Source organism: Pholis gunnellus, assembly GCF_910591455.1.
Source record: "Pholis gunnellus genome assembly, chromosome: 5".
In the NCBI taxonomy this organism is placed as follows: Eukaryota; Metazoa; Chordata; class Actinopteri; order Perciformes; family Pholidae; genus Pholis; species Pholis gunnellus.
Genome location: NC_136531.1, coordinates 16,915,462 through 17,057,540, shown reverse-complemented (window position 1 = coordinate 17,057,540; position 142,079 = coordinate 16,915,462). Strand labels below are relative to the sequence as shown.

The window sequence follows — 142,079 nt, the reverse complement described above, 5'->3', positions numbered from 1 at the left end:
AAGACCAAAAAAGGAAAGGAAAGGTGTGTTTCTGAAAGAGAGTGAGAGATATCAAAAAATGATCAGAAAGAGAACAGAGAGAGGCTTTGAAATATCGAACAACAATGTGACACAAACTCTCTAACTCTCCATCTCTCTGTGACAAAATGCACTCTTGGATCCTGACGAAAACTTCCAAAAAATACAAGCCCATACACAAAAACTATAAATACTGCAGGCAGAAAGATGTATAGGATGTATGCAGGGTCAGTCTAATAAGGTCAGTCTGGCAGGTCAAGCATGTGACCGTGGCGCTGCAGCCCCTCATCCCTTCCCCCTCGTCCCGCTCTCTCTGACCCCTGGGCCTCAGGAATTAACCAGGAGTGGCGGGGCAACTCTCAGAAACTTCCAGAAACTTCCAGAGCCCTCTCACCCCTTTGCCTCGGTCAGTCTTAGCCTCTGTCACCCCTGCAGCAGCTGGAGCAGCTCAGAGAGCTCTGCTGGCCCCCACAGGGGGAGTCAGTGCTGCCATACACACCTTTAGCACAAACACAAGCACACAGAGGGACACAAACATTAGGATATACACATATATATATATATATATATATATATATATATATATATATATATATATATATATATATGTGATGTTGGACGATTATGCAGAAACCAGAGGAACACTTTCATTTTTTATACCCAATGCCAATGTCTTTCAAATTCAAATTTTCCACAATATCCAAGCATACTGCAGTATGTTTAGATGCAGGGAAATAGTGTGGTTCTAGCATAAACTAAGGTTAAGCTATGGATTAGGCAACTTTAACACATGGTTAAGGTTAGGGAAAGATAGTGGTTACGTGTACAGGTAACATGGCATTGGTGTCAATAGGGGTAGCTAAAGCACCGGACACCAAAAGACAAAGACAGGAGAAAAAAACAACAACAACTAGGGAAAATGACAATTCCTATATACCTCAGTTAAATATCAGCCATGAGTGGAGAACTGTCATGAGTGACATAGTTTACAAGCTATAAATGATGTATTTGTTGAGTTGCTGTCGTGTCCAGCCTTAACCGACACTGAAATATAGTGGCATAAAGAGGCCAGAGGATGAACTTTGCCTCTTTATTCACAGGACCGTAAAAAGGCGCCCTACTGTCTCCCACTGCACGCACAGCATACAGCTCACATACACATAGACACACATGCAGGTGCACTGAAAGGCACAGACAAGTCGGAGGGCACTGATAATACGACCCTGTTTAACTGGTCGTATAAATTCTGCCAGCGGCGTTGCACCTGGAGAACACACACACACATGACGCAAAGATATGACCGTGAGCATACACTAACCCAGTCGTATGCAGACATATGTGAGTGCACACACCCGCATGTACACATCTGTCTGTGCAACACGTCCACATGTAATAAGGCATGACTCGCAAACAAGTATTTGGCAGCAGCGGCTGCAAACCACGGCTTTGACAGTTAGAACATGGTGCTACTCATGGATCTCCACGCCCCGCGATTCAAGGTCAGATCAGTCGGTCCCTGGAATCTACTGCCCCCCCCCCGTCCCGCCCCACCTCCCTCACCCACTCACCCCCCCCCCCCCCCCCCCCCCTCTCCTCCAACCGCCCATGCTCTGGAATGAGCCACCTCTGCAGTGTGCCAAAGGAAACCCCTTTGGCGACAGACCAACCACATACTGACACTGTACAGTGCAGCTGAAATAGTTCTGACCTGCACAGGGCCTGCACTGGGCTCATGCATTACTGTACACACTGTACACACACAAGTAATATGCAGTAGAGTGTTTAGGAATGTCACAAATGAAACCCAAAGGTCAGTAATAAAGGCAATACCGTAAGGCTCATATCTGATTGCACACCATGAAACCAGAAGAGTCCACTCAATTATGGTCAGTGCAGTTTTCAAGACATTCTTTCCCCCTCAACCCCCGGCCCCTGTCCTTTTTTTTCACTCCAGGGTCAAAGTTTTCACCTTATCTGGAAGCCATCAGCAGTACCAGTCCCACCTCTGTGACTCATTTAGTTGAAACTGTTGCACGTCGTTAAAATCCTTCTCTCTAGGCCTGAGAAGTAGGAAAAAGGAAGAAAAAAAAAAAACAACACATACACGGACGTTTAAAGCAATACTTCACAAGCGAGGTAATCCGGGTCTCTGCCAAGATTTTCACTGCCAGTTGCAGCGCATATTGTCTAGCGGGCAGACCACGACTCAGATGTTGTGAAGGCGAAGGAGGAGGAGGAAGGGGGGATTCTGCTGTGATCCAGTTTACTATTTTGGCTGGGGCTTTCTTCTCGCTGTGTGGTCATGGGGCACATCGGCGCAGCCAGCAGGCACAGAGGACACTGGCTGGCCACAGCCCGACACAGAAGCCACATGGCTAGAGTAAGAAAGAGAAGGAGACAGAGTTAAGAGAGGGAGAGGTGTAAGGAGAACGCCAAGCAGAGCTATAGGGTGAGGAATGTGGGTGAGGTTATTCTGGTTTTCTCTTTCATGCTCTCTCATTTTCTCACTCTCCTTCCCCGTCTCTTCTTCCTCTCCCTCGTGCTTCTCATACACTCCCTCCTCGCTCTTGCACTTCAACTTCAGCCTGACCAAACTTTAACTTAAACCTCGTCCCTCCATCCATCCCTCTGTCCCTCTTTTCTCCCTTCCCCCTCTCTCTCTCTCTCTCTCTCTCTTTTCTCAGACAGACACAGCTACCCTCCTGGACGTTTCCTTTCTGCCGGCCTGCCCCAACAAAGGTGCTCAGTCATGTGAAACCTAATCTCCAGCCCCCCAAAACCTGACCCTTGACCCCTTCAGTCTTCACACAGCCCGAGGGGGAGGGGAGCCGGGGCAGGAAAGGGAGGCTTTTGGGAAAAGGTCACATTCCCGAAGACACTTTTGTGTACGCACGTGTGTGTATGTGTCTATGTGTGTGTGTGAGTGTGCTTGCACCCGATCCATTATGTGGTTTGTGTTCCAGCATCAGCATGTGTGTTTGATTCTGTGTCTGCGTACAAAAGTGCATGAGGGGAAGTTTGCCTGTATATTCCTGTGCACTTAACTGCCTTTTAAGTTTTTGTGTGTGTGCTTGCATGTCTGTTGTACAGTAGGTATGAGTGTGTGCATGCTTAGGCACAGTCTATGGGCGTATGCGCATGTTTGTGAGAAAGCACTTTCAGCCCCCAAGCGTTGCTGCACATAGACAAAACACAGACTTTGTTTTCTAGCCGAGCCAGACCTGCAAGTCTTGTCTGGGCAGAGCTCCTCTCCTTCCACCCTATACTGGCAATCCTCAGATCTTTGTGTGTGTGTGTGTGGGTGTGTGTGTGTGTGTGTGTGGGTGTGTGTGTGTGTGGGTGTGTGTGTGTGTGGAGCACAGTGTGTGTACATGTGTGAGGCACTGGGTGTCAGCTGTCCCGGGTGATTAGTGCTTTTATATTGTTCCAAGGAGCCCGGACGAGGCCCCCTCTTCACTGCAGCACTGCACAGCTGCAGTCTGCCTCTCCATCTCTGCTCTTCAGCCTTCCTCTACTCACTGACACTCGAGGGACGGGCTCGGGCCCAAGAAAAAATGAGCCCGAAACAGAGGCAAGAACTACAGGAACAGACAAAGAAACGAAGCATGACAGAGTCCGTATAATGTAGGGAATGAAGAACAGGAAGGAGGGATAGGAGAGATAAAGAGGGATGATCCACTGACAGTTGACGCTAGAAGGAGACAGAAGCGTCAGAATGATGGAGGAAGGCAGAGGAATAGAGTGAGCGCAGTGGACAGGGAGAAGTGGCACATTAGGAGGATTAGAGAGTCGATTCAACGCGCCAACTCTCTACTGGACAGGATTTCCCCAGCTATGCCTGGGAGGCCTCCACTGCTTTAAACACACAGGCAAGTCAGGACAGAGAGAGAGGTGAAGTAGGGGAAGAAGAGCAAAAGAGGGAGGGGGTCGGGAGGGATCTTATCTTTTCAAGAGTGTTTGTGAACTAGTTTTGATTAGCATAATGAACTAATAAATCCTTGCCCTTCAACACAGAGCCAGTGTATCCTCCTTGGACTTTCCAGAAATGAGATTAACAAAAATAACCCTTATTTAATTTTCTCCAACATCTTGTTTTACAAATGAAAAACAAGTTTGATGAAGAAGCTATTCAGACGGGACTGTACGCATTACTTTCGGCATGACAACCTTTTTTGAAAACTCCCCTTTCAATCACCCGATCCCGACTGTTGCCTTTACGAGTTAAGGACATATGTCTACACAAGAAGCAGGAGGAGGGGGGCAGGGCCTGGTAGGCAAGGGCCAAGAGTCTGCTATGGGAAAAGTATGTCTGCTATGCATGGGTTGTTTGGTGGCGGGATTTGTGGGCCAGAGCATTGTTGCTCTCTTGACATTGAACTTGGGAGATCGGAGACAAAGGGGGTAACCACCCTCCTGAACATTATAAATGTGTAGATGTGCAAGAACACACACAACCTAAAAATTCCTTGCTCCCAACACCCACCCAGCACCCCCTCCACTTCCTTGCGACTCTGCTTTATCTTAACTGTCAACACCTGGCCCAGGCAGGAACCTCTCTCTATCTGTGAACTTTAATCTGGCCCTGCTAGGCAAACAGCGGCGGGCTCGGACAAGGAGAGCGATTAGTCTGTCACGTTGCCCTCCAGTGCTTCAGCGGGGAGAGGAGGAAACGGAGAAGGGAGAGGTCGGAAGAAAAGAGAGAGAGAGAGAGAGAGACTGGGACATGGGAAGACATATAAAGTTAGACACAGCGTAATGAAAAAAACATGAAGGAATAAAAAAAGAGCGGTGTGGTCGGGGGAAAAAAAAGAGATGGGGGGGGGGGGGGGGGAAGACAGAGAGAGACAGGAGGAGATGGGAGGTTTGCCGGAGATATAACAGGCGCTTCACTGACCTGACAAGGCCACAGACCAGAGATATGTTGGTGAACTTCCACCCCCTGTGACGGGTGATTCAAGCTGAGCCATGCAAACACACCTGGGTGCAATACAACCAAACACATACAGCATATGCACTTAAGTGCTCTGTAACATTTGTTAAATTGTCTGTGTACGTGTGTGTGTGCTGGTGGTTCTGAATAGTCTTATATAGTGTTTGTGAAGTTAGACAGTGAGGATGCAGGCCACAATAAGAAAAAAAACAAATGCAACAAATTCAGATATGTATGTAATACTTTTTATTTTTTTCAAGACAAAATGGCTGAGTGAAGAGAATAATGCAGACAACAGCTGAAAATAGAGTGGCATCTCCGTAACTGAAAATTAACAACAACCAAATCTGTAAGTCGAGAAAAAACTCATGAATGTCGTCAATGACCTTTGGTCATCAAACAGAGAAATTAAGCCATCACAATTCATCAGGAGGGAGAAAAATTAACTGACTTGTTTTGCAGTGACTCCGTTCTGAACAGAGCATGTGTGTGTATAGTCATAATAAATAATGTCGACCAATGCCGTAGGTCAACTTCAAGTTCAGTTCAGAACAAATAGCTTGGAAGTAAATACAGAACACAGGATGAATCAGGCTGAAAACTCAAAGGTACCTCAAAACATCAGCAATGATAACATGTACCAAACTTTTTTTTTCTTTCTATGATTTATTTAGAATATGCCTTGCATATGAGATGTACCATATTTAAATTATAAAGCACCATGGTTCTTTTGGCAATGAAAAAGAAATTCAAAATGACAAAAAGAAAACTGCAGCAAAAAAAACAAAATGCTTTTCAGATTGATGTTGGATTGATTGCATATGACAAAAGGTCTTTTTCAAAAACGGCTGGAATGTTATTAGGTGGTACATGTTCAAGGACAGTAAAAAGTTGGCTACCGAGAAAACCCAACAATAGCTTGTATTACTGCATATAAAATGGCAGGAGAGAAAAATATATAAAACAAACTAAAAAGATATGTACAACCACCTGTTTTTACCTCATTGTGGTCACTCCAGCGGGACTGCCTGAAAAGGCCATTATATGACCTCTCACCCTTGGGGGAACTCCACAACATTTTATTTTTCAAAAACAAACTTATTTTCAAGCATACAAATTATTCACACTATATTATCCTGCCAAATTAAGAAAATATACGGTGGCAGCTTGTTGGGATTTTTTTCACTACAGAAAAAAGGGTACATTGAAACCTTTAAAGAGTACAGGCAAAACAGTTAAAAATACAGGCTCCAACATAAATACTATAAGTGCCTACACTAAGTGAACATTAATTTCAAATACCATTCTAAATACAGGAAAAAAGTAGACCATAAATGTGTTTTGAACATAGGAACTTACATGAGTGTGCATTTTCCTATGTGTTTTAAGTTCTCTCTATATATTCATATATCATAAATCTCTCCCCAATGCAAATTTTTGTTCAACCTGAAGACTTGTGTATAGTAAAGGCAAAAAAAGATGAGAGACATGTTCATTACAATTCATTACATAGTGATCAAGTCCCAGATGTCACCAAGACAGAAATGAGAAACAACGATAAACAATAAAAAACTGAAAAAAAAAAAAATTAAATAAGATTCTCCCCTAAAGATATTGAAGTGTTACTTTAAAAACTCAACAACACAATTTACTTATCTTGTTAAATCAAATTTGTAGACTTTTTTCCTTTCTGTACTGAGCAGTATATTTCTATAGTCGGTATGAAGCAGGATATTTCTATGGCGGTTCCTGCATTGATACCCCCAAGAGCCAAAGTGATGTTTGGTTCCTCGGGAGGATACATGGCTGGCGACAGTTTCTCGTTCAACTCTTTTTTTTCTTTTTTTTTCTTCTTTTTAATGCAAAGCAATGACACCACACTAATCTGTCAGCATAAGAGCAAGTTTTCCCTTGAGCGTCCGACTGTAAACTGGGAAAATTGAACAGTGCATGTAGGTAGTCCCAGATCTGAAATCTGGTCCTCGTTTTATACTCAATCGACTGTACCTCCGATTAGAGAGACAGATACAGAATCCAAGGCTGAGTGACAAGTGCTATATCATAACAATGAGGGGATGGAGATAAAAAAAAAAAAAAAAAAATACAACTACCACAATGAGGTCTAGAGTATGTTAACTGAAAAGAACACAATGAAAATTTGACTCAATTTGTTGAATTTTTTTTTCTAAATTCTGATTCTTGACTTTAGATTTTGACTTCCATTTGAGATCGTTTCCAATGAGTTAATAAAAAATGTTTCAGGTTACTTAAGGGTTTCTAAGAACTAATGCGGTAAAGAGAATAAGCGCTATAAGGACATAAACATTTGAATTGTAGAGACACCTGTTCAACCCACTCCCCACCCCTCTACCCTTACCCTCCGACACCCACCCAAACCCCGACCCTCACCCAAAATCTGTCTGGCTTAGGACAACTAAAGCCCACTCTGTGGTCTTCACGTGGCTGCTGGCTACACTGCTGCCTGGCTGACACTGAAGAAACATAATTCGGCGCTACTTACAAAAAAAACCCTGCAAACTCTTAATTTTCAAAGAAAATAAACACTCTGGAAAATTAAGGGCATTACGTTGGTTAAAACAACTCGTCAGACTACCCTCTCAGTTTGGTACACATGTACCGGAAAACATAAACACCTAAACCAAAACTCTACACACATACTCGTTTTTAGCATTTAACATGCCAGTAAACAGAACCATAATCTGGAGAATAACAATATACATGAGTCAGGCAGATAAATGATTTACCAGAGGTACACATAATCTTTTTTTTCTTTTTCTTTTTTTTCCAGCTGGTTCCTTATGCTCTGCTAAGTCACAAAACGACAGGGTTGTACAGGTGCTTGATGCAAGGACCTGCTTATTTCATATGTGCACAAAAATGTCCTGTAATCTTCTCTAGCTGAAACTCCGAGCTTATAGCAAAAAGGAGGATTAACTAATGCAGGTAAAATATCCAAGGCACTCTTTGTTGTCATTTTACACCTTATTGTTAATTTCATTGCTGTTTGTCAAAGAAATATTTCATGGCGCTAGTGCCTAGCATTTCATAGGCAGCCCAATTTCTATATGTATATATTTATATATATATCTTATCTCAATCTTGCATGGAAAATCTTTCACAAAGATCATTTTTAAGTGTGACCCTGCTTGTCTTGATGTTTCGATAATATGACACTGTCCACTATGTTTGAACACAAAACTGTACATGATATGTAAAACAGTATGTACTGTATGCAGCATGGGTTCACTTAACTAACTTTTTTTTTTTATGTTGAAGAAATCAAAAGTATCAACAGCAACACATGTACAACCAAACCCATCAGCCGAGGACAATTTTCTCTCTAAGTAGCCAAAACACACCGAGCATGCTGACCAGTTACAAAAAATACAAAACGTGTAAATTATTGCACAATAGAAAGGCTCAAAAAGTTTTGCGTTTGATGCAATAGTATTGCCCCAATGATGGATCATGCATTCAGCTTTTTCCAGTCCGGGGTGATAACAGGGCTGTACCGTGTACTGGTTTCTAACCCTGTTGTCCTTTCCCCTCACTTATTGGCTAGTTAGCCAGGGTCGCTTTTTAGCCAGGGGAGCTGAGAGAGAGAGCTGCCAGCATGCTGCTCTTTGCCTACTCAGTCTTAATGTCATTAGCCAGAGGGCGGTCGCTGTGCCACTTCTTCATGTGTTTCTCCAGAGTGCTGTATACACTGAAAGGCATGTGGCAGATTTCACATTTGTACACGTCCTTGCCCATCTGTCCGTGGGTCTTCATGTGGCGGGTGAGCTTTGAGCTCTGGGCGCACGCGTAGCTACACAGGGCACACTTGTAGGGCCGCTCGCCAGTGTGACTGCGTCGGTGCACTGTCAAGTTGCTGCAGTTCTTGAACACCTTGCCGCAATACTCACAGGTGTCACTGCGGCGGCTGTCCTTGGAGTTCGGCCTGCCATTTCCACTGCCGTGGGGAGTGCTGGCCCCGCTGCCGGTGCCGCTGCGTCCTGAAGCGGCCCGTTCCCCATCCAGCTCGCCAGGCGGAGTGGAGAAACGCAAGCTGCCGTTTTCTGACGAGTGCTCAGATGAGGAAGCGAAGGGCGATTGTCTGGAGTCCCCACCTGTAAAGTTGATGAAGGGGTCCTTGAGTTGTCGTGAGGCAGCGTAGCCAGCTAGCCACTGGGAGTAGACGTTCTCGGTGTTTGGGATAGTGGGCGTGTGGGGGTCGAGGTCCTTCTCCACCTTGATGCGCTTGGACAGGGGACTGAGGGAGCCAGGACTGACACGTCCCCTCAGCAGCTTCCTGGACAGGCTGTCAGTGGATAGAGGTCCCAGGCCATTGATGGTAGTGGTGGTCCCATCATCTGCTCGGTCTGACTCCAGGGCCGAGTCCTCGTCACCGGGCTCCTGGGACGAGCTCCTGCGGTGTGGGTGCAGGGCCTCGCTGTTTTGATGGTGGCGGGCCCCTTCGAGCCGAAGGCTGAAACGATAGTCATTCCTTTCTTCCTCTTCTTCGACTCCAGGCTTCGTCTCAATTTCCTCCTCCTCCTCTTCCTCCCCCTCGCCCTCTTCCTCTTCTTCCTCCTCTTCTTCCTCCTCCTCTTCTTCCTCTTCATCCTCCTCCTCTCCCTCTTCTTCTTCTCCATTTTCAGGCATCAGGCCATTGTTCTCACTCTTGAACTTGGCCACCACTGACTTGAGAGCATCTGTGGCACTGCCCATCAGATCACTGGTGCCAGGTTCAGGGGAGCTTGTAGTCGAGAGTCCGTCATCTGACTTGGCATTAAGCGCCGAAGACTTGCTCGGACAGTGCGTCTTCATGTGTCGCTTCAGTTTGCTGGCCTGGGTGCAGGCATGGTTACACAGGTGACACTTGAATGGCTTTTCCCCTGTGTGGCTACGCCGGTGAACGATTAAGTTGCTCTGGAACTTGAAGGTCTTCCCGCAGAACTCACAAGACTTTGACTTGAGAGGTGTGCCTGGTTGGGTCGCGTTGGACAAGGGATTGGGGGTGGAGCGTGATCCAGAAGGTGACTGAGAGGTGGAGAGGGGAGGTGTAGCTGAAAAGGGAGGCTTTGAACCTGGCTGAAATGGCTGCAGCAGCCGTTGCATAGGGCTGGGCCTGTTAGGGGAGAGAGGCGGGGAAGCCCCAGTGGCATTCCCAGCCAGCTCACGTAGACGTCTAGAGAAGTCCATTGGAGGGGCTTCTAGTGGTACTGAGTTGAGCCTCATCACCCTGTCAAAGGCGCTGGGATGGTGGGTGGCCAGGGCCAGATCATCGGGGCTGAGGTGGTGGCGCGGTGGCGGGCTGAACAGCGGTGGGGTTCGGGGGTAACGGCCCTCACGAGGTGTCGATGCTGAATCGCGGCCAGATCCAGAGCCCGGCATCCTCAGGAGGCTGTACGGACTGCCATCAGCCAAGTGGACAGCATGGAGGGGAGGCTGGGAGGAGGCACAGTCACCCCCCATCCCAGGAGCTGCAGCCACGCGGGGGGTGAGGGGGCTGCCGGGTTTGCTCTCCAGATAGATGCGGAAGCCGTGGGTGTTCTGGGCATGCTGGAGCAGGAACCAGGCACTGGTGAAGGGCTGCTTACAGGTAGTGCAGGTGTAGCTGCTGGGCTCATCTTTATCTGACAAAAAAGGAACACAAGAGAGAGAAACAACATTTTTAATTGACCTGATAAAATAATAAAACAGACTTACTGACGATCCACTAACTGTAGAATCATGACACTTCAATGATGACAGTGCGCTTTTAAAAATATGTAACAAAATGTCCAATATGATCATCAAAAACTGAGAGAATGTTCACTCACAGCTATTTTTTCAACTCTGGCAGTTTCAAAATAAAACCCCATTACATCCCCAATTAATCCTGGACAAAAACAGCTTTGAAAACAAATTGAATGAAAAAATTAATCTTCCTTCCTACTTTTCAGATCATTAAGCGTTACTGAATCCTAACACACTGCATAATGCATTTCAAACAAACAACAAATTCAGAAATCCTGAACTATAATATATGTGATAGATTAAATGTGTATTTTACATTTTCTTCAAACCAGCATTTACTTCCAGTAGGTGTACGCTTAACAAGATAATTAATTAAACAATAATGAGAGATATCCAAGGCAGCAAGTACACAATTTACACAGTTGAGAAGGCATAGGAATATTTTAAACAATAATTGACTTTCAATAGCACTTGCACACTGACCGGAGATTTGCCTGACAACGCACGCCTAATCTCGTTAAACACACTCATCTCTCCTCCATGCCATGTTTACAGAATTAGCAAGGCTAGAGTGGGACATGTATCTGATGCTGCATATTAATGCTGAATACAAATAAGAGGTCACATGTTAATAAATTGTACCAGCGTTTATCACAGAAAAACACACATTCACAGCGAAAAGAAGCAAAGGGAGAAATTGTCTGTTTGTGTGTGGGTGGGGAGGCTCCTATAAAAATGCATTTCATGCATTACTTTTCTATTTCTGATATTTCATGCTTTATGGATTTATTTAAATCCTCTCAGGTGAATAGAAAAGGAGAAGAAGGGGAAAGCAGAAGTGAGGGATATGCAAAATAAGAAGCATCCGCCACTTGCAAATGTGCTCCCTCTTTCATCTTTTTGCTTTCTTATCCTTTCTTCTCTTTTTTTCTTTTTTCACTGGAGGGCATTTTTCTGAAGTCATTTGCAGACACTGAACCCAAAACCATGGCCATACTGTGCCAGACAAGGAGAACAAGGGAGAGGGAGAGACGAAGATAGGCCATGTGTGTGTGTGTGTGTGTGTGTGTGTGTGTGTGTGTGTGTGTGTGTGTGTGTGATTGCGACTATGAACGATCTCTAAGATGGTGGATGGACAGTCGTGCATGTTTTAAGCCTGCTGTGGCAGAAAGACAAAGGGGTGAAGAAGGGGCAGAAAGAGAAGACGGCTGCTGAGCGAAAAGAGGGATGTTGTGGATGAGCAATAGACGGAACAGATTGGTGTTTTGTGGTTCTCCTTTCTATCTCGTGTGTTGGCGGCCACCACGGCCCCCTCCGAACAATCTCACTTAAAGACCAGAACACGGCATAAAATGTGCACCCAATCAAACCTCCACGCAACCCTTTTTCTCTTGACTGAAAAGAGTTGGAAGGGGGTTATACTGGTAAATTATGGATCATTACAATCTGCAAAAATTACAGTTAATTGCTGCCACCTGCAAGGGGCTTTGACCCACTATGGAATTTTTCCATCATAAAAAAGCCATTTGCCCGTACACGTTTTTTCTCCCTCTCTTATAAGTACAAATAAAATGTGCCCATTACATTGGCTTTGGCTATATGTATGTTTCCTATGATTATGTGTGTGTTTTTATGGCTTTAAATAGAAAGCCCTGTATCTCTCGTAAAACGGTTGCAATAACCTGGCTTCTCCTGTTCGCTTTGCTTTGATTTGCAGCCTATACACACTTCCTCATCCCCGTCTTAATGTGTGAGCAGAGAGTGCATATGCATGAGGAGGAAAATAGATGAAATGTTCTGTTATTGTGAAGGACGAGAGAGGGAGATTGGGGGGTTGGCTCGAATGTCGTCTTCTCCTCCGAGACATAGTGGCGTTTGTCAGAGGAAAGAAAGCACTGAGGGATCGTGGAAGGGAAGGAAGGAGGCAGGGAAAAAGGAAGGGAGAGAAGTGTGGCGTGAAGGGGACATTCCTAATGACAACCCACCACATTTCTGAAGGACACCAGGGCCACAACACTTCCGAGCCGGTAGTCAATCCATTTTCTTATGTATCAGAAACAACATGTCTCGTGCTATGCAATCACAGGCCATCTATAGACAAACTGTGCTCATGCCACAAGCAGTGACAATAATTGTTATTCCCATGCAGGCAGTGGAGGCATTGATGGGCATCAACAAGCCAGACCAAAGCATGCCCAGATTCACAACAATGGCAGAGAGGATGTCTAAATAACCCCACAACTGTCCTTGACAGATGTAGTCAAAGGGATGGAAGGAACGGTTATTCAAAAGGAGAAAAGACATTCTGACAAGGCATTTGACGGCCTTGAAGGTTTGGGGGGGGGGGGGGGGGGGGGGGGTTTTGCAAGTAAGAAGAGGAGAGAACTGTGCCAGGGAGAAAGGATGATCTTATAAACGAGTCTGTCCTCTAATGGAATAAAGGAGAGCTCCCTCTCACTCTGTCCGTCTGTTTCTCTCTTTCCATTAACTCTAAGTCTGTGGAGAGCAGGAGAGCTCGGGCTAATGCTGGATCTCCAGGTCCCTTTGAAATAGGATCAGCAGAGAGGAGAAACCACACTGACAACCCCTTAGCTGCCATTTTATGGCAGGGGCTGAAAGAGGGGACTTTGGGGGAGAGAAGACAGGAAGCATATAGGAGAAGTGAGAGATGGCAGGAGGATCAGGAGCAGAAAAAGTGGAAGAACGATAATCACGGGAAAAGAGAAATATAAGAACTAAAGAGGCAGAGCACTGAGGAGAGACGCAGAGCAGTCAAAGGAAAAGAGTGGGGCGTTAACGACTCCTTCAAAGCCATTTCAACACGTTGCAACACAAAGCTGGGGGAGGCTAGTGTCTAACGGACACAGTGCACTGCTATCAGGGAAATAATATGATCCAGGGCTCATGCAAAAGCAAAAGGACAACTGACACAAGGGCAGTGGGGAAATGATGGCACCTTAAACAGCAGATATAGGCGTCTGCGCTGCTGACACCAGATTCACATCGCCTTCCCAGACAGCAGTGTTGACCAGACAAAGCAATACACGCAAGCAGACTAGGAGGCTGAGGCATCATCTATACTTTGCTCATGCAGAGTGCTCTATTGTTAGTTACCCAACCCCCAAACCCAGTCTCGCACGCACTCTCTCAATCACCACACACACACACGCACAAACGCAGTAACCACATCACCCCCTTCTCCTTTTATCCCCAACGGCCAAAACACAGCCAAAAACACAAACAAACAAAACAACGGACGCCAAGACAACAATGACCTTGACCCAGTGTTAGCAGGTTAAAGATACATTGAGGAAAGAAAACTGCCCTTCTTCCCTTCATCTCTCAATCAAACCCACCATCCATCGACTATCCCTACGCTCTCAAACTTTCCAGCCATACATCCAAAAAGCTCGCAGACTTTGCCTTGACCTCCATTTTATTTAGTTTTGTCCTTGACCAAGCCTGATAGTGGACTCAGTCCGTCCTGGTGTGACCACGCAGCTCTCACTGATATTGGTCATTTAGCTAATGGAGGAACAAGCTAACAGGATTAGCTCGCAAGCCTTCCAAAAGGAGAAAGAGGAAGGGTTAGGCTCAGAGACGGGAGACACGGGGGACGCAGCATGTCGCCGCCATTTCCCAAAGCTATCAGTCGCCTGGGGCTCTGGAGCACTCACACACACCTGAAAAGTGATTATGCTAATAGCGGGTCTTTGCCAATATTCATAAGTGTTTATGGGTGTTGGAGTGAGTGCCTTGGGAAGACGGAGGGTTGTCAATACAGTGCCTCAGCCGTAACTGGCGTTAATGTGATTACTACTCTGTTTATGTCATTAGGGTATTCACAGTCAGGGATTGGACAGGGGTGAAGGGGGAAGCAGCAGAGGACAGGTTGAGGAAGAAGGTGGGGAACTTGTGAAGGCACACATTAGAGCTGTTCTGTAGTGTCCTGCATTTTCTTAATCCAGTCTGTTGTACATGACTTTCACCTGACTTGAAGGTCTGAGTGGAAAAGGATTGAACTATAATCACTCGTCGTCAGGGGCTTTAGAGTGTGAGAGCAGCTTTATTTCGTTGCATTCATTGGTGTCTCATACATGTTATCGCCCGAAGATGTTTTATCAGTCTCTGCATCCGTTTGTGAAAATACCTAATAGAGCAGCTGGCTGGCCTTGACCTTCCTTCTTACTTCTCTACCTCTCTCTGTTTGTCTGTTTCGCTGCCACACACACACACACACACACACACACACACACACACACACACACCAGGGCTCATACACTCACTTCTTTGTCCCGGGCCAGACTCGTTGTGGTGTGCTTAGCCACTGGCCACAGACAAAAGGCTTGTTTGACCAACACTTGTTCCTGAGACAAAGCCGGATGCAGGAAATACGGTTTACTAAACAGAGAGCCAGCCAGGGAATAGTACGGGCCCAAATCGCAACCTTTTACAAGTGTGATGTGGACCAGGGGCCTGCAACGCTGGGCTGGTGTTGGAGTCACACATGACACGATTGGGAGAAGCCGACCACGAACCACTACACACATCACACACAGGGAGAAGTGGGGAAAAATAAGGAGACTTAGAGAGAGGCAGTGAGAAAAAGAAAGAATGGATCGCTAAGAGAGGGGTAGACAGGGACAAGAAAAGCCTAGCTGGCATGAACAAGCAAGGGGGGATGCAGATCACCAGATAAAGATGCATGGTGGTCTTTGAGGGCCTGTGCCCAGCATAAAGTAATCTGCTGGCTGTGGCTTTGTCTCCAATCAGACTTTTACACTTCTTACCTTTCCTTTCCCCTTCTCCTTCTCTTGAAAGTTGATAAGAGCAACAGTGGAACTGAGGCGTCTTTCTGAGCGACTAAGGAACCATTATGGACAGATGGCACCCACTCACGGGCCAATGAATGCATGCACCATACACAATAGACAAATGTGTGTGTGTGTGTGTGTGTGTGTGTGTGTGCATGTCTGTGCTGGGGATGTCAGTGTGTTTTTCATATGCGTGTGCTTTTGCATGCGTGTGAGTTTCTAATGGGCATGCATGCTCATTGTTAGCGAGTATGACCACATTTCTGTGTCCATTTGTGTGTAGGTGTGTGTGTGTGTGTGTGTGTGTGTGTGTATGGACATTAGTATGTAATACACTTGCTACAATCATTTCAAAATTAGCATCGCTCTACCCTGTCTGTTTCCCTGCGTAACCCTACTCCCTTTCATCTTTGCTCGGTTGAACTGCATTTGAACTGACCATCCACCCATCCATCCGTCCGTGCGTCCGTATCTCTATCCCTCCATATATCCATCCATTGCAACTAAGCCCAGCTGGACGGCTTCGTGCTTGGGTGCGGCTCGGTCCGGCAGACGTTATAATAGCCTGGGCCAGCCGTGTCTCTGATGCAGATCATTATTTGCTCTCTGCTTACCAGAGACGGTGGGAGGCCGCACGCTGTTGTTTCTCATCCTAGCTCTAATGGTACAGTGAAAAGACCTCTGGGCTTCTAAGCTTAACCAGTCTAATTAAATGGACCATCGCTTATGTAAGCATCCGCAGAGATTATTTATTGAGTTGGGATCCGCTTCACAGGATCAAACCGCCGTCAACAAAAGCCAACACTCAACGGAGTAGGTATTAAATAAAGAAGTGGAATCAAAGAAACTGCAAACTGCCAAGTGTCAGTTTAAGCACACATATCCAGGTACATAAGAAGACTTAATCAAGCAGGAGTATTTTTGGACTCGGGCAATATCCCAGATGGGCGAGGAGTCTCTGAGCACTTCAGAGGGGAAATGTGAAAAGAGTTCTGTCAAAGAAAAGATATGTCTCAATAAACTACAGCTTAAGGCGAGGAGGATAGAGTCAAATATGCTAATGAAGAAAATAACAGAAAAAAACAGAATACAATGGATTACCACAAAACACACTTTTTTGTCTTCTTCACTTTCAAAATACAGGCTGCAACATTCAGATGAGAGCGTCCGCTGTCTTTCCTTACAAGCTTCATCCCTGTATGAAGTGTACAGACAAGAAAGCCTCCGTAAGACATGAGGCCAGCAGCCTGAGCTTCACTATCTCTGCATAGCTCAGCTTATGACAGGCTGGCGTCCCTGCAGAAAGGATGGAGGGGGACCAGAGAGGTCGACTAGCTGCACATTTCTGCATAAATCTCCAGATAGATAGCATCAGGAGAGCAGAAACAGCGGAGGGAGGCAGGCAAGCAGCGGTGGATGATAAGGCCCTCGGGGCAAGGCATTCGACACTGTCAAAACTGTTTCGTCTCCGGCTATTGGACGAGTGGAGCGCGTTATGAGCCTGCATGCCATTTTCCAGGACGCGATTCGGCTTCACCAGAGCATACAAGGCCCTGTATCGGACATCTTCTCCTTTCCCCCCACTTCAGTCTTCTTCACATATATGTGTGCAGGGAGCTGGACAGAACAGCACAAACACTCCATGGAAAAAAAGACGATGAAGAAGTGAAGACATTACAGTCACATTACTATACAGCTCTGATAATCAACAGCTTCACTGGTGAATATGCTCAACAACATGAGGCACTAACAGGAATCATGAGACACCAGCATGTCAGTCGCTGTTATATTGTCAGAAAAAACAAACAACTACAACATACTGTATGTCAAAGCAAACTGCGCCGGCAATAAAGAATCAAATCAAAGCTGTCAGACCGTAATGTGACTGACGCGTGTAACAGGACAATCATTAAATACCACAAAGTTAAGAATTCAAAAATGTCCACGGAACAAAAACTGCAGACTGTCATCCTCATAGGACTGATGTGTCAGGCCTGTCATTTTTAAATCAACTGTATAAGACATCAACACACAATGACCTTGTGTGAGCAATTCAATGCAATACACTAGTCTTGTTTTATCTTTGTTGTTGTTTCATCTTTATTCTAACTGCGGATCCACATATTATAAAATGCCAAAAAACGAGAATTGATTGTTTTTTAATGTACTTCATTTATTCGTCACAGCATCAGCAGGTCGCAGCACCCTTGTGTGTCAAGTATGTGAATATGAACTATCTTGCTTAAAGAGACTTCACCAGGAACGCCTCCCCTCTCTCTTACTCTGAACACCACTGAACTTTTTGGTAAGTGAAGTGTGATACAGATTTTCACATCCTCTAATACGTTATAAGAACAAAAGAAAATGTCTGTCACCACGTCCGCAGGTTCTCCTACAAAAACTGAATATCTTCTATGACCGTGCGGTTCATTAGGTTAGTGACATTTAGCCCGTATGATGTTGGTGTTTCTGTAACTTTGGCCACCTTCTGTGCGCTTTACCCCATATTCAGGCTTACTGCCATGAATAATATGCTAAAGAGTAGGGGTGCAACGAAAAGTTGGGGGATAAACAAAAATGAAGGGAGCAAGTGAGTGAAGAACAGTTTAACAGGAAGAGTGGGCAGTGACTTTGCCTGATCTACAGGCACAGACCTGCAGTCAGGGTATCTCTGAGCTCATGGAAGTCCGGAGACACACACACACACACACACTGAGTGTGTCTGGACTAAGTAAACACTTCAGCCTGTCTGGAGGATAGAGTCATTCCCTCTCCCTCTCTCTCTCTCTCTCTGTCCCTCATGCAGCCTGCATGCTCCCTTGTTACTCCCTCCTTCTATCACGCTATTTCCTTAACACGCTGATGACAGCACTGAGAGAGGTTAAAGTGGGTCTTTCACAATCACACACACACATACACATGAACACAGTTTCTCCTTTACCTTTTTTCTTTTACCTCTGAAATACCCACACAAATAGTTCCTCCAAATCGTTCTTTCCCTAAGCTAAAAGTCACACTACCTTAACACCTGTGCCACGATACACCTCTCATCTTCTCCACCCACTCATTTAGTGCCAGGCAGATCTCAAAATCCATTAGGCCAGTGTGTACAAGTCTTTTCTTTTTCTCCTCCTACCTTTGCCTGAGGTGCTCCGTCACTGTAAATAATATTTCGAGAGAAAGTGAGACACGTAGAGCGAGGAACAAGCGAGCGGGCAAAACAGGGAGAGACACTCCATCATTATCTTAATCTCTGTGGGACGGAGCTGGAGGTGGATTGGATTGAGGGTCTTTGTGTTAAGGTTTGGGATTTCAAATGCACCTGGAATCACCAGTAGAACACCACATTTTCGTGACAGGGCGCTAAAGCGGAAGTAGGGAACTGTTAAGAAACACAAAGTTACTACTAATGTTGACCTCAGTTGTTTGTTCCTGAACTCGCTCCCAGAAGCCCCAGAAGCTCTAAAGCATGGGCCATCATTTAGATGCTAGTGAACAAGGGCTGTTTTAAACATGCAGTTATTTTTCACCCTGCCCTACCACCTCAGGGTGAGAGGACCAGGGCATGTGAGCTCGGGCCAACCATAGCAGTTCGTTATGCATACGAGCCTCAAGGCATTGTGGAGGGACATGGCACTTTAAAACAAGAGGGCCAGTGTGTTGGAGTGTCCCGTGGCCCGGAGCAGTGGTGGCTGAGGGTTTAACACGCGTCCCATCTGCTGTGTGTGACTGTGCACACGGTGGTCGAGTGGTTAAGGGAGCATCAATAGCCGGACTCTTTAGATCAAGGGGTATCTCAGGGTCAGCTGCAGCTCGCAAATCCAATTTCCTTAGATACAGAGAAGGGGGAAGTCGAGAGAGATGTGCTTGTACATGCGGTGACCGCAGATCTGACTTGGATGAAAGCTGATTGTATCACAAGTTCAGCATTTTTTTATTTTTTTATGTTGGTACAGTATCACAAGTTCAATTCATTGCAATGTCATAACAAGTAAGGTCTAAGACGTGAAGTTCCCTGATCCTATAATAAGGACACAGCCACTAACAGTGAAACCGCAATGCCCCCACCAGCATCCATTCATCCAACCCCAGATTCCCCGTTCCATTATTAATTTATCGAGGAGAAAACATTGCTGGGCCACTGATTAAAATTGCAAAATGGCCTCCTGTTCAGCCCTAATTCAGCCCCTTCAAGACATTCTGACAGAAGCTGGAATAGACGTGGCAGAGCGAGGAAGCGGTCAGATATCCAAAGTGACCTAGAAATGTTTCCTTCCTTGCTCTTCTGCTCAGTGCAAGAAGTTGACACTAAAACTGCTAGGACTACCCTAGAGGCTTGATACCAACCAGGGCCACACCTTTACGACATGTTGTTTTGCCCCAAACAAATGGTGGCCAAATCAAATGGGTCAAAGTTGGATTGTACATCACAGGGCACACAATATTCTTTTCCCAATGACACAAGACTGAACTGTGCACGCCAGAGAAAAGACTGTAGGGTTAGAAGGGTGAATGCAGCCAGTTAATAACTACATGTAACGTTTACCATCAATAACAGTTGGTAAGATGGATGGGCCATGTGCTTGGCAACGGCAGGCCACGCTCCACACAATTCTTCATCTCCGAGGCTCCCCGTACCAGATTCCTGTCTACTAATTGAAGACACGTGCTCTGATCAGCCGCCATAGCAACCAAGAGAGGCGGGTAAAATGGTGGACAATAGGACCTAGTGCGGCCCAGAAAGTTAACACCCTTAGCCGTATTCCTCTGCGTTCCAACAGAAGGCAACATTTGCATTCATATCAATGATACGTTTAACCTTGTGGCACTCTAAGAATCATTTAAAATCATGTTTAACAAGGCTAATGTGTCTTTTCAGTTACATGTCGTGCACACCCGCACCGTCACTAGCCTGTTAAAAATACAGCATGTGGACTCTTCCGCTTATTCTCCCTCGAGGTGTGTCAGGAACATGCATAGGTCCAAGCAGTAGCGAGCGTGATATTAATTAAGGTAGCCAACCTGTAGGTTCCTTTGTGCCCAGCTGTAGAGCATAAATCAGGCTTTTAACGAGGCTAGGGCCCTAAGATCTCAAACCGTGCTGGAATGCTACCTGCACAGCCATGCCAAAAATCTGTCTGGGTCTAGGGCTCCTATAGATCACTATGTTTATAAGGGGGGCTATAGCGATCCTACCCTGGGGAGGGAAGGAGGGAGGGAGGGCGGAGCAGAGGAGCAGAAAAGGAGGGTGGCAAAAGGGGGGGGCAAGAGCTATTTCTATTGGGTCATCAGGTTTAAGTAAACATGTGTGGTGTTGCTGCGTAAAGGTGCAAGTATGCATGTGCGTTGCACACACGCACACGTGCTGCACCACAACAAATTCTCTGGTTTTTATGAGGACTGTTTATAATTGGCAAAGGTAACCAAGAAAAAGTTATGAGACAGGCAGAGCTAAGAAGAGACAAAGAGACAAAGACTTAAGACGGAGAAGGGGGGACGGCAGTAACAGGTACAAAAGCAGCAGTCAAAGAGCCATCAGCTAAAACTATGAATTCCTTTTCTCTCCCTCTAGACATGCATGACTTAGAGAAGTTAAAATGAGCTTTCAGACCTCGGAAAGAGTTGATGAACAGGATACGTGAAGAAAGGCTGTGTGCCTTTGGTGACAGAAGGATTTATTCACAGACAGCTGCAGGACAGAACACACATATGTAAAGACTGACTGACTGACTGACTGACTGACTGGCTGAATGGCAGACTGAGTCCACCTTCGAGCCATTGTTTCCGCACAGAAAGGGTCCATGAACTCAAGACATTCCACAACAGGTAGTGGCAAGACATACTTACACACAGCCAATACACAAGCATGATGCACACACACATTTACACTCACTAGAGCATATCATGTAGCCACACAGAAAGGTCAGAACTCTTGCTAAGGCGATGTGTTAAACTGTACTGTAGTTTATTGTCACATGCACCTAATAGTACAGCAGCGCTTTCCAATGCAATGCCTTCACTCCTGGAAAGCTTACCAGCTAACCAACCGTACATAAATAAGTCGCTGTGGATCTGCGGAAATGTGGATTAATGGCTGATCAGGGGATGGGTAGAGCTGGTTTCTCTGGCTGCGCTCTGCAGCACCACCTGAGATTTATGGGACAGATGTTTGTGCCATTGCTTCTCTAGCAGACTATAAAACTTAATTTACAGAAGGCAACAGTGAAGTCTCAATGTAAGATGTCTCCAACATGCAAACATTTTGCCGCACTGATGCAAATGTCAACTCCAAATGATTATAATTAACAAACGGCTTTCATTATTGGATATTATTTTGCACTCCTGCAGTTTTTCTCTCTCTTTCTTTTTTCTTTCTCTACCCTATTTTTCTTTTTCTCTCTCTCTCTCTCTCTCTCTCTCCCTCTCTCTCTCTCTCTCTCTCTCGTGTCACTTGTACAATGACAGCCCCGACAGGAATGTAACTCCACTCCCAATGTGAACTCAGGTTCTCAAGATCCACCCTGTCATTTTGAGAGTGACTGACAACCTTTGGCTGACACAAAGGTTGCGGGGGCATCGACCCCGGCGGACTGCTTGTGTTGCATTCCGAGAAATGAACTTTGTAGGCTTGCGCAAGGTCAAACTGTAAAGATCCTATATGCCCATTCCATACATGTCCAGCTGATATGCTGTAGGCCTACAGACCCCGGGAGGAGAGCGCTTTACAGACGACCCAATGGCTATCTTGTGTACCTTTGCTACGGCCGTATAGATATATAAAGACATAAAAAGATATGTTTGCTCAAAAAACACATGGCCTTTATTGCTCTCGTCCGGTTTCATCACCTTTGCAGTACACAGAGGGGGAGCTGATGAAAGGAGGAATTAAGAGTAGTGAAAGAACAGGGATATTATCTGAAGAGGAAAGGTGCAGTTGAAGGGTGTCAAGAACGATGTAAAAAGCTGTGGAGTGGAGAAGAAGGGAAAAACAAAAGAGTGGTGGACAGCTTTACACTGCAGCACCCCATTCTAGATTACATTAGTGGCAGCTGCTTCCTTTGTGTGGTTTTATGGCCTGGCCCCAAGAAAAAGCTGCTAAAATTTCATTTAATCTGCTGCAGAAACTCAAGTGTCTGTCAGCCACTCAAACAAGGGGGCCTAAAAGCACCATGCTCTCAGATAACTGAGGCAAAATAACGCTAATAATATCTCTGTCCGTGGCTATACAGGCAGACATTTTGTGTAACCAAAGAGGGTTTGCTTGTGCATGGGAAGCTGGCCCGCTCTCCAAGTCCAGGGGCAGGCCTTTAATGGCGGGTGAGGGAGCTAGACAACGTCCCCCTTCTTCCCTCCTTCTCTCCCCTCTTTATCTCCACCTCCTGTTCATCCCGTCCAAGTCATTAGCTTATGTTAATCACTAAAACTAGCAAGAGTGACCCCCAATTTCATTTAGTATGCCACTATACTTAACAGCAGATGACGACGCAGCTGCTACAACTGATTTATTAAGGTGAACTAATTTTATGACTGGGCCTACATTTTGTGCTAATTTGTATCAGTTGTCCACTCTCAGACTTTGACGCATACAGTGTGTGGTGAAATAATAATCCAGCCTTTATATTTAAATATGTATCTTAATTCAAAATCAAATTTTGCAACACTCTTTCTTACTCCTTTTCCTCCTTGTCTTGTGGAAAATGTTGTTTTACTGCATGATGTTCAAATGTGCTTTGTACCCTACAAACTCTGGATGAAGGCTTGCCAAATCACTTTTGCCAAAAAACAATATCTATAAAGTGGCCTAAAGTTTACTATAAACTATAATTAAACAAGCCCCGAAAACAATTAGCTAAAAGTAGAAATGACAGCATTATCTTTTAAAAGCAAATGTATCTCAATATTCTGCTCGTAAAGACCCAGATACCCAAAGCTAACGCACAAAAAAAAGCCTACACGACAATTTGCTGGCCGTGTTCGCTGGACGCAAGGATGGAGCTTTGACAGCAGTTGTAGCTGACAGAGAGCAGAGGTACAGGCAGCGGTTAGGAGCAGCTTCCTTCCAGGGCTATGGGTTCACAAAGCAGTGTGTCCACGTACTTCCACATGCATTTTATTCAGATAAACTGAGGGGTTATTTTGCCATGTGATGCCACTTCTGTAGCTTAAGTCAAGAAGAAGAGGAGGAGGAGGAGGAGGAGGAGGAGAAGCAGGGGCCCCTTTCCTTCGACTTCTCAGATAATAAGATGACAGGAGCGATGAGAACTAAAGGGGTGAGGGAGGAAGATGGAACTGAGAGGAGTCAGGAGCAGGCCAAAGCACCAAGCAGAGATGTCGAGGCGGGGAGGTGTTTGTCAGAACCAGATATCGGCTCCCTCAGTCTGAATGGGGGCAAATCACAGGAAGGAAAGTAAGCTTGTGACTCTTTATCCCACAGGAGCAGGTCTCACTTTCATACTGCTCATCCTCTCAGGTTTGGCTTAGGCTTAAGAGACTGACACCAGTGTATGAGGATAATGACAATGAAGTATGGCTACCACTTAAATGGGAGCTGTTGTCAAACACCTTTCTCCTAGTCTAGCAAGAAAGGCAAGTTTTTCTCTTCACTGTCAAATTAACACAATTCTTAGAATCAGTGTGATGCCTGGTTTGTTTTGTGCTACTTGTTGAGCACGCTGAAGAGAACACATGTAGAGGCGGCGGGAGCGCTACATGTTATTAGTGCTACATCTCTGATTAGACTAGAAGCACTAACTCTAAGAGGCATTGGGGGATTGAATCGCTCCCTTGCCAAAAGTTAGACAAAATGATTGATACCATTCTCATATCTGTACTGTAAATATGAAGCTACGGCTAGCAGCCAATTAGCTTAGCTTAGCATGAACAGGGGACAAGATTTAGTCGAGCCTCGGCTGGTTGCCTGGCAACCTCACAGTGATGACAGGGCGCCAGGCTAGCTGTTTCCCACACTTAAAGTTTTTTTATGCTCAGCAACGTTAGTTGGCTGCTGGCTGCAGCTTCATATTTAAACTTTGTCCCAGCTAACTTTCTAAAAAGAAAGAAAACAAATATTTTTCCCCAAATGTCAAAGTATCTCTTTAATCTCCTGCTTCCTCTACTGAGGCTGGTCAGTTTAAAGTGTTGGAAGTTCAAAGTGAAATGAAATAGGGCATAGCGTGCAAAGAAATTGAGCTGATTTTAACTTGAATTGCTTGGAAGAAGCTATAAAAATTGTGCACTTTCAACAATTTAATAAACATGCCGGCTCAGAAAAAAAATATGCTAATAGCCGCTCACCCTTACCTTTTCCTTGTAAAACAGTGTTTGCAAAAGGCAACTAACAGAAAAAAAGAAAGGAAAAGTCAAAGGGAATAGCAACACAGAAGCACAAATGAGTACTAATGAAGACATGGAAAGCTGTAGAGGGGGGGTGGGGGGGGGGGAGAAATGGGCGAGGGCAAATTAACCTTTTTAATTGGAGAGTGGTAGTCCTCTTTGGACCCTGCAGTTGGATCCAGAGTGCTGACAGATGATGAGAGGGAAATGGCAGGCCTATTACAGGCAATCTGGCCCTGCGACTTGGCAGACCACAGCAGTACCAGAGCCTGGGGAGAACAGGGCATGTCCAGCATGGAAAGCATTCCCTGCCAGACCGCTCGCTGGCACAGAAGAGCTTGCCTCAATAAAAGGTATAAATAGAGAATGATTATCTTGGCACTTTGAACTATGGGGTAAAGGGTTGTCATGAGGGAGTCTGATTTCTTGTCTGATAACAAAATACTACCTGGTCAAGAAAAGGGAGAAGGGCTTTGCTTTAATGAGAATGATAGAGAACCAGTCTGACAGGTATACCAGAGAGGAGAGAAGGGCCAGGGCCGGAGGTGTGGGGGTGAAGAAATGTACACTAAAAAAACTCCCACACCATTTGAGTTCGCAAGACGCCGTACTCATGCACGGACACATTTTCAAAACCCAGTACGTCTGCCCGGCGTTCGCCGAGGAACCAGACGCAAGAGAAAGACATCAGAGAGGTTAACTTCCTGTCTGTCTGTCTGTCTGTGTGTCTGGATGCGAGAGCCATGTTTATGTCTGGGGATACAAGGAAAACAAACATCAAGGTCAGAGAGGCTGGAGTCTGTCCAAGCGATAGATAGCCTCCTTCGAAACAGGGCTGCGGGCCTGTTTTAGCATATGGCCCCAGAGGAGGACAGCAGCATTTAGACAGAACCCTTGGGTGGGATTTCATATTGAACATCGCGACCTGTGCGCTTCTAAGAGCTATTTCCCAAGCTGAAGATCATTCGTGCTTCTTCCTTCTTGCTCTCCTAACTTCATCTGGAATACGACTTTCTGAAATTCAATCAAGCTCATTTCATGTCATGTTCTCTACAATAAATGACAGTCAACTCATTCATTGTCTCACTGTTCAGCAAACAGTTGATGTAAACATAATCCTGACGCCTTCTCTTAAGATGCTGACCCCATTAGAATGACGTCTATGGACATCTCTACGGTAGGTCACTGAGACAAAGAATCCTTAAGCCTTACCTCTGTTCTTCCCTTTCCTCCTTTCCTCTTAATGCACAGCTTCTCTTTTTATGTTTACCTCTCTCTTTTTTTCCCCATCTGTCTTGCATTATGCATTTTGAACAAGCCACAGACAACATAGCAGACCACACAAGGTTGCTTTTAGTTATATCGTGCAAAGGATGCTACATGAAGCTGTGTAAGTCCATTAAGTCTCACACTCTCACACATAAATGCCAAAGTGCATATGACACGCTCTGCGTCCCACCATCAGCATCCTCTGCATCTCCTCCACACAAGGTCTTCTTCACAAATCTCTCACTCTCTCCTTCTTTGTATCTGTGTCGGTCCAGAAACACACACACACACATACACACAAACTAGACACATGGCCGAAGAGAGTAGACTACCATCTGGGAGTAGTGGCCGGCTTTGTCTGGGGGGGGGGGTGAAAGCGTCAACACGACCCCCCTTTAACACACACGCACACACACATACACATAACCCTTGCAACGGCCCCCATCACCCTCCCCATCCAACTGCTCCAAGTGTGAGAGCTGTTCTCGTACAATCTGCACATATACATATGCAAATTTGCAGGGGGGCATTATAAAAACAGCCATCATCACACGCACACGCACACAAAAACACACACACACACACACACACACACACACACACACACACACACACACACACACACACACAGAGAAGCAAGATATTTAGTTGGCTTCGGCACCAAAGTAGCCACGCAAGAGTTTTGGAAAAGAAAAACGTGTTTCTGAGAAATAGAGCAAGAGCTGGAGGGCTGGAAGAAAATAGCACAGAAAAAAGGGGAAGATGAAAAGAAGAACCTTCTTTATAAATAACAAATTAATGTGAGCATGTGTGAAATACATGCAAATGGGATTGCATGCATTTACACGGCGACACACATAAACACATGCAAAGACAGACACGCAAACATACATTATCCCTGTTTTGCCCCGCAGCATGCATGTGATGAATTTATACATAAAAAGTCACTCAATCAAGATGACACAGGATGCATCACAACTGTCCTTTGATTTAACATCACATGTGAGTAGGAGGCCCTCGGAGACATTAACCACGATGCACCAGACATCAGCTGATCATCATCTATTTGATTTTGGCAGGTTTGGACACGCAGTTGTTCCATAGGTTGTGGGCATAGTGATGGGTGGTTTTTTAATGATCTCGGATAGGATGGGATGCAATACCTTGGTTTGAGGAATATAAAGATTAAAGTGGCAATAGACAAAGTTTTTTTTGCTTTAAATTATCATTATGAAGTAAATGCTGATTGAGCTATGTAATGGCTATAGAATAATGACACCCTGTGCATTTAGATTGGGTCCCTTTAAGTCTCGGATTCACTTTGCAATTCCGTCTGCCACCGAGTCGCAATCTCCCGGAAAAATGAAGGCTAGATTTACGGCACAAAGACAATGCGTCAGCCCTGTCACAACCAAAACAGGAAGAGGATAGCGCTTTTGTTTTATATCGGTAGCTATCCCTAGTTATCTAAAAAGCATTAATCTTAGCTAGTTCTCTGCTGTTACTATCCCCAGTAGCGGAAATGGCAGACGGGAGAACAACCGAAAATTAAAATGCAGTGTGTCCTGTGTTGTTGATAGTTTCTACGCTCTGAGGAATACGGTAAGTAATACGGATGTCTTTGTATGTTCTCACTTTGACAACATTTATGCTCAATGCATCAATGTTAAAAATATACCTTTGCTTAAAGTTTCCTGATTTAGATCAGGAAATATGTGAACAAAGAATAAGTAAGGAAGGCTAGAAATCTCAGCAAGCATTCAATGACAAATTTTGATATTTGACACCTTTTGCGACGCCTAGTTTTTACATTCATTACACGTTTACATTTATAAATGTCTACCAAACCTCAAAGAATCAAAGGAAATAAAAAATATGACGATATTTGAGACAAGATGAATCAACTTCTCAATGGCTTTTGTCACATGTCAATTTGTCATAATCATAGACCACAAGGCCCTGAGCAAGGACAGAAAAAGACAGAGGGAGAGGGAGAGAGAGAGAGAGAGAGAGAGAAAGAGAGAGACACCTGCAAGGCTAACTGGAAAGCCGACACCTAATCCACTCCTTTTCTTACATAAACCTCTCTACAACAACCTTTCACACAAGTTTCACACTTTTCTCACCTCAGCAGTTCATGTTCATGTGATCACATTATCTCCCTTTCACTTGATATTGTAACGGTGTGCATGTCCATAACTGCAAAATGTTCAAATCGATCACAGTAACAACTTCATTTGAAGACAATACGAAATTAAAGCTTAAACGGGGGACTCAAATTAAGGATTTCTACAATCCTGCCGAGATAAACCCTTGGTTACTTGAATTCCTTAGATGTTCATGATGTGACGGAGCTTTCTGATCTGCCATCTCGAGGCAGGGTTTGTGCGTGAGCTGAAAGCATTTGAAGTGGAATGGTGAACAGCCTGCTCTCAAAACTCAAGGGACACATCCGAGTCGTAATTAGGAGAGGATCTGCGTCCATATTTTATGGCATACAAAGACACAAACACATTCACAGACACGATTTCCATTACTGCCACATGTGTATATATATGATACATGGATCCAGGGGTATATATTCATGCATGTAAAGCTGACACAAATAGAAGGTTTCTCGCCCACGCGGCACAACGGTCCATTATGTACATCTTCGATATCAAATTCTCTCCCCCAGTTTTCACCACTCTCATGTTTGCTGTAATGTTGTCAGTACACAATAGCAGCGGCGTTGTTAAGCTCATGTTGCCCCATCAAGAGGAGAGCACCAACAACAACCAAACACTTTTCCCTCCTCTTCCCACCCTGTTTACGAGCAGATCCATTCGTCTCTCACTTTGTTCCCACGCTCCCTCGCTTCTTTTTTCTATCCTCCGCATTGTCCTGTGCCCTCAGGTTAGAGGTTCTCTCTGTTTCCTCCTCTAAAGCTTGGAAAACAGAGGAGGAGGATGAGAGGAAGCGAGCTAGAGAGAGAGAAAGAGAGAGAGAGAGAGAGAGAGAAAGAGAGAGAGAGAGAGAGAGAGAGAGAGAGGAGGGCCGGGCAACGGGGCCTGTCCGTCTGCCTACTTCGGCCTGGATGGCTAACCGGTCTGAACTGGTTCTGACATAGGTGAACCAGAGACGTGTCCTCTTTCGCCTCTGGACAAAAAAGAACCATGGTGGCATTCCATCTACAGTCAGCAGGTACCAGGGAAGTGTGCATCCATGTGTGTGTCTGTATGTGCATGTGTGTTTGTATGTGTGTGTGTGTGTGTGTGTGTGTGTGTGTGTGTGTGTGTGTGTGTGTGTGTGTGTGTGTGTGTGTGTGTGTGTGTGTGTGTGTGTGTGTGTGTGTGTGTGTGTGTGCCTGTCTCCCAAGACCTTTGAGGCCTGGACCATTGCCAAGTTCATCTGTTAATGGACAGCCACTACGAGAGCTGCCCCATCCCCCCTCTTTCCCCTCCCCTCTGTCTCTCCAGCAGCCATGCCTGCTCACGACCCCCCCTTAACCTCCCCAACCCCCAGCCAGGACTGCCCAGATACAGGCCCTCACTCTCCCTCTCCCGCCTCCTCCACTCCCTTTCTCTCCCTTCCCCTGAAAGCTATATCATTCCCTTTCTCACTCTCCTCCTCCTCCTCACTGCCCCCCAACACTCTGGGCTTCTCCTATTCAAGATAAACAGAGTGCTTCAAGTTCAGGGGACACCCTGGGACCCTTTAACAAAGCCATCTATCATGCTGTCTGCCTGAGACTCCTTTGGCCATAGCGGGCTCTGTTGCTGCTGTAGCTGCTACGTCTCTCTCTCTCTTTCTCAATCTGTGTGTGTGAACATACACAGGCTGGACATAGACCAGCCAGCAAGCCTGCTAACCCTGACTAGCTACTTGCTCTTACTGATCCTGAGCTGGACAATTTCCCCATTGTGTTTGTGGCCCCTCCAAATCCCGAGCATAGACAGACCCCCACCCTCATCTCTTCTGCCAATGCCCCCCCCCCCCTGTTAAAACGAGACAAACTCATGACACGGAGGCACTCAACGGAGCGAAGAACAGCATGCACGCGTGGGCCACTTTCTCTCCACACCTCGGAGACGGACTCCGCTGACCCCTCTCCGATTCCCCTGAAGTCAAACAGCGGGACGATTAACCAAACTGTCAACATCTTAATAGTATGGGAATAAGAGACAGACAGTAGGCCTAGAAGAAGTGTGTAAACACTATGGAGATTAAGAATGGTACACAAGAGAGACAGAGAGACAGAGACAGAGAAAGAGAATAAGAAGAGAGGAGCCCTGTTCATACATGGATCCTGCAACATTTATGGATTCAATTATCTAGGTAGTCTTATTCCGCATTCAAGCACAGGTCTGCTGTATGGAAATATTCGGTGGCAGGTGTTTTCCCAAGTGATGTGGTATTCCATGCATTATTTTCTGCTCATTACGGGTGGCAGCAAGGAGGAAAAGAAGAAGAGCATGGGGAAATGTCACACAGTCTGGACTAAATGATAGAGTTCAGAGCCAGTCTTTTTAATGCCTTCTTCAAATAATAGTGAAGGCGGTAGTTTGTGTTGCTGTTGGATCATTTTTTTTCTTCACTATTTTGAAAGGTGTTACTAATTATGTATTTGCAGTTAATTGACAATAAGTAGAATTTTAGGGACCAGAGCACTACCTTCTCGACTATGTGGAGCTCTTCAGTGCAATACCATTGTTTCTGTGGTGGCTAAAATAAAAGCATTCACTATTTGTTTTAGATTTCTTTAAATTAAATAGAATTGAATTGTTGCTGTGTTTCCACTCGACCTAAGCTGGAAGATTTCCAGAAATAAAGCTATAGGTCCTGAGCAGGCAAAGACTCCAGCTCCTCTTCCCACCCGACGCTGACTATTTCAGGAATATTTACAAGTGAAGGTGCACGCAGTTTAGGGGCCAGAGAGTTTCCTGGACACCACAAGCTCACTCCAGGCATGGGAGAGGGACTCAATTCATGGTCACACAAATGCTCACTCGAATTTTCTTTTTCACTTCCTTTCTTCCTCTTCTTCCTGCTTGTCCTCTGGTATCTCTCCGACACACAGCAGCCCCAAAAGCCCAGCAGCTGCTGTCCTCTCCTGCCTGCTAGAGAAGGGGACCAGCCAGCCGGTTTTAGAGCGCTAAATTATCCATTAGATGTTATCAAGTTGTAGCAGGGCAATGCCATTCTGCTAGGAGCCATCAATCTTTCATAAGTCCCAGGCACGGCCTGCATTGGGATGCACTACCAGAACCTCCCCACCACTCCCAGCACACCACCCACCCCATCCAACTCACCCAACTGCACGCAAACTTGGACATGTACACAGGCGCACGCAGTCAACAAACACACCATGCTGACATAAATGCATCAAGGTACACGCTCTTGCACTCAAGCTCTGCAGAAACAAGCTGGATGGAGCTTGTTTAGGGAACATCCAGTTCTACATTTCTATCATTGTGTCTTTTATCCCCCTCGAGCTCACCCTGCTTTGCTCCCTAAACAAAACTAACATTTTGGGCTAAGCATCCATATTTTTCGCTGTCTCAACCCTGTTTCACTGCCCCTCACACTACCTTTCCTTACACGCACTCCCTTTTTTCTCCCCTCCTCTCCTCTCCCTCCCTCCCTCCTGCTGCTTCTTGCCGTGGCCTGGCAGGCAGGCAGGGCAGACATGTTCAGAATGCGCTCCGGTAATGGGCTAATCAAAAATGCAAAACAATTGGCAATTACCGCGCGGGGCCCTAATGGTCATTAGAATTTACAACAAGGTAATGAACTGAGAGTCAGCTCAGTCCATGCATATTCATAAAGCAATCAGGCCTTTGAAGATTAAAGAAGCGCTTCAAATTTAAATGAGGGCGCCAGCATGTTATCAGTGAGATTCAGCCTGCAAAAGTAAAGGGTGCCTGGGACGGGAGTGTGCATTTATGAATGTGTGTATATCTGTGTGTATGTGTGTGTGTGTGTGTGTGTCTGTGCGCTGTGGGGGTTGGGGGTCAGTTTGGTGTGGGGGATGGATGGAGGTGTAAGTATGTGTGTGCAATGTGCATGCATCTGTGCATAAGTAATGACGGTGTGTGTCAATCTCATTGGGGTGCCAACTCGTGCCTGCATGCCTTTGTGCCAAGCACCAACTACAGTTACATCAACATCACCATATAGCCTAAAGTGATTCTAATAACCAAATTAACACTCTTAAAAATGAATGAGGCCCTATCTTCTGATCATCATTTAAAAGACGTGGGATTTGAATCTAAGATCAAATGTAACTTGAGCTATTAGGAGGCAATGAGCTTTTAAACACAAACCCCCCCTGAGGAATACAGCAACCTATTAGTACATATTTATGAAAAAGTGCAGCGGCAGACTTGGTTTGCATGCTCATGGACACACTAAAGCCCTCTGAGACTTTCACACACACAGAGGGCTGTGAGTTTTCACGAGTGCAACGCCAGTCGCAGGGGCCCTCTCTCTGTCCTGTATCTCTCTGGTTGAGATAAGGCTGGCAAGACACAGCTGTAGACGACCACCCAGCCACATACAAAAGGTACAAACAGACTCGCACAAACACGCACCCATAGACAGGCGCAGCCTGACAGGCCGAGCCCAGCGCTGGGACCTGCAGTGGGACAGATAGTAGAGGAAGAAACATCATAGAGACAGATAGTGACCGGGATCAGTGGGTTCAGACTAACATGACGCCCTCGCCACTGTGGCTCTCCCTTGGCCTCAGCATTATCACCATGGGCGTGAGAAAGACAAAGCAATGGTCCTCCAGCACCACAGCTTAAAACACTACAGTCACAATAGGAACAGCAGAGGTTGAGCTGACATACTGAATACAGGAGGCGATAATACGATACAGAAGGCACAAAATAATTAAATGTGGATCGGAATCAAACAGTGACCTAAATGAGGACCTAAAGGAAAGAGGGAAGATTTCTTTTTTTTAAAGATGAAAAAAAAGAAAATTACTTTGTTGAAGTCTCTGTTCCCATTCTCACCCTAAACTAACCTGCCTACTTCCTAAAATACCACTTCAGTTCTTTTTGCTCTCATCCACCACTTCCTGAGCCACAGCTGTATCAAAAACACTTTTTCTTCTCTGTTTCTGTTCTGTCTAAAAATAAAGTCATTAACCTGCAGGTGGTGAAGCCGGCGGCTGGCGTGACAGGCCCTGACGCTGTCAGGTGACCCCTGACCCTGTGATGTGACGGCCTGCCACGCTATTGACAGGACAGCGGCAAGACACGCTCATTTCTGAGGATACTTTTTCATCTCGCATGACGTGGCTGTGGACAAACAAGGTTGTTTCTGTCGTATAGCTTCGTTTGACAGTAGGTAAAGGGGATAGAAAGAGGCAGCAAATGTGGGTGTGTTTGTGTGTGCGCGTGTGTGTATGTATATGTGGGTGTGTGTCTTCTGGCCTGCTCTGCAGCCAAATCTGCTGGAGTGAGAATGAGTGGATCTTGGAAGCCTTTAAGAGGTGTAGACACGCTAATGTAGCCAAAATGTTCCAGTCCCTCAAGATAAACCACTGGGGGGGATGCGTGGAGAGAGAGTATGAGTGGGAGAAGGAGGGAGGGAGAAAAAGAGATAGGGAGACAGAGGAAAGGAAAGGAGAGAGAGAAAAAGACAGAGAGATGGAAAGCAGAGGGGAGGGGGCTAAAATAAGTATCATATGTTTCTGACAGATCTCATCAACTCGCAACACATCATGGGGCCTCTGCCACAACACATTTATTACAGACAAAACACAGGTTCACAGGAGGGGGTTTACACTGTATGTGTGTGTGCGTGTGAGTGTGTGTGTGTGTGTGTGTGTGTGTGTGTGCGTGTCTGGGGGCATTGTTGTGTTTATAAAACAGGTTTGTCTGTGTACATTTGTGGGAGGGTGCATGCAAATACATACGCTTCTTTTTGTGTGCATGCTTGTGTGTGTCCGTGTGTGTGTGTGTGTGTGTGTGTGTGTGCATACTTGAACTAGCCTCTACCTGAATGGCCTGAGGCTGTGGTACCGTGGTTGTTAGAAGACAAACAGAGACACAGGAAGCCCAAGCCAGGAGCCCCGAGGACAGCACACACAAACACACACATACCTATCCTTAAGTACACACACACACTCCCGCTGTCAGTCACACACATAACAGCCACCTCAACATAAGTTCTGCTTCCTAAACCCACAAAACATTGCTTTAACACACAGATACACCTCCTCTCTCTCTCTCTCGCTCTCTCTCTCTCTCTCTCTCACACTCACTCACACACACACACACACACACACGTTTAGGCCCAGCCCATCCCTCAGGCCCAGAGCTCTGTGCCAAGTCTGGCCTGGCAGGGTCCACAGAGGGGTGTCCTCAGGCGAGGCTTGCCAAGTCAAAGACCCTTTCATGTTGAGCCTGCACGCCCAGAGTAGTAAAGCTTTAACAAACAGCCCGACACACACTCTTTCTCTCTCACACACACATACGGAAAGCTATAAACAGTTTAAGTGGTCAAAACCACACTCATACACACACACGTGCACACATATGCACATACATTAGTTTAACACCGCATCCACACTCGGGATGTAAACATCCACTAGACGTTAGCACTTGAATGCAGCCACAGCCACTAACACTCAATCCAACAACAAAGGCTGCCGAATCGCCGCCGACAACATTCGTGGGTGTTTAGAGTTTGGCTTTGGAATACAAAAATGTCCTCTATGAAAAATTCATCCTAAAAACCATTCCTGTTCACCTTCATTAAAACTTTGTGGAGCCCACAGCCAAAAATAGGACCGATTTCATCAGAGCCCAGAGCAACTGTAGGATCAAATTAGAGTCAGTTTTTACAGACAATGGAGTGCTTATCTTGATAATATTAGCTGGTGTCCAATAATTACAACAGCATGCATCTGTGCCTTTTCAGTATCAATTAAAGTGATCACCGAAACAAAGGCACACACACCACATGTGGACTCGCAAAGCGACTGGTATGCACGCACATACACACTAGAAAAAGATATCACTACCAAGACGCCTCTCACCCCCCCGCCACTCACACACACACACTCCCCATGCACTGCCCAGCCCCCCAGTTCTGCCTGACAGATACCCAGTGTGTATACGTGTGTGCTTATGAGGGAGTGTGTGTGTGTGTGTGTCGGGGGGGGGGGGGGTCTGTGGTGGTTTGGAGAAAGGTGGCACCGTGCCAATAGGGAGCCTGCTAAATACCTTTGTCTCTACAACACACAGGGACAAACAGGACAGGCAAGCTGCTGCATGAAGACACTCTACAGCCACAGAGAGGTGTTACAAGAAATACCGCTCGGTTGTTTCGAATGTTTTCCTCCTCACAGAGGAAAAAAAGGGGAAAGGTGGCTGCCATAATTAACTCAGTATTGATTCAGAGTCCAGGTTACAATAGAGGCAGTGTGCTGGAAAGAGGCAGAAGTGTGAGATAGTGGTCGATTTGAGCGGCTACAATGGCCTCATTAACACACATGGCTACACTGGCGAGAATGCAAAAGGTGCTAACGCTGGGATGGATAAATACAGGCCACAGTTATGTAGCAATACGAGTACAAGAATGTGGAACCACACTCATAAAATGTCGTGAAGAGAAACGATTTTGTAAAATTACTAATTATGGTATAGAGGACATGATAGTGCATCCTAAATCATAACAATGAAAAGCATCTTGCTCCAATTACTCAATGCAGGGAGACCAAACAATCATTTATTGCCCTGTTTACAATTTAGCCCGTGCAATAATGAATGTGAATGCAAATTAAAACTATGCGTCCACTTCACCAGTATGCCTGCTTAATAGTGGTTATATCCTGTGACATAAATCCAGTTTTACACTGCAGTCACATAATTTGTGTGAGAAGCCGTCATCTGCTCTTTTTCTGGGCCATCCATAATCTGGAGACAAGCGACGGTGTCCCTATGCATATCTTAAATTGTTTATCATGCAAATGATGGCACGCAGGCTGCTCTGCCCTCTTCTAACGGCCCAGAGCTCCAGACTGCAGACCCCAGCCCCAGCTGCAGCCATGAGACTCCCAGACGGCCTCAGCTGTCCCAAAGACGGAGACCGAGAGGCACAGCCTCATCTCCGGCTCTGGGTGTATTACAGACAACTGCCCCCCTCCACCCCACCTCCAAGTTCAACCATCCTGGGTGTCAGCTCCTTTAGTCCAGCAGCTTCTTTCCTGAACCTTGCCCAAGCCCTTGCCTGTATACGCTGCTGTCTATACAGAAATCCATCTGCGTCAAATGACATTTCAGGAGGAGGGGTGGGGAGTGGAAGGGTCATATTCATTTGAATGTATGCAATGCAGATGCAGTAAATATTCAAGGGTGTAACTTATAATACACTCCCCTGGAATAAACTGGACATGAAGCCAGTCTGGCAGAGATACAGTGTGTAGGGACAGTATGTATTGAGATGCCTCTTCTCAGTGTCAGCATCTAACTGAGCAGGGTGGGAGAACATGGCAGCTAGCATATGGAGCACGGGGTGGCGCGCTGGCACTGCCAGTCTGTATCCATCAATCTTGGACACAGAAAACAGAGGCGGGGGAGGCTGGCTTTTATGCATATGTGACTGACGTGTGGTCTATCCTGCACAGTTCTGTTTTAACCCCAAAAATCTTTTGCCGGTTTCTCCTTTTTCTTTATCTGTAGTCTTGACCACAAATCGTTATCTTTGGTTTTACACAAAAAAAATGTATATCAGGGTTACAACACTATCAATTGAAGTGTCACGAAACAACCAAATAAATCTATGCATCGCGGTATCAAGCGAAGCCTGAGAGTTACACAATGCCAAGAGACATACGGCCTATAAATAAAGCTCTCCTCACAGTGCTAGTGACCTTATGATATCATGTGAAATCCACTGCATGATGATCTAAATGAGCACAGAAAAGCATGTCCGAACAGCTGACACGGCCAAGAGGCATGTTGGATGTTTTAGTGTGTGAGGATGTGCGTGTGCATGTGTGGGTGCTCCTACACAGTGCAGATGTTTCACAAACTGCACACAATTGAAAAGTGGTCATTTTGTATGATAGCGGGCTGACTAGTTAACAACAGATAACAGTCGTCCCTTTACAAAGCCCTCTGCAAAGCTGCAGCCCTGAATACTACGGAACAGCAGTGCACATTATCGAGCACTGCTCTCCGTGCATTTAGCCTGAATTGGCTTCAAATTAAATCTGCCCAGGCAATCATCCCAATCTGGCACATGATATTGGATATGTTAAAGGAAATGAATAAACATTCAGATAGGCTGGTCCGAATCAAACTCCGCTCTGTAAAACCAGTCATAAGGGACACACGCTTGTTTGCACAGAGACTCATTTAGCCCCGGTGGACAAACAACAAACCGACCAGCCGCCTTAAGAAGTCCTTAATTACTCAAATCAAGAAAAACACTGACAATTAGTGGCTGTAGGGTTCCTCAAATAAACGCTTCTTCCTTGACAGTTCAGCATAATTACATTCTTTTCTATCTCTTTTTAATTTTAGCATCAGAGTGAGGCTTCACAGGCGCATATTTGAGGGAAGGAGAGATATGGCGGTGTAATAAGCCAGGGAGGGATAGAGATACATCTCTCACCACCACATGAGAGAGAACGTGGGGACCACAGGATCTGAGCACATCTGTGATGCAGCAACAAACCCGAAAGAAATGCATCTTTCTCTCTATCTATCTCTCTCTCTCTCTCGCTCTCTCTCTCTCTTTCAGTCTGTTTCTTTGTCTGTGTGTGTTTTCACTAATGCAAATGTTTCCGTTTCTCACAATCATTTTCAGCTCCGGCTGGTCTTCGTGTGGGTTCATGGCGCAGCTGAGGGACATTCACAGCTCCTATATGCAGCGGCAGATTTTTCACACTCTGGTTTATGCAGAACGGACGCAATCCCTACTAACAGCAAGAAACAAAGAAGAATCTGAGAGAGCATCCCTTCTGAATAAAACTGAAATAAACTCTCTATGAACCTCGAGAAGTGTGACCTGCTCCACACCTGTAGACCTTAAAGACCCACTGCCTGCATTTGTTTTTCCTGCTCATTTGTTTGCTCTTGTGTGGCAGCCATTTTAAGCTCCCACTGTGTTTACCTGTGATATTCTCCTGCTTGGGGATTATTCCTTGCAAGGGTGCAGATAAACAATCCTCATCCTGCGGCGACACCTGAACGGCCACTTCCACGGGGCGACACACCCTCCGCGGGTGCTGATGGTGGGTCCGCGAGTGCGAGGAGGACGTGGAGAGGGGAGAGGCGAGCGGGGAGGACGGTGGCCTGTCCAGAGGTTTGTCCATACAGAGGCTCCCTTGGCACTGCCTCCGTTTGTGTTCAATGAACAGCAGGATGTCAGCCAGGGGGAAGCGGGAGTGGCACTGGCCGCAGGTCAGCAGGTCCTGGTCCCCTTTTAGGGGCTCACCCTGAACCACTCCCAGCCTGGGGAAGTCCTGAGAGTCTTCTTCTGGTAAAACACCTGACAGCGGCTCAGCTGCACAAACAGATAAGAAAGAGGATTGTGAGTTCAGAGAGAGGTTGTGATTCTGTAGAGCTGGTAAACAAATGTGTCAGGAAAGGCAATGGAAAGGCACATCAGTGTGTCATTCCTTGCGACAATATATCAAGACATAGGACATAGGAATAAGGTCAGGTTGTAAAATATGTATAAAAATATTTCTCGAAAGAAAGAAAGACAGAAAGAGCACACAGACTACTTCGATGAGGACTGACATGTTCAGCTTGCAGGCAGCAGCCAAACGATTAAGTTGCTTGACCCTCTTTATTGTGCTGCCAATCTCGCTTTTTTAATGAACCTAACACCTCTGAGAATCAAAAAATAGATTCTAATTTGAGTTCAAGATGATTGGACCCCATTTCGTTAAAAGTGCTGGGATCTCATGAACCAAGGTTAGACATTGAGGGGTTGGATGTGGAGTAGGTCCCTGAAGTACTAGCGGAGGGAGAGAGAGAGAGAGAGAGAGAGAGAGAGAGAGAGAGAGAGAAAAGAGAAAGAGCATTTTAAAAGAAGTAATCTAGCCACACGGTAAACGACATTGGGCGCCCCGACTGGGATTTTGAGATAAGATGTGATGAATTCTTGCCGCCGGTTCAACCTTTAATTCCATGTTGGGTCAGACGAGAAGGTGGTGAGGGACTATGCAAGATAGGCCCTGTTACCTGTATGTTCGACTGCATTAAATATGAGGGAATTCGCCCCTATTTTACTGGAGCTTATCTTAACCAGCTTATGCCATGGACATAGACGGGGTGTGTGAGGCTGGGTTAGGTGGAAAGATTTTCTTCAAACCAAATAATCTCATTTTGATGCCACGCAAGAGTGATGTGAATAACTTTGAAAACTAAAATATAATCCTTTTCTCAGACATATCTGACTGCGGCAGAATTTAAAGTAGTTTAGGCCAGTGAGTAGGTCTGTTTCACAACCAGGAAAATCATTAGGCCTCTTCATTTGCCATGTTAGATGTGTATGGCTCCTAGTTATAATAGCGAATCAATAATTTCATTTCAGGGGATTTTTTTTCATGTTAAAATGGAATACAAAAAACAAATAAATGCATCAAGCATTTAGCTTAATTTCCTCTGCCTGTATAAATACGTAATTAAATGTTCCTTTGCTACGTGATGACAGCTCAACATTGACCCCAAAACAAGATAATATAAAGTGGGATTTTGTAGTATTTTGTTGTCTATATATTCAAAATATTTAAAAACATAATTATTATGCCAGATAAAATGTAACTGAACTCCAAAGATCTGGGTCAGAGCCAAAAATAAAAATGATTTAGGCTAAACAAAACCTCGTCAGGGCTTGGAAAGTATATTTTTTCACGTGTACATTTTTGTAAATAGTACGGAAACATGACTATAACTGCTTGTCTCTAAAACACTTGCTTTAGCTGCATTTTCTTTGAATATTCTGAATATTTCAGCTTTTTCCCCTCCTTCAGAAACCATGAGCAGCACAAGCAGCATCAAATATACAATCACTTAGTTGTGCTAAAACGATCCTCTTCATGGGCTTGGTCAAGCAGCACAGAGATAAAGTAGTTCAAGTTCATTAATGGCATACAGGACGACAATCATAGTGCGCCCCCCACTGGCAAACCTTTTGACAATTACACCTCAAATGAAGGCATTCATGTTGCGAGAGCATAATTGGTTTCAACCGAAATGGGAACAGTGTGCAGAGACACATCTACTACAAAAATAATTAAGGACAAAATGAAATAAAGGGGCTTCTTATCTCCTCTTCTAACTTAAAATATATTTGGAGACGTCTCCGCATTCACTGATGACCATGAGAGTGTTTTAATTAAGCAGTTCCTGCTGTTATCAGCCTAGGGGTGGGAAATAACTCTCCAGCGAGCATCAACGCGCCTGGACAGGGCGAAAATCATATCACTCAATCTCAATCAATGCCCCATGATTTCAGCACAAACGCGCGTAAAACGACTTCCCTGCTTCCCTCTCCAGTTGTAAAACAGCATCGCGCACGGAGAATTCACGTGGATTTATACAGCATCTGTCCGATAATGAGGCTAAATAACATACTGCGCATTCAAAACTCGATATTAAAACAGCAGCTGAGAGGGATTTGTGACACAGACACTATTCCGCCTACAACGCACACGAGGTTTCTGCGCTGTAGACAAGTGGGTATGTAAACACCACTTCCCGGTGTACAAACCGGCTCAAACATCTGGAAATACATTCTAACAACACGACGAAGTACGTGCGTTGTTGTGGTGGAATAGCTTTACACGATTCACCTGGAAAACTTCTGAGCGGAATGGCAGCAGGAGTAGGCTTGCGCTGCCTTCATATAGGCAAAGGTCCCTGGCCATAAAGCCCATGCATGCCCTTTAATGGCGAAAGAAACCTTGTGGGCTACGTTATACAACACGGTTAACCTACACAAGTTGAAGCTCTCTGTCACGTTGTTTGAAAACTTCCACCAGATGATCCCATAATCAATGTTAAAGAGCCTGTAGTCTTGGGTATGTTTGCGTTTTTGGTCATTTCACTCAGGACAGCGGTGTGTCCGTGCGTGGCCGTCTCCTACCTATTCAAATTCCCCGAGGAAGTTGCCCTGTGCGTAAGAAAAGCTCGTTGAGAGGAGACAAACAGCTTACATTAAGTCAAAATGCGATTAATCTCCACTTACGCGAAAACTCCCGTTTGCTCAAGTGCTGGGGTTTGCCTTGCTTGCGGCGAGACATGTTGGTTTAGTGGTGGCTTTTCGGCTGAGTTCACATTGGGAAATCCGTCCCTACAAGGTAGACTCCAAATGAAATATCTTCATTGATGCCTCTGACATCCGAATAGGAAAAAAAGAACTGCAGGATCATACAGAGGGTGATGCGTCGCGCGCTACGGGCTGTGCGGACCTCTTCATGACTTTTTCGCAAAGAGAGAGTGATGGGGGTACAGCGATACCCCCCTGAGCTGCAAGTTCAAGTGCGGACGTGACGTTCCTGCGAACTTGAACGTCAGGAGATGGACGGACTGAGACACAGAAAACATGGGCAGGGCGAAGGCGGCCAGTGGGAGGGGGACAAGCCGTAATAAAAACCAATGGACACTCATTATGGACTACCTATGAAGGGAAGGAGGGGGGGGGGGAACAGAAGAGAGGCCCCGAAGACACCAATGGACAGAGGGGATCAAGGGGGCTGGGCTAAGAGAGAGAGAGAGAGAGAGAGAGAGAGAGAGAGAGAGAGAGAGAGAGAGAGAGAGAGAGAGAGAGAGAGAGAGCGAGAGAGAGGGGGGAGTTGAGTTATCCGAGGAAGTCGAGGAGCAAAGCGCATGAACCTAACAGCGCTGTAGCAGGGATGTGGAGTAATAAACCCAGCTTCACTGCTCCATTCATATTTATTAGTTTATTTTCAGGCTGATATGAATATTAATTTACTATGTAAATGTACAGTGTAGACTTGAGATTGTGTTTTTACAGGTGGGATAAAGTGTATTTATTTCATTATAATTATATCTTATATCATTCTTTTTTTGTTGCCATTTCAGTAAGATGCAATGTATTTGATTTTGTTGCTGTTGTTTTTAAATTCGATTTAAGCTTTAATTAAAGGACTAATGAGGGGAAGCTGTTAAAGATGCTCCAAAACGACTTTCTGAACCGTCTGTGGATGATATAAAGTTGATCCTCTTGCTTTGGTTTTTAGCCACAGTGCAAATGGTAACACGCATAGAGTGAGATACAAATTAATATTAATATAAAATGATCAAATTGTGGAATCACTGTATTACTAATAAATAAAAATGAGGAAAAATGGGCTACTAAAAATAGATTTGAGCCTACATTTAGAATCCAATGTCCTTTGACTTATAGGCTATCATCATCTGATTTGATGTGTTATTAACCAGCGTGTTAAAGGTGTTGAATCAGATATCTATCTATGAACAATGCACCTTAGTCTATATAAAAAAAACTATAAAGTGAAACTGAGGTTGGTTTTCTTTGCTTATCTTAATGTTTTCATCTGACAGGTTGTCTATGTGATAGATAAGCAGACATGTATTAACAGAGAAGGCTCCATCAGGCGAAATACAAGCCTATAAAATGGCATAAAGCCATATGGAGGTATTAGAAAACACATTGCTGAAAGTTACTGCAATGTAATATTATGTTATAATAATATAATATAATGACTGTAATGTAATATAGTGTTGAGGTATTGTATATAAAATATATCTAGCCTATTTAAATGATTTGGCATTGCTGTTGAGTTTTTTATAGTTTTATTGTGATTTTTATAGCCTTTATTGTACAGGAGCACAAGCAGTAAAATCACATGCAACCAGGCAAATAATGTGACATTTGAAACTGGGAGCCAAAAGAGTAAACTAATTGTGACAAAAATAATTTCAACATTTTTTTATGCATAGCTGTAATTCTCCATCTGTTTTGATTGTGTGGTTGTTGTTTTTTTGGCAGAAGCTTGAAAGCATAATGTTTATCTTCCATAGAAGCACAAGAAAAAAATAGCTAAATGTTTTCATCCTTCAGGGTCACCACTAATGATAAATGCAACAACGAAGTATGAACATTTTTTACAAATAAACAAAAGGCTAATAACTGCTGTGCTATGGAGGGGTATTTAGCTAAAATGATGCATGTCAGATGAAGGTAATCTCACGCTCGAGCCTTGTTATAATCATATAAATTAAGTAAATGTCGAAAATTATACATATAGGCCTAAAAGCATTTTCTTTTTCATATTGTGAAGATATAATACAGAGACAGATCGAGCTTGAGCCACAATGCAGCAGGGCTCATAGTCAGGAGAGATAATTCCCACAAACACACCTACGTTTCATATTGGTGAGAAATATACCTCTTACTGGTATTCCAGACAGAGTAACTAGTCGTTTGGTTTGATTTCAGTAGATTTTTTCTTCTTTTTTTTGTATAGTGCGAGCTATAGTTATTTGTGTTGGTGCCATGAACGCCTCATAATTGACCAGGCCCAAAAAGCCATCACAGCTCAATGCTTTGGCGCCATCTAGTGTGATTTATTAGAGATTGACTCCAATACAAATCATGCTGCCAGTAAACAGTCAGACAGAGCATTGAGTTGGGATATATACTGTATATATATATATATATTGATTTATATATTATTTAATTATATATATATATATTTAATTATTTATAATAAAACTGAAAAAAATAGTTTTGTAGAAAATGTTAATAGGCCTACTCATCAAAATACAATCGATTGAAACTCAAATTGGCAGTAGTATTGACAATTCTAATAAAAACGCTATAGATTTACACTTGCAAGATGCTTGACAGACGAATAAATAAAACAAATAATTGTATAACAGATAGAGGATAGCTTAGTGCTTTTTAATGACCACACAAACACCATCTTCTGAAGTTTAGAGATGCTGAATCTCTCACTCACAACTGTTTTATTCTTAAAAAATAATACCAATACAATATTGCTAATACTACCACCCAATTCCATTTTAAAGGGTTGGATACCCAAGATAATCAGCGTGCCATGCTTATTAGCCTTTTATATACCCAGTCTATAATATAATAATACATATATATATATGATACAATATTTATGACAATAATATAGGCTTTACGTTAATTATATTGCTTGTCCAAAATCCCCTATTACTAATCTAATATGTGTCTCTCTCGTTTACTGTCAGTATTACATAACCTCATGTGCTCTTCCTCTATGAGCACATAGCGCCACCGTGAGGCCAAGACACAGTGATGTTGACGGAGCTGGGCTGGGCAGCGGGCTTGCAGCAGCAGCGCTGTTGTTCATAATCCTCATATCGAATGCTGATTGTCCGTAGAGCACCTGGTGAGTTTCATCTATGTTCCTCTGTTTCATTTGATATCAGGCCGATCCTGTTGTCTCTCGCTGACCGTCTCTGCACCGAGGATGGAGGCGACGGGGAAATGAGCATCGCTGTGTTTGTGCGACAAAAAAGAAAAAAAAAAACATACGTCGTCCATAACGGGAGAGCCTTGACTGCACAACAGCAAACAGCCTCCATAACCTGATTTACAACTACACGTGATAACTGTTATCCGAAATCTGTCTAAATTAGCCTATATTAGGCTTAAAGAGCGCGCGGACATGAAGAGAGATATCCTGAACGTTAAGGATCAGTATACGCTTCAGATGGCAAGTCGGTAAAAGCATTCACGACAGACACACTGTAGCTAAACATGTATTTATACCATAATGTGCGTGGTCCTTGTACATCGTTAGGTTCCTGAGATGTTCCTCTCCGATATCAACGCTGCACTGAGACACGGCCTAGCTCAACTAATGTGCAGGCTCTGTCATTGTCCGACTGTAACACAGCGGCCACCGCCGCTTGCAGGCGCACTTGACGTGTTGCCACTTACAGAGGAGATGCTCTGTCTTTGGAGAGAGGACGGAGCTGTGCGTGGTCAAGCGTCTAAAAGGGAAATCTGGGTCACTAGAAGCCTAGGCCAGTGAAAGGGTTAACCGTCCATTCCTCCATATGGAGAGGGGGGGTGGGGGGGGGGGAGACAGGTCCCATTGGGATCGAGATGATGCTCCAAAAAAATGAGCCCCAGATATGACAAAGTGTGCGTAATTAAATCTCACTAATTCACCCATGGCTTCTCCAGAGCGTGAGTCAGCAAGGCCTGTGTGCTGATGATGCTCCTGCAGACAGAAGGAGGACCGGCTGTTCGTCTCAAGTGGAAAGAGCTGTTGTGCTGGTTTCATGTGCATTAGAGGTCTGACAACTGAATGGGATTCATATGAGAGCATCGCGGGGGAGCAGAGATGTGGGTTTTCGAGGAAAAACAATATCTTATCTGTCGATTTCGCTCGCTTCCTGCCTCCTTCTTGACTGTGTGTGAGCCATCTCTGACGCTCTGCACAGCATCCAATTACATTAGCTGTCATTAGCTGTCTTTCTCATAAATTACCCCACGTCATCCTCACTTCCTCCTTCTCATGGTGAGTATTTTAATTTGGGAGTTTAGTAGGATGCCGAGAATCTGTAAACTGTTCTGTCTTTTTACACTTACGGTTCTTCTCTCATGTTGTTTGCTGCACTACAGCAAAAAAGATAGGCATGCCAGTGTCCTCGGGTGATACCTGAAATAGCAACTGTGCATATGACACACACACATAGATGGTTTTGTTCTGTCATTTTGTAAAGCGGCGTGCCTCAGTCACGCCTGTTCACACTGTAATTTATCCGTTTATTGATGAACGCATGACTCATGCATAGACTCATAGATAGATAGATAAATAACACTGTTCCTGTTTTCAGGAGGATGCATTAGGGGTCAAAGGTGAGCTAGTGAGGCAGAGATGAGTCTGACTTCCTGGTTCCTGGTGAGCAGCGGGGGGACGCGTCATCGTCTCCCCAGGGAGATGATCTTCGTGGGGAGGGACGACTGTGAGCTGATGCTGCAGGTACAACACTCCTGCAGACACAAGCCTCGGAGCTGTCACTTCTTCATCTAGACTGGATTATTATCTGAAGCGTTGGGATTAGCGCTGATTACAGTGATTGACTGGATTCTGGTGTGATTCAGTCCCGCAGTGTGGACAAGCAGCACGCAGTCATCAACTATGAGCCGAATACAGACGAACATAAAGTGAAGGACCTGGGCAGCTTAAATGGGGTGAGTGTTTCTGTGTCTTAACCGCTTTTGCTCTTCAACACGTGCATGAACTTCTAAAATAGTTTGGAGCCAATCATTATTCAATTTGCAGCTTCCATGAGTGGGATGTTGAAACTCCCAGCCTCCAGTGCACATCCACTGAGAATGTGCATTTCAATGAAGTAGGTGACATGTTCCAAACAAAACATGTCTGGGGGGGGGATCTTATAGGGATTTGCTGAACTTCATGTTTCAGCATCTCAAAACTACAGAAGATGTTGTTTGTGTGGTCATTCAAAGCTTCACTTGTCCTTGGGAAATACTGTCATAACGCAACCAGACAAGACAGTGTAAAAATAATAAAACTACGATTCAAAAATAAGTGAAGTGGACAAGGATTCTGACCAAGGATCCGCCCCAAACATTTGGTAATCGGTTATTTTCAGTACCAGGTGTTACAGGCATAATTCAGTTATTACATGAACACTGATACGATTCAGCCAGGATCTTACCCTGTTGTTCTTAATCTCTGTCTGTTTGTGTTTGCAGACATTTGTAAATGATGTCAGAATACAGGAGCAAATCTACGTCACGCTGCAAATTGATGACAAATTGAGGTTTGGATACGATATCCTTTGAATATGATCTTGTGTGTCTGTCAATCCCAGTGACATGCAGCACAAGGTCAGTGTACATGGACAACACTGTAACTTTATCTGTTCCTAAATAGCTGTGAATACTCATTGCACTCTGCCTGCTGCATAATAGATACGGCTATCAGTGTGTGTTTATTGCCCTTGCAAAGGGCTCAACGTCTTCTACCTTAACCTGCCTCACATACCAACCTGTTCACTGTGGTTCGAGGGGAGCTGCATATTCCAGAGGAGGCCCTTAAGGTTAGACGGCAGCTTGTGCATGTTCATGTGTTAACGGACAAAGTCAATAATTTATGTCATCGTAAACCCCTTTAACCCTTTCCTCCTGTATTTTTTCTTCAGTGTGTAAAAAAAAAACCTGAATGAGGTAGATGTTAGTCAAAGAGAGAGAAGAGTTCTGATTAACTGGGTGAAATAAAACGTTACAAGATTGATGAATGTGCTGTTTTATCACAGCAAACTGCCCAGGAAGCTGTAGAAACGATAGGAATTCATGTTAATGAGGAAGATGAAAGTCCTATAGTAATATTCACAATGTCTCCTCAATTTTAAGAAAAAAAACCCAGTATAGTCTGGAGTTATGGGCTGTAAATGTTTGTTTTCTAAAATGTCCAATAAACAAAAATCTGGCTGCCCTTCTAGATTAAGCAGCATTTGTTTATGTTTTGCCTCCATCTCTCTAAACTCTCCTTGCCCCTCCCGTACATCAGCACGAGAAGTTCAGCAGCCAGCTGCAGCTGAACCAGAAGAAACCTCCAGAGGGGGAATCGTGCAAATCTGAGGCTAAACTCTCCGAGGCAGCAGCACCAGCGTGTGACGGGGCCTCCGCCAAGCCCCCCGAGGCCAGCAGGGTGGAGGATAAGACGACAGGTGAGAAGGACTGAGGATGCACGGGACACAGGTTGCAGCACTACATGAGCATATCAAAGACACAGACATCAGTCTCCTGATGACGCTTTCACAAATTTAGTCTTAGGATAACGTATTGACGGTTAGTTATGTTCAAAAGTATTTCAGTGCTGAAATGGTTGGTCGATTCATGCAGATTCATTTTAATTTTGACTAATTTATGACAACATTTGCTGGTTCTTGCTTCTCAAACTTGAGTTTTATATCTTTGTAAACTGAAGATATCTGAGTTTTGGTGTGTTAGTCAGACAACAAAAGATTTTTTTAGAGCTCGTTTTGTTTTTTTGGAAAATCGTGATTGATGTTTCATGAATTTCTCACCATAAAATTATATAAATATATCGATAAACACAAAAAACGTGTGCTTCTAAACCATTAGAAATTGTTTATATTGTCCTCATAAATGCTGAAAGCTGTTTTAGTTGTTGTAAATGCAGTCGTGCCATTCCCATGTAAGATTAAGTGACTGGTTGTTTTCGCCAGGAGACGGAGCACCGTTGCACAGAATCACGCCCCTCTATGGTCAGCCTGCCTGGTGGGGAGATGGTGACCCTAACAACCAGCAACCCGGGAGGCCAGAGGAGAAGAGCTCAGACCGGAAGCGAGAGAAAGCTGATTCAGGTATTTACAATACTGCAAAAAACAACTTGTGATTGTGAAATATCTCTATTTTACACAACTTTAAATATGTTCAGTCCTGATGAATATATTGCTACATGCTCGCTTTAATTCTGACAGACATCAAGAAAAGTGCAGAGGTCCAAAAGTCTGCCCCGCAAACAGCATCCAATCAGGAGCCTAGCTACTTTGAGATCCCAACCAAGGATACTGCCTCAGCAGGTAAAGTGAGCGGGGAATCCCCCTCGCAAGAACTGGAGGCTGGTGCCTCTTCTGCTGCAGAGCCCATCCATGGCCACGCCTCCTTCACCATTGAGTTTGACCCCGGGGCGTCAGGCAAAGTGACCGTCAAAGAGCGAGTGGCAAAGGTTGGACCGGAGACCAGGCCACGTCCTAAAAGGGCTGTCGGGGAGGAGCTGAGTCCCCTTCAGACGGCCATGGTAGCTGCCGAGGTTAAAGTTGCAGACTGGCTGGCCCAGAACGAGCTGCCGTTGGCTCTGAAAGACACGGTTGCAGAGGATGACGGGGAAAGTGTGAAGAGTGATGTCCCTGTACAACTGAAGAGTCTTAAAGGTGTGTGAAGCCACCTGTATTTAACATAAGTTATGTGTGTATTTCCTGCTTGTTTGTATCAGTTAAATGATATTATATTATCCTAAAGCCTCTCTTCAACCCTCCTCGTCTCCTACATTCTGACCCCATTACCTTCTTCTCTACCTCTCTCATGCCAGGCAGTAAACATGAGGACGGTACTCAGAGTGACTCAGAGAACGCACTTGGAGAGCAGCGCAGGGCCGCAGCAATGGAGCAACGCTCCTGGGGGCTGTGGGGCGGAGCAGGGATGAAGATCAGAGAGGGTCGCGCTAACGTACCAGAGGGGCTCTTCGCGGAGGAGGACAGCCCCGCTCGGCGTCGCAAAACTTCCACTTCCAAATTGGCAAGTGGGTTCGTGGAGAGGCGACGTGGAGAGGCACCACATCAGCAGAGTGGCCGTGATGAGTGCTACCACCATGGGGATGATTATAGTGACAGAGGGACCTATACCATTGAGCTGGAGAATGGAGATCATGAGGAGGAAGATGCTAGGAAAATGATTGACAAGGTGGGGAAAGAAGAACCGTATAATAAAGCCCCTTTTCTAGAATAAGTTGGGTTCCGATTATATCATAGAACGGTCATTTTCATACATGTACGCGTATGCTTGTTTACTTTTGAATGTGTGTATGTTGCAGGTGTTTGGTGTGGATGAGCAGGAGGCTGTGTGTGTGTCCAGGTTGGGGGTTGCCGACCAAAGAGAGAGGCTCACCTCCCAGAGGTCTGGTATGGGAGACAGAGGAAAACCTGGACGCATGGAGACAGAGGTGCAAAACCTAAAAGCGTTTAAATTCAAGCTTGGCAGGTGTCTAAAGACTATACGTTATCTTACATGCTTTCTTTGTGCAGGTACTATCTGAGCAACTGATGGTGGGTGGTCCTCGCTGGGTCTCGCAGTGGGCTACTCTGGCTGCCAGTCACATTAGGACAGACCCTGAGGGATCAGGAGGGGAGAGTCACATCATGGTCACAGAAGACAGAGGTACTTGTGTCAACTCTGAACAATAAAGACACAAACATTTCGGTTGGTCGGCTCATTTGAAGCTAAAGTTACATAGTGTGGCTTATGCACATGTTTCAGCATTATACAAATGACAGACCTGACAATTCATTAAAGTATGAAGAACACAATGACATCTCATGGTTCATTTTGTAGAAACACCAGTGCATCAACTCTACCAGCATACCACCCACCATTGATATGTATCACCCATTTATCAGAGGATCCACTTTACTAACAATAGATCGTTTTTTTCCTCTACTTTCAGCTGAAATAAGTGAGTCCAGCCACTCGGCCTCCTTTGCCTCGTCTGGATACACAGAGCGTAAAAGGAGAACCCTGCCCCAGCTCCCTGGTGAGGAGCTTGCCCTAGGAAGGAGGACCCCAGGCGCAGGCCTGCTTACAGATATGGGGGAGAAACAGGACACAGAGCTACAGGAGAAGGAGTGCCAGGAGGAGAAGATGGCCAGGGGAAAGAATCGCTCCAGTCATGGCACTGGAGGTGTGGGCAGTCACGGTGGTAGCCCCAGTCGCTCCTCGCCGGCCAAGTCGCAGGACAGTGCTGGCGGGAGATCAGGCAAGTCAGGTGTGTTGGCCAAGCTCCCCCCTCGTCCACTGACCAGCGGGGAAAAAAGAATGGAGGAGGTGCGGAGGAGGAAAAAGGAAGAGGAGAAGGCCAGGGAAAGTAGTGGGAAACCTTTGTTGAGGCAGGAGAGTTTTACTGTGGACAAACCGAGCTCCAACGTGCCCGTTGACCTCAGACCTCGTATCGATGGGCTCACGGGCTGCAGAGCTCAGAGTAGGGAGACACTGCAGAAGGACTCGGACGCTGTGGCGGCCTTTTTAGAGACGACCGTTTCAGACCAAGGTGATCCACCGAGTCAGTCCATTGAAGGCTCCATCTCGCCGGAGTCAGACGTGGACACAACCAGCACAGTAAGCCAGGCTGACGGAGCGAGAAAAGTCATCCAGAAACGGCGGACTCTTGCGGGACAGCAGAAGGAGAGAACGGTAGTGTGCTCATCGGGGAAAGGCCCCGCCTGGAGCAGAGAGACCCAGGACAGGAGGGTCAAGACCAGGGCATCTGGTCCTCCGCAGCCCAGTCGCCCCTGGACTTCCCTGGACCTCACTGATGATGACGTCAACTCCAACTCACTCCTCTCTGACTCCCAGCCCACCTCTACACAGGAGTCTAGAAGCTCAAACACCCGAGCCCAGACTGGGAGCACAACTGTGGGGGCTAGCACCAAGTCTAGTCGGGCTAAAACGTCTACTGCGGCCAGTAAAGCCACGAATGTTCCCAAGCCCAGGCCCACCAGGGCGTCCCTGCTGAGGCGAGCCCGGCTGGGGGACTCCTCAGACACCGAACCAGCTGAGCTCGACCGGATGTCGGTAGCCTCGGAGGCCTCCACCGCTAGTTCCACATCCAGGACAGGCATGGCAAGAAGAGGGATGTCCAGGATAGAGGCTCTGGCGCAGCCGAGGAGGCCGAGGGTGGGCTCCCCGTCAGCCCAGAGTGACTCAGAGGCCACTGTGACAAGGAGTAGGGGTCTAGGGGCCCGGAGCGCTGCAGGTGATTATGCCATCAGACAAGGACTGAGAGGATCCAATGTGACCTCAGTGTCTGGACCCAGAGCCAGGGCTAACAGCGCCTCCAAGCTGCCCGACAAGAATAAAGGCACCTCCTCCTACGGACATGTCCCACCTGCGTGTAAGTAGTTACACAGTAAACCATTTTCTTTCAGGTGAAGTGGAAATGGAAATAGTATTTCCTTTCATACGTTCTGTTCTTTCCTGGTTATGCACTGCCTGTCTAGACAGCGTGTCTAATGATCATGTATAATGTGAAAGGATTCGCTTGTAGTGACGAATCCACAGAAAATGATCACCCTCGGTTTTTAGCGTCTTTCAGCTTTTTGTTTTGTTTTGGGCTACCTCACCGAACCAAACAGCAGACAGACAAAGTTAGCGACTAGCTAGTGAACATCGTGCGGCATTTAGAAGTTATAGACCTTAGATATTTATCTCACCAGTTAGTGGCGACCAAAACAGAGCTAAAGGGAGAGTGAATATTGACTTCAATGTGTCCAGGTTGCCAGAAAGGTGGCTCCAAATGAATACTAATATTGCTCTGTGACTGCAAGCTGTGGAAATACTGTTTTCTAACCCTTTCGCCATATCAACCTTAACTTCCATTCTTTCCTGACATTAGCTGGCACTCGGTGGCGCCGCGCGCCTGTGGAGTATGCCTCCACGTCGGAGGACGAGTATGGCTCAAACCGCCACATATCCAAGCAGAGCCACGCACGCCCGTTCCCCGCCACCCGGGTAGCCCAGCTAGGAGGTTCAGCCCCAGCAACTCCCAATCCTTCAGGCCTGTCTGCCCTGAGGCAGAACTCCAAGGAACAGGACGAGTATATGAGAGACTGGACAGCACACAGCGAGGAAATAGCCAGGTACGTGGGTTAGAGGTGCTCAGTACGCAGTTTGAGAACACTGATGAGTTATGAGGACGGTATTCAAACACCCTTCTCCTGCTTAGAGGTATATAGCTGTTTGGGACCGTAAAGTGTTTTTGATTGTTAAGAGTTTGTGTATGAAAAAACAAGCAGAAAGCTGTATTTAACATATATCAGATGGTGATTTCATATTTGTGTTTGTTGCATTAGGATTAGCCAAGACCTAGCCAAAGACCTAGCCATGCTTGCCAGAGAAATTCATGATGTGGCCGGGGAGATCGACTCAGTCAGCCCTGCAGCCACTGACCCTGGAGTTCCGGTACTCAACGCCTTACTGAATTTATATTTCTATCTGCTCAATTAGACAACTACAAAATATCGAGATTTGTATTTATTTTCTGCTAATCAGATGGAGGAGCGTGTATTTGATGACAGCTTGGACCTGAGCGGTCCCTCTGCAGAGCCCAGCAGCGTCGTGGGAACCAACGGGCGGTCTGTGGAGCTTCGACCCCGGGGCTCTGGTGGACAGAGCTCCCGCTCCATCCGCCGACAGACATGGAACAGAGAGGATGTTAGTCCCTGTTCTAATATTAAACAATGCTCAAACTACACAGGCACTCTGTGTACCAAAAGGACAATCCAGAGTTTGAATCTTGCATGTGATTCTCTTTTAACTCTTTATTTAAAGTATGAGTGGGTAGAAATACACCGTGTTAGTGTAAGCACACCTATAGAATTAAAGAAGTGGGAAACTGTTGCTTAAACTTTATTTCCCACCTCCACAGCAGTTTACTGGTGGAGCATACTGTACGTTTGTTGAAACATTGTGTAGCACATCAACATGTCCGTGTGTACCACAGTGTGCCACTAGAGGGAGCTCCCTTCATGCCAACAACAGTACAGTCGCCCCAAAACAGACAAACTGCTTCTGATTGGACACTGAGCTGATGAGACAGAATTTGATGTAAATGCAAATATAGTCATAGCTATAATTAAGCTAAATTGCACATAATTTCTCATTTTCACTCATTGTATACCGGTGTTCGATTAAAAAGTGGCATGTTGTTTTGTTTGTTTATCAGGCGGTGTTGGACAGTTTACTATTAGCATCTGTTACTCAGCTCTCAACAAGGATACGTCAGTCTGTCGACAAAACGACCTGCAAAATCAGGTGAGCATCATGTTACGTCCTATGGTTACATCACTAAACGGGACTGTGCTGCTGTTGCAATCTGGTGTAAATAAAATGCACGTGATACTGAGGAATGGACAGATGCAGGAAAGAGTTGCTGTTGTTAGGACTCCTGTGCGTGTTTGATGTCAGAAATAGGCCAACTAACACAATTTGAGTGGCACATCACAAAGGTTTACACTGACAACCGGCTACATGTCATGCTAATTATCACACGCGGGATGACAACACAAAGGCCTTTTTCTTTTTCATTCCCACAATCTACCGAATGAGATCACTGTAACAGTCAACGAATACTTCTATCAAAAAGTATTTAAAAGTATGCATGTATTTTTTTCCTTTGATCTATTTTTGTATCTGCTTGGCCTCCAGGATCCTCTTCAAGGATAAAGAACGAAAATGGGAAGAGATTGAGAACAAACTGCATGCTGAGCGTGACTCCTTACTCCTCAAGAGCTCCAATAAGGTGATGAGCACACCCACTTCTCAACATGTCTGTGTTTGTCTGCTGAAGGCCCGTGAAATTGTCAACACAGTAATATATGTTAGCCACGTTTGCAGCCTCCACCTTTTGTCCGGACCGAAATATCTCAGATGGATTGCCATTAAATTTGGTTCAGACATTTATTCTCCCCTAAGGTTGAATTTTATTTACTGTGGTTATCACTCGACCTTTCCTCCAGCGCCAGAAAGTCCAAAAAGTTTTTGGGGAATGTGTAGGGAGGGTTTGGGTAATCGCTCAAAATATTGTGTTTGGAAAAAAAGAAAAACGTGAAAACCATTGGTCGTTTTAAAGTCATGCCTGAATGATAATGTGGTATATATGGCTGGTAATAAAGTAAGACTTACAACTACCACTGAAGAATGATACACAATATTCACTGTTAACTTTTAAAACAAAATCTGATCAAACATTATGTTTGCAAGTGTAAAGAATTTTATTGTGCCCGTTATTTGAGAAGCGTTTAGTTTCCTTTAATTTCAGGGAAGTCTAATCAGCATAGTATTTGCTTTTTGGCATTAGTTTGGCATAAATGAATACAAAAGGACAGACACTGAAAGGCACTTTTATATGGCTACAGTAACGAATTATTTTGCTTAAGAATTTGTGTATGTCAATAATGCATTAGCTTTTCAAAGGGTGAGATTAATGTCATACAGTTTTAAATCCACTCCTTCTCCTTTCTCTGTAATCGTACAAACCACACAATGTCTGATTACTTACAGGAGCAATCATAGTGAGTGCTGACAGTTTGATTTGATCCCAAATCAAAGACACTTCAGTCATGCACATACCATTTAGATTACCTTGCTAGTTCCCTATTCGGAGAGCAGAGGACACCAAATATGGTTGTGTTGATGGAGAAAAAAGACTTACGAGCTGTTGCGGATGAACAAAGTTAAGAGTCCACAAAACTTCAGCGTCTCTCGGGGGCAGCGTCATAAATCCTGCCTTTAACCCAGCCTGCCCTCAAGTGAACCCCTGAAGAGATATGTCTGTCCGACACAGTCAAAGGGCTCGTAAAGCATTACTGAGCGCACATGGCACCACTCCCAACTTATTCCTGCAACGAAGAGATGAATGGAGTTGATTTATTTGGTGCATGAACTTTCCCTTACTTACTCAAATCAACTCATTTAAATGTTTAATTTATGTTCTCTTTTAGGAGATTTCGACCATTCTTCAAGACCTGAGGAGAGTAGAGAGACAACTGCTCGGTATGGATGTGATGCTTTTCTTTCGTTTTTAGGGAGCTATCACACATCAAATTACAAGTGTGTGTATTTCGAACTGTCTGGAGCTGTGTTAAATTCAAGAGTGCTAATTTCAAATGTTTGTCCTGCGCCAATCTGACAGTAATCGACATGATGGTGGACCCAGACGGCACCCTGGATGCCCTATCCAATCTGGGCCTGACCAGCCCTCTGACTGAGCAGAAGATCGGCCCTGGGACTCAGCAGGGGTCGTCGGTGTTGCACCCTGGAGCTGAAGCTTCCTCCAGCACAGTCTCCAGGCCTGAAGGACGGGCCACTGAATCCTCCGGGCCTTTAGACCGTGCAGCGGTGGCAGAGCGAGACCCAGGGCCCCAACAGAGCCCTAGAGCCTACAACTGATACTCCAAGGACATAATTCAGTGTGCATCCTTTCTGTTGGACATATCCTGAAGCTGTGAGGTCAGAACATTTTGAAGTATTTGGTTTCAGACGAAGGAGGAGAGAGGAAGGAGAATGATGCCTATTAGGTGGAAGAGCCTGACTGCGTAAATGTACTTCAACTTGACTCGTGATAGGACTTTATTAAAGTCCAACACTACCAAATAGCAGCTCTTGTCAGATATACAAATGAAAACATGACAGCATTATAAAGAAGCTATGACATAATATACTGTGTTTTTGTGTTGCAGCTCATTCTTATCTGTTATCCTTAAAAACATTTGAAAAAAAAACCTGATGTACAAGATGAGAAGATCTAATGTTAAAGATAAGACACATTAAACACATTGTTGTTTTTATTACAAGCCTTGAAATCGTTCTGTTCCAATCTTAAGTCCAATGCAGAAATCCAAACTAGAAAGGTGCAAAGCTGTCAAAAGAGGATTCAGCGGAGGTGTATGTCAAGTGTTCTTCTATCCTGCCATAGAATTATTTATAAAAATGAATATATTTGTTGGCCTGTTGCAATTGCAATCCCTAAACCTGCCTCAGTAATGATTTTCACCAGAAAAGGCCACGCTGCTTATTTCCTGGGAAAAGAACTGGGTATGTACAGTATGTACCAGTGTAAATGTTTATTATAGTTCGATTAAAAACTCCCATCCATGCCTTTTTTCCTGTGGCGATGTCATTTGAAACCAGTGTATCAAAGATAGACCGTGTTTGTTAATAGAAACTATAAAATCAAATGTAGCCCCCAAAAGGTTTGACTCTTCCAAATGTATTTTGTCACAAGTGCCCTGGATCAAACAATCATTACAGTTGGAGATGAGAAATGTTAGAGTGTACAGGAGATGGAGGTGAACTTTGTTTTGCACATTACAAAGCCGATATATGTTATTATTCATCTCTTGGTGACCAGGACACGACGTTCCCCCACGACGCTCCTTTATCATTGTTGTCCTCGACTAAAAGCAAAGCAGGGTGAAAGTCGGCTGGCTGTAGATGAACAGTTTGTCAAATTATTTTCTGATTACAAACAAGATGTTGTGTTTGAACCAGCGTAGACGGGGGCTACCTCCAAGTCCTGCAACTGCATATTCTTGTTAACGATGCAATGAAAGGATGGACAGTGTAATGACTGTAGGTTTCCCAGTGTCTTGCCTCATACCAATGTTTACACATGAATGTAACCTGATCAAAACTGTTGGAACATTTTAGCCAAAACGACTTGAATACAGATTGATAATTGCATTGTGTGCTCAGCACCTACAGTAATTTGTCTTTAATTCTGTTTGAGCATTTGGAGAATTTTTGTTGAGATGTTTTGTATGAAGTTTTGTTTTTCTTTGTAATGATGTGTTGACCTTGCAATACCTGTGTATTGTTTGTCTCATTTTCAATAAAATGCATGATAATCATGAGCTATTTTCTTTTTTTTCACATTATTCCGAGTGCAAGTTCACAGTTTTGATCAAATGTGTGCTGAAATAGTGGTGGAAAGTAACTCAGGACCTTTAAGTACTGTGCTTAGTTTCAAGGTACTTACTTGAGTATTTACATTGTTTGCCACTTTACACTACTACTGCTGGGTGTGTCAACATGCAACTGGTTACTAAGAAATTCGTTAAACTGTTGCGTTTACAACTCGCCACTGCCCCCAAGTGGACAGAAAAGATATTGCAGAGTAAAAAAATCCCATTGTGGTACATATATTAAAAGTATTCCAGCTCTTCTTTAACATTCAAAAGGAAAAAGGTGTTCAATAAAGTAAGATGAAATTGTCTCAGACATGAGGTCAAACTTGATTCGTCTAGCTCCAAAAAGCTGAGTCATCCATTTAAGTTTCTACTTCATCTTCATCACCTCAGAATCCCCTTATGGCAGCCATCATCCAAAGCTACAACCTCCTAGATCCTTCCTCCTCAAGAGGCCCAATCTCCCCCCTCCCTCTCTGGCCTCGTCCTCATTCAGAGGCAAGTACGTACAACAAATTAGGTTCTTAGAGGCCTCGCTGCCAGAGCCACTGCACTACTAATTTTATGTCTCTAGATATTCTGCTCTACTTCCTTAATCCTTAAAGCTGTGTCAGGGTTTTTCTCCCTTTGCGAACAACATTCACCGCGGCTGCTGGTGCACATCAGTGCTTCTGCAGGTGTTCATCCGAAGAGGGAACAGTTTGGCTGAATTGTTCCCACTTAGGCTTATTAGGTTTAGCAGGTTCCCTGTAGATTTCATTGCCGCACTCACACTGTTTGCATTTATTGCATATAAATAAAATATTCATATCACTGCAGCAATTTTTGCTTTCGAGCTGTCAGTCTGGACCTCCTTGCAATAACAATGATGTGTTTATTTGCTCATGTAGACAAATTAAAAATTAAAACGAATATAGAATGTTTGCCAGGTTATGCACAGCATGTACTATTCAGTGTAATTTGAACTGTCATTGATGATGTAGCACCTATGCGGCCTCGGAGTGAATAAGATGTACGATGCTGCGCTGTGTGCATGCAGGATACTGGAAGTATTTACATATTCTGCACCTCCTCATTGATGCAACTTCATAAGTTATGGGGAGGAGAACAACAGGATAAGGCAAAAAATGTGTTGTCAGCCAATTGAATCCACTTTATGGTCATGCAGTAGTAGTTCACAAACACAATTAAGTAGTTACAGTCCATTTGACCTTTACTGTTGAAAAGCTGAAATAGTTATAGTTCAACATTTTGGTAAATACGCTTGGTAAATACCAATGTTAACAAAAGCTTCATACCAGCACCTCACAAGCTCTTACATTTGCATGTTATATCTGGTTTCTGTACAAAAACAAATCCCCCCCCCCCAACACAAACACACATTTCAACATCAGATTTGAGGTCTAACAAGTGTGCATCGCCTTCCTCAGGAAACACAGTCGCAAAGCAGAATTTTGAAACCTGCATTGTTTACAGTCAAATTGTTGCGTTCCTTGCCGCAATACTGGATCAGTGGAATAGTGTTTCCAACCTTCGTGCTAAGCTAAACTGATTGGCTGCTGGCTATGCACTTCTATTTCCTGGACAGATATGAAGTAGTAAACATGAGGATGGTGTCAGTCTGCTCATGTAACTCTCCACACACAAAAAGGAAATAAGTAAATATTGCTTTAAAAGCTGATTTAATCAATTTAAAAGGCTACATGTAGATCTGGAAGTGTTGACACAGTGGCCACAGAGGGGTTGTGTTCTGAATTAGATCAGTGCCAAGTCATTTTTTATACTTTCTATACTTTTATAACAGGCAGATGGCGTCTCTTGAGACCTGTGCAAAAGGTGTCTTAAGGTGAGGCTACAGTGCTTCCTGACGCTCTGTCTCTGCCAGGATCAGTATTCTGTATGTGAGGTGCAAATGGGAGAGATGTGTGTGTGTGTGTGCGTGTGTGTGTGTCTTCATGTCTGACACTGTTCTCACACTATTCTCAATCAGATTACTCTCCTTCACTGTCTGCTTTCTTCCTGTCTTGTCCGGCGCAGCAAGTCCTGTTGCACCCAGGCCCCGTCTATAAGCCTGCAGAAGCCCAACTGCATACACACACAAAAGGACACGTGCACACCCTCCCTAACAAGTGTGTGAGAGTGTGTGGACACATTGCCTGATGCTCAAACAGACGCACTGTAGTTCAGACGGCACAGAGACCAATAGTGGCTGATTCAGCTACTGAATGATAGATAGCAAAGAAAAACAAGAAGACGGGAGTGACAGCCTTTCTATGTGCGCTTGGCTGTGAGTGTGTGTGTGTGTGTGTGTGTGTGTGTGTGTGTGTGTGTGTGTGTGTGTGTGTGTGTGTGTGTGTGTGTGTGTGTGTATGTGTGTGTGTGTGCATCAGACTGTCTGTACCCCAGCAGACAGCAGCACACAGGTCATCAATGGAACTGTCAGATGATCCAAGGTCGAGGGGGCAAGAGGATGCTCCCCCAGCGCTCCTGTCCTGTGTGTCCTAAATGAAAAGTGGCAGCTACAGTGCTGTCCAACAGCAGGGCTACTCCGCATCCATCTTTATATGTTGCAAAGACCTGCTGGAACAGGTGAGATAACTGTCAGGTACCTCCTAAACATCATAACATGTATTATTTACCTGTAAATCTGCCTTTTGAAGGGGAAGAGGTGCAAGTTAAGATCAAGGAAATTGAAAAGGGCCACGTGACAAAAACTTCTAGTAGTATCTCAAGTGCATGAAACTATATTCAGAGGAATTTATTCACACATGCCACATTGTCCAATATGCAACATGGTATTTTGTGAGCCCAGGAGGCATTAGTTTCGTTCACTGGAAACCCATTAATTCTGCTTGCCCGTGGTGTATTAGCCTCAGCTCTGGAGAATTGCAGCTGGAGAAGTGTGCAATTGAGCTCTGATGCCTCCAATGACAATTGATTACCACTGCTGCCACACACCCAGTACACACCTACACAAAAAGATGCATGCCAAGAATCCTACAATCTTAACTAGAACAGAAGATTTGTTATACATTTTTTGTATTTGTCAGCCTCCACTATCACTTATGCTCTTTAGAAGCCTGTATTATGTGTGTGTGCGTGTGTCTGTGTGTCTGTGTGTGTGTGAGTGTGTGTGAGTGTGCGATGGAGGAGGAGGTAGAAGGGAGGGATTAGCCAAGAATGCAAATAAAGCTGATGATAAATGTATAAAAAAAAGAATGGTACGTGGAGAGGAACCAAGGCTGCCTCCGGACTTAAGTTGCCTAAATCTGTCGGCTTTTATGCATTGTTTTATCAATGTGACAGTTCAGATGAATAGTTTTCTTTTTAGGTAGTTTTCCTCATTTTATATTTTCCACCATGGAGGTTATGTTTTCAGTCCAGTACGTGTTAGTGCATTAATTAGTTAGCTAGTTAGAAAGTTAGCTAGTTAGTTAGCCGCTCTTAAAACCAGTTTAACAGACTATAGACTAGTTTTTGGTGCAGATAGTTTGCACAAAGCAATTCGCGTTGCTCATAAATCCAGAACAGTAGAGAAGCTAAATTCTAAGGACAAATTACAGTACTCACATATTTCTGCCCAAAAAGATTGTCCACCACTTTGAATTATAATTGCTGCGTTATTTAACATACACATGTGATCCGATCTTCACAGATAAAGTGAGACGTCACGGATACAGTGTGTCAGATCCTGTAAGACCACATGCCCATCTTTCATGTCCAGGTGGGTTGCCAGGTGGTGAGTCTATATGAACTGTAAATACTTTCTGTTTCACAAGGGCCCACAACACTGTAGCCCCCCCCCCCCCCAACACACATACATGTCCTCCTCCATCACATATCTTTGAACAGAAGCGTAAGCTTTCTTTTTTTTTTACCTCATTTCATCTCTTTTGTTTCCTTTTACATATGCAATTAAATTAAGAAAAGACATAATGTCCCCCATTGTGTGCATTCTTGCTTTTTTTTTTGTATCCAGCAAGTGCTGAGTCGTGAACATTTTCTTTATCAAATTAACTAAACAATAAAATCCTCTTTTCTCATACAATGTGGCCTGCTGGTTGTGTAACCCAGCTGAACAAAATGGGTTGAAATAGACGTGAAAAAGTCATAAACAATGAAACTGTGGGTATTGATTAGTTTATGGAGCCAGCCCCAAATGGCCAATGGAGCCTTATATGGCTCCATTGGCCACAGGTTGCTCCATTGGGTAGCAACCTGTCAATCACAAGGTACCCTCACCCTAAAGCATACTCCGTTTTATGATCTATTTTACTCTAAATGGGACCATAATTTACTAAATGAACATCACGCTGTATTGAAGAAGACTTGAAACTAGCGATTGAGACCATGAACTCATGTTTTCAATGTTTACTGAGGTAATAAATCAAGCGAGAAGTGGGGTCATTTCTCTTAGACTTCCATACAATCAGTCTTATTTTTGCAACCAAAGGAGTCGCCCCGTGCTGGTCGGTAGAGATAATGCTAGTTTAAGACACTTCCACATTGACACTCACAGAGCTGTGTTTGGATAGGTAGAAACAACGTCATCAAACCTTACTAAAATGGCAAGAAAGAAACCTTGTTCTTTCACCGCCAGACACTGTGTGCATAAATACCTTTACCTGGTTTAGGCCCATTTGCTAATCTCAATGTCCCTTGCAGTGTGGCTCTTAAAGATGAAGTCTATTTTAAATTGGTCTCTTGTGTTGGAGAACTGTTCTGTACATCGTCAGATAATGATGCCCGGTACGGAGAGTCAGGAGGGAATAGGAATAACTCTGAACTGCTCTCCTGCAAAGAGCGCCGCTCGAAAAGTGTACAGATTGCAAAGAGCTCTTAAAGCTGTTCAATATAACGGAAAAGAAAATGGACTGCTCGGCATTTCATACATTAGTATTCAATGTTGCGTCATGGTGGTGACTGTGCAGTTGGTAAATTGTTTATGTCAACAGTTTCTTGGTGTGACCGCTGCTGTTAAGCCGGGGATCTCGTTTGTGATGTTGCTCAGCTAGAAATTGCCCCGTGGTTCTGTCTCAGTTAATGGTCAGTGCTCATGATGGTCAGGGAAACAGTGAAAGTCCCTTCCTGTTTGGATGTTGTTTTGACCCTATATTTGCAGCTTTGGGAGCATTCACCTCTCCTGGGAAATGGTCCAAAGATTTCTGTCTCTTCTGTCTCACTTCTCGCGCTCTCTTTTTCACTTACAGACAGGGCTGACGTGCAGAGGGCACCTGGCACAGACAAACACAGCAGGCTTCACTGCTATGACTTTGTTCCTTGTTGCTACTAATATCTCTCTGGAGTCTCACACAGTGCTCCACAAGTCCTTATAATTAATAATCATATACTCTACATTTTCTGCTGGAATTACGCTGACAAATCATCAGGTTCATCGATAAAGAAAAAGATTGTTCACGAGTTTGTCAATGAGATAAATTAAGCTTTTTCAAGCAGTGTAATTACTGTGCAATTTGAATATACTGAATATAATAAGACTACTCCTGCATTCACATGGAATAATAATCATAATAAAATAGTTGGGATGCACCGATACCAGGTACAAGTACAAGTACTTACATTTGAGTACTTGACGATACCGAGTACCGATATGAATACTTAATGAAATCATTACAGTTCTAACAATGACTTTGAAAACATGTTTTATTTTTGTCAGATGTTCCTCACTTTCTAACAGTAACAGAACGTGATGCTGTTGCTGTCATTTTAACATTAAACATTGTGTTTTCCGGATACAAACAGAGCGTGGTTCTTTGCAGTAGGGATGTTAAACTGTGCTATCAATTTAATACGTTGCTATGAGGAACTTTTAACTGATTAGGAATCAATTTAATACTGATGCGTCTTTGTGACCTACATGAGTAAGACCATCAGCGAGATGATTGGCTGGGTGGCTAATAGACTCAGCTGACGGGAGGGTAACGTCACTTTTCCATTGTGGTATCGGGTGCTGTTGTACGCGGAGTAGTACAGTGTCTCAGTTGTTTTTATTTTACTTGGTCTGCCTCTCAGTCCCGTCTCCAGCCACTTCCCACGGCCCCTGCATTGCCATTCTCCATCCGTCCACCAATAATTAATATAATTTAAACTGATAAGTTATTTTATAAATTCACCCCCGTAAAGTTGTCATGAATGGGTAAATACTTTTTGATCACACTTTGGCTCTCGATGATGTTTGCCATGTTTACCGCCTTAGTTGAACATGCTAGCATGCTAACATGTTCACAACAACAATGCTAATATGCTGATGTTTAGCGGGTATATTGGTTGCTACATTCACCATTTGCCAGTTAGCACTATAGACAAAGAACACCTGAGGCTGATGGAAATGTCAGTTTTGCAGGCATTTGGTCTTCCAAGTATTGGACAAATTTGAATTTACACCTAATGATTGCCTTATTATTATAATTCTTCCTGAGGGAAACGTCATAGCAAACCATCCAGTAGTCTGAGTAGAAAACTTTTCAAAAACTCTCCTTGTATCATTCCCTCATTTCTCTCTCATCCCCCATTAGGTCCTTCCTGTACTCCCTGGACAGTGTGGGACTCATAAACACAACAGCAGCTTGCCTGCAGTCAGCAGCATATGTTGCTTTCTGCTATTAGGCGATGCTATCATCCTCTGTGAGAAAAGGGCAAATACAATGGAGGAAGAAAGTGTTTAATATTTAATTTCCCCCCACCGAGGCCCTGTAATGTACTTCTGTGCCATAGCCAGAGGCAGAGTTTTAGATTTCAAGGTATATACAGTGGAAGTGAAACATGAATGAGTGCTCTGGAATTTGGTGCATTAATTAATGAAAAGCACATTTACTACACCGATTTAAACACAGATTAAAGCAGACAATACTGCTGATTTATAGTTATGTCACCTTCGGAGTTATTAATGGGAGTTATAGCACTTTTTCTTTAGTCTATACTGGGCAGAACTGTGACGTGTGTGTGTGTGTGTGTATGTGTGTGTCCTACCTAATGAGTTCACAACAATTTGAGAGTTTTGCAGCAGCTGTCTTACATGTTACATGTTTCAGCATCCCTCTCCTCTAAGCCAAGCCCAACTGCATTCTGTCAGATGAGTTTTGTTCACAAGGGAGATAAAAGAGGAAGATAAAGAGGAAGAGTAGGAGGAGGAGGGTTGCTGGGGCTCGGAGCTTCAGCTCTGTATTGGCTGTTTGAACGAGAGGGGTTGGGTCTTTCTCCATCTCTCTCACCACCTCCACCGAGAAGCAGAGAGTGAGCAGCACGGGTAGGCAGCTCACACACACACACACACACACACACACACACACACACAGCCAGAGACTGGAAGAAGCATGTCAGGACATGGGACGGACCAGGATTCGAGGTGCACACACATACCTTCCAGGACAGTGAGGAACCAGCAGGATGAAGACGGCGGCAAAGAGTGAAGACATCAGAGCAGGACAGGCTAAGAGTGGGTGATGAAGACAGAGAGACAGACGGACAAAGATGTGTGACTGAGCTGCAGTGTCCCAACCTGTCAGAGAAGTTTGAAGGAGTGCTGCTCTCATGGCGGGACCGACCACACAGGAGCCCTTGAAGGTGATGTTTACTGCCCTCAACTACACTCTGCATCTATTTCACATGTGATATTACTCTTAATTTGTCTGTTTGTGGGATTTTAGTGCATGTTCTTCTTAAGCTTTTCTTGCTGGCTTCCATAACATTATTTATTCATTGATTGATTTGGATGAAGCCCTAAATTTATTCCATGGGTTCTTCAATTATCCAGTAAAATACATGTAACATAAACCCAGTTAGGGCTGTGATTTAACAGTTTCATTATCAATTCATTTAGAAATTGAATAGAAAACAATATAGATGATTATATTGATTATCAAAAGTGTTGCCAATTCATTTTCAATGAATGGTTCAGTCTATGAAGTGTCAGAAAATAGTGCAAAATATGACCATCCCAATCTCCCAGTGCGTAAGGGGAGGTCGTACAATTGATTATTTTGTACAAACAATAGCACAAAACCCAAATTAATTTAATGCACAATGATATAAAACAGATAAAAGAAGGCAATTCCTACATTTGAGAAGCTGGAAGCAGCTAATATTTGGCATTTTTGCTTGATAAATGAAAATGATCCAAAACAGCTCTGGAAACCTATTGTGTGTGTTGTGTGTTTTAATGAAGGAAATATTGTATCTCACTGCATCAACTGTAAGTTTTCATTCTGTATCATGAGTTTATATTTCCTAGCAGCCATGTACACATCCACAAGTCAAGCATGGTCCTTGACTCTGCTAAATGTGATGAAGAGCTCAGTGGTGTCAGTGGACAGCAGATGGGGTGTGAGGTGTATCCGGCCAGCACCAGTCTTTCAGCCTCATTGCCTGAGACAGACAGTGTGGGGAAGAGTGGGAAATCAAGTTGACAAACACCCTCCGACCCCCATCTTCTCCCTGATGCTGTGTGTTTCTTTTGTTTTATCGTACAATGTATTTAAAAAGTTGTAGCTGGGAGACATCTTTTAGAGACACTACTGATTATGCTGCCAAACTAATCAGCGGTATACGATTCATTTGATTGATTGAACACAACAACAGAGAATGTATAATGTGATGTGATCACTGCTTATAAAACCGATGCAGCCAAACAAGGCAGGGAATGAGATGGTGAAAATCTGTTGTCGTAAGCAAAACAGAAGTGCCGAACTGCACTTTTAAAACAGTGGAAATCAAGACTCCTCGGGCTGGATCAGGGCAAAAAGGCTGCTACTTCATAACCACTGACCCCACTGAACGCAACCCTTATTACAGCCAGTATCTACCATATAACAACGCAAACATACATGCACACTAATATAGACTTTAATATTGCTTGTCATAAAAGCGACATTGGGCGTGCCCCTGCTGGCCCAGAGGTCATAAAATCCCCATTCAGCTGGGGATTCGCTTCAACAACAAAGCAGACAGTACACAGAAAAGCATATACCAGTCTCCAGTATTCCTTATAGTTGGGCTTTAGTGTGTATCAATTTGCCTTCAGCTGGTGAGCGTTACACTTCACTTCTCCTCTGCTCTGTTGCATAAAGTAGGATTTGTGAAGCTAGGGGGGTTTTGCTCCAGCGCTTTGAATTTCTCTGCAGCCAAGTTGTCAAATCAAGAGTTTCTACAGTCAGGAGAAGACAGATAGTTGCTGTCGTATCAATCGTGAATCCAAACCTCTAATCAATGATATTGAATGACAACATTAACATATAATGGCTGATAATTTCCTTTTTGTACAACAAACTTAACTGTCATGTCAATGGCTTCACTGTGAGTTGTTACCCTGTTATTACAATAGCAGAAGGGTCCTACTGTGCTGCAGGTCATGCTTTTTGTCTGTGTCTAACTCATCTTCCAGACCCAGCAGAAGTGCATTGCCGCCTTTGCCCTTCTCTGCTGCTTTGCTGTGCTGGTGGCGCTGATCTCCTCATCAGTGGACATTTGGGGGGACGATGAGGACGGTATCACAGAGGAAAACTGTAGCAGAGACTGCAGGTAAGATGCTCTGCAACTGTGACATGAAAATAAAAAAAGTTTGCATTCATGTACAGTGCTAAATATCTATGAACTCCAACACTGATTCAATATTAAAGTATCTCTAATTCTGTTCTTCATTAATTCATCATTATTATTAACTACAAAATACTCGATTCATTTTAGTTATTTAGGAACAACTTCGACTCTTAAATTATCAGGTTGTTTCTCATTCTTTCCTCACTGGTTCCTTGTTAACTTCTTAGGATTTTGTGTACCTTATTGTACCAAGTTGTCGTAACCTAAAAAATATAGAAACCTACATTACCCACAATGCAACTAGACTGTCAACAATTTGGTCAGAGATTCTCATATGTTATGCTAGTGGCAGCTTTTGTAGCCTCGAGATAAGATGAGAAGTGGACTGGTCACCCTTTCTCACTCTCCACCCCTAGATCTATTTTATTTTTAAACTTGTAGTCTTCAGCCCGACACTGACTCAATTGACATCACATTTGAGGCAATATATATTACATTTCAGGCAGTATCCTCTGGAGCCACAAAAGGCTTTGTACAACTTTTTGAAAACATGTAGTAGGACTCCTAAAGACGGGTAAACAGACTTTGATGTGTACATTTGTTTAGTTCCACTTTAAGGCTCCAGAAACTCAAGAAGTGTGTTAATTTCAGCATTGTGCTTGTGGAGAATATTCCAGACGACCTCTTTCTCCCCATGGATGGCAGACCCCACCTCCCTCTCTCTGTTGGCTTTCATACATTGTTGGACAAGGCAAAGCACTCAGTTGAGGTGGTGTCACCTGTCTGGGCCTTAAACCCCTGGGACCTTGAAACAACGCCAAGCTCTGCCAAACAGGTACAAAGTCATGGCAGCGAGTCTGAATATATCCCACTACATTCAAGCAGAGCATGAACCAACTGCATTTCCCAGGTGTTGTTGTAAGGGGTAATGCCCTAATTATTTTCCCGTAGCTCTCAATGAGGTTAATCCTGCTGAGATCTAAGTATCGCCCTTTTACGGGACAACCCGGAAGCTCTGCTCAACAACAGTAATACAGAACATCACTCTCCTCCTCAGGGTCAGCTGTTGTTCCAGAGACTGCTCAGCCTGAAATCTCGTGGGGTAAAACTGAAGATTGCCAGCAGTCTGACTAACTCTGCTGAACTGAAGACCTTGGCAGCACACAGTGAGTGGCTGTCATATTTTCATTTTATAAAAGCAATTTGATATGCCACAGTAACTTTCCAGAATGAAGATGTATAGCTCCTAACAACTCACCCGATAACATTGTCTGCGTACAAACCAGTTTTTAAAAGAAGAAGAAGAGCATTAGTAAGTGTTTTAGTTGACAGATGCAGGCTCATTTACACACCTGAGCCCCATCCAGCGCCTCCACAGCAAGGGTCATACAACCTTCATCATGTCTGCCAAACTTCACAATGAAGGTCAACAAATTATAAATGTGTTAATGTACCTGGCTGGTTTCCTTTCAAAGCCTTTTGCATCTCAGGCTGCCTGCCTGCTTTGCCCACGTGTCCGTCAGACACTCATTTCCACAGTTCTCTCCACCTCATTCTACCACCACTCTGCGTTTGTCTCTCTGTCTCACGTTATCCAGATGCAGAGGTTCATTTTGTGAATATGACAGCTTTTACCAGAGGAGGACTGCATTCCTCATTCTGGATCGTGGATCGGAGGCACATTTACATCGGGAGCGCTGATATGGACTGGAGGTCACTCTCCAAGGTAACATCACACATCGGCAACATGAGTGCGCCGAGTAAAGTCAGACCAGAGGTTAAATGAGCTTGCTGCAGTTAGGTGTGGTCAGATCTGCAGTTCTTTTTCTGGCCTCAATATGGCTACAGCAGATTTTGGTCTCTCAATAATACAAGCTGGACAAACTTAATTAAATGATAACATTTGCACTCCACGGGGACTTAAAACACAGTCAGGATTAGTTCCACTCTACGACCTGTACATTTTTATGCAATTACTCCAGCCACTCTTAATGGGCATCGGGGATGATTTAAGATTGCTGTCTGAGGCAGGCCAGAAAGGCAAGTAGCATTTCACTTTGCATTTAGTATGTAATTCACTATATTACAATAGAAGAGGAACCAGGGAGCATTAGCATACTACTACTTGAAGTGATTACCTGGCACTTTTCATGCTTCAGCGCGGGCTTGAGGAAGAACTACTGTTTGGTGGGATTAACTAAGAAGCCAGAGGGAAGGAAGAGACACATATAATGATGACACACACACACACACACAAATGACGGAAGGGAAGGTAAGAAGAGTGACAAAAAGAGAGAAAGTCAGATACTCACTATATATTGTAATAAAATAGACTTGATAACTCTGTGTGTTTCCTTCTGGGTCACTCACCAAAACAGAATAAACACAAAACAATAATTAAGGACCAGGCGAGATGATATATTTAGAACTCTTGTTTGTTGTGTGTAGCTTTGGTTCCGGACTGAAAAACAACGATTGAATGGATTGCAATTAAAGTTTGCACATATAACCATTCTGCCCAGAAGAGGAATCCTGTCGACTTTAGTGACCCCTGAATTTTCCTCTAGCGCCATCATCAGGTTGATGTTTGTAGTTTTGAGTAAAATGTCTCAACAACCAATAGATGGATTCTCATTCAATGTGGTACTTTCATCTAGCACCATCATGGAGTCAAATTGTGTCCAATACTTGCAAAACTAATGTCATTCCCATCAGCCTCGGCTGCTAGTTAGTGCCAGTTAGCAAATGATAACATGCCAATACGCCAAGCTAGAACGTATAATATTCACTATGTTCACCAAATATGATAAATAATATTATACCTGGAAAATGTGAGCATGTTAGCATCATCATTGTGAGCATGTTGGTGTGCTTCTCTTAGCATTCAGCACCACTGTGCCTCACAGAGCCAACTCTAGAACCAAGAAACCCTGATCCTAATGTAATATTGTAATAGAATCAATTACTACTATTAGATTATCAAATCCTCTCTCAGAGTGTTACTATTATCACTCTAAGATAAGCAGCACTCTAATTCCTTTGTCACATTGCGAAAGCATATGTCTATCCAATGAACACACATACACACACACAGACTGCAACTTTTCTGCTGCATCACCTTTTTGTGCTTCTCTCTGACACCCCACAGAGGAAGGAACTGGGGGTGGTGGTGTATAACTGCAGCTGTCTGGCTCTGGACCTCCACCGAGTCTTTTCATTTTACTGGCAGCTCCACGAGAGGGACTACATCCCCTCTATCTGGTCGAAGAGAGTTACAGCCCTGTACGGCAGGCATGGCGCCCTGGAGCTACAACTCAACGCCTCAGAAGCCGCTGCTTATGTGTCTGTGAGGAACGACTTTGTCGTGCATCCGTATTTACTGCATGTTAACACATGAAGTGACTCGACACAAAATTCACAAACCACAGGTTGTGTCCGTAATCAATTATTCACCTGTTTTATATTCCTCTTAAAGCACCAATTTCCTGACTCTGGACTAGATGGTGAATGTCTTTCTAAAAGTTTGATTGCCAACTAATAACAGACACGCGCAGTGGGTGATTAATCATGTTAATATCACGCTGAGGAGCATCTTGAGTCTGAATATCTCAGTACCTCAGCCTAATTTGACAGTAATGAATCTTGTTACCCTCTAAGCGACAAGACGCCTACCCGTTGTATGTAGGACATTTATCATATAGGAACTAATGGAGCCATGCTGTCAGAGGCTGCTGGCAACTCCAACCTGCTCTTGTGCCTCGCTGTGGCTAGTGTGTCTTCTTGTTTTCTTGCCCTTTACTTTGTCAAAATGTTACACTGAATCTGTCAGACATTTTGGAAAATGATATACCCTAATTATGTTGACCTTATCAGTGTAACATTTGCCAGTGGGGTATAAATTAGTTTGTTGAATTGGGACAAACTCAATATCAAAAGTCAGCCAAAATATTTTTTGGACTTTATTGTCCCCCAAGGGGAAATTACTTTCCACAGCACTGTACTCATCAGAGAGCAGTACATACAACAGCACACACTCCGGCCCTATTCAGCGAGGGCTGTTGTTTAAGACTGTGGCTGTGGGCATCGGGGTTTTTTTGCCCTTCTGCAAGTTGTCCTGTACCTGCACCCAAAGAGCAGTAACTCACCTTTCAGTTCTTTGGTTTTCATCATTTGTATTACATTTTGGTGTACAAACCTGTCTGAATGATGTATCCTGTCTGCAGACCTCTCCCGAACTCTTCTGCGCTAAAGATCGCACCCGAGATGTAGATGCCATCTATCAAGTCATCCAGAGTGCAAAGACATTTATCTTCATATCGGTGACGGACTACCTCCCTCTGTTGAGCAGGAGTTTCAGGGGAACGTCAGTCACAAGGTATAAAACTATTTCTAAGAGCTTTGAAATAAATTGAGACATAGTTTCATGTGACGGATAGGTTTTATTAACTGTATTTTTCTGTCTTGGGATGTCAAAATGAAATTGAATCATTCAGTCGCTTAAATTTTAGAAACGCACCATGTGTGTCATTGCCTTTAGATTATAACAGTGTCTAATTGCAATGGTTCCAATAGGTACTGGTCACCTATTGATGAGATGATCAGAGAGGCTGTGGTACTTAAAGGAGTCAGAGTTCGCCTGCTGATAAGCTTCTGGAAGAAGACCCACCCCCTCACCTTTAACTTTGTCACCTCCCTAAAGTCGCTCTGCATGCAGCTGCCCAACTGTTCATTAGAGGTGGTGCGTGAATTGACCGTTTCTCCAAATATGTTTCATTAAAGCTGTAGTTTAGTATTTGCAGTGAACTTCTTGACTTTTTCTAGATTATTTATTCTTGCATATTAGAATACGTGTGGTATGTTTACACACTGATCACGATCAATACATTTTTTTGCAGCGGTTTTTTAGCCACAAGGAGAAAGAGGATGACATTCAACATGGACTCAACCACAACAAGTACATGGTTACCGACAATGCTGTCTACATTGGTAGGCAATGTACACTATTTGCAATTAATTCGTTTTACTTAAAAAACAATAATAATCTTGTTGATTTTATGTGCATGTCCATGTTTTCAAGATATGTCAGAACGTTTTGTTTTTATGCTGAGTGCTGTTTCAACAACATTACACAGAAAACGTATTCTCTTTATTGACTTAATAAAGGACTCATCTAAATCCCAGCAAGAAAGTGAATGGTATTTTTCCAAATGGAAAACTTTAGAATGTTTGCTAGTAGAAAAGCCCAGTATAGTGCAACTTAGGAGTCATTGCTTCTTGAGATAATACACAGACACAATATCTTGAGATTTGCTGTTTCTCCACAGGTAACCATGACTGGGTCGGGAGTGACTTTGCCATCAACACAGGAGTTGGGCTGGTGGTCAAGATGAAAAATAGTCTCGAAGGCAGGGGAGTCCTGGAACACTTCAAGGCTGCTTTTGAGAGAGACTGGAGGTCACGTTACGCTAAGAGTCTTCAAGGAAACAAAGATCAACTGGGCAGATTCAGAAACCTGCATCAAGGGAAAATTCATTTGCAGACTAAGGAGGAAAACGAGCAGAACGACCCTTTATCATTATAAGCATAGAATGTCTTTCTATATCCTGAAGCCTCATTGGGCTGAATACTCTAGATTATACAACACATGTACACAATATGAGAATGTGACGTACACTATTAGACTTGACATTCATTTTGTGACATTATTTTAATATATTCAGATGCAATCAACAAAGACAATGTTTGAAGTAATAAGTTGACTCACTGCAGTTGCAAGTTACAGTAATGGTATCTAACTACTTCATGAAATGTTGACTGTTATATGAGCATGCTATGCTGCATGAATATTGAAAGCAATATTCAAATTCAATCTATATATTACGACAAGCAATATGCTGATTATAAAATCAATATGCTCTATGTGAATCTTATTTAAATCCATAAACATATCCCATCAAACTCACCAAAACAAATCATTTAGTATTTAATGATGATGCAATATTTTTGTTGACAGTTTTAATTTGTATTTTAATTTAACATTGTTATACTTTTTGCATAGCATTTAGGACTTTAATGATATAAATGAATAGCACACAGGCGTATGCAGTAGTTTTACCGATGTGACGACTGTTTATCATCTCATTGAAAATGTTCATCTGACCTTATAAAATGTACATTTTTCCTAATTGTTGTGTTTATTTCAGCATCACCTCTCTGAAGCATAGAGTGGCTGACATTTACACATAAAATCCATCCAAACAAGGTCAGGTGCTTCTTAACAGATAGTAATTCAACTTTCAGGCCGTGTTTTCTGTTTTGCAGAATGTAATCAGTAATGACATATAGTGCTGAGCAATCATTGTTCATATTTTCCTTTCCTCACTAATGAGCTGTGAGCTACAATGTGCCTCATGCAAATGGTGGAATGAAGGACATGTAGATTTTAAACATAAGGCCTTCACAGTTTTAATGTAGCTAGAAAATAAATACATCATGCATGTATGCAGGAAATTATTACTACCGTAATGAGGTCACTATGTATTGTATAATCTCACATTGCACCCATGACACATTTTAAATTGTGCATTAATTACAAAGCTAGAGTCACTTGTTGGTAAAACAGAGCATCTCCAGTATGTCCAAGAAATTGCTCCGTTACACTAGAAATAGTCCAAAATATAAATTGAATTTGAAGTTGTTGATTTGTGTGATACTACATCTACGCCCAGTGATGAAGTCAGTCCAACTGCATGAACCAAATGTGTCCACTGGTGGGCAGACAAACTCTAAAACATGAGGATTGATGAAATACCTTCAGTGGCGTGTTCAGTGGCCATTACAGTTCACAGCACCAGCACAAACTTCTCATCAGTCAAAGTTCAGCATTTTAATCTTCACATAAGATGGAACAATTAGAGTTAATGTGATGTCAAATAACAATGCAAACTGTTTCTGTGTTAATACAAGTGGATGGTATGCTGTTTATCTGGCTGTTGACTGAGGGAAAACATCTGGCATTTAGATGTATCAAATGTAATAAGATTGGAAATTTGAACATTTTAATAATTTTAAATGTGGACTTATCAGTAAGAGAGTGTTTTTTTTTTTTTGCAAAAAAAAAGCACAGTCATTCAAAATAAGACATTTCATTTTCTATTTTGTGGTGTTGTTTAATTGTGTAGTGTTGCACTGACACAACAACTGACACTGTGTGTTTATTGTTTTGTAAATAATAGAACCGGCCCTCTGTATAATGCAATGCAGTTCAACAACACCACAAACTACATCCTAAAACACTACTAAACATTATAAAGGTAGGATTTATTGCAGGATTGGTGTATTAGACAACTGACAATTTTATAGATCATGATTTATCTGAAGAAATTATGTAGACTATTTTTATAACGTAAAGTTCAAGTGTATTATTGTACTGTCTTTTTTTTTTTTTACAATATTTGAAACATACAATGTTTGAAACAATGAGAGATTTACAGATATGCTTCCGGTTTTAAACACAGGGAGGCGCCGTTGCTCAGTCGGCTAGCTTTGGCCGCTAAAGTTTGGCATGATTAGTTTGGAGGGGGTTTTGTATTCAGGGGAGAAGAACTTCATCACATTCATGGGTTCATCTGTCTAGGATTACACCCATAAGAGTTCACGGTTTATTATTTGTATTGTGCTGAACAGCCTCCCCGAGCTGAACCAAATCATTATTTGTGTGCAAAAAAATAATTGTTGTAGCCTAAAGAGTGCTAACTCTTTCTGTGTGATGGGCAATGGAAGCTGAGAGGAGGAGGAGGAGGAGGAGGAGGGGTGAGGAGGGTCCGACGGCAGATGCCTTTGCAGCAGAGGACCAAGGAGGATGTAGCTGTGTGTGGGGTGTTGCGGGACAAAATGCGGACATGATTGGACGGATGGGGATGTTTGAACGCCGATTCGGCGACGTTTAAACTGCTGGATGTGTAGCGTAGCGACAGACTGTGTGTTAAAAAAACCGACAGTAGGCTACAAACCGCAGTGCCGAGAGAAATTTCTCAACTAGTCTAAATGAGATGGACGGGACAATTTGGATGGTGCACTCGTGCAAGACCGTGTCACCTCTGAAGGCAATGTAGGTACTGGGCTGCTACCACTCTTTTCCCTGATTGACATAACTGGGATTTTCTGTTGAGATCTATCACCCACAACCTTGGGAGCGATGGAAACTGGAGTATTTCTGCCCCGTCTGGATGAATTCATGCTGAGCCCACTTGTCAGTTGGGTAAGTATTGCAGACGGCTCTGATTTGCTGTCAGACACTGTGATATTAACCTGTCATCCTGTGTACTTACTATCTTTGTTATTTAGGTGAGGACATTCGTGCCACATGATGGGGACATGCACTTCGACTTCTCTGTATTACTGGATGGAGTCTTTTTGAATGATATAATGACACAAATGTAAGTCACTTCATGCCACATCTTTGTCCTTGCAGCTTATACTGCATTTGTCACATTTCTAATTTAGATTGCGAGCTGTGTCCAGATGGTTATTTAGATTAGTAGCCTGTCTTTTGAAGCTGTTGACTGTCATAGACTTCAATAGCAATTGATGCTGATGATGATAAAGTACATCGTTCAAATACTAGAAATCATCCTTATTTAGCCTTATTAAGTCGTTTTTTAAAAATAATTGGGTATCTTCTCCCCTCTCTGCCATCTATAGCAGCTACTGATACAGTATCAAGCATCTGCTAACATTCTTATCCAGCCACCAACAGTACTGGCTTTGTCACTCAGCAGTGATAAAGGGTATCTTTGTAATCTGCAGGAGTCTTCAAATGCAACTTCTCAAAAAATGTAAGAATTAGCATGAAAGTTACAGACACTGAGGGACATCCCCTAGATGTAATCGACTAAATAAGGACCAGATTTGCAAAGACATGAGGAAATTCATAAATACTGTCAAAACCCTACTTAACAGATTATGATTCGGGTGCCTTATGTTCTGAGGGAATTAACCCCACCTATAACAAACATTGACTGATGGTCCTTTGGCAGTTTACAATGTGAGGAACAACTGCTGTAAGGTGACAGGTGGTGAGGCCCTGGTTCTAGTCTTCAAGTTGGGAGACACTTTAGACATTGATGGTAGAACTGAAATTGAAGAGTTGCAAAGAAAAGGTAAAAAAAAAACTGATGACCCAATGCACTTGTGGATAATGCTGTCTAGCCACCCCGAGTCTACAGTATGCATTCATCCCACTTATCCCCCAGGGTCACAATAACCAGCTCTAAATGCAAAACAATGCTGCGCTGAGGGGAGGGTAAGAGGCGGGATAATCTCCTGGATTGGGAGACCCTCTGGGATTAGGGCCTCGTTGCTGGTGTTTAGTGGCACTGGGACACAGATGGGAAGGGAAGGGAGGAGTCGCAGGAAACGGACAAACAGCACAGAGATGGCGAAAGGCATAATAAAACATGTGATGTACTGGGCAGCAAGGTAGCATCTCTGTCTCTCTTTCATCCATTATGTATTTCTATATGCCTTTCTGTCTCACTCAAACTTCTATATATAGAATCAATTTGTGTGTAAATACAAATTTGAGTCCATCTCTTTGCTAGCTACTCTTAATGTCTGCACACAACAGGTTTCCTTTCCTGAGCAACAAGGTGAGGTCTGTCCTATTAAACTGCACAAAGGTTCATGAATGACAGCGTTTCAGCTGTATGACAGTTCAACCCCAGACTACATTCGGCCCGAGCCAACAGCCCAAGAATCCAGCTAAAGAGTTTCCTTTGGGTGAAAAGTCTAATGCCACCCCATTTGGCTCAGGCAGTGCGGTTTGTTGGCTGAAAGGAATGACATCACAGGGGCTAAAGTTAGGAATGAATAGAGAACTCATGCATGTTTTCATGGCGATCCCTGAGCCAAAACGTTTACCAGTTTGCAGCTTCCTCTCACTCCATTCCGCTGACAGCCGTTTGTTTGTTTGTGAATAGCAGAAATGTCAAGTAAAATGCCTTTATGTTGTGTTGCGCCTTCAGACATCCCTCGGCTACACCTCAGGGTGCAAAGAAAGTAGGCAGAGATCCAAGTCAGAGGATCCAGAACCTGAACTTCCTCGTCCAACAAATCAAGACGTATTATCTGGTGAGTTTTGGATGTTCCTCCCTCTCATTCATATCTTATGTATCCAAACAGGCCGCTAAGCTTTCCCTCTCTCTCTACATGGGATTATGATATCTGAACATTGGATTTTTCAACTCAATTTTGCATCATCCATCACGCACACACTAGCTCACACATGCGCAAACCAGATAGTTGGTAGCACTTGTGTCACAGCAGATCAACTAGTTCCTCTTAAGATGCATGCCCTAAATATCAGCCATGTACACATCTGTGTAATCAGCACAGCAGTGAGGTTAGAGCGTGGCAGAGAGCCCAGTCAGAGCCACAGACAGAGCTTTAGAGGGACACATGAAGTCATGAGATTCATGGGCAGACACCACTGATGTCGAATCTTGGATTTGCTGTGTGTGTCAGAGTAATTAAGTACAATTCCAGATAAGCTTAGAGCACAAGAAAAGTAATTTCACTGAGGATGAGTCGATCAAGAGCTTCAGATTAGCATCGCAAAAGAACAAATATAGAAAAGCACGTTTTTTTGTGTTTTTGTTACAACAGATTAACAACATATCTGATAACATCATGTCTAATTATCGTTTGTACTGTATTGTTACTCTTGGTAAAGTCAAGGTTTAGTTACTTCTAGTCATGTTGATCTAAACCAATGCAGCTCTCCATCCAAGGACCTTTCAGGAGAGAAAAACATCAGTATTATTTTTTTTGCCTGAGACAGACTGCAGCTTTTTAATCATGCCTTTGCTTCTATTAGAATAAGTCTTAAGTACAATGCAGTAAATGTAGATGTAGGGCAGCCCTTGAATCTTTTATCTGCTGTCATGTGAAAAACCCATCCTGATCTGATTTTGGTTATTTTTATGTTGTAAGGTACGTTGAAGGACTTGACTTCTGTACTGGTTGGAAAATAGGACTACAGACATGCTAGCTGCTCTGTGAGGCTGTACGTTTGGCATAATGGTACTTTAAGCTACATGCTTATGTCAGCATGCTAATATTTTTTAAATCACAATGCTAACATGCTAATGTTTAGCAGCTATAATGTTTATTGTTTACCATGTTCACTATCTTAGTTTAAGGTGTTAGCATGCTGAAATTTTAAAACATAAAGTACAGCTGAGGCGGATGGGAATTTTCATAAACCAAAGTATTGGACAATATACATATTCATATGATAGATGAAAAGTCAATGGATCACCAAAGTTATTACAATTCATGCTGTAATACATAGTTGCTTTGCTATTTCAGTCAAGTACCTCTAAATGTCAACTGGTGGTGCAACAGGAAAACTCAGGGACCACCAAAGTCAGTATGCTTCATCCTGTGGGGACCATGGATGTCTGTACAGACAGATAGTAATAGTACAGATGTTTCACAATAACTGTTACAATCCATCCACTACCTGTTTAGGTATTTCAGACCGGACCGAAGTGGCAGACTGACCAATTGGCATTGCCATCCTTGAGCCATGCCGGCTAAAGAGTCTTTATACGCACTCTGAAACCCAATAAAACTCTAAAATGCAACAATAACGCTTCTTTAAAAGTGACATTCAAGAGAAACAGTCTTTTCAACTGAAAAAGGGCATAATAAAGATACATCTGGTATGCTTTACATTGGTATAGAGGAAACTAATTGAAATACAATAAGATGCTGTTTTTGATCCATTGCAAGGCACCGTATTCCTAACATTCCTAACAGGAGCTATTAACAAACACTATGACACTGCTCACACACCAGCACACATGCATAGATGTAAGCCACTTGTAGGCTGATGCAAGGCTGTACCAAACACTGCACCAGGGAAACGGGCTCTGTCATCTACCCATTTAGAGCGCTCCTCCATTTGTTGGCTGTGTTTCTATACATGTATTTAAGCAGCTGCTATGTGCTGTACATACATACGTCGCTGTCCATTCTAGCACTTTGGCTGGACCGCAAGAAGTGTTGTATTTAGTCCTTGTTTTAGTTTGGCCTGAAATGTATAGTCATCTTCCTTTTTTCCTCGACCCTCCTCCCTCGTTGTTTCTCTTTTTTTCAGGATCATCTGAGACAATTAATCATGATTCCTTTGCCAAACGTGTTGCTGCTTGGCCGGACTCCTTACTGTGGTACGCTCTTTTGTTCCTCATCTTGGAGCTGCTAATTCAGTATGTGGTTTGACACCTGATAGGTCCGTTTGCTAATAGTCATTAAGCACTGCATTGATTTCCAATCATTTACCTGAAATAAGGACATGTGTAATATAGGTCGAGAATAATTGCTAAAGTAGCCGAACTAAAACTTCTGAGATAAAATTAAGAGTTTATTTGACAAAATGATACATCCATAATTTGAAAAAAACAATTAAAGCAGCCCATCTAATTATACAAGTTAACTGCTAGGGGGCGACTAGCTACTAGGCTAAGAGGGTTGTCTGGAAAGTTAACAGTTCAATCCTTGACTGGAACGTGTTCTGAGTCGAAGTGTCCTTGAGCGAGACACTGTCCCCCTAGCGGCTCCCCGGGCTGCACACTGCTCCCTGATACAGGGATGGATTAAATACAGAGAAAAATGTGTAATATAAATAAATAAATAAATACTAGCAAAAATGTAATTTTAGACAATGCAAAACGTGTGTATAAATCTTTGTTTATAATTAGTGAATAATGAAAATCAAGTAGCTTCTGATAACCACGCTGCTTTGTGCTGGTAAGGCTTTGGCAAGTGGTGACCCAAATTCACCAGCCAGCCGTTTATTCTACTTAAATCCATGCCAGCAGCACTCAGTACATCAATCTGATAAGTCATATTTCAGATAATGAGCTTTTTTCCCCTCTTAACAGAGCAAAGTCTAGAGGAACTGAAGAAGCTTTTGCTACTGCTGTTGGGATGTGCAGTTCAGGTAAACCCTGACTATCTGATCAGAAATCCTGAAGCAGACAGACTGCATGAGATGTGGAGAAATAAATCTGTTAACATTTTTATTTTCAGTGTGAGGAAAAAGAGGAGTACATTGAGAGGATCCAAACTCTTGACTTTGACACGAAAGCTGCCATAGCTGCACATATTCAGGAGGTATACGACTTTATATGAGCTAGCTAGGTTGTTCAGGAAATCAGTTTGTGTGTAGTTGTGCTTGTGTCTAGTACAAATAAAGAATACAGTAGATACAGTAGGATTCACAGCCAGCATAGATACTATTGTTAGTTGCAAATATTATGAGAAATACAGTCTATATAACATTCTTGGAAGTAGTAATGATTTATTCAGAAGTGAAAGACAAAACTGTATTTTGTAGCTGCATACGAAGGATCCTTGTGCCAATATACTGTATAGTGTATTAATTCCCATTATATTGTGTTTTTTCCGGCTTATCTGACTGTCCATGTTTACCAGGTGACCCACAGTCAGGAGAACGTGCTGGATCTGCAGTGGTTGGAGTCCAGCGATGTGCATCCGGATGAGTTGGAGGTCATAGCGAGGAACATGGCCACGCACCTCCAACATGTGCTAGACCAGAGGGACACCCATCTAGAGGTATATTTGATCTTTTATTTTTTTATTCTGAGATACATATTTACTGCAGGTTTTATATGAACCTAGGTGTGAATCCAAAAATGAATTGTTCATGAAGATGTTTTGGGGCATTTAGTGGCTACAAAGTATGCATTATAAGTCATGGAAATACTATGTAGACAGTGAAACTGTTTCAGTTCTAGATTTTAAGAGGTAAATCGGGTACTGAGTCAAATGCTAATCTGTAACCTGTCCGTTTCGCAGACTATAGCAGAGCTAATGCAGGAAAAGGAAGGTGTGGTTAGCCTGCTCAATAGCCCCTCCAGCCCGCAGTCTGGCAGCTACTCCCCCAGCATGCAGCAGCAGACAGGTACTCATCAACACCTGGCAGTGGAGCTGGCTGATTCTAAGGCCAAGATCAGACGACTTAGACAAGAACTGTGAGTACTAAACAGTTTATTCACTAAAATAAAAAAAGTACAATGTACTTTAACAAGAAAGCAAACAGCAAAAAGGAGGAAAAAAAGTCCTTGGGGCTAAATGTTTAGCATATAATGTACACAATCAGGATAATAGGGTACAGAAGATAGGTAGAAGTTGTCCATTCCCACACAAAGCGATTGTTTAATTTGATGTTGTCCCTTGGTATAGTATAAGTTTCACTTCAGGACGGATGTTGGTAAAGAGGTAGCCTGTCCTCTGGGGAACTGCCAGTAGTGAGTGAATGAGAGGCAGAGAGAAAGATATGCCCCTGGGAGTTTGGCCCACATTACTGCTTGCTTGGCAGGTTCCATGGCTGTGCACCACCACTGACCCACATTGGCTCAGCATTTCAGCGAATACAACATGTACACACACACACACACACACACACTAACCCTGATCCAATCAAGATCTCAGCTCCATCATTGCTCTCCATCCCGTTTACTCGGCTGTATTGTCCTCTCTTGTTGGGATGCTCAGATTGACATACTGCTGCCTCTGAGCAAACACAATATCACTGAAAGCATCACGTATGGCCATGGCCTCAGACAGTTCTTTCATGTGGATAATGTACATCTGATCCTGCATCGGTTTCTCCACAACATGTGAGAAATAAAATAAAATGGGGCTTAAGAAGCTTTATGTTGGAAGCTTTATTTTGGGAATCAGGTTATGTGTGTTTTACGATGCATGTGTGTCACAACATTGATAATTCGACTTCTTTTTTTGAATGTGCGAAACGCAATATGTCATAGCGGTATTTGTATATGGTCATTTGCAGTATTTAAAGATACGCCTGCTTATCTTTCTGCACTGCCCATCTGACCCCACCAGAGAGGAGAAGAGCGAGCAGATGCTGGACTGCAGACATGAGCTTGAGACCATGGAGGTAGAGCTGAAGAGGATCCAGCAGGAGGTTTGTAGTTAGAAAAAGGAAAATAATGAATTGCAGCTCCTTCTGTTGGTGACACACAGTAACCTCCTGATCGCTCTGCAGATTATACAGATTATTGCTCACCATACTTTGCTGCAGAGCAGTGCTTAATGACAGCACATTTAAACCTCTGAACTCAGAGATACAACCAAAGCTGTTATGGATTTGTCTGAACAAGAGATCTCATTTGTATTCTCTGTTTTAGCCTTGTGGCTGCACAAGTTGGTATGGTTCATATGTTTCCAACATGTTGATTTTGGCAGCTAATTTAGTCTTAGTCCTTAGACAAAAATGCTTATTAGTTTTAGTCTCATTTTTTGTCATTTTTATCCTTCATGGATTTAGTCTAGTTTTGGTCTAATTTTAGTTTATGTCAACTCAAAATGTTTTAGTCCAGTTTTAGTCGCTGAAAAGTCCTTAAAATGTTTACATGTCTACTTTCAGTCAAAAAGTTTTCTCTCTCTTAATCTTTTGACTTTTGACATTTTTTCCAGCCATGTGTTAAATGCCCCTTTTACATTGAATGTTTCAGTCATTCTAGTCTGGCCAAAACAATAAATTTGTCTTTTTAATCAAACTCATTTCACACTAGATTTTATCGGATGAAAAAAAGAGGTTGAATGGAATACGGCTTTGTCGGTATGGCCATATCAAGCATAAATACTATTAAAAAACTATTCGATGATTCTTTGAAGATCAATGCAGCTTCGATTAAAAATAATAGTAACAAACTGACTTTGACTTATGCTGAGAGACACTTGAAGACTTGCAGATCTAGATAAGAAAGAATGATGCAAGGCTCCATAATGTTTTGCTATAAACCATGCTTCTATCTAAACCTTCACCAGAACTCCCAGCTGCTTGTAGACGCCCGCGCAGCCCGCACCTACCGGGACGAGCTGGACGCCCTGAGAGAGAGAGCAATAAAGGCGGACAAGCTGGAGAGTGAAGTGGGACGCTACAGGGAGCAACTGCACAAGATGGAGGTCTACAAGGCCAAAGTGGAGGTTGATGTCGTCTTATAAATGCTTTACCAGTTCATTTTGATTATATATGCTTGGATCTCAGGAGATCACAGAATCCTGCAACAATCAAATATTGATTTTCTTGGGGGGGGGGGGGGGCGGGGAATGTGTGTGTACTTCAGGAGCTAAAGGAGGATAACAGGGTGCTACAGGAGACCAAAGAGGTGCTGGAGGATCAGTTGGCAGGCTGGAGGGCACGCTCCGATAAAATACACCAGCTGGAGAAGCACAGTCTGCTGCTGAAGGCCAGGGTCCATGACATGGAGCAGGTCAGACATCTGCACAAAATCATCTAGAACTCAACATTAGATTCCCAAGTCCTCTTTTAGATTTAACGATTCTCCAGTCTTTTTCTGCGACTGGACAGAATCTGTTCTCATGCCTCTGCTGATACTTTGTCCCCCCACTTTAGGAGAGGGAGGCAGATCAGAGGCGCACTGAGGAGCTGCAGGAGGAGAACCTGTCTCTGTGTTTGGCTCAAAGGAGGAGCATGGAGGAGTCCCAGCACCTGGGCTGGGAGTTAGAGCAGCTAACCAAGACCACTGAGAACTCTCAGGGTAAGAGCTGCTGATCCAGTAAGATGACGTAATGGGAGAATTAATGGATTGTATTGATTGGAATAGTAGGGAAGGGTAAGTAAGCAAATGCATCTGTGAATTATGTAAGTGTGTTCATCCATGGATACATGCATGCATAAGCACTTCATTAGAACTTCTTATCCACTTTAGGGATGTTTTCTCAGGGTCAGAAATACTAATGGCTGCATATTTTATGTTTCTGCATGCAGTTTGAATATATGGTGAAATATGTAAGGAAAGCCTAATGACACCTGTTTACAACTAGTCTTTCATTCTGTCTGTCTCAAGTCCTCATCTCCTTCAGTCAATTGCCACCATGTGTTTGTGTAAAGGCCAGCAGACTCTGAGCGAAGAGGTGAGTGAGAGGACCTGCAGTCGGATGCTGAAGCTGGAAAAGGAGAACCAAAGTCTCTTAAGGACCATAGAGGAACTGAGAGCTGCCTTGATTAACAAAAACACGCAGCCCAAACATAGCCACCACCTTGAGGGTGATCATGTCTGCCAGGGGATCTGTAGCACCAACAACTGTACCTCATCAACAGATGAACCCACAGGGTTGCAAACCACCTGCTCAAATGTAGAATACCGCACTAATGTATTCCCACACAGTGCAGTAACACAGCAGATGCTGAACGGTCATTCAAACTGTCATCAGCTATTCCATGCAGAAGATCTGGAGCAAGTCCAGAGTAAGATCCTCCTCACGGATAATCCAGACCTTCTTGTTCAAGAGAAAGGACAGCTAGAGGATGCAGACTATGGAGACCATTTCAAAGAACTGATGTCTGATCTGGAGGTCTTAGAAAACAATCACAATAGGCTCCATTGTTTTGTTGGATCACGTGATCACTCCCCTGGCTCGAGGGGCAGTAGTCCCTGCCATGACAGCATCATCACAGGTCTGCCAAAACGTTCCTTCTATGCCAGAAAGCACACACAGCGACTGGAGGCCAAGTGCAGGGCCCTGGACACAGTTAACCAGCATCTACAGACTTCCCTCGATAACACTGGTAGGTTCTGTTGATCAAACAACACAAATCAATGTAATAGATTCAGTTAAGAAAGCATACAAGCCAACTCCATCTCTTTAGACAGGAAAGTTCAGCGTCTGGAGGCAGAGGTTCAGGAGCTGGAAGCAGAGAATCAGAGTCTGCAGGCCACTTTAGAGGAACTTCGGATCTCTGCACGGCGCCTGGAGCAACTGGAAAACGATAAGCAAAGCCTGGAGCAAGAAATCACAGCCCTGGAGAGGGAAAAGAGGCAGCTAGAGAAAGACAATCGACGACTCCGCCAGCAGGTAGGTAGGCTTGTTTTGTGTCAGTTGCTTACCTAAGGAAGGATAATGTTTGAAAGACTCATGTTGCTCTTCAATAAAATGGCTCCTGTTCTACCTGTTTCTATTTTAGGCTGAAATCCAAGAAGCCAATTTAGACAGCAGCAATGTCTGTATGGCCAGCCTGGAAAGGGAGATGCGTTTTCTAGTAAAGGAGGTGGAGGGGTTAAGAGAGACTGCTGAGAGGGTCAAAGGCCTGGAGAGAGACAACAGAGAACTCACCAAGCAAGCTGCTATCGACCAGAGGACCCTGGCCACCCTCAGAGAGGTGAGGGGAGGAAGTCTGTGCTGTCTAGTTTACGCTGACCGTATAAATAATCTACCCAGACATACCCTAACGTTTCACTGATAATGCACTGGTTTTATTACAGCAGCAGCGAGCATGTGTTTCACAGATTTGACTTTTGTGTGTACTAGGATCCACAACTCACCAGAATCTAACTACAAACAATTATTTAGAAAAATGTGATTAAAGCAAGTAAAAATACTGTAACATTTATATTTTTTGTTTTCTTTTGCATCAGTGACAGTAATTTAGCCAGGTGTCTTGAATGTGTGTGTCCTAATATGAAGGCTGTTACAAGTGCAGTGGTCTGCTGGTTCAATTACATATTAACATAAAATAGTAGAGAAATAATTATAAAAAAATAATTATTTGTTTATGTGGATTTGAAATTATGTCCAAACCTTGAAGGTGCAGTTTTACCACAAATGATTTTTTCATTACCTCCTGACTGTCATTTTGGTTAAAACTTTGCTTACATTCTTACAACAACAAGAACTCATTTACAGACTTACAAACATACTTTCCTAAACAGTGGAATTAAATGAGTTCTTAACGTGTAAAAAATGATGTTAAGTGTCAATATATGTCTCTTTGAAAAAAGGTTTTGTGAAATCCACATATACTGTCCGTCTTTAGGAGCTGGTGAGCGAGAAGCTGAAGACGCAGCAGAGAGACAATGAACTGGAGACGCTGGCCCATGAGTTGGAAATGAGGGTCCTGAACCAGGAGAGTGCAGAGCAGGCTGAACACGAGGCACCAGACAACAGGTGCTTGGAGTTCCCGTCCAGTAACCTTTGAAGTGAATATGGTAAGAAGTGAGGAGAGTTATAATGCCACAGTTGGTACTGAATTTCTTCTTTCCTCTTTGCAGCAGGTTCAAGATGCTGGAGTCGGAATTAGAGTCGTCTCTGAAAAAATCTCTTCAGATTAAAGAGGACAAGATGGCAGCTTTAGAGGCTCGTCTGCAGGAATCCTCCACCCTGAACCAGCATCTGCGCCAAGAGCTCAGGACTGTTAGTCATGTCATACAATTTCACTTTTGGAGGCCTGTTAGTGTCACGAAACTCCCTTGAAGAAATACATAGTATTTCGCTACAGATCCATTTGACATTTGACCCCACAGGTGAAGCTGAGCTATGAGGCCTTGCAACAGAGGCAGGAGGAAGAGTGGACGGCATCAAGTTCCACCCCTCCCAGAGAGACCGGCAAGGCAATGAGCGAATGGCTGCGTGAAAGCCAGGAGGCCACCAAGGAACTGTTGAAGCTCAAAGACCGTCTCATCGAAGTGGAGAGGAATGTAAGTGTTTGGCCTTTATCAAAGTAAATGATCTATATAGTGAACAACTTTTTAAATGGTACTATTGGTTCTTAACACACACTAGCACTTGCTTTTGATGTTAATTTGTGCTAATAGTAGACCAAACAATGTGCTGAAGGTACAAAGTTAACACTACCTCCTGTTTTTCATGTCACATTTTCCAATAATCTCCTCTCCTCCTCTCCAGAATGCGACACTTGAGGCAGAGCGCCAGGCAATGCAGGCCCAGCTGAGGCAGCTGGAAAGTCAGTCTAACAGTCAGCAGGCTCAGATCCTGGCCCTGCAGAGGCAGGCTGCCTCACTGCAGGAGAACAATACAGCCCTGCAGACACACAATGCAAACCTGCAGGTGACACTACAACAGACACTATTCTCTGTGGTACCCAAAACATACACACAAGTACATTCACGCCTCTGCAAGAGTATGCAAGCATGCAGACAATACACGCATTAACTCCTAATCCCTTTCTTTTCCAGGTGGAGAAATCCACTCTGAACTCACAGAGTGCTTCCCTCATGGCCCAGAATGCTCAGCTGCAGCAGCAGCGGTCAGGGACAGAAAGCGAACGGGACAATGCCATACGGGAACGTGAAGAGCTGCGCGGTGTTCAAGAGCAGCTATTAAGAGATCACGAGCGGCTGGCAGCTCTGCATGAACGGCAAGCCATGGAGTATGAGGCCCTAATGGGCAAGCATGGCTGTTTGAAAAAAGCCCATCGCACACTGGAGTTGGAGTATCGCACAATGCAGGACAGGTGGGGGAAAGGCACTATGAACATGCCATGTAGTACGAGATCCCTGCATAGTCTTGTGTGTGTGTGTGTGTGTGTGTGTATTCATGCATGTTCACGTGTGTGTATCGGTGGTATCTTTAGGTACAATACCCTGTTGCAGCAGCGGACCAAGCTAGAAGACCTGGAGAAAGCTCTGAAGGAGGAGCAAATGAGGATGGCTTTGGAGAGAGAACAGCAGAGGACGACTGCTGCTGAGCGTAGCAGGCTTCGTGATGAGAAGGACCGGTGAGGAGGCAACATTACATGCACACACCCACGAGAGCATGTACACACTAATGCACACCCAGACGAATGAATGGATGTGGGCTTACACAAGGAGCTAGATATCACCGTACATCTTCTTTTTTTTTTTTAAGGCTGAACCAGACATACCGTCAGCTTCTCAACGACAATGAGTTGCTGACGGCGGATCACAAACAGCTCAAGAGCCAGCTGAATGAGGCCAAGCTGGAGCACACCTGGCTGGAGGCAGACTTTTCCAAACTCAAGAAGGAGTTTCAGCAGCTGGACATCTCCTCCACAAAGCTCAACAACCAGTGTGAGGTATTGACATGTAGCAGGTTGAGCTGGTGTGGTTTTGCCTATTAAATAATCTACATATACCTTGTAATTACCTCTTAACCTCAGCACACTCTGGACAAACATGCTTCAGAGTCAGGGCTTCGTCGTCTCAATAAGCTGACTTTATGTATAGTCCTGCAATTTCTTTCTTTCAATAATTGCACAATGGTGTGTGTTTTGCATATATTCCTACATATGCACATATGGCTGCTTGTCTGTGTGATGACTAGCTGCTGAGCCAGGTGAAGGGCAACCTGGAGGAAGAGAATCGCCACCTGCTCAGCCAGATCGAGACCCTGATGCTACAGAACCGAACCCTGCTGGAGCAGACTATGGAGAGCAAGGATCTGTTTCACGTTGAAGAGCGACAGTATATGTACGCAAATAGGGACAACACCATAACAAGATAATGTAGCGCTCAAAAGGGTCTTATGTGTTGATTTACAGCATTTTACAGTAATGTGTTAATTATCTAACACATTGAAGTGTTTGATGCGTGCAAAAAGCCCGAAATGTAGCTTATGTACACCAAAATACCACAGTAATCAACAGCTGGCCCACAATTCAAAACTTTTTTTTAAAATGATAAATCTTTCTATCTGCCTATCTTCCTGTTCAGTGGCAAGCTTAATGATTTAAGGAGACAGAAGGAGAAGCTGGAGGAAAAAATAATGGACCAGTACAAGTTCTATGAGCCATCGCCTCCACGCAGGTGAGTTGCCTGCAATATAGTGACATACAATGATCTTTTTTTTTCTTATTTTTTACGGTGAAATGACTGACATGCCAAATTTTTGTCTTCACATTCAGCCCCTTATACATTTTGATGTGGTACTTGACTATGTCATTTTCGGCTCACATACATTACAGTTCATAACATACAGATATTTAATCAATGACGAAATGTTCATAGTGTAGTCAGTATTACATTGAGCTCCATAGTTCTGTGCATCTCTGTTTAGCCAGACATGTTTTTCCATGTGCTAATTGTTCTGTTTCTCTCTGTTTTGTGTCCACCAACTTCCTGAGGCAAATAAATGTGTAGCTGCTAAAGAGCCAGTTGCTAACTTTGTCTGTCTGTTGTTTGGTCCTGGGCAGGTAGAGTAGTGTGGGTGGATCTGAGTTTATTTTTCCAGAAAGTAGTTGCAGCTTAAAACGCTGCTATGAGAGCAGGGAGAGTGAACCAAAACAATGAGCAGCAAGATGCTAAAATGCTCCATAAAGCTGACAGGAATTGCAGATTTGTTAGTGTAAGAATATTGATAACAGCAGCATCAAGTATGTATTGTTTAATCTGTATATCAGGCAAACATTTACGTCAATTGCTAATCTTCACCTTTGCGTGATTGATCGATTTATTCTTGTAAATCTGCCCTTCCAAAGACGTGGAAACTGGATCACTCTGAAACTGAAGAAGTTGATTAAATCCAATAGCCATGAGCATGGACCCGACTGCCCACCAACACCCACACACTCAGGCGTCGCTGAGCAGCACCTCTCCTGTCACGACAACAACTCCGTCATCAGCTCAGATGGCTCTGGAGGCTCAGCCTCCACCTCAGCAGGCGATGCCATCTCACCCCAACGTAACAGCAGTGAGTATGACCTTCTTCAATTCACCAGTTCATCTCCCATTGACTTGGCAGGACCAGTCTCATCAAAGTTCCAAAATCCCCCAATTCACTGCTTCAGCCATGATCAAAACTAAGATCATCATCAGAGGCAGGGCACACGTATCATTCAGGAGTGTCTTCATGTAGAATCAAGTCCACAGCCAGAGGACAGAGCGGAAAGGGCGAACCACAGCGGTCACATCTACACATGAAGTTGTAGAACAGACATTTGACAAAACTATCCCCCCACCTCATCAAATAAATGGATTTGAAAGTACAAATGTGTAATAAATACAAAATAATGCAGGTATTGCAATGTGTTTAGAAATAAGCATATGTGCATGTGAACAGTCCTCAATATGTCTTCCCCGTGTCTTTCGTGTTTCTTAATGTGTTTCTTCACTCCTGCCTTCTGTCGTTCCCCTTGTCTTTTGTCTTCTCTTCCTACCTCTCTCCTCCCTTACATCCCTCTCTCTGCTCGCATCCATTCCTTTGTCGACCTCCCATGTGGCTGCACTTTGCTGTTAAATAGCCACCAAAATGTTTCCCCGTATGAGGAACAGACTGAAGGATAGAGACAAAGTCAAGTCCCTCTTCCGGCGTTCCATGTGTAAGAAAGACTGCGTCTACCCTCATCTTGACTGTTGCCTTCTATTTAACTGCTAACTTGATAATATTAAGTGTATCTATGCTTTATTCTTTTCTCTATTACATAGCGTAACATCAAAGTAACCTTAGACTGAGTAGGATTCATCATTGTCAGCAAGGATACTTCCCAGCAGGTGCAAAATTAGCAGTCATATGTTAGTAAAGTGACCATCCATACCAACCTCATTTCAAGATATGATAATACATTTTTAAGCATTTGCAGCATTCATTTTATCAATATAGCTATATTTGAAGACAATCTGGAGTAATTTGTCAGAGGTCAAATAAATGGTGCATTGCAGGAGGACACTGGTGCTGCATGAGCTCTGCCAGCTGTACTGCAGGGATTAACAGTATAACACCACATTTCTAGATGGTTGTGTGGTCTACGGAGAAAGCCTCCATGTTTCCCACGCCATAGAACAAAAATACATCCTAATCTCCATGACCAGTTCACCTGTCTATCCCTCTCCCTCATCCACTTCCCACTTCTTCCACTCGTTGGTCCAACAATGCAGCCCTGAGCAGCTTGGCGTACCCCTCAGCTCTGTTCAAGGAGGAGCAGTGGGCAGACAGCTCAGCGCGGCTGGAAGGGTCAGAGGGTGATGTTGAGGAGGGCAGGAAGAACGCATTGTCCTCATCCCTTACCACATCCATCTTATCCATCCTCCACCTTAATCTTCCTACCATTCTACCATCCGGCCACGTCACCATCACCACCACTGATCCAGATGTTTCTGGGATCTGGGTGACAGGTAGAGGCATTCACGAGCCACTGTTTTGTTTGACGTCATCATCATTAGTTAAGATGCTGGAATAAAGTATAGAGGAGAGTAGAGCAAAGATAGCACTTTTTGGTGCTTTTTCTCAATTTAGGATTAAAATAAATAGTTGAAAATAAAAGTGCTGAAAAGTGTCATTCGCTTATAACCGTTCAATGATTTCTCATTTTAATGCCCCACAGACAAGGATTCAAATGATAGCGCTGTGCCATCTGGATTTGAGGACAACGACGAGCTGCAAAATCATGGTAAAGCCCTGTGGATACACGTTGAGAGGATTCATCAAGCATACAGATGTATTACCAGCTCGGGAATTAGAGCAAATCCATCAAATTCCAATCATGACCTTGTTTCATATTAATCTCTATCCTGACTACAGAGGCCAACAACTGTTATAGAACGACTTGGCGCTGCTGCCCCCTGTTGGTCATTAACAATATGTTGAGACAGCTGACACATTTTCACGATAGAAGTGAACATTTCTGTATATGTTGTAGCTCTTTAAAAAAGCGTCATCATCTCTTTCCAGGGCTGAATGGCGTCCAGAGTCGAGCTCAAAGTGAGAGCAGCGGTGAGTTCAGCATGAGCCTGGAAAATGAGCCGTGGTCAAATGGCAGCAGCCCTGTCCAGCAGCCTCCGTCACGCCGCTCCTCCTCCTCCTTCCAGCCCCCCAGCGATACCTCCACCCCGCAACACACACAGAAGCACCACAAGGAGAAAGCTTCTACCATGCCCATCGCCAACAGCCAGACTTCAGTTATGCAGTCTCTACCAAAACAGAAAAACCCCGTGCTCTCTCAGGACTTCTGGCTCACAAGGGGTACAAAGAGCATCCGGAGGGTGTCAAGAGGGAAAGTGACGCGTCGCTCGTCAGATTCAGCGGGCACGGCCAAAATTAACCCAGTGCTCAATGGGATGAATTCAAGATCATGCTCTAGCAAAACGGAAACAACCCAGGCCTTAGCTTGTTCACCTATCACAGTGATGTATGTTCAGGGCAAATCTTCCTCAATGTCTGGCTGCCTCAACTGCTTCTCCAAACCTCTGGGGAAAGAGGGGCGACAGAAAGGGTCCAAGTCGCCCAAAAGTCTCCCCCGAGCCAGCAGTGTCATTTCCACCGCAGAGGGGTCGTCCCGGCGCTCCAGTGTAAACAGTGACTGCAGGGTGACGGTCAAGGCTGACTCGCTCTCCGTTCAGGTTTCAGATAAGAGCAGTAATCTGGCGGAAGCACCGAGTCAACCTGAACCTGAGACGAATAACAGTGAGCCGGAGCCCATGCCTCCTGTCAAACCTCCCAGAGACCCAACAGTTGTTGTTCCCACAGACGGCCCCAAATCTCCCGTGCAGGAGTCACTTTTTGGCTCCTCTTTCACTTTCAACTCTGTTTTCTCAAACACCATTTTCAGTGATTCTGTGGTCACGACCATGACCAGTCTGGAGGCCCTTGAAAACAACAAGTCCTTCCTCTGTCCGAATTCATCCCTAGTGCAAAATGGTCCACTTGGGAGCCAGAAGTTCACTCCTAACACGCCACAAACACTGCTCAACGTGGATAATGAGCAGATTCAAAATGCAGAACATGCATCTGGGCTGGAGGAGGACACGCCGCTCACAATTGCATGAAAGCAGCTGTCACATATCATTGAAAATTGTGTCATTTAATAAAGTTAGTGTCTGCAAGGCCACTTTTCATCACGTCAGCAGAAGCACACTATTTAAGTCCCTGTAATGTAATATGTTTGCATTTTATTCCATTGACTACCTGAGTATACCATAATCCTAAAAAGTATTTTTAGTTACTAGATTTTTTTCTCCACACAGATTTAGAAACATTCCCAGCTTTTATGGCATATTCATATACCTGAGTAATAGTGTTATCTTTCCATTCTGGTTCTATTCTGGCTGTCTTTCTGAAGAAGGGACAGATGTCCTCCTTTGCCCATTTTAAATTAGATTGGTGTTAGGACGCAAGTCTGTTTTCTTTACCACATTGAAAATCTTGTTTTGTACCATTTGTGTTTGCCAAAACATTTTGTTTATTTTTTCTATTTGTATTTATGTCCTGTCCCTCAGACAGATGTTTTAAATTATTACATGTTGATTGCTTTGGCTGTAAGATTTAAATGTGAGCCTTGGGGAAGTTTGACATTAATGTGTGGGAAACTGTAAATCTTGTAAATTAGGATGTGTATGCTATTTTACCTTAAATAAAGAAACCCTCTATGTAAAATATGTACTTGTGTTGTCTTTGTTTTATTATAGTCCATGGGCCAGACGACATATCTTTACCATCTGAGTGGGCAAATGTTACCTTAAATTATCCATAGGGTCAATAAAAGTGAAATAATATATGGAAGCCTTTCCACAGGGGCAGCTTCTCATATGTATTGCACATTTTGATATATTCGCCTATTAGTGCCTTTGCATAATTTCCAAAAAGCCCACAAAAAGCCTATTCGTTCTCATGTTAATGATGTAATCTTGAACCTATAAAAATTGTTCATTGTAATAAAAGCAATATGTTTGAATCTGCAGGCACATGTTCTTTTGAAATGATAAAAATACTATATACATCGCCTTAAACCAGTATTTATATTTCTATATAATATTTGAAGATATTTTGGCAACTCTTTATAAGAAGGTCTAATAATGCATTATAACAACATTCATTCGGTTCTGCTGTCTTTCCAAAGTCTCACAAATACACTTAAAACATCTTAAATCATTTTAAATACACATTATAAACGAACTCAGGCCGTTTGAAGCACTGGCCCAATCCCTATGTCCCCCCTAAAGCCTCAAACCCTGAACCCTCAAGGACTTACTGACGTCACCTGGTAAGTGGTTGAGTGTGAGAGACTGTGAGGGCTTGAAATGGTGTAAATAGGAATGGGACGGCACTTTGCTGCAACATATGATGTTACCATGAGAATGACAAAAAATATGATATACAATTGTGGCTATTTGTTTTATATTTTTACTCCCTGATCTGTAAGTCTTCCAGGCTCTTTCCTCACAAGATGAGAGGTAACTTCATATAATCTATTTACTCGTTTTTGTCAAAACAGCTTCAATGACAAAATCAAATATTTGATGAATAAATAAATAAATATTCTCAAGAGCAGTGATAGTAGTCGCGCGCTAGGGGACGCCCCTCTCGCTCAAAGCAATTTTGCTCGCGGGAGCAGAGATATTCTGCGCGGAGTGATGTGAGAGCGCTCACCAAAGTAATACACTTGCGCGTTTGTTTTATTTGCACGCGCTGGAAGGCAGATCTACTTACAGTTTGCTGAGTATTTATGTCGGCGAAGACGGTCTAACGTTAGATTAATATGTGCAAAAGAGGTGAATTTGAGCCCGTTCGGTGTTCCCATTGGATGTCATTTCAGTCACGTGAGACAACGCGGAAGTGGACCATTTTCAGCCGAAAATAAAACATTCGTGGGTGGTGTGTTGAGTTATTCAATCTGGACCGACGTTACCCAGCTGTACTGGAGTTGTTTCATAAACTGTACCGCATAACTCGACAGTTATACCCGGTGTTTGGAACGATGCTGAACGCCGCCGCCGCGGAGAGGAACAAGGAACCCATCCTCGCAGCGCTCCGGGAGAGCGTGAACACCGGGAGATCCCTGCAGGCTCTGGAGATCTCCTCCGGTACCGGGCAGCATGTCACACACTTCGCTCAGGCCCTGCGGAATATTATCTGGCAGCCCTCAGAGTATGACCGCCAGTCTCTTGCCAGGTAAACACAGTTTGTGTGTATCAGTTAGTACGACAACAAAATACATTATTGTGGTACCGTATAAACAATTTATAAACTCCGTTATTTACGGTATTTATTCGTTCCTGCGTAGCAAACTTGAATCAAGGCACTGGCCATTGAATTGAGGTATTACGGTAGTTTATTTAATACCACTGATGCATAACTGTGTTTTGTTGTGCTTTTACAATGTCTTTTGTTCCTATTCTCAGTATCGAAGCGTACAGAGCCCACTACCAGCTGCACAATGTGAGGCCTGCCATCCACCTGGATGCTTCTCTGCCCTATCAGTACTGGGGAGGCATTCAGCCAGAGAGCCTAGATCTGGTCGTCAACATCAATATGATCCACATTTCTCCAATGGCTTGCACTGAGGTAGGACAGCTGATTTTTTTTATTTTTATTTTTATAATTGCTTATGTTAACATATATGCCCAAAACTGGGTCCCACAGGACCCCTGAAGGCCCCATATTATATGTGTGGTAATTTGATAAATTGCACATGTGTTTGGTAATACCGTATGATAGGCCCGTAGATAAATTCAAGTTCTGAGGCCTTTATTATTTGCTTTGCTTACATGGTGCATATTTCTTTAAAGCATGTAATAAATCAACGCAGCACACAACTAGTTGCTCTGGGCCCTCCTAGTGGGTCAAGCCCTGATCCTACCCAAACATAGCTGTGGTTTAAATCTCTACATGGGGAAGCCCGCAATGCTAAAAAATGGATGTTTGCTTTATTACTAAAAGCAGCTAAAGTCAGCTATACGACTAGCCACCATATGCTACCGGTCAAACCGGACCAAGTAAGGCTGTAGCAGCAAAACCATGCAGTGTATTGAATTGAGCAAGAGTGTTTCACTGCTTATAAATTCCACTTGTAATTTGCAGGAAATGTTTAATTTCTTCTTTCAAAATGGATATAGTCTGGCCAGTTCTGTGCTGTGATCTAACGACTGGTCCGGGGTGTTTCCATGAAGCTGAAATATTCCAGTGTATGTCCCTCAGAGTATATACACAGTATGATGACCCCTTTGACTCATAACTACTGTACCGCGATGCCTTTTTTACAATTCCTGCCTCCGGTCTTTGAGTCTATAAAAAAAGACCAAGAACAAAAAGGGCTAGAGTAGTAATCCCTCCTGCCTCTCAACCCCCACCACATGTGATGGGATCATTATTTTCTTCTTCTAGGGTTTATTCAAAGGGGCTGGAGCAGTGCTGAAGCCACAGGGCCTTCTCTTGATATATGGGGTGAGTTGTTATAAACGTGCACTTACCACATTCATGACATGTTATTATCAAATCTAAAGATATGATGTCAGTAAATGCTACATAACATCCTTTGTTGTTACCCTCAGCCCTATGCAGTGAATGGTCAGATCACCCCTCAAAGTAATATTGACTTTGACTACAGCCTACGGCAGAGGTAACTTGTTTTACAATCTGTGTGATGATTATGGAAGTTAGTTCTTTTGTGGAGAGATTTGAAAGGAATTGAGTGGTTTTCTTGTCAAAAATGTGAGCAGCCGTGGATTTCACTTTGACATGCAGTAGCATCTATTTGCTTTGCGTATAGATAATCATGAAAGCTCATGTTTTTTTTTTGTCATCCGTACAATAAATAATGCAAACTATGAGGCTATATTTCTTTAATCCTACAGGAACTCAGAGTGGGGGCTCAGGGATATCTCCCTCCTCAGTTCTACAGCACAAAGCAATGGTTTATTCCTGGAGAAAATGGCAAGTAAACATCTCATTTAATCATCCAATACATTTTTTTTTTTCCCCCTTAAAATATAAAAAGATAACAAAGTTAACAATGCAGTTATGGAAATGTCGGCCTACCAATGTATGATTTTGAATATTTTCTTTGCTAGGTGGACATGCCTGCAAACAACAAGTGTCTTCTGTTCAGGAAGGAGAGTTTGGTGTGAAGAATCCTGTGGTTCCTTCTCTGGGTGCAGAGACCAGTATTGGAGCAGGAGGGTCAAAACGCCTTAACTTACACTTGAAGCTCAGATACATTGCCAAATTTTGCAGAACTTTTAATGAATTGTTTCCCCATATTCTGAAACAAATTGACACAAATGATCCGAACTGAACTACTGTAATCCATTATATATTCTTCTGTATTGCACACTTGAGTAAAAAGGCTCACTGATATGTTGTCTCTGTGCTATACTTGCCTTGATACAGTCAGCTACTCTTTCTTTTTCTTCACTCCGTTTGCAGACTGTCAGTACAACTAAGTTAGAAGAAGTGCTTTGCAAAGGGAGATATTTAAGAAGCAATGTGCTGCACATTGGATCTTGAAATCATACATAACAAAAGGTAACGGAAAAAAACCCTATAAAACACCTATGTAAATGACTAGTATAAAGAGCCCAATATATAATAAACACAACACAATACAATAAAACAAAAAAACACAATAAAGAGGTTATTTAGGCGTCTATTCCTATAGCGTCACAAGCTAGGCATTTTTGCAAGTTGATCAACTTGTGTGGCTGCTATTCTGGCTACTATCTTATTTTTCAGAAACATACAGAATACATGTCAAAAGAAAGAATATCTATATTTATAATAACATTTCAGCATTGATAGTAATGGACTCACAACACACCTGGAATGTAGTACAACCTGTGTTGCAAATGATATCTCATATCTACATTAACATGTAACATATTTGTGTCATTCGATTTAAAGAGTTATTAAATATCAGCTTGCAATTCTAATGCCCATCTTCAGTGCTAAAGGTAAAGGTGACCACAGACCCTATGTGGGCTAACAGGTCCGAGTTTACTATACCTCACAGGTCTTTTTACTCAGGACATCACGTAGCTTCTTGAGTCTGCGTTCCGTTATGGCTCTGACATAGCTGTCTGATTGGATGATGGCCATGCCGTCCTGCACGACACCCATCACCAGCAAAGGGTTTTCCTCCATGGTGATATTGGGACAGGGACAGCTCCAGTCTATCTTGGCAATAGTCACCTCTAGGTGTTTGGTATTGAAGAAAGTCAATCCCATCTTTTCATCTCTCAGGACCTCTTCCAAGCTAAAGCGGGCTAACCCTGAGTCCAGATCCTCCACCAGCTCTGTCAGCCGCCCCACAATAGCGAAGTCACTCCGGCATAAGCTGGGCATCATTTTCCCCTTCACCCGACAGGTCTTACACGGTTTCCTTTTGGCCTGTGGGCAGTTTGCCTCACAAACCTTCTTGGTGCTGAAGCTGTTGGCATTCCCATGGCAGCCACCATAGGCATAGGTCTGGCACTGTTTCAAGAGGGCATTCCAGGCCCAACGTGGCTCCCAAGATTTACAAGGGCCCTGGACAGCAGGCAGGGAGCAGATCCCCATCCCTTCTCTCTGACAGGAGGCCTTGCACTCCTCATAAGACTGAAATCGGTTGCGGCTGTCGTCACATCCGCCATTGCTGAAGGCCATGCAGGAGCCCAGCTTGCTGTCGTAATACCAGTCCACGTGACGCTCACCACTGCACACTCTCAGGTCTACTTCAGCCAGGCAGTCTGCTGGTGAGAATGGCCTTCCCATGGGCATCTCAGGATCTTCAGAGAAATCGTCGCCGGCCCGGCGGATGACAGACAGCGGGTATTCTGCACGAAGAACTCCCACAGAATTCCGTGCGATGCATGAGTAGATACCTGTATCCCACACCTGGGCGTTGTAAATGACAAGCTGACCGATGTTGGTGATAACCACGTTGCCATACATCTGGTCAGGCCTCATGACGAGCCGCTCGCGCCTTTCACTCTGTTTCTCCCATGTTACATCAGGTCTGGGGGCTCCGATAACGTCACAGTGGAAGCTGACTGTGCCTCCGACATGGATGGACCGGTGGTGAGGGTTGGAGTACAGTGTGGGGGGCATGGGGTCCTCCTGGGAGGATGTCGGAGTGGGGTTAGCTGTAGTGTCCTGAGGCGGTTGACTGGTGTGGGGCCCGGCCAGGTAAAAGCGGCAGGGGAACACAGTTAAAGTCACCCCACGAATGCAGGCCTCCGCGTCCATGTAGCAGCGGTTGAAGTAGGTGAGGCCATCTGAAGCGCACGTGAAGTTGGGCTCTTTCTCACACCGGTCCAGGCACTTGCAGATGGGCTGTCCAACCCAGATGTCACAAGTTGCTCCCTGCTGGCTGCAGATAAAGCCCTCACAGGTAGCTGTGGAGGTGGGGGCATCATTTCCTTCTCCTCCACCCTGCCCATCTGGCTGGGCAGGGGTGCCATCAGAGAAACGCGCAGCCACACAGCTGTTGAGACCGCACACGTTGGTGCAGCATTTCTCAAAGTCTGCACAGTCCTGCACACACAAAACAGCATTTATGAAAGCAGATTGGAATGAACAAAACACCAAATGAACTCACGATTATGAGTTAATCAATAATGAGGATAAAATAAATACCACCTCATCGACGTTGCATTCTCTCTCGCAGGTGCTTTGCGCATCAACCCAGAGATTGGAATTCAGCTTGTTAGGACAAAATCCTTCGTGTTCAGCTTTGGCTCCTGCCACACTTGCACACACAGAAAGTTCGGGTAATTCGCAAACCAGGAGCATCAACAAATACGCACGTATCCATCCTATTACTAGTTTATTGGAGTTGGGTGCATTTTTCCTACTTGTATCCTTTAGACATCTATCCTCCAAAAGTTGTAGAGGGATTTTATACATTATTGCTTTTTTGCATGAGTCGCCAACCGAGCAAATCCATTCCTCCTTTAGGTTTTCAAATCTGAAATAATGCTACTGTCGATGCGCAAATGTGGTAGTCCGTTTTGCACGTAAACATTTTTGAAAGGAGTTTGCTGCGCGCAGAGAGGAGCGTTGTAGCAATTCCAAAGATCAAGAAGAGTTCCCATGCGCTGGACATCTATTGAACAAAAAATATCCAAGAAAAAACGCGTGTAAAATGCAGTTTGGTTGCATGAAATATTTGCCTTGATAACCCAAACTCTTGCAACAATGGGCAAACTCTCATTCAGGTCGATTTCCCCGAACAGCGAAATAAGCGAACGAAACTGCACAATGAGAGAGAAAGACGCAACATCATGATGCAGCCTTTCAGAGTGTGAATGGAGGTGGAAAGGGCAGCCCCTCTGACCGCCCCCATGGTCCTCCAGTGTCTGAAACTCTTATGAAGCAGCACCATGCGCTAAGCAACTGGACAAACATTGTAAAATCATCAAAGCAAACGTGTGGCCGCGGTGGCAAGCTGTCCCAACAACCGGGTGCACGGAGCTACACATTCCGGTGAGAAATCCACCGTTAAATGTGTCCAGACAGTATTTATAGAGGTGCCATTCATAAATAAGAGGACGAGCCGTTTTCTTCCAGAGAGCTGTTGAACTTCTTAGTTCTATGGTTGATTTTCGGTTATAATTCAATATTATCCGTAGCTTTTTGCGAAGCATAAACCTCTGTGGACACTACTTTTCTTGCACAGATCAAAGAGCAAACGGTGAAAAAAGCGGAATGCGCGAAAAGCCAAACACGGGGCGTGTCGCATCATGTCTGGGCAGCAAAACATGTTGTTTACGTCCTTCTTGTCTAGACGTCGGTCACTTTAGCACCGACGCTCATTCACACGGAGCTCAGAGATGCCACGGTCAGGTGGGAAGGCGTAAAGCACCACATTTTCAATAGTGTGCGACTCATCTTTGTCCCGGCGCAGGCCTCGAGGCGATGAGAACTAGCACCCCGCGTCTTTTCATTAAGAGTGACCCCCGCAACCTTTGGGTGACTTTTGACCGCGCTGTATTCATGCGCTGCAGCGACGTGCCGGTTATCCAAAACTGGCCAATACCGAGAGAGCGGCTAATCAATTCAGCACCCCCCCCCCCCCCCCCCCCCCACACACACACATACACCCAAACGGGTTTTATTGCACTGGACAAAGGGTACACAAAAAATATTCCCACAATGATAAATAAATTAAAAATCAAAATCATTGCAGCACAGCGTATAAATTGATGAAAACACAAAGCGAACCTGTCGCTTTACCCTTTATTTTGTTGGGTGACTGTTTCAGTGGAGACAATCCCGTATCCAAACCTTCAGAGACACAGCTCTGATAGCAACAATCATCATCACACGTTTACACAGAGTGCTTTAAATGTTCTGTTGTACTGGTCTCAATAAACATGCACCAATTATTTATGGCCTCAAAGACTTCATCACAGACACATAGCCATGACACTGGGAATGTTTATAGTGGAAATACAGCACGTTAATCAGAGGTGGAAATAAAACTTTATGTCAAATTAAAAACATTTCTGTAGATTATTAAAAGAAACGATATTATTAGTTACATCCAATTTAAAATGCAAGCCTTTCTGTGTCCTGGAAGTCTTCATGTTCATCTGACATTACATTGTTCTCTACCATAAACAACCATTCAAACCCTCCTAATGTACACAAATGAATCACAGGGTTAGAAAATGAGAATTAATTTACAGTAGTAATACCCAACGCTTAATAAGAATATCACAATATGTACCCTGTAACCTTCCACCTCTGATTCTTACAGTTTCACATATTACCACAAAATAGCAGATGAATCTGGTTTTACATTCATAAATACATCGCGTATAAATAAAAGATCCAAAAAGCAATCAAATTAAAATATTCCTCTCACCAATGTCTTGTGAGCTTACAAACTCCTGTTAAGGACCAATAGACACGATTGCAGCACCTTTTGAAGGCATAATGTCGTGACTGAGCAAACAATGTGCACATCTGAGTTTGTTTAAGGTTTCCTCCTCCGCACCCAAGAAATCTGTGAATAGCCCCGAGAGTTAACAGATTGATAGATGGTCCTGCTGGTGGTGGTTTAAACCAGTTTAAGGGACAATGATGCAACTAAGCAAATTAGATTTAGAGGCAAAAATGGCCTGAGAAAGTCAACAGATGTTCAAACCAAAGACTGGTGGAGATGGAGGGTGAATTCATTTGGGCGGAAATTAAGGGACACCACAGGAAGTCTTAAAACAAGAACAGCTGGACTTCGCTGGACAGTTTCACAGATGGAGATGTGCTAGGCTAAGAATGATTTTCAATTTATCTAAAATCCAGTACTATTCTGTCTGGGAAACTAGCCCTTGCTCTTCTCACGACATTCAATTTAAGCCAGTCTTATTTAAAAAACAATAACTAATCTAAGTTTTAAATAAGTAGCTGAGCACCGTTGAGGTTGCAACGGGAATTTTCCACGGTAGACAAGAGCATAAGACACACAAATAAGTTGTACACCAAAGCTGGTCTCCCAAAACATTCCAAGACAAAACAATCAGAAGAAGCTCCTTAACGAGATCAAACACTGACCAAAACAAGCACGGCACACACAGCATATTTACAACTTTAAATACAATAAACAATCCTTTTCCAAGTGAAAGCCTAGCTAATGTCCCTCCACTCATTTGTAGTGTTAACAGGTGAGCAACAATCCTTGCTTCACATCTGTTAGTCCCAGGGAACTCTTGTTCTCCTTGATAACAGTGAGCCCCTGTAGGCAAGAGAACGGGTTACGGGGCGTCCACCAGAGGGCACCAGCAAAAAGAACAACAACCAATCCAACCATCCGAGGCAGTTCCCAAAGATCAATGTGAGTTCACAGCTACATCTCCGTTTCTGGTGAAGACTGCTGGTGGCTCTCCGTGCTCTCCTATGGCCTTGTCACCCTCTTGGAGCAACAACACCTTTAATACTGGCAACCATGAGTCCACTCATCCCTATGAAATCTTACAGTTCCCCTTAGAGGTTGACGACGAGCTCTTCGGAGGACTCTGTGGAGGCCTGAAGGACTTTGAGCGTTTCAGACTGTTGGCTTTGCTCCCGCCGCTGCCACCGCCCGAGGCTGCACTGTTGGCCACCGAGTAGGAGCGTCCGTGCATCATGACTGCGTTCATGCCGTTGGCCACGGAGAAAGACTTGAGGTGGGACTTGATGGCCACGGGGAGGGGCAGTTTGTCAATGAGGTGCACCGGTGTGCAGGAGACGATGGAGCGGCAGCACAGATCTTGGAGGCTGAAGACTGTGGGACAAGAAGGTGGAATATGAATGTTACGACCGGATGCCATGTCAGATACTATCTTTTCAGCTTGCTCATAAACTGTACTATTTGGACGTTATACAAAATTGTATGTGGCCCCTACACTGAGGTGGTGGGAGAGAGGTATATATATATATCTCTAAATCTAGACAAATAAAACAGCAAGAGTTATGAGAACCCACTCTTTTTCTACCATAGAGGAAAACAAACATATATTCCTAATCTTAAAAAGAAAACAATTCTTAAACTCACCTCTGTTGGGCCTCCAGAACTTCTCCATCCCGTGCCTCATCAGCACAATGCGTGAAAGTTCTGTGAAAGACTCGATAACGTTGAAGTTGCACAGCGGACTGACCTCAAAGAAGGTCATGCTGTTCTTTTCGGCATAGGCCCTTGCCTGCTCCGTCGGTACCTGCCGCTTGAAAGCCAGGTGAAGACGATTTCCCACCAGGATCCTGGGGACACCTGGGGCATGCTGATGGACACAAGAAAATATGGGAATGTGTTTAGGTCATGTAACTCTCTCTGAAACAGGATTTCTTGAAGCTATTGCACCGACTAGTAGACATTGATTTCTCTCGGGGATTTCTCTTCGTCAACCAGAAAACGTGTCGAACGGAGTTACCTCGTCAATTTCCCGTATCCAGCGGTCAATGCCGTCAAACGACCAGCCGTTAGTGATGTCATACACAAGCAGGATGCCCTGTGGAATAAAAGCCAAACATGTCGACACATGTACAGAGTGACATAATGATGGAAAACACAAACATTGCTTTATAGTTCTCACCTGTGCTCCACGAGAGTAAGACCTGAAGATGGTGCAGAATCTGCCCTGCCCCGATGTGTCCCTGTGGGAGACACAGACGAGCATGTTACAGTGAGTACACTAGTATGTTTTGGGTTTGTCCATTTCATCACTTTGGACTTGATCATTCTACTTTGCTAAGACACCCACCATAACTCTAGTTTCACTCTTCTCCCATCCAGCAGAATTGTGGTGGTCTTGTAATCAATCCCTGCGATTACACACAAAGTGAGTTCATGTTGGTCAATCCAGACTTTTTAATTCATTTCTAAACAACTGAACAAAAGCAGAGAGAGTTACTCACCACCGCTGTAGGCATAAGGAGACTCTACTGATCCGTCTTGTAAACTGTCCAAGATTTCTCTTTTTCCAACATCGCTGTCTCCCACCAAAAGAAATTTCAGGAGATAATCGTAACTCTTGACTGGACTAGTCTGTGTGCCCATCATCCCACGCATTGGATCCGGTTCACAGGCAGCTTTTTAAGCCCACCAGACGTCCGCTATTCGGGGCAAGGGACAGACGGTCCCTAAACTGGTAGCTAAAGCTAGGCGACCGCCGTTGACGTTAGCTAAACAGCTACCTGGTACACTACACCGGATTTACATGAACTATTGTTCTTTGTAAAGTCAATCAGATTAAAAAAAAAGCCTAGTTCGTCAGGAATATATCGAATAAACTTTTCAAATTGCGTTACTAGCACTTGAAGCTCAGCACAGGCACGTCGACGTGACGTTAATGTTCACATTAACAACCAAAACAACCGTAACTAACGTTAGCTGGCTCGTTAGCTAGCACCAACGATAATAACAGATTATAGTGCAAACAGATACACAAAGTAAAAACAACGCGGCTGAGTCCCACATAAAACGATAATCTGCCAAATCAAATACGATTGTTTCACTTTGTTTATGAAGAAAAAAAGCGAACGAGGATTACTGAGCTTCCGAGTACAACGTTTAGCCAAGGGGACTGCGTTGGAACTTCCTGGTGTTGACGTCATCAGGTACGTAATATCCGGGTATGATTTTAGAATAAACTTTTTTTATTTGTCGGATTTAATATTCACCAACGTTTTCTAAATCTCCCTCATATTTTGAATTCACTTGATCTTTTGATTTTGGATCAAGCTTATTGATGTTATGTGTAGCCTACATATAACTCAATTGAAGAAACAGTTCACTTAAATCTGCTGCAGGAATTATTTAAAACATTTTAATAAGATAAATGCCTTCAGCAACTTTTTTATTGAAGCTTTTAATGTTATTTTATCCCTCAATTGATTTAATACATAATACTAATACAGGTCACTTTTTCTTATATATTTAAGTAAACTACTTAGTCTTACTTGAGTAAATTGAATTTACTGATGTAATACTTATTTTCTGCAATGTAATGCAAAAGGAAATGTCACATTATGATATACCTTACAAACCCATACAGGTGTATGAAAATACAGAGATAGTGTGATTATTATTGGTCACCTCTCATTGTTTGCTCATGATTGGCATTTGCAGTAGATGTAGGGAATTCTCTGTTGATTGCAGAATATAAAAACCAGCTGAAACACACTTTAGTTCATACACATTTTTTTATTTGCCACTTTTCATGCCACTAAAGCAATTCCTTAAGCATTTGAAGGTCTGCTATAGACAAGCATTCAATACGCATGTACAACAAGTATTCTCAGCAATTCATCACTTGTATATTCAAACCGCTTATTGCTCAGGTAGGGCTAAACCAATGTGCTTATCCTTTTTTTGACAATGTGGTAATCGTGAGATGTAAATGATATACAAACTTACATTTTTTTGTGGAGTAGTAGTTTTGTCTTATTTCAACAGATTCTAGGAATGTGATCTCCAATCACTCTTGGAAGGTCGACTTGAGCAACAAGGACGGATCTGACAAGTATTGATCCTCGGATGAAATTCTTGGATGCTGACCCTTTCAGTTTAGAGGACCCCGACATGGGCGAGCATCAAGACTTCCTAAAGTACTGACAGCAGGATTACGAAAGGAAATGTGAATTTTTTAAAATAAATTGCTAATCTCTTGTATCTGAAGTTTCTATTGCAATTAGTCATGAAGTAAAGACATCATTCACCTTGATCTTAACAGTGACCAGATTAAAAATATATCTTAGACTGCACACTTAAGGCTACTGATTTAATTTGTTTAAACGAATGGAGCTGTTAATCAAGATAATCATGTATCAGCATGTGTGCGTTTCTAAGCATTTCCTGGAAATGCATCACAGCATTTTTGTAGATACAGTTGTGGACCACAAGGGGATGGAAGAGATTCACGGTCTTTGCATGAGTATATTCAGCAGGAAGTTCAATAACCCTCTGTCTTAAAGGGTTCCCAATAAGAACATGGTGCAGCAGTTTTTTCTTGAGGCTTCTCTCCATGAAGGCCAGTAAGTCTCGTAGCCTACAAGCCACAAGAGTTGGTTTCCACTGTGATGGGTCTTTGGTCAAAAGCAGATGCATTAGTGCAGCTTTGAAATGAAAATCCTTGAGAGCGCTGCTTCCTGACAGTGCGGTCTGTCTCTTGTGAAGGAAAAGTGCAATTTCAAGAGTTTGTCTATGGCATGAGTTTACAGGCAGGCGTTTAGAGATGTGCTCTAACAAACTATCTTCATAGTAGGTCAGGGAGAGTGTCCAGGAAGTATCCAAGTTGTTTGGGGAGCAATGAGTAATGAAGAAATGGGCATCAGTGTTGACTTTAACCACAGGACGCATACTGAAGCTAATCTTCTTCCCCGATCTGAATCTAACTATCAGAGCACCCGGAGCGTTAATGTAGCTAATGTTGAGCTCAAACTCATACTTATGTGAAATCTGTTCCCACGCTTGTTTGATAGTGCTCTGAAACCATCTGGTAACCAGTGATTTTGAAAGGAAGGGGGAGTTCTCCATGCAAAGAAGGACATCACGAGTATCAGTCATTTTCGTCTTCACACTCTCAGTCTCACAATGCAGCAAGCACACCATATCATCTGAATTAGGAGACTGGCAGTGGCAGCCATTTTGGATTTTCTCATTTTCCACCAGTTTGATTTGACCACAGACTTGCATATCTGGCAGCAGGTCATTTGGCTCACTGTTCCACAGCTGACACTGGAAACTGTATGGATAAGGGGGGGTGAAGGGGACGATGATATCGCACACATCCACTATCTGAAAGTCCTCAATCACCATACCGCCATTGCTATCACAGACGGTCCTCATGGCTGCAAACAGATCCTTTGTAAACCCCTCCAAGAACTCCTTCCACTTCTTTTCTGAGGAGACTTCCAAACATTTCGAATGAAATTGCTGCAGAGTGTCGTTGTCTGGTAGCAGCGCTTCAGCAGTGGTGCAGGTCACTGGGAAGGCCTTGGTTTCTTCTTGTTTCATTTGGGATTGTTTTCTTAGGTATTTCCGAAAGAAGTGGATCAAAGAAATGATGGAGAGTATGTTCCATGTGTAGCAGAGGTAATCCCCCTCCCAGTCAGTGATGTCCTCTGAAGTTTCATTTTCTGATGTCATGGCGTGATGGTGTGACGGAGGTGATTCCTGTTCTTTGGGGTTGAACACTTCCTTCTCTTTAGGCTTTTCTTGTTGCCCTCGTGGGGCTCCATTTAGCTCACTGTCAATTTGTGAAGTCTTCAGAGCAGTCGCAGGTTCACTTTTGGAGTTTTGAGGCCAACTTGGATCTGAATCTTCTTTAACATGTCCTCTTTCTGATGAGTTGTGATCAGCAACTTCTTTCTCTGAATCTTGATGGATGACTGACACACCTTGTAAGACTGACAGTGTGTCTTTTTCAGTCACATGTTGATCGGACTGAATGTTTTTTATATCATCCTGAGGTCCTCTTTTGTCAGCATGTGTGATTTCCTCCCTGACAGCTGCCATTTTGTGGTCCAGTTTCTCTCCTCCCGTCAACAGCCTCTCTTCATGCTTTTGCATGCCTGCTGTGGTGATCTCATCCCATTCCTCAACCCCGGGCTCGTCCCTCGGATACGTTAGGAGACCCAAAGCTACCACAAACACTCGCAGCAGAGTATCTGGCATCGTCAATACTGTCTGTGAATAAGTTAGACAGTTAAAAATAATTTCAGTCATTTTGAAAAATGCATTAGTGTCCTTCAAAATATGGAGAAAGAAAAAAATGAATAGATAGAATAGAATAGAAGTCCTTGCAAATATGTGAAAAATGTGAGAAATGTTCCTGCAGGCAAATTTCATAATGATGCAAAGCAAGTAAGAAAGAAGCTACTTCCTCGATGGCCTGGAAGCATCCTCTTTACTCGTTTCTGTGATCACATTGTATATAAAACACCATTTATTACTGCACTTAACATTAAAGGAGAAGAAGAACAAGAATACACACCAAAAGAAGTGATTAATTATCTCAGCTTTGCGATGTTCCGGTAATGCGTGAATTGGTACAAAGGAGGAAGCAAGAGACTAACCTTGCACAGCCACAGGCTCAGTGTTCTCTTCCTATTTTAGACGTCATCGTAGGTCTTCTTTCGTGACTTATTTCCTGCACACCCTGCCCAACTGCTCTGCTGTGACATTTTCCGGTGCAATACACAGAAGAAAACAGATAGCACAGACTTCCTGTAAGTTTAACTGCATATTCATAACAGCATGAAGTGAACCAGTGAGTCACTGAAAGAGTCAAAAGTTTACAGTATGTTTTTTAGTAATATGAAGGATCAACCATTAGGCCACTCACTATTGTTAAAATAGGAAAATGGTTTGCATCTATGAATAGCAGAGTAAGCCCCTGCCTGTTATCCTCTTGTGGGCTTCTAACTGGTTTGTCGAGCTCTGCCTCATTCGGCGGGTGAAAGTTGCCTTGATATTTTGCCCGAGATAAGCGTTTTGATTTATTTGGTTCTGATTAAGCAAGCGGAAACAGATTCACCCTTCACCTCGTAGACAACGACCACATTTTCCAGCCAAAGCCACGGATATTTGAATGTATTGAGATCATTTTTGCATGTCAGGATTGTTAAACAACACTGCATCCCAGAGGTCCAGGTGACTTGAATGAACACAACCACATACTAACGTCATACAAGAAAGAAAGACAAAGAATAGTGAAGTGGAATGCATTTCAAAAGGACCAGCTGGAAGTGTGTTTGTGAGAACTGTAACAGGTTTATTTTTTAGTAAAATTTGCGCTGAATGACAATCTGTTGTTACATCACACTGAACACCTGTTAAGGGAGGGGCATGATGACAGATGATGTGGTCGGCTTTGAACATCACCACAGAGAATTCGAGAAACACCTTTCAGTCAGTCAGAGCTACGATGTCTAATAAGTATATAAAGAACTCTAAGTTAATTACCATGGACTATCTTGTTGCTGTATGATATTTATTCGTCTCCTTTTGTTCATCCAACGTTAAGAAAATAGGTATGTGTGTTTTTATGTTTCTTTCTGATCTATGGCAATGATTTATGCCTGACTTTGTATCATTATCTCTATATCAAACTGATGAAAGATGGTTTAGAAGAACAGTCGTAGTTCACTATAAGCATATGATATTCTGGTACCACTTTCTAAAACGTCACCAATATATGGGTTTGTACCAGCTTTATCAGCGTATTTAAATCCTTTACTAATGCTTTAAAGCAATACGCCATTATCGAGAACAACTTTTGGATTGCCGGGTTTGGAGAAGTCTCTCTGTCTGCTAAGCCTCTGCAGAGCATCTCGATCACATTTTATAACTACTTATTGTTAACAGTCTCGGATTATTATTGTAACACCTTCTATTAATAAGTTATTAACAGTTATAAATGACGAGTTACTAACATTTGCTGTAGGATTATTAAAAAGTGAGACGTCTTTGGCCCTTTGTTAGTGACTTATCAACATTCATTCAATGTTATATAGTGCACAATTTATTAATCATTAATAAAGCCATTAGTTGTAATTAATAATCCTTGTAGAAGAGGATACGATAGGAGAGTGGTTCCGGCTAAACCTTCATTCAACACAATAGGAAAACGGTGAAACTTGTTCTCAAGCAAATTAAATGCGCTTTTTCTTCCACTTTTTTCACTGATTGATTTCAAACTTCCAGCTGCACTTGCTTTCATAGATACAATTCCATCCGAACCAAAGATCCGCCACATCTCCCAAAATGGATAAGTTTCGTATGATGTTCCAGTTCCTCCAGTCCAACCAGGAATCCTTTATGAATGGGATCTGTGGCATCATGGCACTGGCTAGTGCACAGATGTACTCTGCCTTTGAGTTCAACTGCCCCTGTATGCCAGAATACAACTACACCTATGGGATCGGACTGCTCATTATTCCACCTATATGGTTCTTTCTGTTAGGTTTTATATTGAACAATAACGTGTCAGTGCTCACAGAGGAATGGAAAAGACCCATAGGGAAACGGAGCAAGGATCCAACAATCCTCCGCTACATGTTCTGCTCAATCACACAGAGATCCTTAATAGCACCTGCGGTGTGGGTGTCTGTCACTCTCATGGATGGGAAGAGCTTCCTCTGTGCTTTCAGCATCAACTTGGATATTGACACGTTTGGGAATTACAGTCTGCTGACGGGGATGTCCGAGATGGAGAAACTCAGACTGCTGGCAAGGATTCCATGCAAAGACCTATTTGAGCATCAGGAAGTAAGAGTGGCAGCATCACGATACATCAAGTGTATCTCACAGGTAGCCATCTGATTTATTTTCCCCTCACTTTTCCGTGTTTTAACTTGTATTGGAGGTAATTAGTTGGCATGCATGGAGATAAAAAGGAACATTTTAAAAGAACAAACGTCAGTTAAATGGCACATTTAAGAGGAATTCTGGACTGAATGTGAAAAATAAATCTGAATAGACGTGGCTACTACTGTTAGCTATAAGCCAGCATGGTTGTTTGTAGATTTAACTGTGTTTTTAGATGTAACAACAAGAACATTTCATCAGTAAATCTGTTGTCATCAACTCTAGGTCTTTTTCACAAAAGACATTTTGAAATATCAGGGTAGAAAAATGACAGGTGTAAATATGTATGGTGGCTAAATGCCATTGCTCTGCTTCAGATTCAGGGTTCCGGTGTTGTAAATGCTGGTTCACTGTCACAGCTAACTAACTGGGACACTTGACTTCAGAAGAGTGATCATTAATGTTAATTGTTAAACCTGTGCCTTTATGACAAGTAAAAATGATTGCTGTGAGAAAGGCCTATTGAAGACACCGGTCATGTCCTCAGAATTGATCTTTAATGAAACCTGTGGATTTCACGACAGAAACATTGTTTTATTCATCCTTGTGTTTCTAATATTTGGGGAATCTCTGACTATAAAAGCATTTCTAGTCTAAAGAGTTTTATTTATTTTCTCCAACATTTGATTGTCAGACCAATAAACTATAAATAGACAGTGTGGCCAACGTTGGGGGACACTTTCAGCAGGCAGTGTTCGAACTTCATCGCAGGAAATGATGACTAATCAAATTCAATTGTCCTTGCTTTATTCCTTAAAAACTGTATTTAACTTAAATCTCCCCACCCGACTCTAGCCTTGCACTTTGAGCTCACTGAAGCTTTCCGGTTCCCTTATTAGAGGAAAAGATAAGCCTCTAAATTTATTATTCATGGCACTGGGACCTATTTCAATCCATCCCAACACACCCACACTGTTATTTAGGTCTTTGATCAGCCCAAGGACATTAATGCAGGCTTAAAAGTAACATGTCTCTGAAAAGTCTATTGATATTCAGATTCTGTTAATGAACTAGAAAACTGTCAGAAAGCTCCTAGATATGCTTTTTTTTTTAATCACCCATTGGAGTATGTGACTTCCACGATCTTCAATATCTGCAAGAACACAAACACAACAAAATGTCAGCCGGATTCTTCACCAAAGTCCGTCTCTCTGGTTTTTATATGTCATGGTCATTTTGCCTCACCAACACATTTAGTAATTCTATATTTTACAGGCATGTGGATGGATGTTTCTGCTCATGATGACCTTCACGGCCTTCCTGATCCGAGCCATTCGACCATGCTTTACTCAAGCCGCCTTCCTCAAGACCAAGTACTGGTCTCACTACATTGACATTGAGCGCAAGATGTTCGACGACACCTGCAAGGAGCACGCCAAGAGCTTCGCCAAGGTTTGCATCCACCAGTACTTTGAGAACATCAGTGGGGAGATGCGCAGCTTCCACCACCGTCGCTCCGGCAAGGACGACAGCGACGATGAAGACGAGGATAAGAGGAGAAGTGATGAAGAGAAGCTGATGGGTATCAGGGCCCAGGATGATATGAACAAAGTGTTATGGAACTGGCACGCCTCTAAACCAGCTCTGGCTCTGAGAAAGGACCAAATGGACGGTGAAAACAATGGCAAACTGAATGGAGAGGCCAACGGAGCAGCAAATGGATTTGCAAAGGGACACACCCCTGCCGTGGAGAAAAGGGAATGGGCAGTGTATTACAGTAAGGTCTGACGAGTTCACAAGGACAAAGGACTTCTTTAACTTGCAGACAGCTGTATTGTTTCAGGAATCATTTTGTTTCTATTAGCTAGTATTAGTAATTTATCTAAGTTATAGTTAAAAATGTAATTTAATAAGAATGTTCCTTCAATGCCCAGAACATATAAATGAATACAGATTAAATTTACTGCAATATATAGTTTGACTGATGGTATAATACTTGAGTATAACACGATGGTCAACATATTTCTGGTTAACTTCAGTTAACTGACACAGTTCTGGGTGTTTGTTGTTTTTACTGTTGTCACAACTATGTTATTTACAAGTCATGAATTACTGAAAACAATCTGCCACTGCTCTCCGAGTATGGCAACATATGAAGCACTGCTGTCTAGCAAAGCATTATGATACACACTGTACAGTTTTCAATGATTGACAACACTTGTGAATGTTTGTGTTGCTCTCAAGTGCGGGGCCTCCATAAATATACCCAGGGCACAAAGCAGAGTGTTAACTTTGATAACATCAGCAAAGACAACAGCTCCATGCACGTCAAGCCCCTGCGGCTTCTTGCTTTAAAGAGAGATTATGTAACTTTTGATAGAAGAAATAAATTATTTTTTGCCGTACAAATGAAAAGTTGAATTCATAAACGATAGAACGCACTCTTTTTCAATTCAATACGCTAAGAAGATTTGCTGCTACAGCCTTGCTTGGTCAGATATGCTTATGGTAGCTCTTCTGGCAAATGTTAGCAGTTCATTAGCTAGATACTGCTGTATAACTGACATTACTGAGTCAGTTTCCTGTTTCAAGCTTAACTGTTTGATAATTCAAAGACTTTATCTGTACTGGCCCATGTAACAAGAGTGTGTCAGTGTTTATCTGCCTTTTTTGAAGTGACACATTTGTATAATGTCGTTTATTATGCTTTTAAGCACATTTCTGGTCTTGAACCTTGTTGTGAGTAGATAAACCTACAATGTTACTTTATTTCCAATCAGGCAAACCTATGATTTATGCAAAAACAAAAGGTCGGGACAGCCAAAACAATTTACATGTCACTAAGAAAACAAGGCCAACATTTGCATCTCTCTTGCTCCCTCATTTCCTTGCTCAGTTTCGTCAGTCACTCCCCTGTGAAACATTAACGAATTGTCCTCTATGTTGAAAAAAACCCCCTTTCATTGTATTTTACAGTCATTTCTTCACAGTTCAACCTTCCTATTGTCAGGAAAGCTCTTGATACAATGATGTTTCATCCTATTTCACAAGAGGGCGTGCTGTTAACCACCATCCTTCACATGCCAACAATGACAACACAGGCCTGTAGCTACAACAAAGCGCTCATTTGATTCTGAAACCTGTAAACAACGAGCAGTGCATGCATCTGTGCGGTCAATCCAGCTGTTCGTTTATTCAGCAGTAATGTCATTACTAGAGCAGGAGGGGAGGAGGGGAGGGGGAATGAAAATGGCATGAATCCTATTGAAGCCTCTACCGCCCTCCCTCCCTCCCTCCCTCTGGGGATTGGTGAAGCAGCACTCCCCTTGACCGTCTCACAGCTTGCCCAGTGGCCCAGCAGCTGTTCACTCCCTCAGCGATTTGTCAGCCAAGGCCGCTGGTGTGGGGGTGGACGTGCAGGCAACGTCTTTGTCCGGGCTGTGACTTTTCTCTCTGTGTTTTTTCCCCTTTATGTCTCGCTTCCTGCTTTGTTCCCTCTATCGACAGACGTCTCTTCCCTTCTCTTTTCTGCCTTGTTCTTTCTTTGCAAAAAAAGAGTGACACGAGTGTTCAAATATAGATCAAACAAAGCAAACATGAATAATAATCAGCGGGTAGATCTAAAAATACAATCTCTGTATGTGTGAAGGAAGGAAATGGTGAACGAGGTTGCATCATCTCTTCTTTTGCTGACCTCCACTTCACAAAAAATGGCTTTGTTTTGGTTGTCAGGACATCAGCCATGCGCATGCTACTGGCGGGGGCCTCCCTCGACTTTGCTGCAAATGTCTCTCTTCTCTCCCTCTCACATATACATGCACAGGGGCGTGCGCATACAGACACATACACACCAGCATGCTTGCAGGCGCCCTATTCGTCAGTGTCAGGCTCATTCTGCCTTCCTTCTGCCTACAGATTGGAGGACTGAGGTAGCGAGGGAGGGCTGAGGGAGAGGAGAGTTGCGAGGCAAAACGGCTGGTCACATGAGCAGAGATCTGTTTACAAACCCAAGGCAGAGCAGAAGCAGGAGCAAGGGGAGGAAGGGAAAGGCGAATTGCAGGCTGTCTCTGAGCAACATTTGGGATTGAAAGAGGAAGAGGGGAAGCCTGCCCTGACAAAGCCAGCTGGAGGTGGGAGAGTCTGAAAACGACACACGCAGACACACGTCTGCACACACACCACCTTTGTCTGTTTTTTTCTGAATTGAAGGAGCAGATGGTTAGAGGGAGAGTAGGATCCCCCCCCCCCCCGCCCCCTACGAGCGCACACACACACACACACACTGACTGACACACAAAACACAGGCTCACCAGCAAAACACCAATCCCAGCTAGAGGACTGTTGTTGACTGCATGGAGCTGTCCTCACTTTGTTTGGGTTTTGAGGAAAGCAGCACATCTTTGCCTTCCATACTGAGGAGGAATACCCGCTGCAAGATCAGAGGACTGGAGGAGGAGACAACAGAGGAGTGGGGGATGAGACTTGTGAAAATCCTCTGTTAAAAAAAGCAGCTTTGGGAGGAAGACAAAGCACAGACTAATGCCAGATAATTACCTTCATTGGACGAGCACTGACATTTTGAGCGGTGGATGTCATTGAATTTGGTGAGGGGACAACACTGCAGACGTAAAGTATAGAGGCCTATTTCTGCTGGAAATGTAAGTATTTCCTGTTACCAAGCAGCTTGTGTTGTTTATGACATTGTGACTGAGTGAGATTCAGCTTTTTTACAATAACAACTCCTGAATAACACATAGTATGAGGCGTCTGAATAACAATCCGCTCTTGTCAACAAGATTTCTTTGTTTCTTCTTCTCTGTGATGACATCATTCTCACTGGAATCCAGGAGCCCATGAGATCTTCGCTCCCGGTCCAAACCCCAGTTTTAAATCTCCCAATCCTTACACAGACTGGTTAATCCAGATTTGGGAATGCTGGGCAGTACAGACTGCTGAGCCAACAAAACTGAGCAAATCTGAAAATCTCGATGGTTGTTTTTTGAGAAGCTGACACAACCCAACAAAAGAGCGATCCAGCTCGGAGGGACTCAATCCAGGCTCCAAACAGATTCAGTGTCCATAGCTTCGGCCTACGAGCTTGGCTCCTCTCCAGCCTCCTCCTGACGGGGCCTTGATTTACTGCTGCTACTCTGGGAGTTACATTTCATGCAACCGTTCCAATGGTGTAACGGTAAGTGAATGGATTTCTCTGCTGTCTGCCAAATAAACAAGAGGTGGTGGCGCGTGTACTTACTTGTGTCTCGTAAACTCAGTTACTCAGTTGCTGGCTTGTGGGATCCTCGTAGTGGGCATACTTGAGAAATGTTAAATTACTGAGACAGTGGAGGCCTCACTTAAAATACAAGAATAATTCAAGGTCATGTTTGTTTGACAGCCATGACAACTGAAAACTGAAGATATTGTATTCTCTAACTTTACGACATTCTTGTTGTGTTGCTGTTGACTGATACTGCAGTGCATCCATGCCTGGTTCATGATTGTATCTCTCATTATGTTACCCTAGGTCTTCCCTACACGAACCCCCCCCCCCCCCCTTCTAAATCCCCCAACCACCCAGCCATGTCAAATTATCCAACCCATACCCCCCACAGGGTGCAAGCTGTACCCATTCATTCACTCTAAAGAGCGACACATGGGCATTTAGAGGCTGGCAACGAACATCCTCGCTGCAAATTAATAGGAATACATGTGGCATGTGGAAGTGGGGCTTCCTCTGCTATTGTTTAACCAAATTATCCTTTAGTCCCCAGAGGTCAATCTGTTTAATATACATCAACCCCCTGCCACCTGCAACACACACACACACACAATTCAGACAGGCGCTAGACATCCCTACCCTTCCATCCCCCAGTGCTAACACACACACACACACACACACTCTACCAGTCACCTCTATAGAGTCTGTGGAACAGATGGTGGTAAAGCGGAAGTGGTGTCTGTCCTCCATGTTTGTCTTGTTCACAGCCAATTAACGCACAGTCCTGTGATGGCCTCAGTTGCCACCACAGTGTCAGTCACAGCTCCCTGGAAATACCTGCATCAAAACAAACAGCAACAATTATGTAAAGCTTCTCGCCAAATATCTTATAAAACTCTTGATTGTGTGGACATGAGCCAGAGTGCCACATTGTCTTTGTCAAGCAGACATATGGTGACGTTTTGTGCCAGCCAGAAACTCAAAGCATGCTTAACAATCTACTAGTCTGCCATGATTCCTCTTGCTCCTCACTGCAGAGTTGAAATTACTGCTTTCAAATAATAATCATTCCTTGACCAGGGAAAATAATTTCCCCAGGTCCCAGGAGGTTGCTCTCTAAACTCGTAACAGAACAACCGTCTGCACAAATTGCAGCATCTTAAGTCAATGCCACCAATTAGGACTTGCACTGTCAATGCTAACAACTAAATGCTGTAAATCTTGGGGAAGCTTTGGTCTTTGTTATGGGAAAGAAAATAATTAAGTGGCCAGACTGTGTGTTTTTTTTCAGCAGCTCTCCATTTTGAGATGGAAAATGTAATAAATAAAATACAGAAACCAATAAATAAAAAGGTTTCGAGGTTAACTGTCAGGATAGTCCCACAGAATGACAGTTACTCCTCTACATTTAACCATAAAAGAAATATAAATGTGTTTTAAGCATCTAATATATATCTGCAAACTCTTTTTACCAGGATGCCTGTGTGGTTTGGGTTCTCAGCGCTCTGAACACTACTGCAGCATGACGTCTGACATGTATCACCTCCCGCTCAATGTGTTTGTCATTGTCTTGGGCATCGGCCTCTTCGTCTTCATGCTCAGCCTCATCTTCTGCTGCTACCTTTTCAGGTAGGTGGGGGAGGTTTGGGGGGTGAAATCTGAGAGAGAGAGTGAGGAAGGTACACACGAAACAGGGGAAAAAGCAGAACGTGCAAAAAGACAATTGGCATTACAGCAAGAGGGCAATCCTGTTAGAGAGCTTTTGGCAGTTTCAACGAGCATTGCAACACGGCAGGTTAAAAATAATTCAAAATTAGCTCGGTAATAAGATCTTAATATGTGACGATAGCAGCAATAATGGTGCAAATGTATGTAGTGGTGCCCTGTAGAGCTGCCAACGTTGCTACATATGGTCTATAATTGTTTGAAAAGAAAAACGTATCAATCTATGCTAGTAGCTATATGCATATGCATGTTAAAGCAAAAGCAGGGCTATTTAATACGATGAAGAATAAGTCATATAGGCAGCTATTTTTAGTAAAAGGCTCTAAAACTCAGTACAAGCTACTATCGGCCCAGCACCAAACATTAGACAGACAAAGCTGTCATTAGCTAGCTGGACCAGAAAAAAGTTGTACAAGGAAAGTAAATATTGGACTCAAATAAATGCTAATGTCGCTCTGTATCTGCTGGATGTTTAAATAAGCAACTTCCCCTTATCAACTTCACAAGATGATAGAAATCTAGGAATGCAGATGTAAACATCACATTTAAAGGGCCCTTATCAAAAAATGTCTATGTTATGCGTTTCTAAAAATGACACAAGTGTCTCATTATCAGATTTTTCTAAGATATTGATTATTATTGGCCTCAAAATCAGATCAGTCGGGCTGTAGAGTGATCTAAATAGAAATGCAATCAATCTAGGTATAAATTGCAATCAGGTTTGTGAATGCTAATGCCTATTCATCCATAGTAATTAGACTGCAGTGTAGAGCTCGTTCACATGACTGAATATATACAGAGTTTTGATGAATAACATGGATGACTGAAGTCAGTGGTTCCAAATATCTTTTCCTTTTTGCCCCTAACATGAAGCAATATCTCCTTGTGACCCCTCTGCTGTTCAGTCAAAGAGTGGTTTTCACTCAGATGGCTTCATTTGAATAAACAGAGACCTGATACAATAATTCACAAGAAAGAAACAAAGTTTGGAGAAGAATTTCGTTATTTTTTTCTTATTATCTACCAGGGTGATCATCTTGCTCACCCTAAAGACTCATCTCGCGAGCCTTTGCGGGGGCCCCGACCCCCAGGTTGGGAACCACTGACTAAAGTTACAGTTGTTATGTATGTCACTGTGTATGTTATGTCACTTCTACCGTACAGATGTTGTTCTCCCTCTGCCTCACTCAGGTTGAAACAACAAGGAACAAGGGAGCAGTTCAGCTACAATGAGGTATGTAGTCACTGCAGCATATGTCACTACGGGGGAACATGTAACACCAGCTTCTGAGGCAGGTTATAAATAGGCTACTAACGTAGCATTTCACACTGTTATTATGAACTGTGTAACCTAACACAGCCATTTATACATGACCTTGACTTCATCCATGTCCTTAGCTGCCCCCCTGATTCAAAACTGTTCCTGCAGCTGCAGTGTGAACATGCCTGACATGGTGAGCAGGTAGCAGCAGGGTGTCACAGTGTTTTGTGGTGACAGTTAGTGACATGGTTTACAGCTTCGGGGAAGGTTAAACTCCAGCTGCAGCTGGCTGTATTATACGTATTCATAATGTGTTTTTCTTAAACAAATAAAAGAGTACACACCCCTCTTGCAAATGTTTTTAAGCTAGTCACATCCAGACATTGAACCCACCTGAAATGTTTGTTTTACACCATAGACTTTCTGCCAACATAACTGTGTGCTGACACATCAATCACATGGCGATATTTGTCTCCTTCTCCTTTTTCCAACTGTAGGTGGTGCTGAAGGGTGCAAGCAAGAAACTGAGCCTCCTAGGAGTAAGTCATTGCTGCTGCAAACGCTTTTTACGCATTTCTTGTGTTAAGTATATATGTAATGATCTGCATTACACACGTGTAGCTTTGCACATTTCGTGACCACACTGCTTCTATGGCAGCTCAGATGGCCCATTATGGGCTTCGGTGGGATGCGATTAACATGCTGCACACACTGAGGAGATGGCCTGAAAATACCTTGTATCTCAAATGCAGCCATTTAAAAAAAAAAAAAAATGTCTGAGTGCCTGCTCGGCTTCCTTCTTGGAGCAGAATTAGGACTCCAGGAATAACTACACTCATTCAAAATGCATTACAAAAAGATCTCGCTCGTCTCTTGTGATTTCTAAAAATATAGCTTTTACAAGTTCTTTGTTTTCTTCAAGACAGCGGTGGTTAAGGGTCATTTTCATTTTTTATTTAACGTCTCAATCTCTGTAACAAGGGAATGTGGAAATAATACTGTTACTAGGAAAGATAGTCAAGGTAAAGGCATTATTTCAAAACACAAGCTTCCATTTGTGTTATGTTATAAATCTAGGTCAGAATTAATTTATTGCTCAAATGTGTCTCATTGAATGTGACACTTCGAGGTGAAGGCAATAAAATAAAAATCTGATCACAAACACTAACCTTGCGTTTTTTGTTTGTTCCTGCAGCAAACCTGTGCGGTGTGTCTGGAAGAATTCAGGACCAGAGATGAACTGGGAGTTTGCCCATGCTCACATGCATTTCACAAGAAGTGAGTGTTATAAAACTACATCTTTACGTCTTCTTTGAAATACATTTTGATAATTTTCATCAATAATTATCTATCCTACCTATATAGTTAATCATGTTTGAAGATTTACTAAGTGCTCTTCTAAATATCTTTCCTCCTTATCCCATGCTAATCTAAGAACATGCCACAAAACTCCATTTATTACATTTTGGACTAACCCACCATAATGATGGCTTCCTTTCAGTCCATGTGGTCGTGTCAAGCGGAGTGGCTCCTGTTAAACTAGATTACATTGTCACTGTTTTTAAGCTAACTGTGACTTTTGTCCCATCAGGTGCCTGCTTAAGTGGCTGGAGATCCGCAGCGTGTGCCCCATGTGTAACAAACCCATCCTCCGGCTCCACACAGACACTCCCCAGGGTGCCGAGAGTCCATTGGATCCGGAGGAGGTGTGAGGGAGCTGGGAGAGACGAAACAGGACTCCCCTTACAGAAAAACACACACATTAAATACACTAGGGATGATGGGCCGCGGTCATCTTAAAGACATCTCACAAGAAATGTTGACAGTGAGCCCAAATGGCTGCCCTGCTGCTGACCTTTGAGCAATATGCCTTCATGGGAATTTGATATCGACAGCGCCAAAATGATCTGGTCAGATCAGTTAGGGAGTGGGTGGATGAATAGGATCTTTTCATAAAAAATTTAAAAAAAATACACTCCTAGTTCTACTTCCATATTGCACTGTTCACCAAAAAACATGTCAGGCAAAAGGAGCCACATTAGAGAGCAGGATATCATTGCCACTGTCAGCAGACGACTAGTGCAGCACTGCCAGAGACAAACAACACTACAGGCATTGAGCAGCACATCAGGATCAGTTTGGATACCTCTAATATCTCAGGGGTGTTACCAATACAGCCAGCACAAACCATGTCAGTCACCCTATAACCCTGTGCCACACATGCATCTTCAATACTGCCAATGTAGGTGAAATGCTCCAGCAGTCAGAGGTTAGCCACAACCTCCAGCTGAAACCAAGACCAGCGGGATTACAACCATGACGAGTTACGTAGACGATATTGTTACAGATTGTGTCCCATTCCCCTTCCTTTTAAAAAGAGACTGATAGAAAAACTAGTCTTGCCTGTATGTATTGTATGTAAACATGTCCCTATATACTGTTATTTTGTATTTGTTGCTTTTAAATAAAATGTCACGTAATGTATTGTAATGTGTTGGATTTATTGAAAAGCTGGACAGATTAATAGAAAATGCTCCCACAAATGTTTGAACGAAAACACAGTAAATGAATAGTTAGAACATGAATTATTCTCTTCATAGCACGTTCTCGTGCAAAATTGACTATAATGAAACATCAAATACCAGTTTCTTTGAACATTTACAGATTGTTCCAACCCACTTTACAAATGTTTGACTTTTAGGTTCAGAAGTCTCAGTCCACAACAATAAAAAGAAAAAGCTAAGAAGTTGATCGTTTGGAGGAGGAACCTGTATGAGCATCTGGAGCCACAAGCTTGTTTGCGAACAGGTGTGAGGCTCAGACCGGGTTCAGCAAACTGCAGTCCACACACACACACACACAATGTGTGTATTGTTGTGTGCATTTGGTCATTAGTTGGCAGCCTCGGTGCCTTTAGCTTCCACAAACTCCATGGCCTTCTCTTTGACTGCCTGGATGCTCTGCGGGGTGCCGTGCTTCTTTTCGTACTCCATATAGCGCTTGAAGAAGAACTTGATCTTTTTCACTGAAACACTCAGGTGGATCACGCGATCAAACAGCGCCCTGCAGGAGACAGATAGCAACACACCAAAAAGCACTCTTTATGTTTGATCATAAAACTGGTCTTAACACAGTTAACCATCACTTGTTGTCATGTAAAGCATCGAGGCTCATTCGTTTACACCGGGCTGCATATTTTAACAAAGAAAAGATACAAGGAAGGAAACAAAATGTGTCTAAAGTGACAAAGGGGAGTCAGAAAGCAGAGTAAGGGCCTTGGCTCACCTGACTTCCTTCTGTGACCCATGTTTGACCATGAGGTCGATGAAGACGGACCAGAGGTCGGTGCGTTTCGGGTAGCTCGTCAGGACTTTGTCAAACATGGTGCGACCTTTCTCTGAATCACCATAACGGAACTCCAGCTGAGCGAACTTGGCGATCACATCCACACCTGAGAGGAAGCACGACAATACAGAAAGGTTAGAACCTGTGGAGATACACAGCTGGGACGGGGGAAGCAGAAACCTGAGCGGTTATACACTTTGACACAGTGGAAAGGATGAGCACTCGCTAGTTTCAGTCAATGGCGGGTGGGTGTACAGCACAACAATATAAATATACACCCAACGGTTTTGTCGAGAATACAGTGCAGTGTTCGGGCAAACCATCTTACTTTCTTTGGTGGGCAGACTCTTCAGCGCCCTCTGCAGGAGAGCACTGGCACTGTCACTCTGTCCCTGTTGGAGCAGGAAGGTCCCGTAGCTCAGCCACACGGCCTTATTCTGACGGAAACGCTTCGCCATCGTCTTGTACAGGCCCTCTGCCTCCTGGACATGCGTGACGTAGAGACGATTAAACGCACAGAAAGAGCGGCATGCAGACGTTAGCGGCGACGGAACACAGTGTTCCAGCGTCTGTCTCAGCAAATGCACTCAGTGGATCGTACCTTGGTCTTGTCGGACTTTGCGTAGATGTCAGCGAGCTGCTGGTACACGGGCATGGGCTCGCAGAACTGCAGCGCTCGCTCAAACACTTTCTTCAGGCTCTCCTCTGTGCCGTACATGTTCTCCAGGTTCAGCAGGGCCACCCACACATTCAGCTTCTCCTGCTCCTCCCTGAACGGGTACAGGTTTTTACACAAAAATATGTAAAACCTTAACTCAACACAGCATATTGTAACAGATGTGGACACACACAGACTTTACCTCCTCACCCCAGCAGATACAATTATTATTCATATGGGATGATAAAAAAGGATGAGGACAAAACAAATTAACAACAAAATTAGATTTTTGGTGGCCTCCATGTAAAAATAAATGTATTATCTTATGACACTCGCAGTTGAAAAGCTAAACAATATTTATCTTTAATTCAATCACCTGAAGGAGATAGTTTTTAGGGCCCTCTCGGCCACAGCGCGGGCCTGCTCGATCTGGGTGGCCTGTAGATGGTGAGCCATGTACTGGAGCCAGAGCAGTGAGCTGCTGGGTGAAGCGAGGAGCAGGCGCTCGAAGGCGGGTGCATCCTGAGGCCGCAGGCTCGGATCCATCAGCTCAGACTCCCGCTGTACCAGGGCCTTCTCCGCTGCCTTTTTCTCTTGCTGAAGCTCATGACGAGACTTTTTCTGGGGCTGGTCCAGGAGAGTGGTGAAGACGTGAAGGACGAAGAGTTTGATGGTAGAAAATGTTTAGATACAGAGAAGGAAACCGGAAGATGTTCTAAATAAGACTTTTAGAGATAATCGTTAAGCCGAGTACAAAAACGATGACAAAGTTGAATTCCTTTAATAAACCTAAAGTTATACATGTGTGCATATTCATGGTGAGCTCACCTTGCTGCTTCCATCTTGGTCCTCTCCATCACTGGAGTCGCCCTCCTGCGCTGTCGAGGCAGGTTTCAGGGAGCTCAGATGCACGTCCCAGGAGAAACCTGCTGCCACCTGCAGTCTGGATAGACCCGCTGAGCCGGGCGTCACCTGCTGACAAGGAGGAGCAGGACTTGTATTTTTCAGGTTCTGCATGATAATATTACTGAACCAAATCTATGGGGATTTGTATGAATGTAGAAGATACTGAACAGCAGTGTACTTGCTTACTTTTACAGAATCAGATTTGGGTTCTTCTTGGTCTCCCTTATCCTCCTCTTCTCTGAAGTACACCTCCACCCCGCTGTCATTGTCGTCAGTCTTTGCTTTTTTTGTTTTCTTCTTCTTCTTCGGGACCTGGGACTCTGCTTGTTGCTGACAATTGAAACCACAGTAAAGACTACCGTCAAAGACTAAATAAACCGCAACACATACACACAAGGGCATCAGTGACGGTCAAGCATTTAGCAGGTTGTATTACGGTCAGACTTAAGGATAATGAATGATAACTGAAGATGGCATTGATCTATGTGAACGGGGTTTACCTCAGCACACTTGGAAAGGCAGAGTGGTGGCTCATCTACCATGTGTTTACTATTTTATTTAAAAAGCAGGAAGGGAGGGAGGAAGGAAGGAAGGAAAGGTTGACGTGAGAGGAAACTGAGGCCGTTTGTTACCTGCTCACTCTCAGACGCTGAGCGCTTCTTCTTCTTCTTAGAGTCATATTCCTTCTTCTCCTCTCCGATCAGACGCAGCGGCAGGCCGAGAGACTCTGGAAGGACGTCTGGCTTCCCGGTGTCCCCTGGGAGCAGAGAGAGGTGGACCAACTCCTCCTTTTCGTCAATACTGAGGACAAGAATAGAAAGAGCTGCAGACGTGACGACAGCATTGATTCTATAAATGGCTGTCACCTAAAGCTGCACCGGGCAAGTTATGGAAAGACACACGCTCAGCATTACGGTGCTAGATTCTTCCCGTTTGTCCAAATCGATTATTTTGATGTTGATTACGACGAATCCTTTCCTTCGACTACAGAAGGAAACCTGGAGCTGTTTTTTACCTGTGGATCTTGGTAGTGAGCAGGGTGTTGGGGGTCAGGTGCTCAAAGAGGACCTTGTGGTTGTTGACAAAGTACTTGGTGGATTGCTGAAGTTGGGCTCTTCCCGTGATGCTCCTTGACAACCTGGAAGAAAAACATGAAATGAGGATGATGATAATTGCCGAAATAACTGAACCTGGAACTACATTTTCATGAGGTTCCTTTTAGAAGTCTGTATGTTTTCTATGGAGTTTAAATATGAATGTGATATCTGTCCAGTCTGAAGCTGAAGTTCACTTACCTGATGAAGACCCCCTGCTCTCCCACAGACTTGACGTAGCCTCTGATGATCTGGCCTGCCTTCAGTTTGTCTACAGACAACACTTCGGGGTCCTTCACTGGCTTGGTCTGCTGTGGGTTCAGCCTGGACGAGCAAAGTTACGGTCAACCAGATGTTGTTTTGAGACACGCGTCTGAATTTGAGACACAAACTCGCAAATCCAACGGCACTTACCTTGATGGACGTAGAGACAACTGCCACTTGCCATTGTCATCCCCAAGGAGGAAACACCTGAAGCAAAAGAAGAGGCAAAAATAAACTCTTCACTTCAAAATAATCGAAATGGGATTTAAAGTCTGATAGTGGTACTAAGATGTTTTTTTTAAATTGTAGCTGCCGATAGTTGATAATGTGTGCCGGCAGTTGCACATAAATATATTCTGAGCAAAGTGAAACAACAGCATTTACAACCATAACAACAAGTTACTAATGATTCAAAACAGTTTATTGTGTTTGACCTGAACTACAGTTAAAAGGTTAGGTAACTTAGTTATCCAGTTTGTAATTTAAATAAAACATCAAACTGTCCTGATAGATCAGTCGAACTGTGCCTCAGAAAATGTGCAGCACATACTAAAAGGCATTTCAGCCAAAAGGTCGCTGCTGCGTCTCCTGACCTCAACAGTTGATCCTTGCTGTGCCCGTCCAATGGGTTTGGCCTGTAGGCATCAGCCAGGTCAGTGACAGCAACTGTTCCCGAGTTGCCAAAGGGAAGTTTGACCAGGAGGCCAACTTGTGGCTGAATATTAGTGACCATCCCCAAAGTCACGCTGCCTTTCTCCAGCTTATGGACACCTTGAAAACAAAGGAAATACAGAATCAGCTTAATTGTAGTCAGTGTCTTTGATAAACAATCTGAAGCAACAGCGAACCAAAGTGCAACAGCCATGTGAAACGTGAAGCAATAAACAATTTAAAAAAAACTAAAACCTGTGAGTGACAGCACGAAACGTTGAGGTTTGGCGTTCACTTCTACCACTGTGGCATGGACTGCTTGGCCCAGCTTGTACTTTTTTTCCGGGTGGCTTGCATCCTGAAAATAAGAAGAATTTAGACAATCGCAGCGGTTTGAAATTAAGGATAATCTAATCTTTTCTCTCAAGTCTCATAATAACCTTGGACTGTTAAAAAATGATCCCACACATTCTCTTCTCATATACATATGAAACACTTTAAAAAAAACGTACTTTTGCGTCGGTGATCATGGCCAGCAGGTGGACTGTCCCAGTAACACAAGGATCTGTGGTGACCTCCAAAGTCTTCCTCTCTGGATTAAACTGGAGGCAGAAGCATGAATACACTGAAAACCTCTTCTGCAGTTTTGCTCGTTTAAAGTTGTTTTTGATTCATTTTTGATTTGATCACTTCTGACCAAAAAGTGAATTTTGTGGAAACGGCCAGAAAGAAATAAAGCAAGCTACTGCAAGCCACTCTGATCTCCCGAACTTACCTTTGATACAAAGCATGTAATTTCTTCCCCGACCGTATAGCTGTTAAGCTTCTCTTTTGCTGTAACTGCTTTGAAATCTTCACTTGTATTCAGTTTGCTGCAGAGATAAAAAAATTAAATAAGAAACAGACCAACCGCAAAATGTGTTGCATTGGGGTGATAACAGAACAAAAATACACATCCTGACATCAAATATGAACAGCCATAACATTACTACAGGTTTATATCATTGTAATTAGCATTTCTAATCTCTGCATAATATTTTATAAAAACAAAAAGGCGGCAGGCAAAAAAGAAATTGAGAATGCTTTAATTTTACTAATTTGCTTCATGATTAAATAATATTCAGGTTACTGTGCAGTATACCATCATCACAACAACGCTCAATGAACCGGTCTATACAATTACCTGGGTATAAGTGTGAGCTCAGGGATGGTGTATGTAAATTTGGGATGGGAGAAGGGCAAGAATCTGAAAGAAGAAACTTGAGATTCATTTCAATTTCAATACAACTTAACAAATAATACATAGAAAATCATCACATTCAACTTTACACTTTTACAGTGGTTGTTTAATTAAGAATGGAATAAAAACAACGCGACAAAAGAAGGAAGTTGCAATTAGAAAAGTGTACTCCAAACATGTAAAATGTGCCCCGTCAGCATATTCTACCTGTGGCTGGAGGCTTCGCGTCCTCCGATGACCCTGGCGGTGACCTCAGTGCCCACTTTAACCGTAGACGTGGGGAAGGATCCCTTACACACTTCAGCAAGCTCCACCACCTCCGACACATGCACGCTGCCCGTACTTCCGTCCTCTAGTGTGACCTGAATGGAGGCGGGCTTCACTGTCCGCACTTTACCCCGCACGATATCCCCGAAGCAGTGACCTTTAGCGCTCGTCTGGTTTTCCGATGTCGTGCGCTGTCGTTTTGGCGAACTGCGCTCCCACGACACCAGGGGGAGCCCCTGCAGTTCCTGGCAGCTGGGTTCTATGACCTCGACGGCCAAACTCATCCCCGCCTTCAGCTTCTCTGACTCAGACAGAAATATCTCATTCAGGTGGCTGCTGGTCTGGATCACAGTCAGCTGTGCCGTGTCCCCCAGTGAGATGATGGCAAAGTCTTTGTTGATGTGCTGCACCATCGCCGTGTACTTTGATCCTTCAGCCAACTGTAAAGACACAGATGAAAACAAACAACACAAAAAGGACAATAACAAGATTTTAAATTATAATCTGACCGTATCCAAGTGCCCCAACATTTAATATATACATTTGTATGAAATATAAGGTGGCTCCAGAAAAAGCAGGTTGGGAAATGCGTGCTCAGTCAAACTTTTCACAGTACAAAAAAATATTGTCATTGTTTTGAAACACCAAAACAGCAGTAATGGAAGAAATACTCACAGATTTCTTCTTCGCCACCAGCTTGGACAGGAGGGACACATGGACACAGGTTGACAGGATGTCAACATGGAGGACGACCGCAGTAGCTTTCTGACCTGAGGTCAGATTAACACCTGGAAACAGTGCAGCCAACAGACAATTACATACAGCAGCTTACACAAAGTGATTTTGACAAAAATAAATAATATGCTAATATGCTTAAGGTAACAATGCAACATATGACAGATGAGTCTTGTCTGCTAGGGGTGGGACACACACTGGTCTCAATTAGGTAAAAAGACAATAATCTGTCCAATCAGAGATGAAAAAAACACCACTTTACAGGGTACGTATTGAGTTTACTTCATAGGGGCCCCAAAGCTTAACGGTTGAAGGGACACCACAGATTTTACATGTGCAGATCCTTCAACCAGTAATGGTTACTACACCTCAACCTGAACCAAGAGTTATAAAATGTCCTCTGTGGCTCTGGAGGGAGTGCTCTAAAGTCAGAGAATGAAATCACTTCCACCAGTTAGGAAAAGTCTAATAAAAGATGCTATTGAGTCATGTGGGGATCCAGTGATTTTGGAGTTTGACACATACAGCTGCATCAACTCTGCAATATTTGTGATCAATAATGCAGCAGCATCATCAGCTGCCACATTATTTTGGTTGATGCAATCAAACCATGGAAATCTGATACCAGTCGGTTTCTATTATGCACGTCAAGGCATTGTAAGTAATGTATGTGATGGCAAAGACTATGGTCACAAAGGAACAGGAAAGACCACCAGCATCCTGTGTTTGACCCGAGCTCTGCTAGGAGCCTCCAAGAAAAACGCCGTTTCAAACGATAAGGGGGAACAGACATGGTGAGGAACAAGATCAAGATCTCAAATACATTCCTGTTTAAATACACACCCATGACATGGTGCTTGGTGGCCATTACGGTAGCACCGGCCAAATCATCAGACTTAAAGGTGGCACCGCTGTCCTTCGCAGTATCGACAGTCAACTTCAGCTTCTGACCGACAGTCAGAGCAGCCAGCTGCTGGCGAAGATCACTGTTCTCTGAGAGGAAAGACGGAGACAATGAGACGTTAGACACTGAAGACAAACTTCAACTGAAGAATTAAAGACCAATGCAATCATACCTCTCGTAGCCAACATTTCCGTCCCAGCTCTTCTCTCCTGCAGGCCATTAATGAGTCTCGTCTGGGCATCACCCTCTGGAGAAATGACCTCTGAAATCTTCAGCGTGACCAGGAAACGCCGTTTTTCTTCATCCAGGTTGGTCACTTTAGCGAACACTGTCTGGCCCAGCTGGAAGGCAGTTGTTGTATCGCTGATGAACTTGTCTGTCATGGCCTAAAAAGAAAGAAAGAAGCAAAGCAGAGGAAGAATTTTAGTAGAGAAAATGCATATACGGCTTAGAAGTAGAGAAGAAACAAGACGTAAACATTAAGCCCTTTACTTACAGACTTGGGTGCAAGACCAACGAGGCCGTACGGGAACTCCACAAAGACGCCATAAGACATGATGTTCTTGATGAAGCCAATCAGCTGCATTCCAACTGTGACTTCAGAGAAGTCCTTGGCAACCACTCCTTCCTCCAGCGACCATCTCACCGTTGGTTTCTTGGTGACAGTCTTTAACAGAGGAGCAGCTAAGGAAAGCAACAACAACTTCCCTGCTTTTCACAATTAGGACATTTACGTCTAGATAAGCATTAAAGAACTAACACTGTACAGAATCGATCAATCATAGCAGGTTGAGGTTACCTTTTCAGTCATAATCAGAATCACACAACATATATAGACTTTTTTTTAATCCAGGATACAATATTCTGCTTGTTCTTGCTGAAGCAGATGAGGTTTGAGATGTTGTCTCCCTCCTGTATGCTCTCCCACAGCAGAGGGCAGTTGGACATGTGATCAGAAAGGTGCATTGTGGGTAGTACGGCACGGATCTCATCAGGGAGGATGGCCACCTCCAGACCGTTGACTGACTTTTTCAGCACTTTAGCCTCCAGCCTCTACATCACACAAATACAGACGTTGAGGTCAAACAATTGTTAAATTTAGATCAAAGAAAACAAAAACCGAGAGACACTTACCTTCCCGACCTCACAGTCAATCTGGGGCGTGGCAGCTTCCTCTGTGTCTCCCTCCACCGCGGCCTTAAATGAGAGCACCATCTTCGCCTTATCGGGGTCACACTGAAGAACTTTAGCCTTTAACACCTGGACGATCAACGGAAAACAACTTATCAGATGCCGAATACTTCACAGTCAAAGTCTTGTTAATAAACGGTTCCCAAACATGATCCTCTGTGTCCATGCTGTCTGATCTCCTCACCTGCCCCACATAGAAGACCTCCTCAGGACAGACGACTGGCTGAGAGCTGAGCTCGTTGATTGGCACCAGACCCTTGACGCTGTTGTAGAAACGAACAATGCAGCCAAAGTCTTTGATGCAGACGATGTAGCCGTGGGACACGCGGCCAAGATGGGCATCGGCATAGCTGAGGAACAATGGCAGGGAGCTTTCAACCAGAGCCTTCTTTCTGGTCAGGTACAGCTTCTTACTCTCTGCATCTACTGACAGCACCTGAAGGAACATATTCACACAAAATATGAAAGATGAGATCTGCCGCACAGATCTTATTCTCGCGGTTATGTCAGTGGCTTTAAAACAATCTCTACTGACCCGGCATTTGATCTTCATGCCCTCCACGTACTTCTTCTCTGGGTTCTTGAGGAGGATGTCGGACAGGTGTGTCCGGGGCACCAGGCCTTTAATGTGGTCAGACAGATGCACCACCATGCCGTGATCAAGCAGGATTGACACTGTCCCCTTGGAGGGAGACACATGGAAGACAGACAAAGTGAGACAGACAGTAGACACAGCGAGAGAGCAGAACAAGGCCGGAAAAGAGGTGCTAGCTACGCTGCCGCTAGGCATTCAACATCACCATTTTAAACCATTGCATCGGAGTTCCAGAATCAAAGAGGTTTTACTAAATATTTAGTTAATGTGAATATACCTCCCCACCATATGGATATTAAATTTGGCAGAGAGCAACCCAAAGAACAAAAACGATTTTACAGCCTAAAGAGCGAATAGGGAGTCTGTCCAATTGTGGTTTGATGGAAAAGAAAATTAACTTAAGAAATGTAACAATCTTTAAAAAAATCTAAGCGACAAGGAATATTTTGGGAAAATTGCCTAGCAACCTCAGAGAAAAGACAATACTCCAGAAAGTCGCTGAGCCCGGCAAAGAAAAAGTCCAACACATTAATCCCTTAAAAACCACAACAGATTAAAAAAAACAAGACGATGTAATGTCTTAATTAGTGAGCTTCTGGTCTTCTTATTTTGTTACGTTTTTATAAAGCCAGATTAGCCGTTTACCCGTTTCTAGTCTTTATGCTAAGCTAACTGGCTGCTGGCTGTAGTTTCATATTTAACAAACAGGTACAAAAGTGGTATTGAGCTCCACATCCAACTCTCTGCAAGAACGCAAATAAGAGTATGTCTCAAAATGTCAAATTACTCCTTTGACTCAAACACACATGGTGATGCTTTTATTCTTACCTCTACAACCTGACCGGCCTCAAGATCATGATATCTATAAAAACGCCTGTCAATCACACTCCTGCAATCAAGAAAAAAAAAAGACGATTGTCAATACATCACATTGGAATAGTAAAGTGCATTATTACTATGTAATAACACATATGAGGTGCAACATACTTCCGCAGACTAACGAAATGAATTTGGTCCATGGCGCTGAAGTCCATTATCCTGCAGGTGTGCTCAGTCATAGCCAGCACTCTGTTTTCATTAGCCGGCGCATTAGCCTCCTTCAGGTGGTTCCTCTGTCAAGACGGATACATTTAAGTTATTACCCTAATGCCGAGTCAGCAGAATATTCACAGAGAGCATTTATTCTTCGTAATCGTCAAAGCAGCCTTTAATATTCAAACATCACCGTGACTCACATGTACAAAGGCCAACGTTTTGTCTGGCAGTTCCACCATGGCTCCAGACATGTGGTGCATCGCGATCATCTTGCAGTCCTTCACCACCTCGCCAATGCGGTCACCTCCAGCAGGAGCGTGGTCCACTCTGGCCCCGGGCTGAACGAGGTAGCTGCGCAGGCTCAGGCCCACCAGACGGGAGGACGGCTCCACATACAGCACACAGGCTCGCACCTGGGTGGATTGATGCAAAACAGGGTTAGCCTACCATGTTTATACTCCAATATAAACACATGGTAAACCGTTAACTGGCTACATTTAGCAGCTTTGTTTAAGATCGTTTTAATAAGGTGCATTTCAATCCAAAAATATCTATTTGAGCGACCACACCAACGAGCGGAAAACATCGACGGATCGGCTTTACCTCAGCTCCCTCAGCGTAGCTGGACGTCTGCTCTGGCTCCATGTGGAGAAAGTCCACCTGGCCACTAAAGGACGACAGGAAGTCCAGGATCAGACCGTGTTTGGTCACCTGCAATACAAACATGTAGACGTTATTCAAAGGAAACATGGCTACCACTGAAGTTTGCGATAGTGACTCTTAAAGCAAGCGTATGCAGGGGCGATTGTAGTTCTACTATCCCAACATTCATCCCTTCATATTGTTCTCTACCCACTCCCAGGCTTCATGCAGCAGCACACACATTCATTGTTTTAACGCCTATATGATGTAGTAAGAAACTACAATCACTTGACACAATGTGATAATGTGCTGCAATGTATTTATTTAACCCTCATCCTACCACCTGGGTTCCCCGCAGAGGGATACTTGTTGTCATATTGCACAGGGGATTTATTCTGTAACTCCGATTTCTCAATATATTTGTTCCTAATGACTTCATATCATTGTTTTACGTTTTGATTAGTGCTTTCTAAATAATAATTGTAAATGGTGCATTCACATGCTCCTCAGATGGTCCTATTTTCCTGAGTAGATACATGTACGTTTTTTCCGACTTCGAGCTTTAAGTTGTTTGATGAAACAACATGGGCAGTACAAAGAAGATGTGTTGTATTCACTTGAATTTCTCCAGTCAGGAACTACGTTTTGCGTAGTTACATGAATGCAGCACAAATGCCCCGTCTCGCAATGTTAATGAAAGTGTAACACACTGTAATGCGTGTATATTACCTCCTTGTCTGGGGTAGCTGAACATTGACAGATGTGTTTTCTTGTTGAAATGCGATCATGACTGTTTAGGGACTGAATCTTTTAGTGGTATGGAGTACCGGACTGTATCGGCCTACTTTCACCCCTGAACGTAGATCAATCACTGGATGAAATAAGACAATTCTCGGTTGCCACAGAGTTTTTCTCTCTTATCCTTGGAGAAACGATATACTCTTTACCGAAATAAAAGGTGCGCCTCTACCTTTTTGATCGTAGCTTTGACCAGAAGGCCAGGCAGCAGGTTGGTGAGGTTCCAGCCCTGCTTGGATTCAGCACAGGCCTGGGCGACGGTCAGAGGGCTGACAGAAAGGCGGACCACACGTCCTTCATTCTTTATTTCTTCCACTTGAGAAGTCAAATACTGACCCACTTTCAGCTCTGCAGACATGAGAACACACAAAAGCTTGTGACATGCATTCATACTTTTTTCCCCCAATCTGTTACTTTATGACTGTGACAACTGCTTTACTACTACTCTGCATCTGAAAGGATGCAATTGACTGAGATTATTTCCACAGTAAATGACATGCAATGAAATACTTTGTCATACCTTCTGTGTCTTTTACTGTCTTTTTGGGCAGGAAGGCTTTGGTTCCACTGAGGCCAATGTCGACTATGTAGCCATGATCCTCCACGCTGTCCACACATCCGCTCACGGCCTGAGTCATCACAAAATAACATTACAATAAATTGTTGAATTGAAATTTTTTTTACCACATATTTAACTGGAGACCGCTAATGACTCACCATGCCAGCTTTCAGAGAGCTAGAGGTGAGAGCCTTGTTGACCAGCTTTGGATTGATTGACAGCTGGATGCTAAGAGAGCCTCTTTTGGCTACATCCAACTTGGCAACGACACACCTGAACACCATGCCAGGGTAGAAGAGATGCCGTAGAGAGCAGATGTCCTGTGAATTAAAAAATACAAGATACATCTCTTAGATATTACTAAATATCCTGGTACACGAGTGAACTCTAAGACATAAAAAAAAAGTTAACGTATACACCTTAGTCTAATGTAGGTTGCGATCTGATTTTAGACAAATCGTACCTCTGTATCAGCTGAATCCAGTTGCTCGCTGAGCAGCTTGGTGTAGGAGTCACAGATGTTCATGATGCTGAGGAAGCCTTGCATGCCACAGGGCAGACTGACGGTCACCTCAAAGTCAGTTACCTCCTTCACACAGCCCAGCATCAGGATACCCTCCTTCAGATTCTGGGAATGCAGAAAACACACACAATATTAAACTTACTGCGCTCTTGAATAACGGTAGTTTAACACAAAAAAAACTAATCTACTTATCACATTTGACAAATTACAAACACACAATGTATTACCTTGATGTGTAGAATTTCCACACACTTGGCTGCTGCATTCAGCGTCAGACCATCTCCTTTGCCCGTCTTTGGCTTCTTGAGCTTCTTGCCGGCATCCTTGCCTGCCCCTTTTCTTTTCTTAGTTTCGGCTTGTTCGTTGGACTGCGAGAGAAAAGCAAACCGTCCTTCACTGTGGAGGTCATTTTACTGATACCTTCATAAGTATACAAAACATAAACCATACTTGATTACGGTGTGTGTGAAAGGAAAGCGATATGATGACCACTTCAGTAATGCACTGATGTCAGTTAGAAGAATACATTGCCTGATATTGTGTGATAATCCTCATTATTTACACTTTTACCCAGTTCTATGAAGTCGTTTCTTTTGACAGTAGTATGGATATGAAGATAGAAAAGAGTAGAACTCTACCTGGAACAAGTTGTCCACTTCTGTCCGCTGCACCTCTATTTTACTCTCGGTAGTGGGCTTCTTTGCCGTCCCTCCTCGAGGGAAGTCTTCTTCCACTGATGCCATGTTTGATGTTGTTTCAACGTCTAAGAAAATCAAAGACACTTTCCTTATTTGAAAACCTCTAACCTGAGCTGACGATACAAAAAGTTAGGTTATCCTAAGACCCAGCGTGTGCCTCTCATGTAACTCAATCATCGTGTTTAACGTAGGAGTGAGTTACTATTACTGATAATATAGATGCATATAAATGATGCATCATGAGAGACACAGACAACAGCTTGGCTCTCTCTAATCAGACACTGTGTGATACATTCAACACTATGTGAATACATTATCCAATTAGTTAGAACAATATAACCAAGTCCGTTAGAATCAGATGTAACACTGATGCACATAAAGTTACCACTCAAAATGCACGAGACAACATTAGCTAACGCTACCTGTATCGTGTTTTAGCACTAGGGCTAAACATAAAGCGTGTTTGTCAGCAGATAAAAGGCCTACTCGTGTAGAGACAAACTCGATTTCGATCTAAACGTATATCAAATGGTTATTTAAGTGTTTATCGTGAAATATTTCCTCACATTAAATCTCCGGCAAAACTCACATGTTGTTCACCAGCACGCCATGACCACAACCCGGAAGAAAAACTCATGTGGGCGTTTCATTCTGTCGCCAATCACAGACAAGCAAAGGTGATTGACACCACTATTAGCCACTCAGTGGCCGTTGTAGACGCTAACGTTGAGTGACATTATTTTGGACCAATAACGGCAAACGTCTGGATTACGAGTGTAGGCGGGACTTCCTAACAGATCTAGCATTGCGGCCTCAGCTGAAGGGCACTTGTTTCATTCTGTTTGCACAGGGGTCGAGCCGTAAAGGTAAGTCATAACACATGTAGAAACAAATAACGACATTCACTGTTTGTTCAGCAACGCTGAGTAGCAATGTAACCATGTCCTCTTTAAAACGCATCTGTGATAATGTAGAATGTAACCAGCGGTCTGAAAATGCAACTAGCTAACGTTAGCGGGCTAACCTAGCAAGCGTGCTAGCTAACGAGCTATGCAATTACTGACCGATGAAAGTCAGTCTGAATCAAATGTGGGTTAAACCTGAATGTTATACAGAAGTATTGGGTTAAAGCAGGTTTTTAGCGTCTTGACATATTAATGCTAGCTAGATTAGATGTCAAACCAACCACCAGTAAAGTTGAACGTGTAACAAGTACAGTACACTCTGTATAGCTAACGGTAGTTTAGCTAACGTGGAATTAGTTTGTTCCCCTGTCTCCGTCCTGTCAAGAGCTGTCAAGTCTTATTAATTCAACTCCAGTGCTGTGTGACTAATACCAATTTAAAGGTCCTAATCTGCTGTTTGATTTTCAATTTAATTTGCTGATTTCTCCTTTATGAATCTAGTAAAACATCAGTTTCCCAGGGCGCAAGGTGACTTCTTCAAACGACTTGCTTTCTGCAACCAACAGTCCCAAAACCCAGAAATAATTCAAATATATTCGGGTTACCATCATATAAGTCTAAATAATAACGGAACAGGATCTTTTTAAAATGCAATTTCAGGCAATCGACTATTTGTTTCAGCTCCAGATATGTGTTACACACAAGGTTACTGTAGCTAAGGTAAAGATTAAACTTCATTCTTATTAATGGCTCACATGTATTCTCCTTGTTATAGGACCATTAACAATCCATCATGGGAGGACACGACGCAGGAACCCAGCACCAGTTCACTGGCTTTGCAAAGTACTTCAATGCATACACGATCACAGGAAGGAGGAATGTGAGTAGAGTTCAACTTTTCCATAAATAAACTGTTCATGCTTAACAGGGAAACTGTCCTGAAATTCCCATCATGTCTCCTTTTTGTTTTAGTGTGTTTTGGCCACATATGCCAGTCTACTAGCCATTGGCCTTTTCTTCAAATTGAAGCCCAAGAAACAGGCCGCTGTCACAGAGAAGTGATCATGTAAGTCTCTACATCCTATTATTTTCCAAATCATTGTACAAAAAAAATGGAAAGCAATGCTCCGTTCATTTAACTCAAGGCCCTCATTGTCTCCTTACAGGCGTCCATTCCGACCACCGTTTCTAACAGCTGGGAGGAGAAAGCATCTGGACATGCTTGTAATAAAATATCACTGTTTGGTTTCCCTATGTTAACAATAAAGAACATTTATGCCCAAAACATAGAAAACATGTTTTTATTTACAGTGTACACCAATATAAAATACTATGACACAGAAATGTCAGCCACGTGTTGAAGAAAAGCTGTACTCATGGCAGTGATTTAAAAGAAAACCAGTCCTCGAACAACAATGGCACTTATCATGGCGACGGGATATCTGCAATAGATCAGCTTGATTTGTGGCCAGAACAGGAGTCTGCTAACCATATTTGTATCTTCGTTCACAGCTAAATTTTCACCAGAAATGATTTGTTGATAATGCAGTTTTGTTCCAACTGCACCACACACCTCTTCAATTACTCGGGGAGCACGGGGGCTAGATTTGCTTCATTTCAAGCTTCTATGGATCATTTTCTCATAGTTCAGTAATGTCTCATGGATTGTAGGCACCAGCGGCCAGCAGCAGGTTCCTGCGGGTGAAGTGAAGGTGTATGACTGGTGTGGATTTTGACAAGTAGGTGCCCAGCAGAAGTTCCTGGGAGTTATCTTGTAGATGGACGTGTCCTGTAGCCGCTGTGAAATCATCGGTCTCTAAATCATCAAATGCTTTCGTAGCATTCCACAGACGAACCGTGTTGTCCATTGAGCCTAGAATAACAAGATTACACACAGTCACTGCAAGCATAGCTGAAGAAAAACTCCACTCAGTCTTCTGTAGCTTAATCATTCTCTAAATCTGTTTTTCTTGAACAATGGCTACAAATGTATTCAGTTACATAACAGTGAATAGATATTCAACTTATGTCAAATTAAAAGATGTCACTCACCGGAGGCAAGGATCTCGCCGTCTCTGCTGAACCGGAGGGAGTAGATGGAGTCTGTGTGGCCTTTAAGCTCTCCAATCATCAGCCCATGACCAATGTCCCACAGAAGAACTCTGCTATCGGTGGCTCCTGAAGCCAAAAACTTACCGTTGGGAGAGAAGGCCAGCGCATGGATCGGACCCTGGAAGACACAGTTGAAGGCTGGCTGAGTAGTGGTCTCTGCAGCAGTCAATTCTGCTCGCTGTGCTGTAGTATGAACCTGTGACTCTTTAGCATACACTACACCCTCCATCAGAGGGTGTAGTGCATTTAATGTTAAATTGGCATCAACTTAGCTTTGATGTCGAATATGAATCCCGTCACAATATTTGCTGATGTGTGTGAGTCGAACTAAACTAAATGACTGAACTGACATTTTTAAAACATGACATTTTGCTTACATTTGTAAATGCTTAATTTCATGACTTTAGACCACAGATTAGGCTTTCATGATATGGCCCTGCTGCAGAATGAGAAACCACAGATTTGGGGCTCTGCTCTGGTGACTCGTCTGACCTTGTGACCGGTGAAGATGCGCACACAGTTTCCGTTCAGGACGTCCCAGAGTCGGATGGTGCGATCAGAAGAACCTGTGGCCAAGTAATTGGAGTTGGGGTGGAAGCGGGTGCAGGTGACATCAGCTAGGTGACCAGAAAATATCCTCAGAGGCTGGTAGTGATCTGTCGCCCAGAGACTGTTGGAGAAAGCACAATGTTAAACAATGACGGACATCTGTAGACAGGGCTGCTATGTATCGACAGGGTGTTTTTCTCTCGGTTACTGAAGAATGAGGAAAAACTGTTTCTTACCGGGCAACTCTGTCATGTCCCCCGGAGACAAAATAGTACCCATGGGGGGAGAAGTGGGTGTCCCACACTGGGTAGTTGTGACCTTTGTAGCCCACCAGACAAGTAAATGTTTGGAGACTCCACAGCCTGACTGTACCATCTTCAGAACTTGATAGCAAGTAGTTTCTGAGAGCCAAAACGAGAAGGAATTAACATCATGCCTTCTTTAACACTCTGAACGTAAACGTGAGTTTACACAGACTGACAATAATAATGTTATAATGTAAAACGCATAAAGCTTAATAAAGCCCACTGAACACAGTGTGCTCGCTTATTTACAGGAGTAATAGATGTAAGAAAGTGGATATCTAATAATTTCCTTCAATTGAACTCAACCAAAACTTGTTATTGTCTCCAGCAACAAACATTCAACTACTGCCATCTACTGGGTACCCGTCTGAATACACCAGGCCTGTTGCTAGAAATGTTGCCGTCTTGTTTAACTAAGTAAACAGGTTTGAAGACATTACCCCGTTTTTAGCCTCTTCACACAGGCTTCCAGTCTGTTTTAAAATTCATTATTTATTTACGAGGCACTAAATGGTTTCACTCCTCAGTATATCTCTGTATCAGGATCTAAATCTAAGCTTAAAATAAAACTCTGTTGCAGCGCCTTCCCTGATTTCACCTGATTCTATTTAGTATTCCGTTTATGGGTTCTGCCATTTTAAAATGTTTAATGTGTTGTTTTTTTTTATTACTTTTATTCTTTTACTCCTGTGTTTTTATGAGTTGCTGTGTTATGTTTTATGTGTTCTGTGCTCACTATGTCAAGGACTAGCTTTTGTTTTGATAAGGGCTAAACAGATAAAGACGTCGTTGTTCTTATACCTGTCTGGGCTGAAGCTGATGCCATACACAGGGCCACCGTGTCCATAGAGGATCTTTGACTCGCTGGACGTCTTCTCATCCATGATCCTCTCCAGCACGTCGTCCGACTCTTTGTCGATTAGATTCAAGTCTTGAGCGAGAGAAGAGACTCGTGTTATAGAAAGTCAGGATAACATCAAGCTGGGCTGCGATGGTCGCAGTCTTGCACTGTACCTGCTGCAGACTTGACCCGGCGGAGCTTTTTCGGTGTGACACTCCACACCCGTACCGTGGAGTCAGCGTAGCCTCCTGCGATCAGGCTGGAGTCATCTGTGAAGTCCACTGCAGTCAGACCCTATATGAGAATAGTTAGAAATGATTCTCGTGTAGTTTACAATGAACGGTCTATTATCCATCAATCGCTGGGTTATGAGTTATTACCTGGTACGCGTTGAGAAAAGAGTAGAAGCAGATGGAGGGCAGGTTATCTGGTCCCAGGCGGATTCTCTTGGTGGCCTCCTTCATGTACATGATCTTGTCCAGCTTGTCTGAATCCTTCAGTTCTGGAAGAGGGATCCTGAAAAAACAAAAAAACAAAGTCAACTGTCACTGACTGGTGGATCCACAAGCAGTTCAAGGATTGTTAAAAAGGAGTTTGAAAGTAACGAAATCAATAACTGTAATCATGACTCTTTTAGACATTGGACAATGTTTAGGTTTACAAATGTGAAATATTCTCTACCAAAAGCTCTACCTAGTCTGTGACGGTGCATTAGGATCCTGCTTCTTGCTCTTGGAGCCCATGTTGTCCTTTTTGGGTTTCTTCTTCTTGGGTTTACCCTCCTCATTCTCTGCCTCCTCATCCTCATCATCAAGAGGCAGCTCAATTTCTGGTTCCTTCAGTAGTCCATAGTAAACCTGAATTAATGATAATAAAACAAGAACATGTCATGAAATTAACAATTGTGTGGGGGGGGAAGCACGGTGAGTCAAAGAAAAACATATTGGTGTATAAATCCAACCTTAGCCTTATTGGCCTCTCGTTTGCCTTCTCCTGCCAAGCTGCCAGACATGGCGTCGATCTGGCTCTTGCTGCGCGGCATGCCATCGAAGATGTCGATGTAGAGGTGCTCTTGTATGATATTCCAGATCTGGTTGTTCTGACGCTCCTGCAGGTGCCTCTTCAGCAGCTGGTACGAGTCACGGGAGATACGCAGGACAAACTTGCTGGTGCGGAAGTCCAGCAGGGTCTCATTGCCTCTCATGTGCTCCCTCTTGGACAGGCTGGACAAAACACGCAAGTCGTCTTCGTAGTAACACTCTTGATCACCGCTGAACCTGAGATGGCGAGAAACAAAAGAAGTACGGTTTTGATCAACCAAAATCAAGTCAAGTGTTTGTAGTTAGAAAGATGTATGAGACTGTATGAAACTCACTTGTCAAAGAACGCCTTGGCCTCACTTTCGTGATTGTTGTACACCAGTTCCAGATACATGTGCACAAACAGCGGGTAGAAGACCTGGGACAGCTCTGCTCGGTGGCAGTCCAAAACCGATTCTATGAACCTCTTCAGGCCGCTGTAGTAAACCGGGTACAGCTTTGGGTCTCCCTGCTGGCTGTAAGCTGACAGCACCACGTTGACGTCTGGCTGGTCCTCCGCAACAACTGTTGAAGAAGAAGTCTCAGTGAGATGTGCATTGAGCTTTAAAACTATATTGTATTAGTTCTTTTTTTTTTTTTTTTTAAGATTACCTTAACTGTCATTTAGGTAAAGAATAGAAATATCATTGCTTTATAACACAACTTTTAAACTTGCGAGATGACATGATGAGCAATTTCTTCAGTTATGACAGGCTTATCTGAAAAAACACAATTGGTTTTGTATCTTCACTTGCAATTACACGTGAACTGAAATGCAAATGAACACATTTAAAATTGTGGTGAATTTAACTGAATTTGGCACCCCTAAAGCCACTGGGAAATGTAGTGAACACATCAGAAACTCAATGAACACAAAACACTCGTACATTACAATGTAACTCACCCATCCCTGCAATACACACTGCCTTCATGAAACTTTAACTGAGACTCTGAGAGGAGTTGGGAGCAACATATTGTAGTTTATGTATTTCTGGTTATTGAGAGTACGATTATAGTAACTCTATAGTTATACACGTGATAGTTACAATTCATGTGGGACACACTTCTCTCTAACGCTAGGTTATACTATATTAACAGAAACCAGTTGGACAAAAGAGCAGCAGCCAAGTTGTATATCGGACCTTTAGTTGGCGCCGGTGCTACCGGGGCTACAGCGGAGGATGCGGTGGTCACCCGGCTGAGAAGAGAGCTCACATCCCCGCCTTCTGTGTTCCCATCTCCCGCAGCAGCACCCGAACCTGCCCCGGAGTCGCCGCCCGACTGGTCGTCCGGTAATCCCGCCTCACGACGCAAAATGTCCACGGACTCGGTCAGTTTGTTCTTTTTGAGGAACTGCAGGACTGCCAGCAGCGTCTGCTGGTCCTCCGGGGGTCCCGCCGCAGATGTATTGCTTCCAGCCGAAGCACTGGAGCCGGGGGACGTAGAGGGCGGCCTTCCGTCGTTTGCATTACTATTTCCACAGCCATCGTTTGACGGTTCTGATTTTATGTCTTTTTCTTCAACCGCGTCGACCAGACCACCTTGTACGGCCGCCATTTTAAAAATGAAATGCGCATGTGCGAGGTTTAAAAAAGAAAAACGCTCGCCGTGTAAAATCAGATCACCTGATTGGTGCTTATTGGTGCCACGTCACGTCACGTTCTGTGCAGCGCAGAAGTCCCGCCTCCCTCGTCACCAGAATCTGTAACTCAGAGGAAACGGGTCTGCTGGTGTTAATTAGAACAAAATCTAAATTTATAACCCACCA

At 43.6% G+C, this 142,079-nt stretch overlaps 13 protein-coding genes across 14 annotated transcripts; 7 read left to right on the top strand and 6 right to left on the bottom strand.

Moving 5' to 3' along the window:
* Positions 1–7,371: 7,371 nt before the first annotated feature.
* On the bottom strand, positions 7,372–41,563 carry LOC306695796 (B-cell lymphoma/leukemia 11A-like). The gene is made up of 3 exons (XM_079159159.1): positions 41,311–41,563; positions 38,224–38,616; positions 7,372–10,587 (listed from the first exon to the last, which is right to left on the bottom strand). The coding sequence occupies exons 1-3, from the start codon at positions 41,363–41,365 to the stop codon at positions 8,597–8,599; spliced, it is 2,439 nt and encodes an 812-aa protein (XP_079015285.1). The 5' UTR covers positions 41,366–41,563; the 3' UTR covers positions 7,372–8,596.
* Positions 41,564–45,991: 4,428 nt separating this feature from the next.
* On the top strand, positions 45,992–55,830 carry cep170ab (centrosomal protein 170Ab; the record flags this gene model as incomplete). Its single annotated transcript, XM_079160078.1, has 18 exons — positions 45,992–46,096; positions 46,219–46,308; positions 46,837–46,915; positions 47,125–47,183; positions 47,654–47,813; positions 48,336–48,473; positions 48,591–49,043; positions 49,202–49,572; positions 49,703–49,831; positions 49,914–50,046; positions 50,333–51,775; positions 52,277–52,520; positions 52,734–52,842; positions 52,933–53,094; positions 53,606–53,694; positions 54,088–54,181; positions 55,383–55,434; positions 55,574–55,830. The coding sequence occupies 18 exons, from the start codon at positions 45,992–45,994 to the stop codon at positions 55,828–55,830; spliced, it is 4,167 nt and encodes a 1,388-aa protein (XP_079016204.1).
* Positions 55,831–64,887: 9,057 nt separating this feature from the next.
* Positions 64,888–72,483, top strand: pld5 (phospholipase D family member 5; the record flags this gene model as incomplete). The annotated part of the gene is made up of 10 exons (XM_079159163.1): positions 64,888–64,931; positions 66,748–66,884; positions 67,554–67,737; positions 67,960–68,068; positions 68,501–68,628; positions 70,051–70,248; positions 71,126–71,277; positions 71,475–71,640; positions 71,798–71,888; positions 72,227–72,483. Exons 1-10 carry the CDS (start codon positions 64,899–64,901, stop codon positions 72,481–72,483), a joined length of 1,455 nt encoding a protein of 484 aa, XP_079015289.1. The 5' UTR covers positions 64,888–64,898.
* A 2,616-nt stretch (positions 72,484–75,099) lies between these two features.
* On the top strand, positions 75,100–92,500 carry LOC306696464 (girdin-like; the record flags this gene model as incomplete). Its single annotated transcript, XM_079160077.1, has 29 exons — positions 75,100–75,162; positions 75,249–75,340; positions 76,928–77,033; positions 79,066–79,135; positions 79,850–79,908; positions 79,998–80,081; positions 80,403–80,543; positions 80,787–80,962; positions 81,840–81,921; positions 82,788–82,946; positions 83,087–83,233; positions 83,377–83,521; positions 83,875–84,552; positions 84,634–84,839; positions 84,949–85,143; positions 85,798–85,928; positions 86,033–86,174; positions 86,285–86,458; positions 86,667–86,828; positions 86,957–87,234; positions 87,355–87,498; positions 87,630–87,816; positions 88,065–88,210; positions 88,454–88,546; positions 89,218–89,429; positions 89,980–90,057; positions 90,614–90,850; positions 91,060–91,125; positions 91,407–92,500. The coding sequence occupies 29 exons, from the start codon at positions 75,100–75,102 to the stop codon at positions 92,498–92,500; spliced, it is 5,547 nt and encodes a 1,848-aa protein (XP_079016203.1).
* Positions 92,501–94,144: 1,644 nt separating this feature from the next.
* On the top strand, positions 94,145–96,795 carry mettl26 (methyltransferase like 26). The gene is made up of 6 exons (XM_079159167.1): positions 94,145–94,622; positions 94,853–95,015; positions 95,835–95,894; positions 96,002–96,069; positions 96,305–96,383; positions 96,521–96,795. The coding sequence occupies exons 1-6, from the start codon at positions 94,429–94,431 to the stop codon at positions 96,575–96,577; spliced, it is 621 nt and encodes a 206-aa protein (XP_079015293.1). The 5' UTR covers positions 94,145–94,428; the 3' UTR covers positions 96,578–96,795.
* A 650-nt stretch (positions 96,796–97,445) lies between these two features.
* On the bottom strand, positions 97,446–99,332 carry wfikkn1 (WAP, follistatin/kazal, immunoglobulin, kunitz and netrin domain containing 1; the record flags this gene model as incomplete). Its single annotated transcript, XM_079160076.1, has 2 exons — positions 97,446–98,960; positions 99,066–99,332. 2 exons carry the CDS (start codon positions 99,330–99,332, stop codon positions 97,446–97,448), a joined length of 1,782 nt encoding a protein of 593 aa, XP_079016202.1.
* A 1,218-nt stretch (positions 99,333–100,550) lies between these two features.
* On the bottom strand, positions 100,551–104,468 carry LOC306695802 (ras-related protein Rab-40C-like). The gene is made up of 6 exons (XM_079159165.1): positions 103,818–104,468; positions 103,664–103,724; positions 103,496–103,556; positions 103,334–103,411; positions 102,961–103,183; positions 100,551–102,690 (listed from the first exon to the last, which is right to left on the bottom strand). Exons 1-6 carry the CDS (start codon positions 103,969–103,971, stop codon positions 102,389–102,391), a joined length of 879 nt encoding a protein of 292 aa, XP_079015291.1. The 5' UTR covers positions 103,972–104,468; the 3' UTR covers positions 100,551–102,388.
* Positions 104,469–105,117: 649 nt separating this feature from the next.
* LOC306695799 (inositol 1,4,5-trisphosphate receptor-interacting protein) lies at positions 105,118–114,652 on the bottom strand. Its single transcript, XM_079159162.1, is given in 3 exon segments — positions 105,118–107,589; positions 114,522–114,544; positions 114,547–114,652. Coding segments are annotated over 3 exon segments (1,980 nt in total). The 5' UTR covers positions 114,623–114,652; the 3' UTR covers positions 105,118–105,708.
* calhm1b (calcium homeostasis modulator 1b) lies at positions 109,669–112,056 on the top strand (the record flags this gene model as incomplete). Its single annotated transcript, XM_079159164.1, has 2 exons — positions 109,669–110,214; positions 111,487–112,056. The coding sequence occupies 2 exons, from the start codon at positions 109,669–109,671 to the stop codon at positions 111,997–111,999; spliced, it is 1,059 nt and encodes a 352-aa protein (XP_079015290.1). The 3' UTR covers positions 112,000–112,056.
* LOC306695805 (RING finger protein 122) lies at positions 114,238–120,899 on the top strand. Its single transcript, XM_079159168.1, has 7 exons — positions 114,238–114,869; positions 115,059–115,402; positions 116,905–117,058; positions 118,346–118,388; positions 118,913–118,954; positions 119,611–119,693; positions 120,007–120,899. The coding sequence occupies exons 2-7, from the start codon at positions 115,378–115,380 to the stop codon at positions 120,125–120,127; spliced, it is 468 nt and encodes a 155-aa protein (XP_079015294.1). The 5' UTR covers positions 114,238–114,869; positions 115,059–115,377; the 3' UTR covers positions 120,128–120,899.
* pdcd11 (programmed cell death 11) lies at positions 120,896–134,579 on the bottom strand. Of its 2 annotated transcripts, none has more exons than XM_079159157.1 (35): positions 134,461–134,579; positions 134,050–134,190; positions 133,763–133,927; positions 133,458–133,619; positions 133,261–133,369; positions 132,913–133,088; positions 131,904–132,011; positions 131,501–131,713; positions 131,253–131,377; positions 131,094–131,154; positions 130,206–130,352; positions 129,855–130,106; positions 129,614–129,739; positions 129,338–129,532; positions 128,976–129,146; positions 128,652–128,865; positions 128,419–128,568; positions 127,516–127,628; positions 126,781–127,280; positions 126,517–126,579; positions 126,109–126,205; positions 125,846–125,935; positions 125,589–125,691; positions 125,276–125,453; positions 124,833–124,889; positions 124,620–124,742; positions 124,340–124,462; positions 123,957–124,125; positions 123,511–123,654; positions 123,247–123,393; positions 122,795–123,045; positions 122,362–122,530; positions 122,089–122,242; positions 121,701–121,866; positions 120,896–121,478 (listed from the first exon to the last, which is right to left on the bottom strand). In XM_079159157.1, exons 1-35 carry the CDS (start codon positions 134,563–134,565, stop codon positions 121,307–121,309), a joined length of 5,439 nt encoding a protein of 1,812 aa, XP_079015283.1. In that variant the 5' UTR covers positions 134,566–134,579; the 3' UTR covers positions 120,896–121,306. The 2 variants fall into 2 exon arrangements, with proteins under 2 accessions (XP_079015283.1, XP_079015284.1); XM_079159158.1 differs by having other exon boundaries at positions 123,247–123,390.
* Positions 134,580–135,299: 720 nt separating this feature from the next.
* Positions 135,300–136,710, top strand: atp5md (ATP synthase membrane subunit k). The gene is made up of 4 exons (XM_079159169.1): positions 135,300–135,386; positions 136,201–136,305; positions 136,398–136,491; positions 136,592–136,710. Exons 2-3 carry the CDS (start codon positions 136,219–136,221, stop codon positions 136,485–136,487), a joined length of 177 nt encoding a protein of 58 aa, XP_079015295.1. The 5' UTR covers positions 135,300–135,386; positions 136,201–136,218; the 3' UTR covers positions 136,488–136,491; positions 136,592–136,710.
* On the bottom strand, positions 136,711–141,868 carry taf5 (TAF5 RNA polymerase II, TATA box binding protein (TBP)-associated factor; the record flags this gene model as incomplete). The annotated part of the gene is made up of 11 exons (XM_079159160.1): positions 136,711–137,298; positions 137,478–137,655; positions 138,030–138,207; positions 138,323–138,487; positions 139,193–139,322; positions 139,406–139,526; positions 139,613–139,748; positions 139,926–140,089; positions 140,194–140,509; positions 140,608–140,836; positions 141,454–141,868. The coding sequence occupies 11 exons, from the start codon at positions 141,866–141,868 to the stop codon at positions 137,084–137,086; spliced, it is 2,247 nt and encodes a 748-aa protein (XP_079015286.1). The 3' UTR covers positions 136,711–137,083.
* Between the last annotated feature and the right edge of the window lie 211 nt (positions 141,869–142,079).

Bases quoted from the DNA above. Each gene is read 5' to 3' on its own strand.
- LOC306695796 (XM_079159159.1), bottom strand. From the start codon at position 41,365: ATGTCTCGCCGCAAGCAAGGCAAACCCCAGCACTTGAGCAAACGGGAG. The intron at 38,617-41,310 runs GTAAGTGGAGAT...CTGTTTGTGCAG, and splicing joins GAGCAAACGGGAGTTTTCGC to CTGAGCCGCTGTCAGGTGTT. The intron at 10,588-38,223 runs GTAAACACAGTG...CTTTTTTGTCAG, and splicing joins CAAGCAGGAGAATATCACAG to ATAAAGATGAGCCCAGCAGC.
- mettl26 (XM_079159167.1), top strand. From the start codon at position 94,429: ATGCTGAACGCCGCCGCCGCGGAGAGGAACAAGGAACCCATCCTCGCA. The intron at 94,623-94,852 runs GTAAACACAGTT...TCCTATTCTCAG, and splicing joins GACCGCCAGTCTCTTGCCAG to TATCGAAGCGTACAGAGCCC. The intron at 96,384-96,520 runs GCAAGTAAACAT...TTTCTTTGCTAG, and splicing joins GTTTATTCCTGGAGAAAATG to GTGGACATGCCTGCAAACAA.
- LOC306695802 (XM_079159165.1), bottom strand. From the start codon at position 103,971: ATGCGTGGGATGATGGGCACACAGACTAGTCCAGTCAAGAGTTACGAT. The intron at 103,557-103,663 runs GTGGGTGTCTTA...TGTCTCCCACAG, and splicing joins AGAGTGAAACTAGAGTTATG to GGACACATCGGGGCAGGGCA. The intron at 103,184-103,333 runs GTAACTCCGTTC...TGTGTCCATCAG, and splicing joins GGATACGGGAAATTGACGAG to CATGCCCCAGGTGTCCCCAG.
- LOC306695805 (XM_079159168.1), top strand. From the start codon at position 115,378: ATGCAACCGTTCCAATGGTGTAACG. The intron at 118,389-118,912 runs GTATGTAGTCAC...TTCCAACTGTAG, and splicing joins AGCAGTTCAGCTACAATGAG to GTGGTGCTGAAGGGTGCAAG. The intron at 118,955-119,610 runs GTAAGTCATTGC...TTGTTCCTGCAG, and splicing joins AGAAACTGAGCCTCCTAGGA to CAAACCTGTGCGGTGTGTCT.
- pdcd11 (XM_079159157.1), bottom strand. From the start codon at position 134,565: ATGGCATCAGTGGAAGAAGACTTCCCTCGAGGAGGGACGGCAAAGAAG. The intron at 132,012-132,912 runs GTAGAGGCGCAC...TTTGTATTGCAG, and splicing joins TCAAAGCTACGATCAAAAAG to GTGACCAAACACGGTCTGAT. The intron at 130,107-130,205 runs GTCAGTAGAGAT...ATGTTCCTTCAG, and splicing joins GCATGAAGATCAAATGCCGG to GTGCTGTCAGTAGATGCAGA.
- atp5md (XM_079159169.1), top strand. From the start codon at position 136,219: ATGGGAGGACACGACGCAGGAACCCAGCACCAGTTCACTGGCTTTGCA. The intron at 136,306-136,397 runs GTGAGTAGAGTT...TTTTTGTTTTAG, and splicing joins CGATCACAGGAAGGAGGAAT to TGTGTTTTGGCCACATATGC.